Source organism: Mytilus galloprovincialis, chromosome 4, assembly GCF_965363235.1.
Source record: "Mytilus galloprovincialis chromosome 4, xbMytGall1.hap1.1, whole genome shotgun sequence".
Classification (NCBI taxonomy): Eukaryota; Metazoa; Mollusca; class Bivalvia; order Mytilida; family Mytilidae; genus Mytilus; species Mytilus galloprovincialis.
Genome location: NC_134841.1, coordinates 7,917,680 through 8,061,858, shown reverse-complemented (window position 1 = coordinate 8,061,858; position 144,179 = coordinate 7,917,680). Strand labels below are relative to the sequence as shown.

Genomic DNA, 144,179 nt, shown 5'->3' with positions numbered 1-144,179 from the left:
CTTGGTATTTACAAATGTAAAACGTTTATGGTTTTTAAACTGTTTGTCTGAACTGGGCGTAACTGAGGATGCTCATTCAACAAAGAATTTTTGGCACTAACAGTAGATGAGGATGTCAGTTCTTGATAAACACAATTTTCATACTTGTTTCCCACTTTTTCGTAAAATTCCAGAGACGGGCATTAATTTACGGAAGAAAAAACTCACATAATAGACAGCTATTGCTAGAACTCCTCCTGGCCCAAAACAAAGAAAAGGGACTTTACTGTAACAAAAAAATATTTGCTCTTATAGCATTTTAGGCAATTTGTTGTTGTTGATGGTAAATGTTTGATTGGTTCATATTTATTTAGAACCTTTGTAGAATATGGGGAGATTTAGATATATTTGTGCAGATTTCTGTCTACTGATTAATACCTGATGTTGTCCTCTAGAAGTGATTTTGAAGTGACGTCGATTGGTTGCCATTGTATACCCACATTTCTTTTATTCATACGAAAATAACGGGGTCGTATTTCAGAAAGTGCTCTAAATAACAGTTTGTAATGTCTTGTTATTTTCTTATTTTCAAGACGATGAAAAGTCCCTGAAGCTTAACTTTTATTTGTATTCTAATTTTTACGCTGTATTCTAATTTTTACGCAGTCGAGAACACCCATTTCCAATTGCACGTGCATGGATTTAATTCAAACATATATTGTCACAGGTAACATAAACAAATAAAACACACATAAAGGTAAGTTGGTATCGGCGTTTGTAAATCATGAACAAACTGAATTACAGTAAATTAATTTCCTCAGTTTTATATCGACTTTGCCAAAATATTTTTTTTGTAAATAAACATATAAAATAACTAGTATATATTTGTTTAGGGGCCAGCTGAAGGACGCCTCCGGGTGCGGGAATTTCTCGCTACATTGAAGACCTGTTGGTGACCTTCTGCTGTTGTTTTTTTTCTATGGTCGGGTTGTTGTCTCTTTGGCACATTCCCCATTTCCATTCTCAATTTTAAAATAAATCTTGAAAAAAAACTTGTTTTATTCTAGGTGGGTTAATTACTATCATTGCCATTTTGTTCTTGGGAGCACGCAAGGGAGCTGTAAGTCTAGGACTGATTATGGGATCCCTTGGAATGGGTTAAGAACGGAAGATTCAGAGAAAGACAAGAAAAAGTGGAAAATAGCAAATACATTTTTTCTTCGACATATTCAACCTCTCAAATGGGAGATAACCCCTGAATCTAGTGACTACCCCTTTTATGAGTGATAAAAAAATTTTTTTTTTAAACCACTCAGTCCTAGTACAAAATGGCACATGTTTATATTATTTGTAGAAACTTTTTCCAAAGAAAAATAATCTATCTTATATTAACAGGCAAAATTTGCTCACATGAATTTCACATGAAAAATTTCTCGTGAGATTCACCTCAATTAAGCTTATACATGAAACTCGCGTAAAAATTTCATGTGAATTTCACGTGAAATGAGATTCACATGAATCTGATGTGAAATTTTTCACATGAATTTTAACGTGAAATTTACAACAACAAAAAATAATATTTTTCATGATTTTAATTAAATTTGAAAAGGAGTAGGTTCAGTAAGACCCCTTTTTGGCCCAAAAATTTAGCAGTTTTAGGAAATTGTGAATATGTAATCGTTAAGATATTTATTGAAAAGAATAATGCTTCTGCTACATAACTATTGGCTGTTTTTGACAATATAATGCACATATATCGAGTACTAGCATCATTAAGTCATGCTAAATTACTGAAATTTTCTAAATTTTTGCATTTTAGTCGGTTTCCGTCTTAAATGAATGTGGCCGCATTCGTGTTCATCCATAATATTGAAATGTAAATTGTATTAGATGATTATACATAATATATATAAAGGTTGAGAATGAACACGGATGCGGCCACTTTCATTTTTGACAAAATCTATCTGAAAAGTGACGATTTTTGGCATATTTGATAGATTTGTCATGTTTAAGCTTGAATCGAAGCGTTTTTAATGACTTAATCATTTAAAATCTTGCACGTAAACTAATTGAATGAATTGAAATAGACACTTTAGTGTTTAAAAAATGTCTAAAATCTTTCGTTAGATTCACTTGAAAATTGAGGCCGAAATCAGCCCTTACCGGACCTACTCCTTTAGATGTTATTTGAAATGCTCTATTTTAAAAATTCATGTGAATTTCACATGAAAAGAATTAATGTGATTTTCATGTGAAATTCACATGAAACTCACAAAAACTGATTTCACGTGAGTTTCACGTATAAGCTCGTTTGAGGTGAAATTGAGGTGAATTTCACGTGAGATTCACATGAATTTAAATTCACGTGAAATTGATGTGAGTGAAATTTGCCTGTGTACATTAATTTTGAAATTTATGACATGTGCTGGTTTTGTCCTTGAGAAATGAAGATGCCAATGAGGGAAATGAAAATTCAAGGACAGATAAAAACATTCAAAAAGAAGAAAAAAAGATATAAACCAGAAATCATATAAAACATTACGATTAACACGCAAAGGGGCGGATTCAGGGTCAGAGGAAAGGAGATGTTAGTGAAAAATAGTGTAGCTTTTTTTTATAACTTTTACGATAAGAGAGTGGAGGGAGTGCACGCTCCTTAGCAACCGTACTAAAACTTAGAGCTGATAACAGCCCCGCCCCGACCAAAGACAAAATAAGCTATGCTCATGTTTAATAGATTTTTTATTCTATGTCATATCTTGTATTTTTGCACTTTTTAATTTATCTCAAATCATCTGGATGTGCGAAAAGGATATATTTGATATATTTATAAAGGAGACCATAGTAGCAATTTATGTAAATCAAATGTATAACTAAAGTGAAATGTGCATAATAATCTGTTCATCATGTTAACGGTAGACTTCATTCGAGAGGAAAAAAAACTCAATCAAAACCATTAAGACCCTACACCTACAGTAAAAACATCTCTACATAATATTTTGTAAAAACAACGCTTTTAATGTTAATGATTCAAAAATTGTTTGAAAAGGCGCATTAAATATTGTGATTGTATGGTAGGTACATGCATTCTACCAATAAAATAACCAAAATGTATATATTTGTTTTTAGTTCTAGGTATTCCTCATAGCTTCATGAACAAACTATTTTTTTTAACTTTCAGCAAAATGATCATAGCTCTAGTTTTTGGATCTCTTCTCTCGGTAAGTTTTATATTTCATATATGATAATGAGATGTGATATGACTGCCACTGATATGATAAGGAGATGTGATGTGACTGCCACTGATATGATAAGGAGATGTGATATGACTGCCACTGATATGATAAGGAGATGTGATATGACTGCCACTGATATGATAAGGAGATGTGATATGACTGCCATTGATATGATAAGGAGATGTGATATGACTGCCACTGATATGATAAGGAGATGTGATATGACTGCCACTGATATAAGGAGATGTGATATGACTGCCACTGATATGATAATGAGATGTGATATGACTGCCACTGATATGATAATGAGATGTGATATGACTGCCACTGATATGATAAGAAGATGTGATATGACTGCCACTGATATGATAAGGAGATGTGATATGACTGCCACTGAGGAGATGTGATATGACTGCCACTGATATGATAAGGAGATGTTATATGACTGCCACTGATATGATAAGGAGATGTGATATGACTACCACTGATATGATAAGGAGATGTGATATGACTGCCACTGACATGATAAGGAGATGTGATATGACTGCCACTGAGGAGATGTGATATGACTGCCACTGATATGATAAGGAGATGTGATATGACTGCCACTAATATGATAAGGAGATGTGATATGACTGCCACTGATATGATAAGGAGATGTGATATGACTGCCACTGATATGATAAGGAGATGTGATATGACTGCCACTGATATGATAAGGAGATGTGATATGACTGCCACTGATATGATATGACTGCCACTGATATGATAGGGAGATGTGATATGACTGCCACTGATATGATAAGGAGATGTGATATGACTGCCACTGATATGATAAGGAGATGTGATATGACTGCCACTGAGGAGATGTGATATGACTGCCACTGATATGATAAGGAGATGTGATATGACTGCCACTGATATGATAATGAGATGTGATATGACTGCCACTGATATGATAAGAAGATGTGATATGACTGCCACTGATATGATAAGGAGATGTGATATGACTGCCACTGATATGATAAGGAGATGTGATATGACTGCCACTGATATGATAAGGAGATGTGATATGACTGCCACTGAGAAGATGTGATATGACTGCCACTGATATGATAAGGAGATGTGATATGACTGCCACTGATATGATAAGGAGATGTGATATGACTGCCACTGAGGAGATGTGATATGACTGCCACTGATATGATAAGGAGATGTGATATGACTGCCACTGATATGATAATGAGATGTGATATGACTGCCACTGATATGATAAGAAGATGTGATATGACTGCCACTGATATGATAAGGAGATGTGATATGACTGCCACTGATATGATAAGGAGATGTGATATGACTGCCACTGATATGATAAGGAGATGTGATATGACTGCCACTGAGAAGATGTGATATGACTGCCACTGATATGATAAGGAGATGTGATATGACTGCCACTGATATGATAAGGAGATGTGATATGACTGCCACTGAGGAGATGTGATATGACTGCCACTGATATATGATAAGGAGATGTGATATGACTGCCACTGAGGAGATGTGATATGACTGCCACTGATATGATAAGGAGATGTGATATGACTGCCACTGAGGAGATGTGATATGACTGCCACTGATATGATAAGGAGATGTGATATGACTGCCACTGATATGATAATGAGATGTGATATGACTGCCACTGATATGATAAGAAGATGTGATATGACTGCCACTGATATGATAAGGAGATGTGATATGACTGCCACTGATATGATAAGGAGATGTGATATGACTGCCACTGATATGATAAGGAGATGTGATATGACTGCCACTGAGAAGATGTGATATGACTGCCACTGATATGATAAGGAGATGTGATATGACTGCCACTGATATGATAAGGAGATGTGATATGACTGCCACTGATATATGATAAGGAGATGTGATATGACTGCCACTGAGGAGATGTGATATGACTGCCACTGATATGATAAGGAGATGTGATATGACTGCCACTGATATGATAAGGAGATGTGATATGACTGCCACTGATATGATAAGGAGATGTGATATGACTACCACTGAGGAGATGTGATATGACTGCCACTGAGACAACTATTCATCTGAGATCTAAGGACAAGGATGTTATAATCAGTCACTGCAAATGAAATTATGTCCATCTCTTTAAATTTGAAATTAAATTTACAATACAGCCGGGGCATATAGTTAATCTATTCGATTCAACAGCTTAACAACATTAAAGAGGCATGTTTCCTTTTATACAATGTGATTATTTAGTTACGGAGTTTTAATTTTTGTTAAATGTCGCATAACTCTTTTGACGATAGGGAGAGCAGTTATTGAGGTATCTCCGTTTAATTTGAATGGTGTTTTATTGTCTTCATATTTTGTTCCTCTTATTCACTTTTATTCACTCACTTAAATCACTTTATTCAAATGAATGTTATTTCTGTAATAGCATTATGTCACCGAGATAAAAGATCATAAACTGTTGTCCTGCAAATTGTGAAAAAAATACTTAAAAACGATTTACGGTGATTATCTTTTTTCTTTCTTTTTTTTAAACAGCACTGAGGAAAATGTTTGGTATTTTTGTAATTCTTTTTGTCGATATGTTAAAATTCGCAATTGATTTAAGAAAAATAAATGATATAATTAAATTCTGAATGTTTATTTCATTGATACAAATTACAGCGCGATGAAATTTTGTTGTAGACGGTGTACAGTAATTCTCCACCAGCCGACTATGTCTACAATGGTATGTATAGCTTACAAAGCAGTCTTCGGTCATCAATGGTATGTATATCTTACAAAGCGACCAGTCAAGGTCGTTCAAACCTCCCATATTTATATCTTACTAAGCAGTCTTCAGAGCAGGGTGTTTAGCCTGCTGAGAACCATATAACAAAATATCTTGCCCAAGATAGGATGAAAATCAATAGTCTGCCTCTAAATATATACAGGCAATAATTGTGTCTACAATGGTACGTATATCTTACAAAGCAGAATTTCAAGGCTTCCCTGGTGAAAACCGAAAAAAATCTTGCAAAAATATATACAGGCAATAATTATGTACAAAAGTGGAAAACTATCAGAGCAATTTAAATAATCAATTGATTGTCGTCTTTTGTAAATAAACAGTGCTGTATTCTTTACGACCATTTGACACAACCATTTGTAAATAAACAGTACTGTATTCTTTATACGGCCATTTGAAACGACCATTTGTAAATAAACTGCTGTATTCTTTATACGACCATTTGACACGAACATTTGTAAATAAACAGTGCTGTATTCTTCACGACCATTTGACACGACCATTATTTTTTTGTAAATAAACAGTGCTGTATTCTTTATACGACCATTTGACACGACCATTTGTAAATAAACAGTGCTGTATTCTTTACGACCATTTGTAAATAAACACTGCTGTATTCTTTACGACCATTTGACACGACCATTTGTAAATAAACAGTGCTGTATTCTTTATACGACCATTTGTAAATAAACAGTGCTGTATTCTTTACGACCATTTGTAAACAAACAGTGCTGTATTTTTTACGACCATTTGTAAATAAACAGTGCTGTATTCTTTATACGACCATTTGACACGACCATTTGTAAATAAACAGTGCTGTATTCTTTACGACCATTTGTAAATAAACAGTGCTGTATTCTTCACGACCATTTGACACGACCATTATTTTTTTGTAAATAAACAGTGCTGTATTCTTTACGACCATTTGACACGACCATTTGTAAATAAACAGTGCTGTATTCTTTATACGACCATTTGTAAATAAACAGTGCTGTATTCTTTACGACCATTTGTAAACAAACAGTGCTGTATTCTTTACGACCATTTGACACGACCATTTGTAAATAAACAGTGCTGTATTCTTTATACGAACATTTGACACGACCATTTGTAAATAAACAGTGCTGTATTCTTTACGACCATTTGTAAATAAACAGTGCTGTATTCTTTACGACCATTTGACACGACCATTTGTAAATAAACAGTGCTGTATTCTTTACGACCATTTGAAACATTCTTTTTGCACTTCACTTTCAACACAGATCTTTGAAATGTTTGGCAAATTTTCTTGTCAACTTAACAGTCTGGTTCATTAAAAATTAAGTTTTCTACATGTTAATATTAAATAATGCTGCCCTACATACATGTATATACTAGCAACTTTTATTGGTGTTTGTCCTCCATACACGATTTGTAAAATACAATGGCAATAGTAGGCCCAGAAGTCAGCAGTAAACAAACATTAATTACCATGAGTTTTCGTATAACTTTAAACATAAATTCTGAATATAGAGGGTCGTTGTACAATCTAAAATCTAAAAACTTTTGACACCTAATGAGTTCAATACGTTTTAGGGTGAAAGCGAACACTTGCATGGAGATTGATAATTTCAATGTACTAATATCCTCCATAAATGTTGTCCATTTTAGTTTCTTATACCTGTGGAACCCTCGTTTCTGGTGCTGATTTTGATGCTAGCGGAGCAGGTGTAACCATCAAGACCGAACTTTACGTAATAGCCGAAATCAAATGTGCAAATGCAGTTACGCATCATATCCGGCTAATGGACCCAACTAACATAGACACTTTATCAGCTAATATCTATTATACAAATGACGGCAATGGTACAATAGGAACAGACTGTTTCTTCTTTGTTAGTTTTTTTTATTTTTTTCGTCTTGATTTCTCTTGAGAAGTATATTTTCATGCATAAAATATATTTAAGGATGATCGCTACATCGTTTCAAAATAACAAGCTTTTTTAAGGGCTGTTATTTATAAATAAAAATTGAAAGTATGTAAATAAAGGAAATAAAAAAGCAGAAAAATGAAGGGTCCGCCGGTGTGTTTGATTTCGCAATATAAGCCATTGAAAACTTGGCGGGAAATAATTATCTCTAGACTTTTCTTACATTTAACTTTGACACGCTTTTTCATTCATCCACTAACTATGAAAAGATAACAAGGATTTATTCAAAAAGGGCTTTAACATAAATTAGGCCGTGAGTTTTCTCGTTTAAATTGTTTTACATTGTCATTTCGGGGTCTTTTATAGCGGACTATACAGTATGGATTTTGCTCATTGTTGTAGGCCGTACGGTTTCCTATAGTTGTTAGGGAAGTTCGCTTGTCATGTTGGAATTTTTGTCAGATTTTCGAAAACCTTTGGTTTTATCCATTTGAATGCCTTAAAAAAATTGGCCCATTGACCCCCATTTTTCTTTTTATAAATCTTTTACATGTATAATTATAAGACATTTGCAAAAGTCTTATACAATCTTATTTATTCTTTATTATTTTTTAAGAATTTTAACTTGTCAATGATAAAGCTATGAAAAATCAAGAGAGAACATTTTCCTGCCAAAATTCTAATGGCTAATATCTCGAAAACAAGCACATTGACCTCTATATTTTTTTTTTGCTTTTTTGACTCCTCAATTAATCTCCTATCAATTTATACTAGTGTTATGGAAAGTTTTTTTTTATTTTGAAACTGAGGAGCGAACTTTCTTAATTTCTGTGTCATTTTGGTCACTTGCTGAGAGTTGTCCCATTGGCAATCATACCACATCTTCTTTTTTATATTTAAACTATACGTAATAAAAACGATCTATGTAATATTTTCTCTGTACATGATGGACCTGATGTAAGCAAAGAACATTTAAAATTTAATGTTTTGATTTAAGTTATTGACATATACATGTATGCCATAACACCGACTTCAACTACCTGTTACTTGTGAAACATTTTCGTCTACAACTAAACATATAATAGTCATTCACTAGTCTAACAACTTCACCTTGTGGTACAATCTATATTTCACCAATCATCTAGTAGCTAGTCATGATGGCTACATTGTACATAGACAGAGAAATTTTATTCGAAAAAGAAGAGAAAAATAAATCATGGATATGAAAAATATACAACAGAATCTGAAAATTAAAATGTAGGCCAAATAAAAATACATGTGTGACCGTGTGGTTCCAGTAACCCTACATACCCTAATTTTGAGTCTTGATAATAGCCTACCCGTAAGATTTTTTTTCTTTCATTAAGCACTGTAAATGTCAGAATGCTGCTACCATAGACTCAATGTTTATTTCATTAATTAATAACAACGAAATTATAACACTGATTTGGCATTTAACACTTTATAAAAATATTTAATATATTATTTTTGTCTAAAGCAATCCCACAACGAATCCAACATGTATGTGGTGGAAATGAATGTATACTGGGGATATTCGAATGACTCTTTAATGCATGAATATGAAGCCTATACCATTACGTGTAGTACAGAAGGACTAGCGACTAACAACACAGTGCCTGAAAGAACCATAATTGACAAGTTTGTAACCAGTATATTCATTCGTATTGCTCATATTTATATAATCGAGAAAACAGTTCATATATACACATTATTGTAATGTTAGCAGGTTATGTGCCTTTTTTCTCAGTTCAAAATAAGAAAAGTCATTTTGTACGCACAAGCATAGAATGGGTGATAAAGTAAGCTTACTCACTGTGAAACTATATAAAAAATACATTTTTTTCCTTCAAATTTTATACTGTTCGTGCTAAGCTTGATAAACCTTCATAAAAAAAACCTGCATGTGATGCAACAAAAAATCTACAAATTAAAAAAAGAAATGTCCTTTCAAGAGGGGGGGCAAGGGGGGTCCCAATAACAGCAAAACAGCAAATTGATTTGGCTTATAACAGATAACAAGGAATTGAAATGGACAAAAACAGATAACAGTAAATGAAATATTAAAATAAGTCGAGTCCTTGACAAATCCAGTATTTCTTATTACGGGTATAATCCTTTGTAATGAATTCCATTTTCTATGTACATGGTTTTTAGAATTATGTATCTAGATATGTATTTGGTATATTCTTGTCCGTCTGTCGTCAACATGTCGGACATTAACTCAAACACTCTTTAAACAATTTACATAAAACTTTGGTAAATTGTTTATATCTATTGACGTGAGCTCCCTATCGTTTTTTATAAATTTTAGATTTTAAGTTTCTGAGTAATGGGGTTTTATTCAATAAAAATGGTGGTTTTTTCAGTTTTCTGATAATATCTCAAAAATCCTTTCACAAAATTGCAAGGAATTTTGGTGAATTGTTTATATCTATTGACATGAGCTCCCTTTCAATTTTTATAAATTTTAGATTTTACGTTTCCGAGTTAAGGGGTTTTATTAATTAAAAACGGGGGATTTTCTAGTTTTCAGACATTAACACAGCAGTTCTCATGAAACTTTGCTGAATTGTTTATATCTATTGTTGTAAGCAACCTTTCATTTTTTTTTTTTTTTTTTTTTCGATTTTATGTTATTCAGTTAAGGGGTTGATTCATTAAAACAGTTGGTATTTTCCAGTTTTCGGACAATAACTCAAAAATGTTTTCAGCAGTTCTCATGAAACTTTGGTGTATTGTTTATATACATGATATATATTGACTGATTTTCATAAATATCTAATATGACATTGAGAAGTTATTGAATATTTCAAAAAGGTGACGGGCGTATCATGTGCTCATGGCGTAGCTATTTATTTGTTATAGTATACTTTTTTCAGCATTTTTTTTGTACAATTACAGAAACTCACACATGCTTGTAATTTAAATAGTGAGTAATAAAATTGAGAATGAAAATGAGGAATATGTCAAAGAGACAAAAAAGATATCTAGTAAAAATTCAAGGGCAGTTATGGTATCAAAGTAGGTCCAATTGACATAGTTCTTGTGTTTGTTGCTACTAAAAAATGACCTAAAAGAGTTTTAATATATATATTCGTATTCTGACTTTTTTAAATGCCTATTTAATGAGGTGTGTGATTTTTTCTGAATAAGACTAATAGGCAAAGTTGTATATAGGGTAGAAAAATCAAAAGCCCCAATTATAAGCATGCAATTTATCAAGTACCTCGAACCAATTTTGACACTCCAAAAGTAATTTATTCCACTATTTTCATAGGCCTTATTTGAACAATTTTTTATCAGGTTTTTGATTGTACCAAGTCTACTAATAAGTAGAATACATAGTTTAGTAGTGGAACTATGGCTTGAAGACGAAATAAATCTTTGTTTGTAATGAGTTATGTGCAACTTCGACCTTGGACCCAGTACATGGTGGGAACTTTCATTCACAGTACAATGTATTTGGTTCTGCTATGAAAAGAGTTAAGTCTATGTACCATATAATACAAAAGGTTAACTGGTTGCAAGGACCTAGTCCTTAATTGAGATCCTTGTCAGATATTCCTGGCCATATGTTTTCCTTTTTGTCATATTAAGAATTGTTCTAATTTTATATGTTCGTTCGTGGCTGTCAAAAAAATGCTAACATTCCAATTTTCGATAACAGTTAACAGCAAATACATTATCACAATAACAGATAACAAAAAAACTAAAAGCCCAATAACAGCTAACAGCAAATATATTTTCAGAATAACAGATAACAAAGAATTAAAATGCCCCATAACAGCATAACAGCTAAACCCCTTGCCCCCCCTTTCAATCTGCTTTGAATCAATGGCTCCTGAAAATTGAGAGTCAGTAGAAAGTAATTCAATTTGATTCGACCCACAAGTGCGTCAAACCAGAATTAAAACTGCTTCTCCGTCACACACGTGGCATTTCAGACTGGTAGGGAGTCTGAATGACATGTCATCCTTCGGTTTGTTACCGTGCATGTATTGTAAGCTAGCATGTACGTCAAAAATCTACTCATCTTTTATGTCGTATATTCATATATCATTGAAATGTGGGCCTACATCATTATAATTAAGCATTTATAGTATTAATCGTAAATCTATCAATACATATTATTCACTAATAAATATGAACTCTTTCTATATATAGATAAAAAAAATCCTTTTAACAAACTATTTTTAGTGGGATACGTATAACAGCTGATTTGGAAGGTCATATAGGAGATGGATATTCTGGTTTATCAAGCCTCGTTTTAGTGGATGTTCTTGGTCGTCCAATAACCGGGAACACAATAACTATGCAAAAGAAAGTAATGTTACAACTATCGATCGATGGAAGTAAGTAAAAAATGCGACTTGTACATCTTTGAATATTGTCTTTTTCGGTACAACATTGAATATGTTTTAAAAGCAGAAAAATAAATGTATTGCTAAATAGTTTTGAACATTTTTGGCCTTCATCTTGTTGATATGATATCATCTTCGCTATCCCAGGTGTACTACCCAGTTCCCTCCTGTGGATAGGAGGGGACTGGAAAGTAACCCTTTGCTAGCGAAGATGATGTTATATTTTTGTGCATTGCACAAGGTCTTGTAATGTTCAGACTGTTTATGACGTTTTACACTAAATTAGTTGGATGTGTACTGATTTATACATTGATATTGGAAAACATGGTTGAAACTGTCTTCGGATAAGCTGTCAGTAACATATATTGCTCTAAATTGGTAACTGAAGTCTTTTGTCTTTTTGTTACAAGTCTTTTTTGTTTGTTTGTTTCGTGTCGACCTTCAAGTGATTTCCTACTGACCTTACTGGTTGTTAGTATGTTGGGTTGTTACATGGATGTGCCAGATTACAGGAGATTGATCGCACAAGAACACGATTAACTCGGTCACATTTTTTTATTTTTCTGTTTCAAAGCAGGGGCCTGTAATTTAGTGGTTGTCGTTGGGTGTTTGTTATATTTGGTTCTTGTTTATTATCGAGCAGCGACGAAAGTCACGGATGCGGGACGTATCAAACCTTAATGGATTTCACGAAACATTGACTGAAGCCCTTTTATAACCAAAAACAGTATCCAGAGCAAAATTGTGGAAATATTTGTTTTCACTTTTTTTTGCGTTTTTTTTTTAATTTGTGGACTTCATGGCAAACACCTATTTAACAGTCCTTGGTGAACATTTATTTGAAAGAAATTACCTTGGCAAACTTTCTTAGATTTTTATGAAACTTCGACGAAAGATTTTTTATAATTATGAGTTAATAACATTAACGGTACCAATTTTTCTGCACCAGATGCGCATCTGTTTTACTTTCTTAATATTTTAGGGAGAAATTAAATGAGTTTTTGACAGTCATCACTGCACATTTGCACTGAGTGACAGTAGCAATTGCAGGCGAGACACATGATCAGCGGAACACTTTTTACGAATATATTTTTAATTAATATTTTTTTCACGGGGCCTTTACAGCTGTTTAGTAAAATGTATAGGACCACTTAGCATTTTAAAGTTATATGAAACCTCAAATTAAAAAAAATTGATGTTTATGTTTTTTATAATAAAATGGATAGTTTTCATTATAAAACTTATGTACATACACTTTTTTCTGAAGAAAATTCTTTAATTTGTCCGGATTTAGAAGGAGCTTACTTTTTTTGAATGCTTGCTTCCAGGAAGCAAGTCGCCGACATATTTTCCGTATGCAAAGTGACCTTAGCGTGACCTTTCTCTTAAAATGCCGGTGATCGCAATACACATGGATTTGTCACTGAAATACACTAGAATTTGATTGTACACGTTAGGGAGCTACCATTTGATTTTTATGGGGGGGCTAGGATGAAAAATGTTGTCCTGCATTTTTTTTTAGTTGTAATCTCTGTCCTGCCTTTTTATTTTTCACTCTATTCGGTCCTGCCTTTTTTTTTTTAGTTTATCCTGACTTTTTTTACCTAAATTGTCATCCTGACTTTTTTTTTTTGCAAGTGTCTCATCCTGCCTTTTTTTTTGCTCAAAATTCCTGTCCTGCCTATTTTTTTCAAATTTCATCCTAGCCCCCCCATAAAAATCAAATGGTAGCTCCCTTATACACGTGCTCAATATCCATGCTTCTTTGTTGATTGTTTACTATAAGGTGACAATCGGTAAACTACATCGATATTAAATGTTTTTTCTCATATATGAATACAATTATTATGAAACATGTACTTGTAATTTTAAACAATATTAAGCTTTTATTGCTAAAACTACAGGTGGCGGTAAGCTTGGAGTAATGCCATACTGGTGTGAAGCTTATAACAGTGATAATACACAAACGTACAGAATACTGAGTGCAGGGTAGGTTTACATTGTAATACACGGAGTGTGGAAAGGGGATTGGTGGAATTGTTTTTAAGCCTATAAACTGGCAATACGACAATACACATGCCCGATAGTTATTTTATTTTTTAAAACTTAAGCAGAAAGAAAGTTGCACGAATATATATATTGCATATATACGAGTTTAGAGTGACGTCCAATTTTACCGTACAAGTACACATTTTTGTCTAGGGGCCAGCTGAAGCCCGCCTCCGGATGAGACATTTTCTTGTTGTGTTGAAGAACTATTGTTGGTCTTGGACTGAACCGTTCTGGTCTCAGTTTGTCGGGTTGTCTTTTACACATTCCCCATTTCCATTCTCAATTTTATATTATACTTTCCGATATATAAAAAAAGACTACCCTTTAGATGGAAGTACAAATTATAGGATGCTTGTAAAGATCGCAAAAAATATTGAATGATATTTCTTTACCAACTGTTGTTAAATAAGCCTCGAGGTTTTGCTTTTCTGGTAATTAATAATGGTAATAATGGCATGTTCACGAAAACAGAATAGTATTAAATGGTAATATTTATTTTTATTTTTTTAGATGTGGAGATGGTATTATGTTTCCAACAACTGTAGGATTTACCACAAAAGGTTTGACAGCTACCAGTCCACATTTTAAAGTGTTCGGACTATTAGAAGCGTTGGGAAATACTGCTAGTGTATCTTACCAATGTGCATTTTCTACTTGTACAGTTGCTTGTGATGGGGTAAGTCTTAATACTGCTAGCGTATTTGCATTTTCTACTTGTGCAGCTGCTTGTGATGGGGTAAGTCTTAATACTGCTAGTGTATGTGCATGTTCTACTTATGCAGCTGCTTGTGATGGGGTAAGTCTTAATACTGCTAGTGTATGTGCATTTTCTACTTGTACAGCTGCTTGTGATGGGTAAGTCTTAATACTGCTAGTGTATGTGCCTTTTCTACTTGTACAGCTGCTTGTGATGGGGTAAGTCTTAATACTGCTAGTGTATGTGCATTTTCTACTTGTGCAGCTGCTTGTGATGGGGTAAGTCTTAATACTGCTAGTGTATGTGCATTTTCTACTTGTGCTGCTGCATGTGATGGGGTAAGTCTTAATACTGCTAGTGTATGTGCATTTTCTACTTGTGCAGCTGCTTGTGATGGGGTAAGTCCTAATACTGCTAGTGTATGTGCATTTTCTACCTGTGCAGCTGCTTGTGATGGGGTAAGTCTTAATACTGCTAGTGTATGTGCATTTTCTACCTGTGCTGCTGCATGTGATGGGGTAAGTCTTAATACTGCTAGTGTATGTGCATTTTCTACTTGTGCAGCTGCTTGTGATAGGGTAAGTCTTAATACTGCTAGTGTATGTGCATTTTCTACTTGTGCAGCTGCTTGTAATGGGGTAAGTCATAATACTGCTAGTGTATGTGCATTTTCTACTTGTGCAGCAACTTGTGATGGGGTAAGTCTTAATACTGCTAGTGTATGTGCATATTCTACTTATGCAGCTGCTTGTGATGGGGTAAGTCTTAATACTGCTAGTGTATGTGCATTTTCTACCTGTGCAGCTGCTTGTGATGGGGTAAGTCTTAATACTGCTTGTGTATGTGCCTTTGCTACTTGTGCAGCTGCTCGTGATGGGGTAAGTCTTAATACTGCTTGTGTATGTGCATTTTCTACTTCTGCAGCTGCTTATGATAGAGTAAGTCTTAATACTGCTAGTGTATGTGCATTTTCTACTTGTGCAGCTGCTTGTGATGGGGTAAGTCTTAATACTGCTAGTGTGTGTGCATTTTCTACTTGTGCAGCTGCTTGTGATGGGGTAAGTCTTAATACTGCTAGTGTATGTGCATTTTTGTACTTGTGCAGCTGCTTGTGATGGGGTAAGTCTTAATACTGCTAGTGTATGTGCATTTTCTACTTGTGCAGCTGCTTGTGATGGAGTAAGTCTTAATACTGCTAGTGTATGTGCATTTTTTACTTGTACAGCTGCTTGTGATGGGGTAAGTCTTAATACTGCTAGTGTATGTGCATTTTCTACATGTGCAGCTGCTTGTGATGGGGTAAGTCTTAATACTGCTAGTGTATGTGCATTGTCTACATGTGCAGCTGCTTATGATGGGGTAAGTCTTAATACTGCTAGTGTATGTGCCTTTGCTACTTGTGCAGCTGCTTGTGATGGGGTAAGTCTTAATACTGCTAGTGTATGTGCATTTTCTACTTGTGCAGCTGCTTGTGATGGGGTAAGTCTTGATACTGCTAGTGTATGTGCATTTTCTACTTGTGCAGCTGCTGGTAATGGGGTAAGTACTGCTGTTTTATAAGTGTCTTACATCAGTTGGAATATATTGAGGGCTCACAAAAAACCTTCCTAGTAACTACTGAAACACACTGATGGTTTTCATAATTTACTGGTTCTGTTACATGGATTAATTACTTTTACTCTTTCTCAAAAGCATGCGATTTTAGTAACGTAGGCAGCTAAGGTTTTTTTTCTGCAGTATCTACTGTTTTTAAAGGCAACTCACTGATGTGGTTATAACAAACTACAAAATGTTAATGCAATATCTAATACTGATTTCTGTATTATTCTGTTTGTTCAGAGACATTTTTGGGGTAAATTAAAATTATTGCTGTGATATCTTGTCAATACTTATTCTGTACTTATTTTAAATTTAAAAAAATAAGAAGATGTGGTATGGTTGGCAATAAGACAACTATGTTCAAATGACTTTTATGTATTTTGATATAAGCAACCGTACTTGATATCTCGTGAAGGTTCAGACTAAAATCACGAGCAATATCCCCCCTTAAGTGTTTTATATGATTTTTTTTAAATACTAATATATTTGAAAAACATAACAAAATCGAACCAGTCTATAAAGATCTATAAACATTCCTTACATAGTTCTATTTGTATTGCAAACGAAATGAAGATAAATATTTACTCGCTTCTATTTCAGTCTTCATGTGCTATAAGAAACAAGAGATCTATTAGTAAGTGTATGATATCATTAATGAAAATATTATTTGCTACTTGTTTGTCACATACATACTCCTATTCGAAAAGTTTTATGCAAAATTTACCAAAAATATGTTGTGTAGACCTTTATTGACATGGATGGAAGGAATGTCTTTGTTTTATTTTTAAATGTTAATCTTGAACTTTATCCATATCATTTTTGATTTTACAATTATAATTTCAATGATTTACTTGTGATAAGATGACTAGTAGACAAGAAAGCTCATAGCTGAAAGGCAAAGTATATAACATAATATTACCCATTTCTTACAGAGAACAAAAACCTGTTTTTAGTTCGCACGGTTAAATATAAGTTGGAACGCTTGAGAAATTTGTTGGACCAAACAACGGTAGATGAGTCTGCACTTGTTGGGATAGATATGGTCGTGAAGATTACGGCTACAGCTACAGGCGTCATTGGTGGAATAGCTGTAGTATTACTTATAGTAACTTTATGTAGATGTATAAAACTTAAACGCAAAGGCAATCAGCAGTTAAATCTAGAAGAGTCCAGAACAGAAAAAATGGAGCTAGAAAAAGTAAAAGCTTGAACATAAAATTGTTTATGATATGATTTTTGCTACTCTAGACAATAAAACATTTGTAACAGAATCACAATTGTTCGTATAGTTCTATTTAGTTCTTCTGACCAACGTTCATTTTAAGCCAACCGCTATGACATATTGTAAAGAAAATAATTAATGCCATGCGCGTAGCTACGTTTACGTCAAAACGCCCGGGCGTACACTTGGATTTTGAAAATAAAGCAAATAAATAATCGACATAGAATAAGAACAACTGGTCAAAAGCACATCAGCATTGTGCTTCTTTTTTCAATGGATTGTAATTTTGAATAAAAAGGGACTAAATTTATTCAAATAGATCATTTAATATATTTGTTCGAATCTTTTGTAAAAGTCTTAATCTACTATGAATTCTACGTATTTTTCTTATATTTAAAGCAATTCACTATCTGCTCAGATTCGATATGCTGTTTGTATTTTTGTCGAGCCTGTGATTTATGTCCCAAAAGCGAGACAAAGCGGCGTGTCTTTTGAATGACTCTCCGTGAAATTTTACGAAAGTTGGACAGAAACTGTTTATGATCAAAAGAGTATTCAGAGCAAAACAAATAAACCATTTAGATTAAAAAGTGTGTTGCTATCAATGATTTTTTTTACTGACAGGAATCAGTACGGTATCTCATTCTCGATGGCTTTCGGGGGCTTCGTCCCTTTCGAACCCACTACCAGCAGGGGCTTTAACATTGGGCGGTTGGCTATCCTCATATCCCTCGCCAAGGTTCGGGCGTACACGTAAAAATGATCCAGCTATGCCACTGCATGCACAATGTCTTGTAGTAATATATGAAACATAATCGTATATCTCCTCGTTAATGGCAAGAATAATCCCTCCCTTCAAATGCTGTAACTTGAAAGAAAGGAGAATATATCTGTGATTTTCCCAAAAAAGTAGATACGTTGTTCAAATAAACTCAATGCAAGGATTAACTGAGGTTTATAAATATGGGATTTTCTACATTGGCTAGAGATATAGGGGAGGGTTGAGATCTCATAAATATAATAACCCCGCCGCATTTTTTTCTGGCCTTTGTTAATCTTGTATTATTTTTAATTTGTTTCTTGTGTATAATTTGGAGTTTAGTATGACGTCCATTATCCCTGAACTAGTATATATATTTTGTTTATTATTTTACAATAATTTGTCATCTTTTAAGCACTAGATTCCTATCTGTCTACGTGTTCCTATATTCATACGAGGCGGCAGGTTTATGACCCCTACTATGACCTGTGAATTACGAAATTTTCAACCTGCAATACTAGAAGTATCAATACGATAAAGATAATGAATAAGAGAGATGGGACATTTTGTACATGTACCAAGGGGTAACTTTATGCAAAGCATTATTATTAAAGTTTAATTGCATTTAGAAGAAAAGATAATTGGTGAAAATAAAACCAAGAATTTTGTAGAAAATCCAGACTTTAACACAGATATTTTTGTAATAAGATTTGAAACATAGATTACTCACTTGTTTTTCTATGATGTGCTACCGTTTATTGTTAACAGAAAGTCATAAACAACCTTTAATTTCCAAAACACCTCGTGGTGAGTCAATGACAAACCGTGTCTACGCTGTATATATACAGTGTAGCGAAGTCGAAAGTATTTCATCCTCCATGTAAGGCTGATACATTAGTTATTTAAATTATATTTATTTGAATTTTGAAATTCATTCAAGAAGTATCAATATTTTCATTAATTGCCGTTTGTAACCATTCAAATGCCAAGCCTTCATGGTTCCCCCTTAGTCGAGAATGACGAAAAGCTGTAATGAAGGTTCCCATGTAGTTTTCTTGCTATTTTGGTAATTGTTATGGGGGTTAAAATTATGTTGAGCTTATTTTTCACGGACACTGTCAAATTCAGAAGTTATGGATCCATTACCGGTATGCTGAGTGATGAACATTTTTACCTCAAGACAGATTTGCTCTAAATGCTTTAGTTTCATAGATATAAGGCAAAAACTGCATTTTACCCCCATGTTCTAGTTTTAGCCATGGCGGCCATCTTGGTTGAAAGACAGGGTCATCGCATACATCTTTTAAACTAGATACCGTAAGGATGATTTAGGCCAAGTTTGGTTCTTTTTGGCCCAGTAGTTTCAGAGGAGAAGAATTTTGCAATAGTTAACGGATGACGACGCACGCCAAGCGATGAGAAAAGCTCACTTGGTCATATCGAGCAAGGCGAGCTAAAAATGACATTGAAGTTCTGATATAATATTCAAAATTGATTCCCCAATGACAAATAAAATGTGTTTTTTTTTGTTTTGGTATTTGAGTTTCTTAGGCAATGAACCAATTCAAAATGATTTTCCAAACGTCAGTAAATAGTTAGCTGAAGACTGAACAACAGGAGACCACCAAAAAAAGGGGCGATCTTGGGTGTCCAGGAAGGGTAAGCAGATGCTGCTCTGTATGTCGCACCCGTCGTGTTGTTCATGTAAGTACAAACCCGGTGAAATTTTTTCTTCTGTGGTTCACATTCGGGCGGAAAAGCTCGGGATTGTAGTTACAAAAAATAAAAGGTATCCGTCATCTGTTAAGGTAAACAGATACTGCATAAACAGTCAATAAACTTTTGTTACATCCCAGCTCCTTTGTTCTAACAGGGGTGATCTGAGCCGGATCATCTCTACCAGATCACTCTAGTTTGAGTTTCTTTGTTACGCATGATTTCCTTTGTTCTGTAACATTATGGCGGGAATGTCAAATCCACTATAAAACTTGTAATTAATTATACGGAAAAGACTCAAAATTCACATAGAAAAAATCCAGTGTATATGATGGGATTTGAACTCGAGACCTTTAGCATATCACTCATTCACTGGTATGGCCAACTAAAATTAATTAGTAGATTTTCATCCAAATTTTTGAAAAAAATGGGGCGGGTGGGAGGATTTTATTTTTTAAATTTTATTTCATATGAAACCCTTTTGCATGTTTTGTGACGAGTTCTTCATATATGCAAGTGAAATAATAAGCTTATATCGTGTATTGTTAAGGCCGTACAGTGACTTATAGTTGTTAATGTCTGTGTCATTTTGGTCTTTTGTGGATACATGTAGTTGTCTCATTGGCAATCATACCACATTCTTTTTTATATACACAAGTATGAGGAATCTTACATAATTTTTCCAATCCTTAAATGAATATATCTAATTGCGGCTTTAAAAACTTAAGAACAAAAACGTGTGAGAAATACTCTCTTCAGTTAGACAACCTACACCAAATGTATTTGGGTTTCTAAACAATGGTTTGTATTCCCATAAAATGAAGCATATGCATTGGTATGCAACACAATTATTATGAGTACAGAATAAAATGAAAACTCAGAGAGTGTTGAAAATAATAGGGTTGGTACTTTATATGAAAGATGAAAATATAATTATCATGTAAAACATGAACTTTATAATAAAAAAAAGTTGTTGTTTAATGACTCTTTTTGGGTGTATTGGGACATTTGCTGTTTGTCAACATAAGAAGACAGCCATGGGTGAAATCAAAGGGCTTGCATAAATAAAATGCATATGTTTGTCGACTTTTTAAATTCAATAAACGGTCATAAATCTGACAAGTTTGTACTTGTGTTTCAATATCTTTAATCCAGTCATGTTTTCTGTATCAATGGTTTCCACGAATCTTGCGCTTTGGGTATCATTTACAGTTTAAATTTCCTGAGACAAAGTCATTGCATAAATAAAAAAGTCCGCAGTTTTCCGTAATCACAGAAATTTGTGACATACCGCGATTTGCAGTCTTGGAAACAGCGTGTTTCTCGTAACACCAATATTTCACGTCATTCTCGTTATCAATCTTTACTCTCGGAAGATGATGTTGTCATCATAGAGCAGCGGAAAGGTCGACTTAATCATTTTTGTTCGATTTACTTGGGGTACAAAACCGAAATTTGAAACAGGAAGCTTTGAGGATGAAACGAAATTTTAACGGTTACCGGTAACGGGAATGAACGAAATCCGGAAATCGTAAATTTTATAAAATAAAAAAATTGGGGGCGGGACGATTTCAGAGGGGCGGGCGGGGATGAAAATCTATCAATTAATTTTAATTGGCCTATTAAAGAGATAATCGTAACTGGAATTACGACTATCCCAATATGGCGACGGCAGATATAGGTAAAATCTTTACAGATTATCTCATTAATACCAGTGCTCATTGTCATTTTTCGGAGTTTAAGCGAGACTGGCTTAACTGTATCGGGTATATCCTTTTTTTCTAAAGTTCGATGGGATATATGCGTTCAATATAGTCATCAAACTTGTTTTATGAGAGAGAAAAAAAACCCACTTCTAAACGTAACAAATATATTGTCAATGAAGAAATGAAGCATCTTGATAGTGTCGTTTTCTGATTTTATTTTGTTTGAATCCGAACGATCTTTTACCAAATCGCATTCATCCCTCCCCAAGACAAGATATTTGAATCTACATTTGCCATCCTTTTAATGAAACAATGCAGAACCCATTCAATTTGTTTTTCAGTTTTGACGAGTCACTGGCGAGTCTTTTGTAAACGAAACGCGCGTCTGACGCAAATATAAAATTTCAATCCTGCTATTCATTTGTTTATTTGTATAGTATTGAAAGGTCAAATCTGAATGTACAGATCTTTGGAAAGTTTAAATATCCACATCTGATAAACGCCACCTCTAGAATATGAAGTTTCACTTTGAAGTTCGGCTTGGAATGCTGTTAAAATTATTCTTATCAGTTAAGAAAAGTTTCGTGCAGCACTTGGAAGACTCATCAGTTGTACCATGACGTTGTTGTAAGGACACTTATGTAACTTATGTATCCAATACAGTGAAAAGTAAAATCATAAAAATATTGAACTTAGAGGAAAACCAATTCGGAAAGTCCATAATCACATGGCAAAATCAAATAACAAAACGCATCAAAAACGAATGGACAAGAACGGTCATATTCCCGACTTGGTACAGGCATTTTAAAATGTAGAAAATGGCGGATTGAACCTGGTTTTATAGCTAGATAAACCTCTCACTTGTATGACAGTCCGGCATCAAATTCCATTATATTGTCACCGATGCGTGAACAAAACAAACAGACACAATAGGTAAAAATGTAAAAAAATAGGGGTATAGCAGTCAACATTGTGTTATCATCTTAATCACTACAAGTACACACCCGTGATATCGCGGGTCCGTGACTGACTTAAAGTATATAACTATGCCTAAGCCTTATATTAGTAATTGGTATTGTCATCTGATAAAGTCATGTCGATTATAAGGTACAGTTTTTTTTTTGCTTTCAAATCTTTCTGTTTGAACCCGTCGACCTGGAACTTATCAATTATTGGTAATATTAATTATTTGGAAAACAAAAGGTCCTGGCTATCCAGGAATGGAGTATTTTTTAATCAACAGCATTGTCCTATATTAGTTATCTTAGAAAGTTGCTGGTTGCTGAATAAAACTACAATAGGGAACAATTTGACAATGATAGAACTTAGTAGTGTCATCCTTGATTATGACCCGTGTATATAGCAAAATCCTAAATACACCGCTTGGTGGTGCGCCTGTCAAATGCGGAACGTACAGATAAGGTAATAGCTAACAGGTGAACATACTATTGGTATCGGTATCGGATTCGACCCGGAACTTGTTAATTATTGGCAATATTAATCATGTGGAAAACAAAAGGGTCTGGAGTGGTGTAATTTTTAATCTACACCATTGTCCTATATTAGTTCTATATAGAGTTGAATTCTTTGATTTGTCGTTTTTACCCGATGACGGCTGACAAATTGGACCTCGTAATTTTAATATTATAGATAAAAACAACAAATGTAACAAAGAAGCACAAAAAGGCATACATCAAATTTAACATCCTCATTTTTGAAGGGATATCCAGTTCTTCATTATTGGTTGAAATAACAAAAGAACATAGCACAGACTTATGATTATCCAGGATTCCTTCCTTAGTGTAAGTAGCTAGGGCTGAATATTTAAGGTTCAAAGTGAATGTCAATTTACCTTATTCATTTATCAAGTTAGGTTCATGCAATATGATTTACGCACAAAAACGAAGTTATTTGGGGTTTTATCAGCGGGGACAAGAACATATTTATTGTGTAGGTATGATAGTGTTTGCAACATGTGGGTCTTTAAAGATTGATGTAATGTGTGTGTATTCATAGACCCATCTAGGTTGTTTTTTTTAAACCAAATTAGATATAGGAAGATGTGGTGCGAGTGGCTATGAGACAACTTTCCATCCAAATACCAATTTAAAAAAGTAAACCATTATAGGTCAATGTACGGCCTTCAACACAGAGCCTTGTCTCACACCGAACAAGCTATAAAGGGCCCAAAATTACTAGTATAAAACCATTCAAACGGGAAACCCAACAGTCTAATCTATATAAAAAACGAGAAACACGTATAAATTACATAAACAAACGACAACTACTGTACATCAGATTCCTGATTTAGGACAGGTGCAAACATTTGCAGCGGGATTAAACGTTATAATGGTACCAAACCTTCTCCCTTTTTCTGAAACAATAGCATAACATCACAACAAAGAAAAACACACGATAAAATATCAATTGGCAGGCTTAACTCAAATCAAAAAACGTAAATTAATATACTATGAACGAATAAATAAACAATAGACTAAATAAAAATGTCTACCAATTGATCTTGGAATAGTATTTCTAGTAGAAATATTATGTCCCAGATTTGATTAAACTGAAATTTAAAAAACACAATCATCCATTTGCATGATGTAGAAGTAATAAAGTGGATTCTCAAATTTAAAGAGTATGCAAATACAGTATTATCCGTTTACTTCACACTCTGCTATTTTGTGAAATAATTCATGGTTCAATAACTGACCCCATATATCTAGCTGAACTTTAAAAAAGGACACCACAGTTAAATCTTCATGCGTTGGCTTGCACATACAATAAGACAGGATCGTGCATTAATGATAGAACAGGAACGGATGCCAATTTCACAAACGGTATTTAGTGGTGTTTATGTTGCTCTTTGTTTTATGGTGCTTTGAGTACTGTAGTCCGTTCGTTGAGCCATGATACAGTAGGGTATTCAATTTTCGTTTTTGTCTCTTCAAACCTTTTTGTAATTTCTACCTTTTTTATCTGTATTTTATAATTATGATATATATTTATAGCAATCACATTTCACATGGAAGTATCACAGTAAAATATTTTTCGAAAGTCCGTTTTTCTTTGCTGTTAACTTTAATCATGATGTCATAAAATGTACAGGTGTATTTGTATTGTTTTCGATTTTTGTTGTTAAGAAGAAATATTTTACCAAAGTCAGATCTCACAGCAGCATAGGATGTTGCATTCAATTTGCAATAAAGTATACCCTAACTATCCATGATTAATATTTGTAAAGACAAAAAATAAAAACAAAACAGATTATACACAAGAACCGTTTAATTACTGATTTAACAAGGTCCTAAACCCGTCTAGGACATTCTGGAGAAGGACAAATCTCACTGTTTGGACACTTGCACCCTGGAACACATTCCCGTTGTGATCGAGATCGTTCTTGTCGTATACATGAATATAAAGAGAAAATGAGTGATAATATTGCCAATAATGCCACACAGAATAAGGCCACTGATGAGAGATCGTGCTCCTTAGTGTCAGCATCTTTTCCCTCTTTCCCTGGTTTACTCTGATCACTTTTAGTTGGTAGCTCAATGCGATATTTTTCTGAATCCGCCACCATCATGTCTTGATCTAAAATAATGACAGTATGAAGGTTATAAAAGTTATTTACTTAATATATTGATGAAGGAATTGCCAAAATCGAATTCTGCAAAACATTATAGCGGATATTTGAATTATATCATTCGAAAAACTAATTGACTTCAGCGTTTTTAATTTACAAAATAATGTAATAAATTTCTGTCCACATTTTTTTTTATATTCCTCAGATATCTCATTCTCAGTTTTAAATGGCATTCAGCATTACTTCTGTCAAAAAAAACTATCTACCCTTATTTTCTAAAGGAAGCAACACACACATTTTTCATGTTTGAACAATGAATAAACAAACCTTATTTCATCTAAAATTTACCTTGGTCTATAGATCTTTTACTTCTAAAAGTAAGACTACAGCTTGTCTGGAAAATAAATATCAACTTCTTAACCATGTATTTTAAAAATCGGTTTATATATACTAATGGTGAACTGCAAAGTTTTGATTCAAATGGAATTTAGATGAAGAATTGAAATGTAATCAGTGAAAACAAGTATACGAAGAATATCTCACAACCCTGTTGATTGGTGTATGTATCCTCTACAACTCTTTTAAAGATAAAATATAAGATTTACAGAGGAATTTAAAAAAAACACTTTTTTGTATGGATCAATCAAAAATGAAATATAATTGTGTCAGCTTTTAAATGACGTATTATTTTTATATGTATATGTTTAAAGTGACCTATAGGTCAAAAGGGCCAATCATGTCCAAAATGTACCCAGATGTCGATATTGTTGATATTGGCAATGATGACACGCTATCAAATTACTCTAAACTGATATGTTATTTGTTTTTGTTCAAAATCATAGCTTATAGATATATGAAGATGTGGTATGAGTGCCAATGAGACAACTCTCCATCCAAATAACAATTTATAAAAGTAAACATATGCTCCTTTAATTAGAAAATACGTATTTTTAGGAGATGATAAGTCTGATAAAAGTTACTCACCCAATCACAGGTATTATTACATGTGGTACTCGCCCCATCACAGGTATTATTACATGTGGTACTCACCCCATCACAGGTATTATTACATGTGGTACTCACCCCATCACAGGTATTATTACATGTGGTACTCACCCCATCACAGATATTATTACATGTGGTACTCATCCCCATCACAGGTATTATTACATGTGGTACTCAACCCCATCACAGGTATTATTACATGTGGTACTCACCCCATCACAGGTATTATTACATGTTGTAAATGAACAGCTGTACTTCACAGCAGTATCGTCGGAGTCAGTTTCAATAAGCTTGAACACTTTAAAGTATGGACTTCTAGCTGTTGTTCCAGAAACTGTAAAACCTGCCGATTTCTTAAATACAATGCCATCCCCACACCTATAGAAACAAATATTTCATGCATTTCTTATCAATATATAATAGTTTTCAGTCAATACCGCCCCTTCCCCCACCTGATTTCAATACTATTGTTTCGTAAAGTTTTGAAAATAATAAACAAAGGCAAATGAAATTAGAGGCTGTTTCAAGAGACAAAATTATCGTAAATTTAGACGAAAATTAAAAAAAACGAACTACAGTCAATAGATCCAATTTGGCTGGATCGGAAATTTGTTTACAAACAAAAAACTGTAAGGGCCTTTACAGTTACAGAAGAATTAGAACATGAACTTGATGTATTTCTCAATATCCTTTTATTATTATATGCAGATGATACCGTTTTGATGTCTGAAACACCACAAGATCTTCAAATACAGTTAGATTTTTTTAATAAATACTGTAACTACTGGAAATTAAAAGTAAATGTATCCAAAACCAAAATATTATGTTTTTCATATGGAAGATTACCGGACAATTTACACTTTGTTTTAGATGAACAAGAAATAGAAATCGTTCAAGAGTTTAGTTATTTGGGTATCTTATTGACAAAAACGGGAAATTATAAAAAGGCGATTAAATCACAAGTTGAAAAAGGGACAAAAGCGATGCATGAGATACTAATAAGGGGGAAATTTCATAGCCTATCAGTTTCTTGTCAGTTAGATCTTTTTGATAGAGTAGTAAAACCTGTTCTTTTATATGGATCAGAAATATGGGGATTCAGCAACTGTGATATTATCGAAAAGGTTCATCTAAAATTTTGTAAGTTGCTCCTAAATCTGAAATCTTCCACTCCCAACTGTATGATATATAGGGTGAGCTAGGACGTTTTCCACTTGCTATTGATGTCAAATTAAGGATGATATCCTACTGGTCTAAATTAATTATGGGAAAGCAGTCAAAGTATTCTTGTATTATTTATAAGCTACTGTACCACTTGTATTGTACTAAAAACATAGATTGTAAATGGTTTATACGTGTTAAAAATATTATTAGATGAATGTGGATTTTCTTATATCTGGAACACACAGCTCTTTTTAAATGATGTATGGTTGAAATATAATATCAAAGTAAGATTGTGTGATCAATTCAAACAAACATGGAACGAGACTATTCAAAACTGTTCCAAAGCCTTGAATTATCGTAATTTTAAGAATTTATTGTGTTTTGAAGAATATTTTAATATTCTAGACGAATTTTCTTTTTTTACATTATGTAAATTTAGAATATGTAACCATAAACTTCCAGTCGAACTTGAAAGATGGTACAATATAGAAAGGGAAAAAAGAAAGTGTAATTTATGTAAGCTAGATATTGGAGATGAATTTCATTACATTATTACAGTGACTTGACTGTTAGTGTTGCTATTCACCAATTGCAACTCATTCAAAATTTTGACCCAATTGCAATTTGTTTTATTAAATCAAATTGTTCAACTGGTCAAAAATTTGAACAAACTGTTCAGCCAAAATGTGAAAGTGCAAAGTGATAAAATAAATCATACTTACAATCCTATATGTCTGTCACTCCACTGTATTGATGTAATTCCTAAATCAGTCTATCAATCTGTATAGGTATATTACAGCCATTACCATACTAAAGGTGAACTGTTTTATTTTGAATTGCTATAAAAATGTCAAAACTAAGCTTTTATAGAGTTTTTCTTTCGAAAAGTATTCTATATTTAAAAGAATCACACATTGTGAATAAAAACATTTCATATTCAGTAAAATATTTGAAATTGCAATATGTTTGTAGGAAGGGGAGATAATCGCTTTTTTGGTTTTAAAAAGTCTTTATTCAAAAGAATAGTATTTTAGGTTATCTCCCCAAGGAAGCATATTGTTATTTCATACATATTTTACTGAATATGAAATGTTTTTATTCACATAATGTGTGATTCGTATAAATATAGAATACTTTTCGAAAGAAAAACTCTATAAAAGCTTAGTTTTGACATTTTTATAGCAATTCAAAATAAGACAGTTCACCTTTAGTATGGTAATGGCTGTAATATAACTATACAGATTGATAGACTGATTTAGGAATTACATCAATACAGTGGAGTTACAGACTTATAGGATTGTAAGTATGATTTATTTTATCACTTTGCACTTTCACATTTTGGCTGAACAGTTTGTTCAAAATTTTGACCAGTTGAACAATTTGATTTAATAAAACAAATTGCAATTGGGTCAAAATTTTGAATGAGTTGCAATTGGTGAATAGCAACACTAACAGACAAGTCACTGTAATTGTTCACATTTTAGAGAAGAGAGAAGTAAATTTATAAATCGAAATTTTAGTATACAAGTCCAAATATTATATTATTTACTGAAATTATGTCGTCTACAAATAGGACAGATCTCATTAATTTATGCAAGTTTATACGAATTATAAACAAGCGAGTGTGTCCTCCTGAATAAATTCTTTTTGTCTTTGTTGTTGTTGTATATATTGTATATTTATGTTTTTGTAGTTAATATATTGTATTATACATGCATGTCATCTCTGTACCTATGTATTTGGTGATGAGAATAAAGATATATATATATGAGAGATATATTTCGAATGTTCTCTAACATAAGCAGGAATAATCTTCCAATTACAAAACTGGTTCATAAAAAATCACTTACCCTGCATTTAATATCTTGTATGATTTTGAACTATCGCTGTTTTTTGCATAACAGTCGTAAGGTGTTAATCCCTGTTCACTACCTACAAGTGGATAAAAAGGGGTTTATATCCCATTGTAATTTTGCTGTTCACAACCTTGACGTAGTAGTAATTTACAAAATATATTAATAATTAGAAAATAAAGAGCATGCACTTTTAAATTAACAAGAATTAGCCCATAGTAAACAGATGCTCCACTCACAATTTCAAATTGATTGGTCAATCAATTTCATAAAAAAACACTCTTGACCAAAAATATTAACTTAAAGCCGATAGCGGACGGACGAACAGACTTAAAAAACATAACCCTGTCGCATTTTTGCGCCTGTCCCAAAACAGAAGCCTCTGGCCTTTGTTAGTCGTATGATTCTTAATTTTAGTTTCTTTTCTATATTTGGGAGTTTAGTTTGATGTCCATTTTCACTGAACCAGTATAGATTTTGTTTAGGGGTCAGCTGAAGCACGCCTCCTGATGCGAGTTTTTCTCGCTGCATTGGAGACCCATTGGTAGCCTTCGGCTGCTATTTGCTCTGTGATCGGATTGATGTCTCCGACACATTCCTCATTTCCATTCTCAATTTTTTTTAATGCACCTATAGGTGGGGCATCAAAATGGAGACAACCAAACACAGACATGACGAATCAATCAGTTTCCTTATTTGTATTACATTGCTCAACTTACCACCACTAATTGACAACTCCAAGTAAATTTTCTTTCCCATAGATACTTTAGTTGCATTTATATCTTGTCCCAAAACATTTTTTAGTTTCAAGGTTGAGCTACCAACATATTCATCACCAAGTGTATGCACTAATCCATCAGTTAACACAATTCGACTAGAAGAAAAATGAATTACATAAAAGTTTAGATGGAAGGATGCTATGTAGTCAGACATAGATATAAAACAACCGGTATACATGTTATATGCAAGTTTATTTAAAAGAAAGGACTTGTCATTATTGAAAGCGAAACAAATTTTGATTAACTGTCTGACAGATTCGATCGTAAAAATATCATTCTTATACAGTTTAAAAAGATGAACATATATTTTTAATCTAGAAATGAAATTAAATGGACCTAGAAGATTCCAATTTCTGTGTATATATGTCTCTGGTTTGGCTATCTATTGATACCAAAATTTATGTTTAAATCGCTTATCAGTATGGGCATCATTTGTTTTCGGGTGGTCAACTCGATAGTTAATTAGATGGAGTCGAACTGAACTACACACGAAACGAAGCTTCATATTATCGAGCTTATGTCCTGTTTATTTTATTTTAGACTTCTAATAATTTGGGAAAATGTTTTACATGGTTATAAAACAAATGAGAATAAGAGTCAAATCGGTGAACATGAATTTGACTAGTGCCCCTTTAAAAATATTAACATGATTAAGTCAAGCAGAAGACATCCAAAATTAAATCATAGAAATAACTGTCAAAACCTTGTATAACTCTTTACGTCAGAATTAATAAAACAGTTTTGAATATTGAAAAGGATACATCTTAAGTTTATCCATGCAGTTTTACGTATCAAAATGTATTGCAATAGGTAACAAACATTTCTCGTCTATTGCATGTTAAACCTTAATTGGACAATCATTTGATATTCTTAGGGGTTGGTAGGATTTTTATTTTTAGATTTTAAGGACAAAGTATTCCACTGATGTTAAGTACAGTTTAGCAAATCATTCATGCGAGGATTTGTTTAAAACTTCAGTTTTCCGTATTGTCCTGCATTTAGTTGTGAAGAATTTCATTTCCATCTCAAACGGTCATGGGCACTGACTGTTCATTTCCAAAATCCTTGCCCCTATAAAATCAAATGGTTAATATCTTACTTGTCATCAATCTTTTTGCTTGCTAGATCCATTGAAGCCGCTCCGTTGGTAGTACATGTTATAGTGTAGGTTTCGTAATCTTCCATCAATGTGGCGTTCCCAAATCCCCAGAATACTTCTATCTCAACCACATAAAGTTCAGAGTCAGAGGGATGCTGTTATGACAAAATTCAATTTTTTGTTATTTTTTGTGTAGATAAAATTGACTTTTGTGACACAAAATTACAAAAATGAATTTTGTGTTTATTTTGTGAAGACAAAATTGACTTTAGTGACACAAAATTGACTTCTGTCACAAAAGTCAATTTTGTGTTAAATTTTCACTGTAACTAAACAATTTTGTCTACACAAAAAATTTTAATTACAAAATCACAGGATGCTTATTTAATCAACATGTTAATTGCGTACACATTCAATTTCGTCTCACAAAATTGACTTTTGTGGTTTAATTTCCATATCAGGTAAAAAAGTCAATTTTGTATGCAAATAAGTTTATATTTACATACATGACAAAAATGAGTTTTGTCTACAAAAATATATTTGTCATTACAACATTGAAGTTCTCATAAAACAAGCCTGTATCACATATTTTTGTAAGACAAAAATGATTTTGTTACGCCCCGCACAACGGCCATAATTAGGTATGTACATGTACTGGTAAATGCCTCCGATATCCGAAGAGCTCCTCGAAAGTAGAGAGGGTACAGTGGCATCCAGGTACACTCCCTATTGGGATTAATGGGACTAACGTACATTTAAACGACAATTATTTTTACAAGGACAATAAATCCCCACCCAACACAAAGGGAGTGCTAGGCCGACATCGGGAAGTCTGTTATTATGGTGGAGGAAGCCGAAGTACTCTGAGAGAACCACCGGGCCACTCGGTGGAAACAGACAAACCAGAGAGATATTAGAAGATTGATCTCCAGGTCAAAGTAGGGGACAACTAAATTGACCAACCGAGGCCCCCAAAGTACCCATTCTAGTTTAAACTCCGGTCTGGGTACCAGAGATGTGTGTGAGAGGTTGAAAATCACCCTTTTGATGTACTGATATTTTTAGCACCCCGAGTGAGAATCGAACTCGGGACCTTCAGCACTGTAGCCATCGGTCTTAGCCACTAGACCATGAACTCGCATTCAATTAGGACAGCCAACTTTTTTACGACAATGTATTCTGAAGAGTCTCTGAAATTTATGTTTGAATAGAATGCACAGCTACATGAATAATGTCAATAAGTCGTAATTTAAACCCAAACAACAAATTGGAACAGTTGTTTGGTGTTAAACAATAATATTTAGTACCTAAATGTATGCTTTAAATTCGGGTAACACCATTGACCCGATTCTATCAAAGGATGACCTAAAATTGTTAAAATTGAAGGAACTCTTTATTTTTCCCATTCACGGCTGGTAATCTACACACGCAGAACATTTGGTTCTGCAATGAAAACCGTGAGAGGATTTTCCGGTTGTGCTTGAGTGTAGTAATTGTCACCGCTTGAAAAGGTACGTACATTTCTAAATCTCAATTTTCTTTTCAACTGATCAAAATATTGAAAATCAGAGAATGCTATGCTGTGGTGAATACTTTAACGAAGAGATACATGTATCATTTACTGTTGTACGTAGAGTTGAACTCCTACAAAATCAGTTGCCCCACGAGAAATTGCCTTAAAAAGTTACATTTCAATTTTGAAATGGTTCTAAATTGAAATGGTTCTATTTACAGACCTACAAGTTCAAATTAAGTTTTTTTTTCGGGCAATGGGTATGAATGTTGTTTTTGGCGGCGTGTACGCTGTCCGGTGTTGATAGACGTCTTAATAATTCCAAAAAATACATTTTTCATTAAGTCATGCTTGAGGGGATCGGTTCTGATTGAGGACATCGTGAATGCGTGAGGGGAAGTACAAACATTTTTTTTAATCTTTGGCTTTGTGACTTTTGTTGACTCAATAAATGCGATCAATTAAAAGCACAGATTTATCCTTATACTTTAATAGATAAAAACTGATCACTGATTCAATGAATCAAACTATTAATTGTTTGTTCAATTTCAAAAAATGCCATTGTTCAAAGGAAAAAGGAAAAGAGGACTGAAATTGAATCTCTACAAAAAGCCATGGAGATACAAGTTATCCCCGCCCTCGAAGCGAACTAAACCCTCTGGGAGTAGTCCTGTCGTCAAATATACGTCACAGAGATCACCACATATATTTAAGAAAAGTATATCGCCGATCAAAACTTCAACACCTATATATATTAGACGTAATCTGTTCACATAAAATCACGAAATTTTCGAAACAAAAATGGCAGATCAACAGAATTTATTATTCACGAACATCGATGAAAGCCAAGATAATCTCGAGGAAGACCATAAGGAAAAGCATGTATTAGACAACGAAGAAGATATAGAAGAAGACATAGAAGACGACCACGTAGTAGACCACGATAAAGACCACATGGAAGACCTTGAGGAAAAATATAAAGTTTTTCAAAGTGCTTTAGATAAACTCTCAGACGTAGGGAAAAGGGAAAGATTTTTGATTTTTTTTCATTAGTACAGAGTGGACGTTTTCCTTTTAAACATCATTGCATTCGACCTGTTTTTGGACATTGTTGAGTAGTTTGGAAAGGACGAATCCAGACGAATAAGATACTCACCAACATCTTTGCAGTATTTTTGGTTATCATTGACAACATTTTTTCTTTTTATTCTTCGTGAAACATATTATTAAACCTAGGTTCCCACAATTTATTTCATAATTCAATCTCATAATTTTTTCTAAGCACTGTTTTTTTCATGAACAATGTAGCCTTATTTAGGTAAGTTTCAACGGCTCATAACTTGAATATAAAAATATGATTTGTACTTCCACTCACGCATTCACGATGTCCTCAATCAGAACCGATCCCCTCACGCACGACTTAATGAAAAAATGTAGTTTTTAGAATTATTCAGACGTTTATCAACACCGGACAGCGTACACGCCGCCAAAAACAACATTCATCCCTTTGCCCTTAAAAAAAACTAAATTTGAACTTGTAGGTCTGTAAATAAAACCATTTCAAAATTGAAATGTAACTTTTTAAGGCAATTTCTCGTGGGGCAACTGATTTTGTAGGAGTTCAACTCTACGTACAACAGTAAATGATACATGTACCTCTTCGTTAAAGTATTCACCACAGCATAGCATTCTCTGATTTTCAATATTTTGATCAGTTGAATAAAAAAATTGAGATTTAGAAATGTACATACCTTTTGAAGCGGTGAAAATTACTCCACTCAAGCACAACCGGAAAATCCTCTCACGGTTTTCATTGCAGAACCAAATGTTCTGCGTGTGTAGATTACCAGCCGTGTCATTGCATATTTCTGAATATCATTGCTACCATACTATAGAATAGCGGACACATTTAAATGATTTAAACAATGACATCATTTTTCAAAATATTACCTTGTCGAAATTTGCACTTTTTTTTTATAATGACCCATATAAGAAAATATCGTTGATTAAACTGAATATCCGGATAGCATACCGCTTTTAGGGGCGATCTAAATCTTTTTAGCGGCAAGTCTAGCTCTAATATTTCAAGTTACGTTTAGATGATCTTAGATTAGTAGCGGCAACGATGTTGAGCACTCCCGTATGCATTCCAATGCCGATCTTGGTTAATTGATTTAAACAATCGAAAATTGTTCATGCAATTGAAATTTTTACAACTATATAATTACATTAGATGTATGTTTCATTACAACTAGAACACACCCGTGATATCACGGGTCCGTGACTGAATTAAAGTATATAACTATGCGCAAGCCTCAATTTAGTATTAGTATTGTCATCTGATAAAGTCATGCCGATTATAAGATACAGTTTTTCTCTGCTTTCAAGTCTTTCCGTTTGAACCCGTCGAACTGAAACAATAATAATTATTTGGAAAACAAAAGGTGCTGGAATGGAGTATTTTTTAATCTACAGCATTGTCCTATATAAGTTATAAATAAAGTTGAATTCTTTGCTTCGCTGTTTTACGGGGGGGGGGGGGGGGGGGGTTACGTCATGCCCACTAACAAATTGAAAACAGTACCTATACGTCTTATTTTTAGTCCAGATTTTTAGTATTCGTATTGTTATCTTAGAAAGTCAAGACTTACTGATTAAAATACTACAATAGGTAACAATTTGACAATTTAGTAGTGTCAACCCTGTGGTTATGACCCGTGTATATAGCATATTAATCCTGAATACAACGTTTGGTGGTGCGCCTGTCAGATGCCGGACGTACAGATAAGGTAATAGGTAACAGGTGAATATACTATTGGTATCGGTAGCGGATTCGACCCGGAACTTCTTAATTATTGGCAATATTAATTACGTGGAAAACAAAAGGACCTGGAGTGGTGTAATTTTTAATCTACACCTTTGTACTATATTAGTTATATATAAAGTTGAATTCTGTGATTCGTCGTTTTTACGTGATGACGGCTGACAAATTGGACCTCGTAATTTTAGTATTATAGATACGTTATTCTGATTGGCTAACTGCACATCATGTATTATTCCTTAAGCAGTTGTATCACTCAATGAAACTTCTCATTCATGATGACACGAGGTCCCACAATAAAGTGCACAGGTAAATAAAATAAAAACTTGATAAAAGGCGTGTTTTCATGATCCTATAGGTAAAAATGTAATTATAAGTATTGAATGCTTTTTTTTTGTAACTTTATAGGGTTGTAAAAGCGTTGACCGTGCGCACATTTTAAGTATGAAGCGCTTCCGCGCTTCATACAAAATGTACTTCGGTCAACGCTTTTACACCCCAATAAATTTACAAAAAAGAGCATTCAATTCTTAAAATATAATCTTATTACAAAAAGATATTGTATTAGAAATCCATCATTTTGATCGATTGGCATGCAGAAAACAAACCATCCAAAATTGACGAAACATCAATAACTGCACGAGCTTTTCATGGCAACGTTAGAACAGTTTCAAGGATGTGTGAAATAAAAAAAGACATCTGATTATAGCCACTGTTTGTGACAGGATTTTGCGAGGGAATTTGATGTATGCTATACCGGCTTTACTTAAACCACTTTTAGACAGTGGCGGATCCAGAATTTTGCATAAGGTCATAAAGGCGGGGGGCGATTACTGACATAAGGGGGAGGCGCTCCAGTCATGCATCACTGATTCCCAATATAATCAACCAATTTTTTTTCCCACGAAAGGGGGCACGGGCCCCCAGTCGCCGCCGCTGGATCTACCCATGTTAGACAATCAGACTTTTGAAGTTTCTGTAAAAGTTCGAAGTTTTTTTTACATTTGAAGTCCGAAGTTTTTATTGCTTAAATATGCAATGAGAGATCTAAAACCCTACCGATACCGACATAAAGCTGAGATTTTTGAACTTCTAACAAAAAGTTTGGGCGAAGAGCAAGTAGTGAGATAAAATTGTAGTTTAGAAAGTCTACCATGTTTTCCTTCCCAATTTCCTCTTACACTTATTTTGATATGGACTGATAATTGTTATTGAATCTTATACAATATTTAATATTTCTGAAAACAAGCATGGCCACTCAAAATCTGAAGTTGGAAATTATTCAACGGAGAGTATAAATCAATTAACATTTGTTGGTATGATTTGTCTCCAATTTGCTATACTTCAAACCATTCATCATTTTTTGTTTTTACATAAACGTGGTAAAAACAATGTTGTTAAACTCGAGGATTACAGATTAGAGAAAATGGGCAATTTAAATGAAGAATAAAAGAAACTGGCATAAAAACGACCGTTAAATGAATGGAGAATAAGCCTATGGACTACTGATGGACTGCAGATACCCTACGGACGGATGGTCATGGGTAACACCAATGCCCCTCCACTCAAATTACAAAAATGAAGAAACTGCACCCATATCTTGTATTTGTCATATTTTATCTGCTATTAAGTTCTGAATCAGAATGCCTGTAGAGTATAATATTTTGTGTATCTGAAAAACATGTTAAATTGCATTTCTGTACAGTAATTTAATTGACCATCAATTGGACACTGGAAGAGTTCATGTATATATATTTTATCAAACATGCGAGTATATGCGTATGGTCTAAATACTCATAAGGTCTGGGACATTGATTTTCTAGTTTCTCATTTCACTTATAATGTCAACAATGAGAATTGATATATATCACAATCTTCACAAGAAATCTCATTAAACCAAAAAAGTCTTTAAGGGACACTATCTAAAATTCTATTGAATAAACTCATCATAGATACCAACATGTTGATTCTAGGTACAAGAGAGAAACTCACTTTAGAAAGTAGCATTTCAATGATTGATGCTAAACCATTAAAAGCATTATAAACATTAACATTATTGCATTGAGTCTCGAAACTAATATCTATACAGCACACTTATGAAACTATCGCGGATGTTGTAACATAATATTTCAATCAACTTACGAAAAAGAAGCAATCTGTACCAAGGGTTGCAGAGGAATCATCGTCATAGTACAGGTTTGTCGTTACTGCAGTATTAGAGTCATTTATCTCCGCCATCTTTACTGTGAGTGGACTGCCGTTATTACTGCATGTCAGTTTTGCAAATGCATGCAAATCAGTCTTAACAGTGACGTTAGCCCCTGCTCCGTCTGATGAACCGTCTGCTTTAAGCTTTCCACAGCTGTGTGTTACTAAAACAGTAAAACTCCATCAATTATCGTTTGGATCATCAACCTGATCAAAGCGGCTATTAGAATATTCCTACAACTACTTAAGTTACAGATGGTCACGTTTTGTATTTGATTATAAAGATTAATTGTTGTTAAAATAATGATAAGTGTCCATCTACAAACAATTGCAGTGTGTAGTCAAAGAGTAAACAGAGAGAAAATATGAGTGGCAAATAAAGATAACAAGAAGAAAATATACAATACCATGTAAAAAAAAACAACCGACGAAAAGACCTAAAAGTCCATGAATCACATAAAACTAAAGATTGAGCATCACGAATACCACAAACAATCGTGGGAGGGGTGGGCAATTAATTCCTGCTCCGCACGTTTAACCAAATCTTGTGTCCGTTAATTTTTCGAAGGGAAGACTTAATTAACTGATCATTTGGACCCTTGGTCCAATAGCTTCTTTGTAAACAGCAACCATCTATGAAAGGAATCGAGATCGGAAACGCAATACATGGAGTATCGTCAAACTGGGAGACATGACCAAAACTCTATATATATATGCTAAACGTTGTTACGATATACCAGTTCCATTGCTACTAACCTTCGAACAAGTATTCGGGTAAACGTTGTCACGATAAACCAGTCTTACTGAAACTTACCTTCTAACAAGTATCCGGGTGGAATAGCATGGCAGTACACCTTAAATATAGAACATATATATATAAACTATAAATTTATTTGTTTGCTCTTCACTCATGTATATGAAATGGGAGCATTTATAAATGATCATAAATTTTGCAATTGGAACCCCGAATCTATGCATTTAAATGAATACATTAGTATTATTTTGAAACGTACATGTACATATTGTTAAAACCAATTACTCCCCCCTCCATTTTCCTGTCGTATGTATCTACATCAGAAGACCGTTGGTGTCGTATGTACAACCGGAGGAGTAGCCTCTTTGACTAGTAATAGCTTGCAAAAATCATTATGTACTTGACCACTAGGTGTTAACATGATATTTGGATCATTCAAGCACCTCATGTTCATTTATTGCTGGCTGTTCACTTAATATTCGTTGGAAAATATTTCAAGCAAATTCAGAATGGGAGCAAATTGAATTATAATAATTTCTCCAAAGTAGTCTACCAGTAAATGATAACTAGGAACATACACTTTGTTTTGCTGTACTCTCTAAACAAACATTCGAAAAAAGACAATATGACGGACATCAACAGTGCTCATTGCGATTCATCTATATATATAATCGTAAGTTTACGTTACGTTTACGTTACGTAAAGCGATCACCTTTGTGAAAATTATGGCCGTGTTTACACCAGACAAACCGATGCATCTAGAAAAATTTTAAGGTCTGGCTAGACCTAGATATATTATGAAAGTTATATGTAGTAGATATTTTAGAAAAGTCAACAATTGTTGACGCTGCTTATAAACATTGCCGCCACCTTAAAAGCAACACCTATGTCTCGCCTTCCGCTACTTTCGTCGTATGGGCCGAGATAGATATCGATATGGTATTCATCGTGTATTTATAGATTATCGTTGATCATCTCAACGAGATTGATTTTCTCGCTTGAGCCGGGACGGCGAAAACGAGAAAGGCAATCGAGTTGAGATGATCAATGATAATCTGTTTATCGCTATTTTACCTTTGACGACGTTGTCAATTTCATGATCAATTTCGTTAGCAACGCCACGTGCCTGCTTAGTTTCTAGCGACAATTTTCCATCTCAAGCAAGTAGCATGATATGATAATTATCACAAAAAAGATCAACCGGGAAAAATGCACGAAATAGCGATAAAAACACTTACCACAAACAGGCAGAAGATTACTACAGCAAAAGAATTCATAACGTTCTGGAAAAAAAAGAAATAAAAAAAAACAGTGATAGATTCAAGTTTGTATAAACTTGCATAATATTTGTCAACTGAATTGAAGTATGTTTATTTTTAAAAACGGCATAGTTAAACAGATTTAGTCTACAACATATTCTGGAGGGGTATTTGTGATAAGAATACGTCGAGACAAATTCAGAATTTCCTGTGTCGCTAAGTGAGGCATTTTCGCCTCGAGATTTGTTATTTTTTTTGCAAATAGCAGGCACTGTTTTATAATTGAACAAATTGATAGAAATGGTACTAGAAATGAAATGTTGACGTGTACTGAATTTTTGTAGAAACGGCTATTTTGTTGCACCGGCAATATAGTGAAATTGTTTTTTTTTTTTGCCGGTTCTTTGTATAGAGAGAAATTTAATAATTGGCAGTGGCTATTTTGCAGGCTCTGATTGAATTATCTTACTTCAAGCCGGCAAGATAGCCTATTTCTATAGAATATATTGGTGGCTACTTTATCAGTACTAGCAATATACTAGTGAAATTTTGATTTTGAAGCTACATGTATGCGATTGACTATAGGTTATAATTACTTGTGAAAAGTACTACTAAAATGTACACGGTCAACTGAAAGAATCAAATAACTTAAGCCACTGCCAAAAAAATACCCACATAATGAAATAGTACGGCGGCTTCCTTGAATTAGCCATTTTGCCAATTGTGCCATTTCAACTTCTACCTGCATGATAAAGCATGTGATAATGAATCTTTGTTTCGTTAACATAAAAACAGTAAAACTAAAGCCGTTTTGTCATGCAAATACCACAGGCGGGTGTCTTCCTCCTATTCCCACTTTTTAAAAATCACTATTCATTCTATTCCCACATGCAAAGTACAATAGATGTTTTGATAATTAATTTGTTTTTATAACAATCAAGGTTAATTAAAAATTCACACAAGATTTACCTGTATTTTTGAAAGAAAACATATTTCTTTAAGTATATTATTAAATTTTTTTTTTTTAAATCGCTTCATGTGTAAGATGCGTTTTCTTCATCAAAGGATTACCTTAGAATAAAGAATTAGTCTGATAAACAGAAGTAATGTAAGCTTGAATTTGTAAACCTAAAAAATTGTCCATCTGAACTCATAAATTGATGATAGATGATAAAAAAAACTTCCCATCTTGCAAGATTTCCATGTACAACAAATGCAAAACGAACCTAGTACCAGTTTTATAAACAAAATCGTTGATGAAATCAACATAGAGGGCATTTGGGAACTTAAAACTAAAGCAGGTGGTACATTCTTGCTAATAGTGACAACACAATTTGGTGTGTGATAATCTTCAGTACTCAAAATAATCTAATACATTAGATCATTATATTTTATAACGATAATTGGAAAGCTCAAAAAGATGAACCATAAGGGGAAAAACAATTAAATAATTTTTTCAAATGATACAATATAAAAAAGAAGATGTGGTATGATTGCCAATGAGACAACTATCCACAAAAGACCAAAATGACACAGACATTAACAACTATAGGTCACCGTACGGCCTTCAACAACGAACAAAGCCCATACCGCATAGTCAGCTATAAAAGGCCCCGACAAGACAATGTAAAACAATTCAAACGAGAAAACTAACGGCCTTATTTATGTAAAAAAATGAACGAAAAACAAATATGTAACACATATAAACAAACGACAACCACTGAATTACAGGCTCCTGACTTGGGACATGCACATACATAAATAATGTGGCGGGGTTAAACATGTAGCAAGACTGTTCTGTAGAAAAACCCTTTTGTTAATAGCATATAGTGTGCGAATCTTTTTCATATATATGAATTTATTTTATACCTTTAGGTCCTACCTGTGACTTGTCCTGTGTCCGAAATCCGTTTGGCTGTAATTGTCAACAACTTAAATACCCTGTTTTTACTGCACGTGTTTATTTGGCGGGAACGGATTTTTTTTCATTGCCCGAAATCATGGAAATTATTCACAATCGAGACCACCTGAAGTGTAGTTTGAACGGATCAGATCTGGCAAAAATACATTTTGGAATAACATAAACAATTAACCTGATCTTTAAACTTTTGAACATAGTCTAGACTTTGATTTGAAAATTTATTTTTCATTTTTTGATCTTTTTTGAATAAAACTCAGGTAGCCTAGTCAATTTTTTTTTAATACTTGCCAACAGAGAAGAACCATGAGTCCCATAAAATTGTCCTGATTTAAAAAAAAATTTAAATACGACTTGCACCAGACACTTGCTATCTTTCTGGTTTTCTTATACAATACGAAACATGTTCAACACGGTTACACGCCATTAATCCTACAGCCCATTAGTCCGACAGCCCATTTGTCCGACAACCCAATAGTCCGACAACCCATTGATCCGACAACCCATATTATTAAGTCAGACACTTATTTAGTCAGGTATCAGGGTAAAATGAAATTTGTCTGTCTGAATCATTATGTTTATGTAATAACCTTTTTAAGAAATAACTCCGTATATATTACATACGGCTAAAGTAGTTCGAATACTTTCTATAATATACTCAATTCGAAATCTGTATATAGACGGAATAGAAAAGAATATTTCATTTTCCAAATTACAGGGTCTATAAAGAGCAATAACAACCAGTGATGGTGCGAGCTACTGATGATATTACCCTCGCCCAAATATTTCGGTAAACAGGAAGTCGTTGAGTACTGAATCCGAAAACGTATCACACGATTTACTATAGCCGACTTCAATAAACCCTGAAACCAAATTCAGTCAGAAATCCTTGTAATGTAGTTCATGAAAAATATGCAACGAAAATACTTATGGGATGGACGGACGAACTGACGGACCGACTGACGGATGTACGGACGTACAGACAGAGGTAAAACAGTATCCCCCCTTTTTCGAAGCGATGGTATAATGATTGGGTCAACATTAAGACATTACAATACTAATATGATATAATTATCTTTATTTCACCATGAGCCTCAGTTACAAATGGAGCCAAAACAAAATAGAAAATAAAACTAACTCGTTGATTGATATCAAAAGCACAGTCAGTATCAAGACGTGTATTATACACAATTGAAAAGAACTAACAATAAAATCATCAGTTTTCCCATAATAGTAAAGTTTTCTTCTGTTGACATCGAAGATTTGTCATGTTTATCTAACTTTTTAAAGTTCTGCCAAATGCTAGAAATATGCTGAAAGAGTTCATCCCTCAAATTATTATGTAGTAAGCATTCGATTGAAAAATGACCTCTTCCTCAACTTTATGAGCTGTACAATACGATTTTTTGGAGTATCTGGCATTTTCAATTCCTAATGTAAAGGGTGAGCACCGATTCTTTATTAACATATGAACTACTTTTCTTAAAATCAATATGATATCTAAATATTTTTCTTCTTTAAAACAATCTTTAAATTAAAAGTGAGTGTCAAGTTTGCCTCAAAACACAAGATCCTAAGTTTTTACAATAAGATAATTTAACAAAGACACAAGCGGGACAAGAATGTCAAACATTGTCTTAGATTTTTGACTATAGTTGTTATTGGCTTTTATACTGCACTCGTTCTATTTGAGTAGTTAAGTGCGTTGACTGTATATTTCTATGACATATACAGTCACTGGCCCGATATCACTTTTCCTCATGAATATTTAAATAGAAGTTGCCGAAATGTTCATGTCCGTCATATTATTTTCGTAAGAGCACATATTTCGTCCTATTTGTCCTCCTATTTTGTAGGAAACCAAAAAATCAAAGTGAAAGAAGGTAGATCAAGACACCAACAAACAACGAACTAGAACAGCACAGACTGACAGGGGACACACAAACGATGAAATATAAAGACAAATAAAATACCCAGACACGTAAAACGATAGAGGGACGAGGGAAAGGACTGAGCAGTTGCAATAAGCGTGTGTATCAACTCTAATATACTAAGACAAATATTCCCCATGGAAAGAATAATTGGAATCAAAACGGACAACCACAAATATTAAAGAGAACGGAGTTGGTCTTTTTAGAGAAAATTAACCCATAAACACAAGACAGATGCTTTGCCGGATTAATGGGCTGTCGGAATAGTGGGCTGTCGGAATAATGGTTGTCGGACTAATGGGATGTCACCTTCAACACAACCGTGCTTATGTTTCCAGAAGTCACTTGTACAATGCTATGAATGCACGTGCGTGTCCAAAGTCAGGAGCCTATTATTCAGTGGTTGTTGATGTGTTACATATTTGTTTTTAGTTCATTTTTTGTACATATTAATATTAGGCCGTTATTTTTCTCGTTTGAATTGTTTTACATTTGTCATTTCGGTGCCTTTCTTGCTGACTATTCGGTATGGACTTTGCTCATTGTTGACGGTGACCTATAGTTGATAATTTTCTGTGTCATATGGTCTCTTGTGGAGAGTTGTCTCATTGGCAATCATACAACATCTTCTTTTTTATATTATACGAACACTATTTGTGGAAACATCTTTTGCAAACTATATGGTATGGTAACTCAAAACTGGAATACGACATCAGTTAACCACAATATTAATTGTCTGCTGTCATGAACAAGAAGCACCACTATAACAAATACAAGAATGAAAAAAAAGAAGAAAAAAAGTTTTGGCAAGATTGCGCAAAGAAAAGAAACTTATAAGTATTACAATATACGATTATGCGAGTTTTAGATTGGACTATCTTTACATGTTGAGGTATTTTCATTTGAATTTTGACATTTGCATAATACAATCAAAATTACATAAAGGCGAGATATATATCTCATTGACGATTTTTTTCCTTCATTTTTTTACCAAATAATTTTAAAGTGATTTGCAATGTTATCTTTCTAATATGTAGTATTTTGGGGACTTGTTCGTTTTTTGGGCCAAGTTTTCGACTTATAAGATTTGAATCTCATCTTTAGGGACGCAATCATGATTTGGTTAACCGTTACGGAATAGTCTGTGTCACTGATTGCCAAGGATTTGTTCCACTAGGAGACATCATCTCGTTTCTCGTTCCCTTTTCTTCCTCTGCAATAACCACAAATTTGACTTGTCATCGATAAACTCGCTAGAATTTACGGATATGCTAATCCTTCCGGATCACCTTGAATCAATTGACCAATTATGTATTTAATAAATGCATGAAAAAATTATAAACAATTTTACAGCCACTTAATCAGGTTTGTATGAGTGTTCTTGTGTTATTGCACCACTGTCCCAGGTTATAGGGGTGGTTTAGCGCCTCTTGTGTTATTGCACCACTGTCCCAGGTTAAAGGGGTGGTTTAGCGCCTCTTGTGTTATTGCACCGCTGTCCCAGGTTGTAGGGGTGGTTTAGCGCCTCTTGTGTTATTGCACCACTGTCCCAAGTTATAGGGTGGTTTAGCGCCATATAACCAATTCAACCCCGTCGCATTTTGTATGGGCATATCTCATCCAATTCACAAGCCTGCAGAAAGTAAAATACAAAAAAAAACGAAATACGAGGAAAATTGAAAACTGAATTCCCTAATCAAATGTCAAAATCAAACACATCAAACAACTCATATTTCTGACCGCTCATTGACACTCATATCATATTTTCTTATATCTATTGGTACAGACATTTTGAATTTCTGAAAAAATGGTGGCTTCTATCCGGTTTTATAGCTTCCCAAACCTCTCACTTGTATGGCAGTCGCATAAAATCACATTATATTGACAACAATAATATACAGACATAAAAGGTAAAAGTGTCTTCAAATAAATCACCATAAAAACAAATAATAATAATTATTTAGTTGTTGTCGTTTGTTGCTATATATAACTGACTCAGACGTACTTATTTATATTTATATATATATATATATATATTATTTGTTTTTCGTTCATTAGTTTGCATAAATTAAGCCGTTAGTTTTCTCGTTTGCGTTGGTTTTCTCTTTTAGTTGATGTGCTTACCTCGGTTTTAGTTAAAAATGTTACCGGATTTGTTTTCACTTAATCGATGTATGACTATTGAACAGCGGTATACTACTGTTGCCTTTATTTACCTTTGTCATTTCGGGGTCTTTTATATCTGACTATGCGGTAGAGCGCATTACGTTTGCGCTTTTGAGATTATTTTTTTTATGTTTGGGAGCAGCTTTTAATATCATTTGCGCGTATTTATTTTGCAAGTAAATTTTCAGTTGGGTTACATGAAATATTACAAACATAAGATATATAGAGCTTTTTGTCGACATACAGTCTGATTAAAATCAAACCTCTCACCTCTCACCTCTCCATAGGCGGATCCAGGGGGGCCTGCCCCCCCCCTTTCGTGGGAAAAATTTGGTTGATTATATAGGGAATCACTGAAGCATGACCAGAGCGGGCCCCCTCTTAGGTCAGTCAGTGGGCCCCCCCTTATGAAAAGTTCTGGATCCGCCATTGCTCTCCTGTTGAAATATATGATAAAGCGTATAAAACATGGCAAAATCCGTATCACATGCCGTATCACCATCGATCAATATCATCCCTTGGGCCTAAAAGCCCTCTGGCTGATATTGGTATCTCGGTAGATACGGCATATGATACGGATTTTGCCATGTATCATTCTCTATATATTGCATAAGCAAAAAAGCTCATATATACATAAAAGCAAACACAAACCAGTAAAGCACTAAACTACTAGTAGATTATAAGCACATGCACTAGTTCTAAAAGTTGTATGAAAAACATAAAAAATCAAAAGCTTTAAGATCTGCAGAAGCCACATCTGCATGAGTTGCCATTTCAGATCATACTTTTTAAACTGGCTCAGGTTCGACTGCGCACGTATCGCGTCAGGCAGCTCATTGGAGAGTGTAGGTACGTTCACCGTCTGCTGCTTTCTAAAAATGTAATGTACATTTTAAAAATTAATAATATCATAGAGATAAACTGGTTACTCTTTCGAGTACTATTCTAAAAGCTTCTATTGCCATCATACAAAGACGTCTTATTCTTAAAGAAGGAAAACCAGATTTAAAAAAAAGAGTTTCATAGATCACTACAAACATCTTCAAAGATGAACCTCAAGGCAAGTTCTTGTATTTTTCATTTTTTTAGTGTTACCCTCCCCACAAAAAGTCAAACCACCGGACAATAGTTGAAATTAGACATAATATATGAATGATAAATAGTTAACCTTCCCAATTTAGATAGATGTTTCCCAATTCTTTTTAGTACATTTAACTGCCTTGATGCTTTCTCTTCTTTTTTTTACAAATTTCAGAAATATGTATTTTAAACTTGAGTTGATAATCTATTGTCCTCAGTGTGACATGAAATTTCTTTCTCATCCAAATTGAAATAGATATCCCCTTTTTTTTAAAAGATTTATTGCCAATGGCAATAGCCTGAAATTATCCGGATTAGCTTTCATTTTGTTATTAGCAAACCAATCTATTAGAACAGTTACTGTACTTTCCTTTTCCAAAGATTCAACTAAACCGTTTAGATCTGGTCCTGAGTGTGACGGTTTTTGAAATGTCCATAAAACAGCTGCAACATAATTTTTTTTGTCGACTTAGACTAACGGAGAGTGTACTTTTAATTGAATAAATTTATAAATTATTTAAAAGTATATTATTACTCCAGAGTTTATCCGAGTTTACCTGTCAAATAAATACGCGCAAATGTAAGAAAAAGCTGCGTGGAAACGTTATAATTTTTGCGAGCAAATGTAATGGTAATGTGCCAAAACGTAATGCACCGGTGCGGTATGTGGTTTGCTCATTGTTGATAGCATACGGTGACCAATAGTTACTGACCATGTCATTTGGTCTCTTGTAGAGAACTGTCTCATTGGATACTACATCTCAGTCTTAACTGTATATTATATATCCAGAAAAAAGATGAGTGAGGTGACAAAATCCCGCTTTAAACCTTGGTATGCTACTCATACCGTGAGTACAGTACTTTATTAAATAATTACTAGAACACACCCGCGAAATCGCGGGCATTCAGAGCGTAGTTTAAAGTATGTAAAGTGTTGTTCAGTGGCGGATCCAGAGGGGGGGTTCCGGGGGTACGCACCCCCCTTTATTTTGGCCGATCAATGCATTTGAATTGGGACAATCGGGACATATGTTTTGCACCCCCCCCCCTTTGCCCTGGGCTAGCACCCCCCCTTTCGAAAATTCCTGCATCCGCCACTGTTGTTGGAAGAATTTAGTAAAATATTGAATGACTGGAGAATTTCAGCAAAAGTATCATAAGTCATATATAGGTTATTTGGGACAGGAAAATGCTTTTTTGGTTTTTTTATCCCTCCTCCTTTATTTCCAAAATTCCCAATTTTTGGTTTTCTATCAATTTCAATATGAACATAGTTTTCATTTAGTATGTTATGAACATTTAAGTAAGGAGCCTGTAATTCAGTGGTTGTCGTTTGTTTATGTGTTACATATTTGTTTTTCGTTCACTTTTTGTACATAAATAAGGCCGCTAGTTTTCTGGTTTGAATTGTTTACATTGTCAGTTCGGGGCCTTTTGAAGCTGAGTATGCGGTATGGGCTTTGCTCGTTGTTGAAGGTCGTACGGTGACCTGTAGTTGTTAATTTCTGTGTCATATTGGTCTCTTGTGGAGAGTTGTCTCAACATGGCAATCATACCACATCTTCTTTTTTTTGTAATCAATGAATTTTGTAAAAGATTTAATGACTGGAGAATTTCAAAAAAGGTATCAAAAGTTCACATGAATATTTTTAGCGCTTATCTGTATATTATGAACATTCATTACTATATAAATATAGTGTATTTACTTTCAATTCTAAGTTTACTAATCGATCCCTGGTGGTCATTGATATAGTATATACAGACCCTCTCTATTTAATAAACTCTGTGACCGCCGTGGATAGTAAACTTGAAAATGATAGCAGATAGAATTCTGAAAATACACTTTATTTTTTGTATATGTATGTTCAAAGTATACAGAAAAACGCAAACCGGAAGTCTAATCTGACTTAAAATTTTGTCCAATGACGGGACAATATCCGGATGCCTTTTTTCTCGTTTTTCTCCCAAAATAACTCAATCTGAATAATCATATGAATGGATGACAAATGCGACTATGCACTGTACCTATAGGATACAGAGGCGTGTTGATTAATTTATTGTGGAAAGGAGAGAAGCGACACCAAAAATGAGGTCTTCTCGTTTAGGCAGCAACCATTTGATTTTCTGGGGGGGGCTATGGTTTTTTTTTCTGGACAAATTTTTTTTTTCGCCTGCGGCGAAAAACAATCTATTTTTTTCGCGACAAGTCGAAAACAATTTTTTTCTTTCAATTTTAGCATTACATATAGTGGCAGCTGAGGGTGAAACAAACAATTTTTTTTTCTCAGAATCAAAAACAAATTATTTTTTTTCTCCAAAATCTGGAAACAAACTTTTTTTTCCAAAAAAAACCATAGCCCCCCCCAGAAAATCAAATGGTTGCTGCCTTAATAGTATAGATAATAATTTGTATCTGATACTACTATAACATACTATGTGTTATAGTATTCTCAGTTTGTATGCACGTAAAACAGTTTATTGTCAAGGGAAGTAATATTATACGATTACTGTCTCAAGTTTGGTGAGGTAAATATGTGATTTTATTGATTTTTCCCATTCTTAACAAAATAAATTCAAGACCCCATCCAAACATATAAAAATTTCAAACCTTCCCCTTCATCATTTCTAAAAACCTTTATTTATGACCCAAAACAATACTTGGTATCACTTTTTATCAAAAGTATTTATACAAATGATGTTTTACATGTCAAAATGTGTTGTTATTTTTTTGATATGCTAAACAAGTTCCTGTGAAAAAAAATCCCCCTGTTACAAAATTAATGTTCTTTACGAACATTTTGGTGCGTTGTTATATTCAAAATTTAAATTGGGATTCATCTATATTTTAGTTGATTTTGTGTGAGAATTTTCTTATTAGTGATAACTTTTGTAATTTTCGGGCCTTTACACAGGGTTGAAAGAAAAGTCCAAAGAGGTCCATAGAAAAAAATATGGCAACGAACGAACGGTGCCACCAGGAAGATCTTTCACCAACTCTTGAAAGTTAGCATTAGAAATGCGAGAATGTAATGACATGCTGATTTGGTGGACAATTTTGCCAAAAAGATGAAGAAAGGAAGCGAAAAATCGGGGGAAACAAAACCAGATGTTGATAAAGCGAAACGTGTTTACAGGTGCACCTCAAATAAAAAATGAAAAAATTACGTTGAAAATAAAACATAGTTTCAAGTACATATACCTATAATTAACTGGGTTTTCATTAAATTTCAGAATCCGCCATCTAAAGGCTAAGTGGTAATAAGTAGATTTATCAATTATAGTTTCATATTATTATCCTTACATCGTATATTTTATGATTTGGATTATATTTTTTTGTTGAGGAAGGTTTCTGCAGATATTTTCAGGTTTGTTCGAGACATCTGAGATTGGTGCTCCGGCTAGTGTAACTTTTGTAAGCAAAACAATCTGAGTAATTATAAGATTTTGCTTATTTCACCAAGAACAATATTAATGTCGGAGGACGAAACATGTTTACTGTTCACAAATGATGACCTTTATTTCCCCTATAACATTTTTTAGTTGGGTTACTTCTGACAATTTATCATGTGAGAAATCAGAAAAGCAAAAGAACCCTGCCTCAACGAGGCTTTGATTTGGCCATGTATAATGTATAAATACGTAGCAGTGTCCTGTTCAAAATAAGAACATTCAATTTGATAGGATATGACAATATCATCAATACTGCAAAATTAATTCCTTGTCTGACAGCTGGAATGCTTTCGTCCCACACAAGATTTTTTTTCGGGGAAGCATTCCTACAATCAAGAGTAACATGGAAAACTTATTAATTTATGCTTCTAGACTTTAAATGAAAAGGGTCTTCAACTCTTATTTTAAAGTTGTTTTATGGCTTCTTTACTTTAACAAACCAATAGCCATGTTAAGGTGGTACCCAACACTTTCACTAAAATTAATTTGGCTTGTTTAATTTTCATAAAATTTTGTCAAAGTATTTACTAGCTTTGACCCTTTAACAAAAACATAAAAATTTCAAAAAATTTTGAACCAACCGTTTTGTCAGAAAAAATACACTGGTTATACAGCAGTTTGACATGCATCAATTTTGATTATTCAGAAGCTTAATATTCCCTTTACAACACAACGTAATTAAAACGTTAAGCTGACTTTACAGAGTTATCTCCCTGTAGTGTTAGGTACCACCTTAAATTGATTGTTTTGTTTTAAATTGTGGACAAACTTGCCTTTTTCAAAATTTTCATTTGGGAGCCTTCATGAGGTAAATCCACCACAAATGGGGACAGTTGGCAGTATGCTTGTATATCAAATTATGACAAAGTATACATTAGTAAAAAGAAAAAATACAAAAGAAAGTTTTAATTCCATCTGGAAAACCAACTGGTCATATGAATTTAACCGAATGCGCAAAATAAATTGAGTCAGTCCAACAGACTTTTAACTCAATCGCTGTAAATTTCAGGTTTCATTTGTAAATTTATGCTTATAGATTCACTAAACAAAGCTATTGTGTACTTAAAAAAGCAATGATTAACATTTTAAATCTTATTATATTATACTTATCGAATCGATGGGGTAATTGAAAATGTAATGGTAATTAAGTGTAATGCATTACAATTTTCCATGTAATTGAATGTAATGTGTAATTGAGCATTTTTTTAATTACATGTAATGGTAATTTAATTAATTACATTGAAAAAAGCATGTAATGCTCAATTACTTTTGAATTACATTTCAATTACATGTACTTTTATTGTGTTAAAGATGAGGATTTGTGTTTAATAATATAAATTGTTAAATTATATTTATTTTTAAAATATTGATATCACATACTTCTTTAATATATGAAGTCTGTAATTTATTCTGAAGGTTTTATATTATTTATTTGACCTACAGAATTTTTTTTCTGAATAGTCTTATGATTAAAAAAAAATGTGAGAATATTTATATATGTGTTGTTCAGTTTTTTAGAAAGATCTTTGTTAACTAAATAGATTGACAAGTTATTAACCACCTTGTTAAACAAAACCCCAAAAAATGTGTCATAGTGAATTTTTTTTCTTATGCAGGTATTTAGAATTTAAAATCACTGCACACAATCATTTTGTCAAATTATTATACACAAAAGGATTATAGAAATAAAAATTAATAGCCGTAAAAACAAACAGCAATTAATCAGATTAAAATGTCAAGGGACAATGCCACTTTTACATGTATTTTTATCTAATTAGTGAAATACATGTATTGCTAATATTTAGACATTATGTACATTGTTTGTACCAAACATTATTTTCAATATTGTAACAAGCACACTATTTAATATTTTTAAAGTAAAAAAAAACAAACTTTTAATTTATTTATAATTTCTTTATTTATATTATGCTTTATTTAAATGATTTCATTTCTGAGTTGTCAAAATACCCCTTAATGTATTGGCAAGTAATTATGAACAAATTCCCTCTCCTATAAACACATCTTCTTATTATGGAACTTCCTTGTTCTGATCAAGCAATATCTGCCACATAAGCTCCTGTCGAAAAACTTTCGAATTTGCTGTCAAAGTGTTCAGACCAGAGATATGCAGACTAAATGACAAAACATTAAAATTACTAATGATTATCAAATGCAACGCTTAAACTATGCTTATCGGTACGTCATGCATATTTTACACATGGATTTTATATACATGTATAATATTGTTAAAAAAATATTATGATAAAATGTAATGTGTAATTTAATTAATTACTTTAGTAAAGTAATTGTAATTTAATTAATTACATTTCAAAAACTATGTAATGTGTAATTAGTGTAATTGATCATTTTTGCAATGTAATGTGTAATTTAATTAATTACATTCCAATGTAATTGACCCCAAGTCTGTTATCGATATATAAAACTCCTTAATAAGCCACATAGGTTAAAAAATTGTTATCATTTTGCACCTCATTTGTAACAATGGCGGATTGTCCTTCTTGTCTATTTAGTCCGTGTGCGCGTGAATCTCCGTGGACAAAGTTTTAATACAATTTCACTGGCCAGTACGGAGAGTGACCAATCTCTGTGTTATAGCAATCTTAGGAGACATGTACATTTGTAGTCAGATGGGATTCATTAGTAGTTTCCATGTGGGAAACTATCAGACCAATTTTTTGAGGTCTGAGGGTTTTAGCTGTTCCCCTAATGGATTGGTACAAAATGTACATGTAGTTTCTTTCCGAGATCCTTTATCGTAGGATTTTCGGCTTTCCTCTACCAGGAATACAGCTGGGCATTTAGCAGTATCATTTTGGATTCCAAGTATGTCCTCTCAGGTTTTGCTTTCGTTGTCTATGCATTTGTCCGGCATACAGGGTGACCTTATCCTTTATTTTGTATATAATGTTTTTTTTATATTATGCATTTTTTTATATTTTTGAGGATGAGCGAGCAGGTGAGTGGGTGTTTTTTCATGCTTTATTACATTGTACTTAACAGGCTGTTATTTGAACTTGGAATTATTTTTAATTATGGAATTTGCTTAAATTCTTGTATTGAAATTCTTAATGAATTCCATGTTTATTTTGTACTATAATGTTCTGTGCTGCGCACAACACTTTCTATTACAAAGAAAATAGTATATTTTCACTAGAATGTACTGTGCCGCACACAACACTATCTAACCAAAATACATTGTATGGAAAGTGTTATGAACCACTCAAAACATCATAACACCAAATAAACATGGAATTTATTAAAAAATTTAAACACAAGAAATTATGCAAATTCTATAATTAAAAATAATTCCAAGTTCAAATAATAGCCTGTTACTTGTTGTTTTGAATAAGGTTAACTTTCTGGTAGTAAGACCTGTCACGGCCAGGCTGGGAAACTGGATAGGCAAATGCTCACATTAAATCTGTACCGATACAATGTGTTAAATGTCTTCCTTTTTACACCGGTACCATAACCCATGGTGGTGCTCCTACTAAAGGAGGAAGATACAGAACATACATACCTAATAAACCCACAGAAAGCCCACTTTTCATTGTTAAGTTGTTTTAATTTGAGGATCAGTTGATTGTTTAGGTTCTTTTTCATTCAAATATTTCAATTTTGATAGGATGGAGCCTTCATTCGAATACATTGTGCAATATTTATGAAATAAGTACATAGATCCTCTCTCTACTGTTGTATAAATTGGTATTATTTTGTCTGTAAATGGAATTTTCCGAAAAGATATATGTGGCGTAATATGCTAAACACCCACGTAATTTGATATATGACGTTGTGACATAATGACCATTACATTTGGGACCCATAGGAGAAAAACTTTTAACACTGTTTAATCTTCGGTCTTTTACTGTAGAGAGAAACAGTATTGAGAAGAAGTTTTCATAAATTTAACCATGGACATATGTGTCCCTCCAGCACTGCCTGTGTGGACATATGCATCCCTCTAGCAGCAAGAGGGTTAAGACTAAAAAAAGCATAATCTGGGACAGGACCCCCCATTTCATGAGACCTTTAAAGATGGTAGGCCAGTCAGAATATTATTTTGGGATGACTTTGCATTGTAAATTATAATTGTATATATAAATCGTAATTATGCTTTATAAATTAGCATCTTGTAATGTATGCATGTAAAAGGATGCAAGAACAAATCAATAATTTCTTATTCTATATTTTGATAGAGCAGCACTTGAGGCCATCAGAAGATTAGATGAAATTTCTAAACAAAAGAAAGCATACAGAGAAGTGTTCCACCAAGATGCTGTAGGACTTCGCAATAAGTATGAAAAATGATACACTTGATGCTGTTATACTTTGTAATAAAGCTACAAAAAAATAAAGTGTCTTGCCTCCCGACTGTCCCAATCTCATACCCTTATTTTTTTACATGTATTTACAGGAAAGTTGTTTGAATAGGTTTTCTATTCCTATTCATGTTGCATACCTGTCAATTGACCCGTATTCTGCGGGTGTGACCCGAGATTTTCACAATTCTGAGGGATCACCCGGAACACCCGCCGGGTCATTGAAATAACCCGGGAATTCCGAAAATGACCCGATTTCACCCGTATTTCTTAGCCTTGAGATTGATTTCATAAGTAATATTCCTTTGAAATACTGGCAAATTCGTAATTCTTCCATGAACAGGAAGTTCATCTAGCTATGTAAAAGAGGGACGAAAGACACCAAAGGGAAGTCAAACTCATAAATCTAAAACAAACTGACAACGCCATGGCTAAAAATGAAAAAGACAAACAGAAAAACAATAGTACACATGACACAACATAGAAAACTAAAGAATAAACAACACGAACTATGTAAACTGTCAAATTAAGTGACCCATTAAGTGCATGGCTTCACTTGACAGCTTTGGTGTCAAACACACTGTTAATTAACACCAATTACCTTGCATTTTCATCGTCACAGGTTGACAGGTATGATGTTGTCACCTGCAAATATAAACAAATGTCAATCAGACTATTACCAAATAAGAATAATGAATCTAACTTTCTTCTCTTATAAAATGTTCAGTAATGCTCATTTGGTATTGGTTATGAGTATATCCTGGTTCTGCAATTTACCTGTATCTCTTTTAAGGGAGTTGAATTCGCTTCTCAGTTTCAATATAATTGGCTTTTCAAAACATTAGTTTATATTGGTTGGGGATTAATCAAGGAATCAAAAGAGCAAAAAAAATATATAGGTCAATGTGCTTGTTTTCGAAATATTAGCCATTGGAATTTTGGCCGGAAAATATTCTCTCTTGACTTTTCATAGCTTTATCATTGACAAGTTTAACATCTCAAAAACTATTAAAAAATAATTAAAATTTTATAAGACTTTTACAGATGGCTTACAATTATACATGTAAAAGATTTATAAAAAGAAAAAATGGGGGTCAATGGGCAATTTTTTTAAAGGATTTCAAATGGATAAAACCAGAGGATTTTGAAATTTTGAAAAAAATCCCATAAAATGACAAGCAAACTTCCTTAAATAAATGAAAAAATAAATAAAGAAATATCTACCTACCCAATACCCTAATACTTTTCAGTTTAGAGGAGGGAAACAAATATTTTTATATGTATTATTCATTTCAAAGTTGTACTTCAAGGCAAATAAGACTTGAGTCAGTTTTGAGAAATGTTAAGCTACTTTTTTTTGAAAATTATAATACCACATCCAAAACAATTTTTTTAAGATAGCACAACATACAAGCAATATAGCTTCACATAACCATGGTGCTTGAATTAAAGAACTCTGTGTTAAATTGATCATTGTTCCTTTGTATACTGAAATGCATTTCTTTGTAGACTTAAAGAATATTGTGAAAGACTTATGTTTTATAACCCATCTGATTATGGGAGAAAGGCAGAGGAAGTTTTATGGAGGAAGGTCTTCTATGAAATAATACAACTGATGAAACATAACAGAAAAGTATGTATACAAAATGTTAAATTTTACTCTGATAATTTACCTGTTTGGCATATAATACTGTCCATTTTCAGCATCAATTCTGTACAAATGACATTCTTTGCCAAATAAAGAAAAGTACATCATGTGTTTTGTTAATTTTATAAAATTAATTTAATTAAGCTTTATATATAAGTTTTACACCTCAAAAAAAATCTAGAGAAACTATGTCTTCTTTTAATATTTATGATTTGAGAAGTACATGTACAGTGATGCAGCTAATCTTTGGTTGCATGAGACCAAGGGGGCAGACTTTTAGAGGGTCTTCATTTGACTTCTTTGTGTCAACCCATTGACCTGGAAACATTTTACTGTTTGGGGCTGTCAAAATTGAAAATCTTTTGGTCCTGGTTACCTGGTCTTCAAAATCAATTATGTAGTTAAAGGCATTGAAAACAAAATGTTTGAATGACCCTTTTATTGCTGGTAAAAGGTAAAGATGCTGGTGTAAACAGATTTCAATTATCTCTGTGTTAATCCAATAATCATAAGTCATGTGATCATAATTATTTTGTACTTCTCAGGATTTATAATTAAACATAGCTATGAAAGTAAACAAAAGTAAATTTCCAGTAACTATTGCAAGTCTTCAGTAACTTTCTATATCTAGTAGATAACTCTGATAATGACATGACTCAGTAAGTGTTATCGGGATCCATCTATTGGACGCATGGTTCATGCAATAGCATGTCCAGGACGTGAAAAAAACCTTTCAGACAAGAAAACCATAATCCAACCCCCCCTTGATATTAAATGGTTGCTCCCTTATAACATATGTTTGTCCTATATACATTTCAGCACATCAGAATGGGTAGTTCATTAGAAGCAGCATTCCGCACACATCTGTCATCAGCAACAGGGTACTACTACCATCTGTTGTTTAGATTGCAACAAGAATTTGGTCTCAAATTTAATGGTATATTAGATTTTAATCTTGTACCAGAACAGAAAACAGGTTTGTCAACTTAGAATAATGTTGAAGAAATGATTTTTGTGATATACTGAATTTTCACCATTTGTTTTATTCAAAATAACTATAAATTCAAGTAAACAAACTACCTTTAAAAGAAATGCATTATGATAACAGATTTTTAAAAATAAATTTTAAACTGTGAACCAACATGAAAACAATTCTTAAATTTTGTTTGTTTCAGTAATGAGAAAAATGGGACTTTCTAACAGTGTAAAAAAGCGTGACTTTGGTCCAGCAGTTCAAGCTTGGGCCATAATGGCTTGCCATAGGTGTTTGGTCTGTCTTGGTGATATTGGTAAGTTTTTAGGTAAAAATTGCAATCAAAACCTTATGGGATTGACTTGATAACTAAATCTTCCAAGGCTTATCACTTTTTTTTTTAACTCAAAATAGAGTGCATTGATCATAACATTCTGTACGTCCTATCCATGAACATTTCCAGAAATTTATAAATGTAAAATATGCTCAGATATTCAAGGCGCATTATGATGTTACACTTGTCAAGAAAATAACATAACTTTTGCAAGGTCCAGGAGTCTAATATCTGTTCTAAAAATAGAATCATGTCATTGTTAAAATCATCTTTGAAAAATTTGGAGTTATCTTCCTTTGTCTAGAATGTCTGTTCAATCAACTACAACCAATGCAACAATTAATTTTTCTTCCCACTGATAAATTGAAGCAATCTTTACCGTTCAGTGCTTACCAACACTTTAATTACTGTAATATGACAGGGGATGATTAAGCATGTTTTTATAGAATTTGATGTCAGTGAATGCAGACAAATTATTTTGAACTTTACTATATAGGATTGATTAGACTTGCACTGTTATTAGGTCCTTAACAATGATGTGTCTGATAGGTGTTATTAGTGATCAGGTCAGACTAACTCAAACTTGATCTGAATTTCAACTTAATAATCTTTAATCATGTTAATAGTATTTCCAGTTTTGATAATTCCTTCTTCTCCTTTTGTCCCCTGCACAGAGGACATAAAAATACCAAACAACTTTCCATCTGTCCTGTCTTGTTAGGGCTCTGACATGAACAATTCTTGCCAGATTTATATCATATCAGCAAAATCTTGCAAGAGTGTGATAATCGGTGCTGATCAATTATATCGAAGGGGACTTTAGGTTTGCACTCTTACTATTAATCTGGTCTGTCTGTCCATCTGTTAGTCCGGCAAATCAGTTTTCCAGACTTTTTTTCTTTGTGCTTGAAGATATTGATTTGATATTTGGTTTATTGTTTTATCATGACAAGTTACAGGTCAAGTTCAATTTTCACGATTTTAAGCTTTTCTCTTTGTTCAATTAGAGCCCTTTCCCTAGAATTAAATTTTGGATGAAATACTTTATTTCTGTTCAAAGGGAAGTAACTCATTTTAAAACAAAATTAAAAGTCCAAATGACATTTTTTATTTTTTTCCTTTTCTTTGGTAAATTGTTGGAAGAATTAAGTGGTAGTTTTGTTTGTCATTCTTGAAGATGTTGATTTGATAATAAGTATACAGTTTTATCATGACAAGTTACAGATCAAGTTGGAATTTTGTTCTGTTCTGATGCTTATGTGGAGAGTTATGGTCTTTGGACATAGAAAATTCACTTAAAAAATCAAATTTCAAGTTTTTTTCGTCATGCTTAAAGATTTTAACTTGATATTTTATGTAGTTTAAACCATGACTAGTTAAAAATCAAGTTATCACAATGAATTTTTAACCGGTAGGGGACTATGTATATGCCATGCAATACTCACAGAATATATAATGTATAATTTTTACCAGAATTTTTATGAAACATACATCATATAGTTTATATTACGCTGTAGTAATAACTTTTAAGAATAAAACTAGTTTGATAATGATCTACCTATTTTATTTTGACAGCGCGATATCAACAGGATTTTGACAAAGGATTTAGTAAGTCGTCAGCGGAAAGATTTTACTACCAGGCTATAGCCCTTTGTCCAGAAAATGGTATGTCATAAAGATATTTTTTTGTTTCACATTTTTAAAATATGCAAACTTTTAAAATGAGTACATTGAAATTGTAAATAAATTATTATTTTTTTTCATATATTTATTTAGCGATTTTAATATATTTTTATGTCACTTGTGATCTTTTGTAAACTGATTTTACATTTACTTTTAAAAAAGTCTGAAAATGTTACTTTGCAGTATGCTATATGAAAAATGTACTAGTTCAATACTTTTTATTGAATTTTGGAGATGTCACTCTTATTCTTTTAGAGTTATGCCCATTACAAATGTAAAACTTCTAAATTTATTCATTTCCATTTCTTTTTCTTAAGTTTGCCTCAACAAAATGTTATGAAACTTATACACAATGCTTATTACCACAAAACACAGATCAATTTGAATTTTGGTTGCGTCAATTTTAACTTTCTTGAGTTATGTCCCTTGATAACTCTATATACAATCCCCATTTATTTTATTTTTTGATTTATTTATTAATGTAATTGATGACATTTAGTAACAGTTTTACAGGCATTTTTATATGGAAAATAGTGATTTGAAAAATATATTTTTGGATTTCTAAATTTGAAAAAATACAATAATCAAAGAATTTTTATATCAACTAAAAGTCTGATGATTTGGATTGATACAGAAATGATGCTTTATTTCAGAATGAGTATTATTATTTGAATAGATATAAGAAGATGTAGTATGAGTGCCAATGAGACAACTCTCTGTCAAAGTGAAAATTGTAAAAAGAATGTTCACATTTATTAAATCACCCAAAAGGATGGGTCCCATCCATTAAGTTAAGTTCACATTTATTAAATCACATAAAAGGATGGGTCCCATCCATTAAGTTAAGTTCACATTTATTAAATCACCCAAAAGGATGGGTCCCATCCATTAAGTTAAGTTCACATTTATTAAATCACCTAAAAGGATGGGTCCCATCCATGAAATTAAGTTGCTTATTGAAGTACCTGTAATCATACTTTAAAAGATAGTATATAATTATGTTGTCCAGTTGAAATTAAAAAAACGATTAGAATCATAAGATGCGTTTTTGATGTGATCCATATTTAACCTTGTTTTATAATAAGTCACATAACTAGTTTGTGTTTATGATGCAATACATTGTGATCACTTTTGTTTTATAGGAACACCTCATAACCAGTTAGGAACACTTAGTGGATCGAGATATTACAATGTGGAAGCATCTTATTACTATATACGATGGTAATTATTACTATGGGAAGTGGTAAATTTATGTTCGGCTTATGACAACTACATATAAGTTGATATTTGAATTTGAAGTCAATTTGAATTATTAAAAATTGTTTGAATGTTTAAAAGAACTTCAGTCTCTGGATACAATACTCAATTCTTTAAATTTGCTTGATTTATTAAAAGAATATCAGATGAATTTATAGTAAATTGTGAATGGAAATGTGGAATGTGTCATAGAGACAGCACCCCAACTAAAAAGCAAAAAAACTACTCTACTAAAGGCCACCAATGGGTCTTCAAAACAGCGTGAAAATCCTGCATCCACAGACAGGCTTCAGCTGACCACTAAACAAAATTGTGTACTATGTTTAGTGCAAATACAGTAGTATTCTCTTGAATTGTTTCACTTTTTTTTCCCCCTTTTTTTTGGATTGTTTTTAGCTTGCTATACAGTATGGGCTTTTTCATATGTATTGCTCTTCAGCTTCCTGTTTCCCAAAAAACTTAAAGCGAGCCACAATGTGACCCTTTTTGGCAAGTGAGGGCAGTGAATGAGCAAAAAACTTTACATTGTGTGGAGTGACTGATATTTTATGATATATGCAAAAAATGCAAAAATCTGGTTATCATGCAATTTTCTGTCTTTTCTCCTCCCATAGACCATGTAGACTATGTTTTACTTGACAAAAGTAAGCTTGATAATGTCTCCTCACTTGTTATGATTTTGTTGAAAAATTTCACTCAGACATTGTGACAGCGCTGATAAGGTTGCCTCACGTCTCATAGGTGTGATACAAGAATAAAATGGCAACAGAGTTGTGATATAAACTAAAGAGAGGACTATAAATAGAAATATCCCACATTTCTACAAACTAAAGAGAGGACTATAAATAGAAATATCCCACATTTCTACAAACTAAAGAGAGGACTATAAATAGAAATATCCCACATTTCTACAAACTAAAGAGAGAACTATAAATAGAAATATCCCACATTTCTACTTGTTATTTTTATATAAAAGACTTTATTGTATATTTCAAAAAGTTCATATTACATTCTGAGTTTAGCAGTTTGAAATGTGATTTAGTTGAGATGATGAGATGTTTATAAATGTATGTTTTACTTTTCTACCCTTTGCTTTAGTTTGGTGTGTGAAAAACCATTTGAGGGAGCCGATGGAAACTTACAGAGACTATTTGAGAAAAACAATAAACGATTAGTAGAATTACAACCTAATTTATCACTTCCACCTGAAGTTCAAAGGTAGCTTTAAGTCTTTGTTTTTCTAATTTCTGACATTATTATAACAATCTGCAGTCATATTCCGAAACTTCCACTGTATTTTCTTGTGTAAACGAAATCAACATCAATATTTTTAAGGGTACACTGCATTCCTCTATCTGTTATAGCATATTAACATGGTGGGGGCTATATATAGTTCTAATTATGTATGAGTAGCTGTCATAATATTAGATAAAAAAGAATCCATTCTTCTACAAATTGTTGTTTTTATTTGGAAATGACTTTCACTTATTCCATTAATTGTCTTATCAAATGAGTTTAACAAACTGTAGCTGGAGTCCCATCAAACATTAATTGTAATCGATGACTTATTGTAAATTTGCTATACCAGCAGTCCTACTTGTAGAAAACTGGATTATCAGGAAAGACGTATGTGCTTCTATGTTTAAAATTTGGGGATTAAATTAATGAATATATAGGACTCTAAAGTGTGATGGGGACGCTAAAGTACGATGGTCATGCTAAAGTGGGATGGTCTACGCTAAAGTGCAATGCTTCCATACGCTAAAGTCTGATGGTCCGCGAAAATATCGACGTTAAAAATCAGTTGGATCATGACGTTTCAAACCAAAAATGTACATGCCGCTACAGATAGATTAAGAATATTTGATCAACATCTTTTTTAAACCATGTGTGTAGAATATTGATGAACTGTGTGAACGGCAAGCTACGCCAATTATCGAAATATTTCTAAATACGAACAAAATTGTTAAAATATGATTTAACAGGAAATACAGTATTTTGTCACACCTTAATTATCTTTTTAGCAATTATTACGTGGTTGGTATTCTATTAACAATCAGTCCAGTATATCATTAAGCCTACATGTATCACATATGTTATACCCTAGCATACTAACTTTGCAAAAAGACTATTTTTTAAAAATCCATGTACTTTAAGGTTTAAATCCCTCGAACCTTACCCTATTGGTGCATTGCACTTTAGTGTGATATATCATAGTACTTTAGCAAACAAACAACCATGGCACTTTAGCAAGAGACACCTTCGTACTTAAGCGTAGACCATCACACTTTAGCGTAACCATCGCACTTTACAGTCCTACAAATATATTCCACAAAAAAAAATACTTCTTTTGTCCTTGTTCTGCTGTAAAAGAAACATAATTTACTATGTTTTTATGCCTAACCTACGCCTACGATAGTAGAGGGGCATTATGTTTTCTGGTCTTTGCCTCCGTTCGTCCGTCTGTTTGTTCGTTCGTCCGTTCGTTCGTCCCGCTTCAGGTTAAAGTGTTTGGTTGAGGTAGTTTTTGATGAAGTTGAAGTACAATCAATTTGAAACTTAGTACACATGTTCCCTATGATATGATCTTTCTAATTTTAATGCCAAATTAAAGTATTGACCCTTATTTCACGGTCCAGTGAACATGTAAAATGATAGTGTGAGTGGGGCATTCATGTACTATGGACACATTCTTGTTTTTTTTAAATCTCTGATTATGTCTTTCTGTCCATTCATTTTTTCATGTCCACACTATAGTTTGTCTCATGCAAATTTTATGAAACTCGTAAACAACTTGAGTGCCAATGACATATATAAGAACATATTAATCTTCTTGATTTATATCTTTAATAGTTCATGCCTTTTAATTTAAAACTTCTATAATTTTCTTCATTACAGAGTACATGACACTAAGATGTTTCTAATCCAGTTTCTACAGCTGATTGGTGCATTTCATGCCACTGGCAAAGAGTAAGTTTATTTACTTTGAAATAGTGTCAGTGTGTATTTTCTTGTATTTTATCTATAAATAGCTAGATGCTAAACACAAAAGAATGGTCAAATTTACTCTAAGAAAAGTGACAAAACCACAAAATTAATCCAACGAAAATTAATGTTTCTTAAGTATATTTCGAAAAAAAAAGAAATAAACCCCTGACTTAGTACTATTTACTCTCTTTTATATTTAACAATTTAACCAGTATACGTACATGAATAGTGGAATTATTTTTATATTGAAATTTATGCATGTTTTATACTTTAAAATGAAACCAGCTGATTTACAAGAACAGTGCCAATCTACTTTACAGAAATTTAGTCTATGCATGTTTTATATTTTAGAATGAAACCAGTTGATTCACAAGAAAAATGCCAATCTACTCTACAGAAATTTAATATATGCATGTTTTATATTTTAGAATAAAACCAGCTGATTTACAAGAAAAATGCCAATCTACTCTACAGAAATTTAATATATGCATGTTTTATATTTTAGAATAAAACCAGCTGATTAAGACGAAAAGTGCAAGTCTACTCTACAGAAGTTTAATTTATGTATGTTTTATATTTTAGAATGAAACCAGCTGATTTACAAGAAAAGTGCCAGTCTACTCTACAGAAATTTAATCTATGTATGTTTTATGAGGTGAATACAGAAGATGACAAGCGAGAGGAGAATACATATTTCCTGGATGATGACATTGTATTTAAAATAGTTATTATTTGTATGTCTACCGTATATCTTCTTCAGCTAAAAGGTTTGTTACTGAGATCTACTTTAGAACTGTAGAAATTAACTTGAATAAGAGTAGTTGCTCATTAAAGGAAATTGCTTTGACTGTAACCTTTTGATTGGATAAAACTTTTATATTCAATAAAACATCTTTTAGACTAATTTAGATGGTCCTTTGATATTTTAGTCTTCAACATAAACTTAGATTTAGAATATTTTAACTATATATGTTTTTAAACTGAACATCAAAGTAGTGTTTGAAATATTGAAGAAAAAATAAATTGTTCAAGATAAGTTTTTTATGCCCCACCTATGATAGTAGAGGGGCATTATGTTTTCTGGTCTGTGCATCCTTCTGTTCGTCCATAGGTAGTTTTTGATGAAGTTGAAGTCCAATCAACTTGAAACTTAGTACACATTTTCCCTATGGTATGACCTTTATAATTTTAATGCAAAATTAGATTTTTACCCAATTTCACAGTCCATTGAACATGGAAAATGATAGTGCTAGTGGGGCATCCGTGTACTTTGGACACATTCTTGTTTCTTGTTTTCTTTTAATTTCATTTAGATAATAACTGATTTAATTTTTCTTTCCATTGTAGGATCAGGACAGACGACTGCAGCCACAGCTTTTCTATTAGCCTTATTTTCACACATCCTTAACCATGTGGTGATCAGACTTCAGGCATCATTATATGACAAGGAAAACCCAAATAAAATACTCGGTCACATAGTAGAGCAGGAAGGTACTCAATTTTTTGTTAAATCAATTCCTTATAATAAATATAAAAAGATGTGGTATGAGTGCCAAGAGACAACTCTCCATCCAAGTCACAATTGTAAAAGTAAACCATTATAGGTCAAAGTACTGTTTTAGTTTATAAACTGGAGGACGATGTTTTATGCTACGATGTTTTATGCTACGATGTTTTATGCTACAATGTTTTATGCTGCACCAATATTTGATGAAGTTTCATTAGGATGGTACTAGTTAAAATAAAAAAATGTGTCAAAAATGTTTACCCATTCAAGGTCATGTGTGTATGATAGATATCCTCTTAAAATAATTGATTGAAATGTAAACAAAATTATGGATGAAAAAATAATGTATTGATTCATGGGATTATGTCAATGCATATAGTTGTCAAATACCATATTCCTTATTTCAAAACCATAATGAGGCTTTTAACATTGTGCAAGAATAAGAGTACATAAAAGGTATCATGTCAAGGATAAAATGCTTTAAATGTATAATTGTAAGATCATACACTTTAGGATGAAGTATTCTCTCTATAGCCTTCAAAAGAAACAAACAGGCAATGTTACACAAAAGAAGGCTATCATAGATAAAGGTGCATCAAAATAATCAAATACAAATAATAACCCTGGCAGTATTGTAACCTTTTCCCCAAAGCACATGGAGACCAACATCTGTTAGTGAAAAAAGCATTTGTATATTAGAAATGATTAGCAATTATTCTGGAATACTGTGAAACTACTTTATTTCGTGGGTATCAATTTTCGTGGTTTGAGCAAAATTTACATGTTGTGGGTTTTTAAATTCGTGGATTTTAGTTTTCCACCAAAAAAATGAAATGAAAAATTAAAGCCTTTAGAAACGAAGGTTACAAATAGTCTGGATTGAGCAAATTGCAAAGTAAACATTGACCTGTGTAAATCATAGTTAACATTAACCCATGATAAAGTGATCAGCAGATTAAAGACCATCAAAGGTGCTAAGTAGGCCATAAACATGTCACCTAAAGAAAACAGTAACATAAACAAATGCAATAAACGTATCTTGAATTGTCAAATAGTTCTTATCAAAATCAAGCCTAGCATGAAATTATAATTTCCCATATGTACAAGAACTATGAGGATATAAAATGAACACTTTATCATACTAGCATATCAATACCAGAAATCTGACTTTCATCGATCAAAAGTTTTTTTTAAGAGAATTAAAAGATCAAAAGTTGCACAGTTTAGGTTATTAAGGATTAAATCCTGCATTTGGTTGTAGTTCAGTGACTGCTTTTAAAGTATTCTCAGATTTGGTATTCAATATATTCTCTAGATCATGCCAATAGTCAAACCTACCGATGGGATCTTTCCATGTCATGATGTCTTGATTTGGACAATGGTTGTTTTAATTCGTTGGACATTTAAATTCGTGGATAAATCCAGGAAAACCACGAAAATTGGTACCCCACGAATAAAAGTACTTTCACAGTATAAGAGATGATTATAATAACTGTGAAAGTTTCCTATTTAGTTTTAGAGGAGAAAGTTCAATCTAATACTTGATCCTTTTTGATCCTTTTATTTAATGCTTGATCCTTTTATTTAAAACTTGATCCTTTTATTAAATACTTGATCTTTTTATTTAATACTTGATCCTTTTATTTAATACTTGATCCTTTTCTTTAAGATGATGATGTGTCTGACGATAACCTTTGTAATGGTTTGACCTCTGACCCGGAACCAGATCAACACATTAACAAAAATGGAGAAAACAAAGTAGAATTGAGTCAACAAGATACAGAGGACAATAAAGATCTCTCAGAAAAGGTTTGTTTATGATTTATAAACCCAACATGTGTTGTATTTGGATTGATTGATATCTAACCTTCAATGACCTCTATGTTTGGGTTTTTCTAGCTGTGTTGAAATCACACTTGTGGCACTTTTGGTCGTTTGTTGACTCTTTGACACATTCCCCATTTACATTCTCAATTTTATACATGAAAATTGAAAACCTTTACATGATTATATGATATGAATATACCCTGCTGCTTAAGATTAGACGGACATGTTGAACCAGACTTTAAGTGTGCCTTTTCTCACTAAAAAGTTCCATTAAAGACATGTCACCCCAGTACATGCACACATTTTTCTGGCTCCAAGCCAACTTTTGTCTCTGCTTTTAATCCTAAATGCCACATGCTAGGCAGAGAATACCCCCCCCCCCCCCCTCCAAAAAAAGGTCCTCCTTCCCATAATACAAGGCTGTTACCATTTTGGATTTGGATAAACAAATATTACTTTCAATGAACTGATCAGAAAAAAAATATACTGTGGATTCATTATTATTCGTTGGATACCAATTTTTTCATGAATTTCAAGGGAACAGGTGAACCACAAAATTAAATGTTCAATGAAAACCAATTTTTCCATAGGCTTGTATCCATAACCACGAAATTAAATATCTATGAACATGTAAGTTTTCCTCTATCCTGAAAATTAGGACCCTAGAAAATAAAGGAATCTACAGTATAGTTATATTATATAAAATGCAAAAATAAGTCTGAAATTAACATATTTTGCGCAATATTTTATTTGTTTAACCTATATGTTAACTTTGCATAACAATCAGTTTAGATCGACACAAATATATCAATTTTATTTTATGACTGCTACTTAACAGCATTTTAACAAAGCAAATTGTTGATTTATACATTCTTTTAAATATATTTTCAGAAATCTCGACAGTCAAGACCAAAAAGTTATAAAAGAAGACGTAGACGTGCTAGAAATGATAGTAGTGATAGCTCTGATCTTTCTGATATGTCTGATCTCAGTGAAGGTACAGTGAAGTTCCCGGTGTCTGCGCGGCCGGTGATACTGCGCATTAGCTGATTTCGTCATACCAATACCGTAACACAAATAAATTTGTTCTTGTTATTGTTTTAGCATTTGGAAGGAATAAAAAAGAATAACATTGATAAGGTCAAAAGTTAAGTAATAATTGCAATCCTGAGATTTACAATATTTGGCCAATGTCCATTAAAAAAATACATCATCAGATAAAATTTGTTTAATTTAAGTCAAATTTATATCAGATTGAAATATTTTTTGCTCTGCATCCTTAGCAGTGTGCTTGGTTCAAATTTAGCTTAAAATCTACCCTTTATTCAAAATAAGCTATTTTTGGAAGGCATGAGCAAATCACCAGACATTGGAGGAACTCTCAGAACAAGGGTTTCCCTAATTTTGGACACAAATTACACAAAATCTTGAGGGTGAAAACCATACAAACAGATAATTTTATGAAATAAAAGTATGTTATGAATGTGTTCATACAATATTATCGAGTTATTGGTTTTATCTGTTGCGCGGATACACCGGACTGCACCATACATGATAGTAGTCATAGTTTTGATCTTTCTGATATGTCTGATCTCAGTGAAGGTATATGATAGTAGTGATATCTATGATCTTTCTGATATGTCTAATCTCGGGTATAGGATAAACAGTGTACAAACAGACATGTCATATATCTTTCGATGACAATTTTGAATAGATTTTACTATTGATTGATTGTTGGTTTTTTTTACACCACTTTCAGCACAATTACCTATATTGTGGCAGTAAGTTTTTGTTGATGGAGTGCCTGGAGAGAATCACAAACCTTTGTCAGGAAAACAGATGTTTTGTCAACTAAGATTGAAGTCCAAAACATCGGGTTTAAACTCGCAACCTCAGTGCCGATACGAAAAGATAAATGTACAACTTCATTATTATTCTATGGATACCAACTTTCATGAGTTTCGTGGATACAGGTGAACCTCAATATCAAATGTTCCAACAATAACAAATTCCCAATAGGCTTGTATGCAGATTTCGGCAAAACCAAAGAATATCTGCTACTGTTTAAGTTTTCCTTAATCCACAAAAATTGGTACCCACAAATACAATTGTCTTCACACAGAACTTACAATTGAAGTAATTTAAAAAAAAATATTTTCACCTAATTACTGTATTTTCTGTATTTTCTTATAATAATTGAATATGGACAAATCATTGTTTGCTCAAATGATTGATCAGGGTTTTTATTGTTACTATTTCAGGTGGTGATGACTTACCTGAAGATTTCATGTCAGAAGAATCAGAAGAGGAAGAAGAATTTGTGGGATTTTTTACCAACGATTCAGACTCTGACATGTCTGATCACCTCATGGACAGTCAAGAACTAGAACCTGGCATTTCAAATGAAGGGAAAATCTTGGTTAAAAATAAACTCCAGACAATTGAGGAGAGAAGTAATGCCAGTGATAGCTCACAGAATACTGACAGCAAATCTCCTCGTCCTTCATCTAAAACTGATGCTAGCTCCAAGGTTAACCCATGGCTAAAATCAGTAGACCGTGATAACCTGGCTCATTTTTCTTCAGAATTGTTTTCATCTTCAATGAGTTTTCTTGGACAGAATTTTAAATTTTCTTCGCTAGCTGATTCGTCATTTGAGAAAGACATAGAGGAATACGAAACATGCAAAGATGTGATACAAGGCAGAAAACAAGTATCTGTACCTCCAGGTTTGTATAGACATAATTACATGAAGTATTAGTAGTGAGTTGATGGATCTGAATACCACCATTTCTGTAAATCCCCACTTTCTGTCGTGACAAAGTTAAAGTTAAGTAACAATGATATACATATAACCAAGACCCTGCAGATGAACAAATTGATCCTCTGAATGTTACTTCGGCTTCAACCATTAGTAAATATCATTTATAGTTATATAAAAAAATGATTGATTGTAAATGGTTAATTAGTTATCAAAGGTATCAGGCTTGTAATTAATATGATATGAATTTAAGACATATAAACAAATACAGAGTTATCTCCCCAAGGATTAGAAACAATTACAGAGTTATTTCCCATTTATTTACAGAAGTAATAGTTTCAGTTGCATAGGGTCAATAATTGTTCATGTTCACGATTTAAACTCAAGATTTTATCCTTTACATAGGTTTACTTAAAAGTTCGATACAGTTATCGAGACAGCAGTGTTCTCCCAAGACATTTTATTTAGCATCCTGATAAACAGGGAAATTTGAAAAACTATCTTGTTTCTAAAAATCGTAGCTTCAAATCCATTACATAATGTGTAAGAAAATCAATTTAGATAGCATCACATTTAAGAAATAATGCATCACATTAAAAAAAATAATGCATCACATTTAAGAAATAATGCATCACATTCAAGAAATAATGCACCATGATGCTAAAATGCCCTGAGAAGAGCACTTGACAGTCCTAGTAGAGATGCACTATATTCTTTGAATAACATGTCGAGATATATTATTTTAGGATTTGCCTCTACATCTGAAGCCCACCATGTAGCAGAGATAACCAGTAAGATGGCTAACTTTGTGATAGAAACAGACACTGAAGCTAGTATTATGCCTACAGATGCAGGTTTGTGTTGTAGTATTAGCTCAACTTGTTGTACTCATGCTATGTTGTCCTTCCACTGTCTGCATTTCAATTGGCCAATGTGTTTTTGTTGCCATCTGTCCCTTCGTACCATCCCATAAAATATTTGTTACATTTCACATTTTTCTCAATGATTAGGAATCAAGGCTTTCTGATATGTGGAAACAAGCTTTATGTTCTAAAGGTTAATTAGAACTTGCTATTTAGTGAATACATCTTATAGCTACATGTAGTAGAAAAAAATAGAAATCCAAAAGTCTAAGCGTACTGCAGAAATATGTGTGCATATTGCTATGAAGTAAACACTGCTTTTCACAGTACTGTGACTTCAAAATTAATTGCCATGTTTTTATTCATACAAAAAAAAGCAACAGTATCAGAGTCCTAATAATATGAACTCACATTCATAATTTCAGTAGTGATTTTCCTTGACAAATTTTTGCAATTTGATCTCTTATTTTTTACCAATAATTAATGATTTGTGATAATAAATGCATGTTTAAGTTCTGACTTTACAGTATTGAACAATGTTGATAAGACTATAATTATGTAAATATGGTAGAGATTGGTCTGTTTTACATGTCCAAAGTTTACTTTACAGAACAGTCTGCTACAGAGACAGAGGAACAAAGCAGTGAAACAGAGTCAGTAGAAAGGTTAGTTTCTAACAATGTCTCAGTAAAATATATGGAACAGGATTAGTGGAAATAATTGAGAATAATGTATACTTTGCACATTCAAACTGATATGCTGGTTGCTTATATATGTACATCATGGATGTGCAGCCCATAGCCAGGGATTTTCAAGGAGGGGTTATTTGGACTCACGAACTCGACTTTAACAATCACTATTCGAACAGAACATTGACTTTAACAGTGCTTATTTGTTTTCAAGGGGGGGAACCCCCCTGGCTACGGGTATGGATGTGAGTGCCTAATGTATGCTTATATATCAAGGCCTTTAAGTCTTTATTATTCCTACTCAACCCCAGCAAACATTTGTTTTTAGGTCAAATACAAATCACTTGAGGTCATATCTTAAAGGTCAGGTCAAAAGATAAATTCTATAGTATAATATGACAATTTAATTCCTACTTTTGTTGTAAGAGATATTTTACTTTTTATTTGTTGTTCAGATACTAAAGGTTTAACAAGATGTTATTCTATAAAAAAAAAATATTAACAGGTCTGAGGATGAACACCGTCAGTTACAGTATACTCTAGATATCATACAACAGGAAGGACTGTTGCCTGTTGTCAAGGTGATGAGTGATTGGATGAGATGTAATACTGGTGTCATCTCTACTTGTGCTCAGGTAAGCTACTAGATACAGTCCCCTTTGAATTTTTATAACCTCATGTAGGAAGTAGAATAGTATACTGCTTTGACTTGTCAACCTGCAAGTCCCTTCTTTTGTCTGTCTATCCACTTGTTTGTTCATCGATGACTTTCATAGCATATTTTATATAAAGAACTATTGTTATTTGGTCTAGACTCTTTATTATGTCGAGTTGTATCATGTAAGCAAGTATTATAACTGCTAGACAGTCCCACCTTGCTTGACAATACTGATGAATAATTTTTTTACCCAATTATTTATTCAACACATATTTATCATCTGTTTAATATAAAGAGTGCCATAGATATTGCATGACATTATATGTATACCATGTATTACATGTAGTATTGTTAGGCATCAGAAGAAAAGATTTCAAATTTTTCCAAACCCTTGATGACTAAAAAAATATAGATGTATTTTTTAGAAAGACACAAAGTTCTTGTAAAAGAAGAAGATTGTGTGTGAAATCCATACTTAATTTTATACACACTATTCCTGACTATTATATATGTTAAAAAGAAACATATTAACATAAATGTATTGATGTTGTATGATTCACAGTTTTTAAATGACCGCAAATTTTTTTTTGGGAATGTATAATGGTGTGATATTGTCGTCCGAAGACACATTAGTTTCCAGACAATAACTTTAGTTTAAGTGAATAGATTTCTATGAAATTTTTTGAGAAGGTACACTACCACAAAAAGAAGGTTGGAATAGATTTAAGGGATGATGGTGCAAATTGTTTAGGAATAAGGTACCCAAAGGAAGCATTTTTTCTAGTTTCAGGATAATAACTTGTGTATAAGTATTTCGATTGCTCTGAAATTGTACCACAATGTTTAATACCACAAGTAAAAGATTGTGATTAATTTTAGGGGTTATGGGCCCAACAGGTTAGGAATTAACCCTTTCGCCGATGAGTCCCGGTTTACCGGGATTCACGCTTCAGACAGCTGACGATGAGTCCCGTTTTACCGGGATCAGAATACCTCTTTTATATTTCCAGCTCAAAACAGTGCAAACATGAGTAATCTTTCTTTGATGAATACCCGGATGAAAGTGTAAACATGGCGCTTCCGTTTGATGAAAACCGTGTCAAAATCAGACGAAATTTACAGAATTAACGAGAATTTGAAATGAGGGAACATTTTTTTTGAAAGAATATGGAAGAATTGAAGCCAAACTAGTATACTTTTTTGACATAAAATGTCGTTTTATGTACAAAACACTTGGAATGGACATCGTTCAGTGCGAGGAATTTGTACAGCCTCATAAAATTTTCAAAATTATGCCGTTTTGGGTTAAAAAATTACGATTTGGGGTCTTAGAGCAGAATTTTGAGAATTTCACCTAGATAATGCCGAAAATTTGAAAATTTGAATATTTCATGAAGAATAAATTATCAAAACATGAACAAAACTGTGAACATGATGTTAGTGAATGAAATAAATACACAAATAACTACAAACAAGTTTTTATTGACATTTATTATGAAGATCTCCCACTTGAGTAATAGTAGCCAGGGAAGCCATCGTCTCAGAGTAGCTTCTGTCTGGGCAGCAATCGGTGAAAGGGTTAAGGGCCAAAAAGGGTTTAAAAACAAGCATTTTTCTAGTTTCCAGACAATAACTTGTGTGTTAGTGTATGAATCTTTCTGACATTATACTTAAGGTTCCATTTCACAAAAGGAAGGCTGGGATAGAGTTTGGGGTTTATTTCCGAAAACATGTAGGAATTAGGGGCCAAAAACTAGCTTTTATCTAGTTTCCAGACAATAACTTGTGTTTCAGTAATGGATCACTCTGAAATTGTACTTCACGGTTCCATACTTCAAAGGAAAGGCTGGGAATGAGTTTTGGGGTTATTGCTTCAAGGGGATTTTCCAAAAATTGGGCAGGGAGGTGTCAAATTTTTAAGGGGAATTTTTTTTTCTCCAAAATTTGAAATTTTGAAAAGTTTCAAGAAGAAATCTTCAATTGCACAGTATTGTACAATAGATTTGTAAGATCTTTGACCACATTTATTATGTGTCAGAAACCTATATTATGTCAAAAAATTTATCATAATCCAACTTTAGACAGTATCAAACTTGAATTTTGTGTCCAAATTTGCCCCAATTCTTAGGGTTCAACCGATGCTGTCGTATTAGGCTGCGCTCATCAAAGCGTTTTATTTATTATAAGGTGATAAGCCTTTTAATGTTGTACAATAAATCCACATCTTGAAATATACAATTGATTGCAATGAAGTTGGAGTTAAACAACTTATGTTAAATATGATACAAGTTTGTTTTTTTATTGAAGGTTGATTACATTCATAGTCATGCATTTTAAAGTTTCTTGAAAAAGTTGGGCCATCTATATTTACATTTTACATCATGCTGGTGCTATATACTAAGAAATTGCTTCTTCATATATGACATTTGAAAGTTTTAGTCTCTGGTTTGAAATATGAAGAAAAATCTTTAAACTGGCTACTGAAAAAAATACACTGCAATCATTAAAGTACAATGCTAACCCAATATATAAGGAGTTACTTCTCTTTAGCTACTAGAAACATTGATTTACTAACATTGACTTCTAGAGATATGATAGCCTGAGGAACTAACTGTCAGAACTGCAGCAGTATTTACCCCAGTGATATTCAAATAAAATATCAGATTTATTTCTGAATTGTTAATTTTCATGAGAAACAGGGCACTTTATACTCTTAGGAGTGAAACATCATCAGTGGTGGTATCCATCAGGTGAATGGAATTTTAAGTAATACTTAGTATCAAAAGTTTACCTTTTTATGCTCTATCTGGGGGCATTATGTTTTTCAATCTGTGTGTCTGTTCTTTTTTCAGTTTGTTTGTCCATCAGTCCAACTGTCCCTCTTCAGGATAAAGTTTTTGGTTTAAGTTTTTGGTCAAGGTAGTTTTTGATGAAGTTGAAGTCCAATCAACTTGAAACTTAGTAGACATATTTCCTATGATATGACCAAAATATCATTATTGATGAGAACAACATATATACTTAAAAAGAACAATTAAGTTCCTAACTTTAGAATTCAAATACTGGGGAAAATGGATATTGTTGATAATCCAATATCTTAGGTTGTTGGCATTTACTGTGGACTGCAGACAATTAGTGTAGACTGTTGTCTTCTTGTATTCATATTGAATATAAATATTGCTTTATAATAAATTTACTAATCATTTAAACAATGTATGGATATCAAAATGTAAAATAGTACAAAATTAGTACAATTCTCAGAAGTTAGTTATACATGAATTTAAGGCAAACATTACATTTGCCTATAAAATCATCTGATTTGGGCAGGTATAACCACAGGTAAACACAGGTAGTAAGGATAAAATACATTTGAAATTAAAAAGTGATATTATTTAGTTTTGTGTTTATTCAATATTGATCCATCTTTGAAATATCATCAATTTTTGAGCATTTTGAAACAAGATTAGAATTGAATGAATGAAGATCCTATGTTAATTCTTAATTGTCAATAAAAAAACAAACAGATTTTTATAGTTTGTTCTTATGTTGTACTGTTACACCATTGTCAAGGGTTAAGGGGAGGCTTGGGGTGCCTTCAATCTAGTTTAACCCCACCACATTCTGTATATGGCTGTCCCAAGTCAGGAGCCTTTAATTCTGTGGTTCCTTTGTTAAATTTAATCATTATTTTGTATTTAAATCATGTCATTAGTTTTCTTGTTAGAATTGTTTTACATTTGTCATTTTGGTGCTTTGTATAGCTGACTATAAAGCTATTGGTTTTACTCATTGTTGAAGGCTGTACAGTGACCTTTAGTTGTTAATTTCTGTGTCATTTGGTCACTTGTGGAGAGTTGTTTCATTGGCAATCATACCACATCTTCTAATTTTTATAACGTCTTGTTAGATTCCAAATTCAATACTTTTATTATATCTTCTAAAACTTAGTGACAGGCTTAAAGTATATTAGCTATTCTTCCCGTCTTCCTGTATAAATTTTCATAACTAAACTTTTCAAACTGTTACTCAGGAAGTTTTATTTCTTGGAAGATCATTGATAATTTTTTTTAAAGGAAATGAGGATGGCTTTTTTTAACATTAAAATATATGTATTCAAATTTCGACGTTCATAGATATTTTTCTTGCATTTATATACCCTTGGATGAAGGTTGCATGGCATAATGTAGCGTAAAAACATCAATGTGATCAAACGCTATTTGAAATAAGAAGCAGTTATTATTTCATAATTATCATCTTCTGAGTGCTGCGATCGGTGTGACAAAAAGGTAGAGAGAGACAAATCATCCAGAAGCTTAATTTCTTTATTGATAAAAAAAACAGGTTAAAATTTTCAGGTGACCTATGCAGGAAAGGAATTGATGTCTTTTATGGATAAAAACTTCAAATAAATAATCTATATGAACAATAGTTATCTAGTCATGCTGAGGCAAAAGTTGTTATTTCTTTGTACAAATGTATTTGTATATTTACGACAGCTGTTCTAGTAGAAAAGACAAGGAAGTCCACATATTCATTGGTTTTTTTTTCTGTGTTATTTTAGAGCTTGAAAGAAGATTGTTGAAAAATGTTATTTTTTTCTTTGACAATCGATTTCATGATCACATAAACCAATAAGTTTATTTTCCCAAAAGAGATAAATATTCCATAGATTTGATTTGTTTAATCTTAAAGAAAGAATATAAACTTTCTCAAATCTACATAAAACCAAAATAAAAATGTCTTAATGCTTTAACAGTGATCCTCTGACTGATGTAATCATAATCCTTCAATTTATTTTCTTACGATATCATCCATATTTATAATTAATATCCTGACCCCATTTGATTTATTGAGTATTCAGAAAGAATTATTGTAATGTTGGGTATTCTCAAAGAATTATTGTTATATTTTGTGTTTTTTATGCAAAAAAGCTGTATATGGGGAAAGCTGCAGTAAGCAATACTTGCAAATTAATTTTTGTTCATGATATTTTACTACAAAATCTGCAAATGCATTAATTAATGTTGCATGCTTGTCTGTTATTGAAGATTCATGATGACAAATTCACATATTAATTAAGAATTTACAGTTATTTAATTGTTATAACACCTTCATCAGCAGTATTTGTAAGGTACAATTTTTCCCGTAAAGCTTTAAAACATGGTCACTGGCTTACGATCAAATTTTCTAATGTAGCATCCAACAACAAACTAGGATAGCGTAACTTAATATCAAACTGTCAAAATTAATTAGTAAGAGCTAGACTCGTTACATCAGTTCTAAGCAAAAGAACAACTAACAGAAAGACAATATACACAAAGTACTCTAAGATTAATCACAGTTTAATGGGAAAGCTATCTCAAAGCTCAATTTCAGATTAAAGATAAACACTAAAATAGCAATCAGTACACCTCCAATAAATTTAGTGTAACAATGTAATAGGTAGTCTGAGAAATACATGGCTTGTGCAATCCAAAATACAAGTAACAACTTTCTGTAAGACCATAACTGTTCAAAATCGGAAAGAGATACGACATTTATGTATCAAACTACAAAAATGTACTAAAAATTCTTAGTAATGTAAGTTCTGATGAAGACATTGTTCAAAGCTCACACTACATTATTAGATTGATAACATTTAATTTAAATCAGTAAAAAATATTGATTGGTATACCTAGGTATGTTACTTTCATTTTACTTAAATATTGTATCTGCTTCAGCTATTTTTTCCCTATTCTCATGATCCATGTCTCATCCTATAGCTATTCTGTCCCCATTCTCGTGGTCCGTATGTCTAGATTCCTAGATGTCAGTACGTATTGATCTGACAAACAATGCACACCACTCTCTCAGTATAATGATGTTTAACAATTCTTATCATTCATTGATAGCTGTGTTATATAATGTTAATATTTGAAATATTTGTATTTCAATCATGTACAGCTATTGTTTTGTAATTTACATATTGATTTAATCTGTCAGCATAGTGTTATCTAGTCTATTATGTGTCATGTTGCAGATAGTTTCTAATAGATAATCTTTATTGGCAAAATAATATAAAGAAAAAGAAAGACAGATAGTTTCTTACAGATAATCTTTATTGGGAAAATGATATAAAGAATAATAAAAACATAATATAAAAAACATCGATGTCTTACTAGAGATTTGTCAGTCATATTTAGTAGGTTAATTTTAGTTTAAGAATAACACATGTTTGAAATTCAATTGGAACCTGATATTGATCTCAAGATCAAGAAATATTGGAAATGTTATTTGGATTTTAAATCTGTTCAAACTTTAAACATGTCCTAAATTGTCTGTATTAGATGCAGTCCTGAAAAATGCATGTGTCCACAGTTTTTATATGTAAACATTTAAAAATATTCTGTTACAGTTTATTTTAAATCTTTCTTTTGTAGAGTTCCCAATCACTGTGGCACAGATTGTCAATTTTACTGAATATTTTACCAAAGGAAAACCTCTTGGTGGATAATGGTAAGTGTTAGTGTAGAATGATCCTATTGCAGGGCAGAATGAGCATTTTCATTTACGAGGGGATAATAAACTTTTTCCTGTTGACAGTTGCATATTAAGAATAAATTTTAAAAACTATATATATGGTAAAAATGACCTGCAGCAGCATATTTGGAGTTTTCTACATTATTACTTCAATATCCTTCATAAAAAATGCTCATTTTGTTTTGATTTGGTGAAAAAACCTGACTGCCAGAGGTAACCTTTGATTCACCATTGTAATAATCTTCTCTGATGAAACCACAAATTTGACTGTTTTAAAACATTGTGATATGGATGATCAAATAACTGTCTATAGAAAAATGTACATTTAATGATGGTAATGGTGGCACATAATTCTTTGAAACCCTTTGGAAAATCACTTTTCCATCTTTTTCTCTAAAACTACATAGCAAAAATTTCAACAAAACTTTACAGACAGTTTTAATACAAAGTCTTCTTTCTTATGCAATTGGATAAATAATGATTCTAATTGTCCTGATTATACTGAAAGTCTGTGTCCATGTGTATTTATAAGAGTAACATTCTCCAGATGTGTCTCTACAAGATGAAGCATAGAGATGATTTCTGGGAACCAGTAGTTAAACAAATCAAAACATCTATGAATATTTAATTTCTCCAAAAAAGAGGAGTGGTTTGTAAAACATCTGTATTAACAAAGTGCAACCTTCAGTGGATTGGTGATTTATGATTTGTAGACCCTCTACAAAGGATTCTTACTTAATGTTAATTCTAATCCATGTATGATTTGTAGACCCTCTACAAAGTAATCTTACTTAATGTTGATTCTAATCCATGTAGGATTTGTAGACCCTCTACAAAGGAATCTTACTTAATGTTAATTCTAATCCATGTAGGATTTGTAGACCCTCTACAAAGGATTCTTACTTAATGTTGATTCTAATTCATGTATGATTTTCTTGAATCTTACCAAGTTCACATTCAATTTTATAATTCATATTAAAATAATTTGAGTAAATGATCAAACATATATTATTTGTTTAATGTGTAATTTTAGATAATTGTTGGATTGATGACTTAAAAGAAGTTCTCAAAGTGGTACAAGATTGTGACTGGAAACAGGTGATACCTCTAATGGAGGATGTTAGTCTGTGTCAGTTTTCTCCCTTGGCAGAGGTTCATAACAACATCGAATTCTCTGTGAAAAGGAGAGGACAGCTGAATGAAGTTCAGGAGGTATGCTAACCAGTCAGATTTCTGTAATTCAAGTTCATCAATGGCTAACACTGCTTTTAGTATGATGTTTGTTGTTAAGTCACGAGTTGAATATTTTTCAATATTTGAATTCTTAAATTAGTTATTCTTTTTATTACATTGGCAAATGGCTTTTTTTTTAAAGAAATTAATGTATAACATGTAAGGAACTATCTTTTTTCTATGCATTCACAGTTTGTTTTTATCTGCTGTTATCGACCTCTTGTCAATGCCTATTGTTGTATGACGTCAGAGAGTGAAATAACCACGTTTATTTCACATGTGAAATTATCTGTTTTTATTTAACTGGGAAATCAATGTAATTCATTTCAACCAATGTAATAATTAGTGACATTGATATGCCGAGAACCTGATAATTATTACTTATCTAGGAGTAGTCATATACTGTGAGATTATTACATGTTATAATACCCAGTTATCTAGGAGTAGTCATATACTGTGAGATTATTACATGTTATAATACCCAGTTTTTGTAATCTTAGAGAAAGTGTATAAATCAATGTAAAGGTAATGATAATTTTTATTTAATTAGTATCTGATAAATTTAGGACATTAGGACATTAGGACATTAGGACATTTGGAAATATTTGTTAGAGTGACTTCTCTTTGTCCAATAGCTGTGAAAAGACAAATAACCTAACTGAATTTCTTTTAAAGAAAATCTATGTCATTTTTATACGACCGCAAAATTTGAAAAATTTTTCGTCGTATATTGCTATAACGTTGGCGTCGTCGTCGTCGTTGTCGTCGTCAGAATACTTTTAGTTTTCGCACTCTAACTTTAGTAAAAGTGAATGGAAATCTATGAAATTTTAACACAAGGTTTATGACCACAAAAGGAAGGTTGGTATTGATTTTGGGAGTTTTGGTCCCAACATTTTAGGAATTAGGGGCCAAAAAGGGCCCAAATAAGCATTTTCTTGGTTTTCGCACTATAACTTTAGTTTAAGTTAATAGAAATCTATGAAATTTTGACACAAGGTTTATGACCACAAAAGAACGGTTGGGAATAATTTTGGGAGTTTTGGTTTCAACAGTTTAGGAATTAGGGGCCAAAAAAGGGCCCAAATAAGCATTATTCTTGGTTTTCACACAATAACTTTAGTTTAAGTAAATAGAAATCAATGAAATTTAAACACAATGTTAATAACTACAAAAGGAAGGTTGGTATTGATTTTGGGAGTTTAGGTCCCAACAGTTTAGGAATTAGGGGCCAAAAAGGGACCCAAATAAGCATTTTTCTTGGTTTTCGCACCATAACGTTAGTATAAGTAAATAGAAATCTATGAAATTTAAACACAAGGTTTATGACCATAAAAGGAAGGTTGATATTGATTTTGGGAGTTTTGGTCCCAACAGAATAAGGGGCCCAAAGGGTCCAAAATTAAACTTTGTTTGATTTCATCAAAATTGAATAATTGGGGTTCTTTGATATGCCGAATCTAACTGTCATGACTGTGTATGTAGATTCTTAACTTTTGGTCCCGTTTTCAAATTGGTCTACATTAAGGTCCAAAGGGTCTAAAATTAAACTTAGTTTGATTTTGACAAAAAATGAATCAGTTAGGTTCTTTGATATGCTGAATCTAAAAATGTACTTAGATTCTTGATTATTGGCCCAGTTTTCAAGTTGGTCCAAATCGGGGTCCAAAATTAAACTTTGTTTGATTTCATCAAAAATTGAATAAATGGGGTTCTTTGATATACCAAATCTAACTGTGTATGTAGATTCTTCATTTTTGGTCCTGTTTTCAAATTGGTCTACACTAAAGTCCAAAGGGTCCAAAATTAAACTTAGTCTGATTTTAACAAAAATTGAAATCTTGGGGTTCTTTGATATGCTGAATCTAAAAATGTACTTAGATTTTTTATTATGGGCCCAGTTTTCAAGTTGGTCCAAATCAGGATCTAAAATTATTATATTAAGTATTGTGCAATAGCAAGTCTTTTCAATTGCACAGTATTGCGCAATGGCAAGAAATATCTAATTGCACAATATTGTGAAATAGCAAATTTTTTTTTTAATTAGAGTTATCTTTCTTTGTCCAGAATAGTAAGCAAGAAATATCTAATTGCAAAATATTGTGCAATAGCAAGATTTTTTTTTAATTGGAGTTATCTTTCTTTGTCCAGAATCAACTTAAATCTTTGTTATATACAATATACAATGTATATTCACTTTTTACTACCAACTGATAAATTAAAATAATCTTTACCATTCAGTGAAAACAAGCAGTTTTTTTACATCTTAATATTTTATGATGTATTTAAATGAGTAGTTATTGTTGCCAACTCCATTAGAAATTTTAATTGAGATTAGTTTTGGAATAAGGGAAAGGGGGATGTGATTAAAAAAATTGGGTTCAATTTTTCTCATTTGAAATTTCATAAATAAAAAAGAAAATTTCTTCAAACATTTTTTTGAGAGGATTAATATTCAACAGCATAGTGAATTGCTCTAAGAGAAAACAAAAATTTTAAGTTCATTAGAACACATTCATTCTGTGTCAGAAACCTATGCTGTGTCAACTATTTAATTGTATTTTGATAATATACAAAATCACTTTTATCTTTCTTGACCAGGAATTTCAGGTTTTAAGCTAGAAGAAAAGGTTTTAACTATAAAAAGGAAATACATCGGAAATATATTTTTTTTGACTGACAAATACAAATTTTTTCTGTTGTACCATGCATGCTTTATGTCAAATTCTCTTTTTTTTTGTTTTGAAGAAGTAATAAAGTGAGTTTGACTAACATGTTTGATTATTTTACTTTAACATTTTAGACTTTTCTGAGGATTGGTTGTATCAGACAATTTGGTTATTTTCTGTCTGAGTTGGACACAATACAGTTTACTTATGAAGAAGCTCAAGGTGTATTTGTGGGACCATCACAAACCAATCATAGCTCAGGAAATGAAAAAGTTGTCATGCAGAGAGTGGTAAGAATAGAAAAATCTCACTTGTAATGTGCAAAATGATGATTGTAAATGTCCGTACTGCCTTCTGAAAGATTTACTGTTCTGAAGGTTTTCAGATATATCTTGTGTGTATGTTATAGTAAGGAGGGCTTATAACTTTTGCTTTTTTTCTGCTCAGTGCTGGATAATACAATAGATGAAATAGTAGACTGGTTGCCTACCGGGTAATACAACAGATGAAATAGTAGACTGGTTGCCTGCTGGGTTATATTGAAGATGAGCTAAAGACTGGTGTGCTGGACTTAAAAATCCATCTACTTTTTACATCATAGTACAAGTACAAGTGAACCTTGTTCTAAAAGTATTTTGAAAATAAAGTGTGACATTTTCACTAACAATAACATGTAAACTGTGGAAGTTGCAGTTGTTTTTTAAAATTTAAATGTTAACTATGAGATACTAAGTAACACCTTTTTATATGGACGTGTTATTAACATTTGAACCTTTTTAATAATTACACAAATGTCAAGATCAACTCACAGTTGTTGTTTAAAGTGGAAAAACTCATTCTCACTTCTATTTTAATTAGTCGGATTAAAGTACAGTTTATTGTTGAAAAACATTAAATGACCTTTTTATACTGATCCCAAGAATTTTATAGTTTAACTGTTATTATTGATTGATTGATTACTTGACGTTGATCAGATTCCTTATGACATAGTAAAAGTGGTGAAGACATTTCTTCCATAGTATGATCTCTTTGTGCATCTTATGAATTGATGCAAACAATTTAAAATTTGATATGTTACAGAGCAGATGTTTGATTTTTACAATAAACCTTCAGTTAAGCACTCTTATTGCTAGTTCTGAAAAAAAATTTGTTTAGATGGTTTTCAGAATGACTAAAGCATTATGTGTACAGTTAGTATAGCTATGAAGTGCTTGGATGATCATGGCTATTAAATGCTTACAGGATAAAGGTAGAGGTCACAGCCGAAACCTGTAGACGAAAATTGTGAATTCAAGATGATCTTTTGCTTAGCCAAATATCCAACCTACATCAAATTTAGCTCAAAAATGTCACTCATAAAGGACCAAATGCCTATTAACACAGTGCCTGTATATTGACTGAAATTTTTGAAAAAATAAGTTTCCATCCATTATCATATTACAATCTGCTGGATGGCGGCTTTTGATGAAACATATGTCATAGACAGTCAGCTTTTTGAAAAGCTACACCAATCATATATTTGAAGATCATTCCTAAATTCAGTGTTGTTTCTTTGACTTAAATGGTAATAATTAGATACTGACTAAGTTTAATCTTTGTTCTGGCATGCGATTGTAACTTTAAATACTGATATGGTAACCAAGATGACAGCTAGTTGGGGACTTAGTTTTATATTTCAAACTTTTGACATTTTACAAAAAGATCTTATTTTGAGAACTACTTTAGCATTTTAAACTGCATACAGCAATACTGTTCTTCTTGAGGTACTTACACAGAATAATGATTTGAATGCTGATTGTCCAACCAGTTTGACTGTAAGGAGGGGATTTGATATAACATAAATATACGGTATGCTTCTTATTAAGCATCTGTAAACTGGTTCATACAAAAAGTATGTTAGTTTTTTTGTGCGATTTATTTTTCAATTATAGATTCATTGATTATTATGGGCCTATAATAATGCCTATGAGAGTAAATATTTAACTACAGGATATTTTTTGAAAATGAAAAGACCTCAAGAGATGAATATAAGACTCATTTAAAAAGATAATTAGAATTTTCATTTCTACATGTACATGTATAAACATTTTCAAGTGTTTTGTATGATTGATATACATTTTTAAACATTAAATGAGAAGATTGTTTTAAACAAACTTTTAAAAGTCTGTGCAACTATCAATAAATATGGCATACAAATTTCAAAAAAATTGAGTAGCATTAAGTTTATTTTCCAACTCTCTAGATAAGAAGAAAACAAGGGTTGGTTGTTAATGTTGAATCTGTTTACATTGTCAAACTGTATGCAAAAACTGTGAACTACCAAGAAACCAAACAATCAAACATAATGAGTTGTTTGACCTTGAACTTCTAAAAGAAGGAAGTTTTTGCTGTAACACAATGATAAAAAAAAATAATGAATGCCTTTTTAAAGAGACATATAGTGTCCCAGCTTTTTCAAACAATGATAACAAACTATAAGTTTATATGTCAAGAGACATATACATGAAAGAATTAGATTAAAACACTTTTTGTGCCTAAAATTAAGCATAGAGATTTTTTTATTTTGCTGATGTGCAAAATATTAAAGTTGTGATATGTTTTCTGCAAAAGTTCCAATGTATTTGGTAAGATTTGGAACTCTACAGTTTTAGATAGAGGTCTGTTTGTCAGGTTGGTAGAAGTTGTTATTTATCATTGGATCTTTCATAGGATTGGTAGAAGTTATTATTTATCATTGGATCGTTCGTAGGATTGGTAGAAGTTATTATTTATCATTGGATCGTTCGTAGGATTAGTAGAAGATATTATTTATCATAGGATCTTTCGTAGGATTGGTAGAAGGTATTATTTATCATTGGATCTTTCGTACAATTGGTAGAAGATATTATTTATCATAGGATCGTTCGTAGGGTTGGTAGAAGATATTATTTATCATTGGATCGTTAGTAGAATTGGTAGAAGTTATTATTTTTCATAGGATCTTTCGTAGGATATGAAGAAGGTATTATTTATCATTGGATCTTTCGTAGGATAGGAAGAAGGTATTATTTATCATTGGATCATTTCGTAGGATTGGTAGAAGTTATTATTTATCATTGGATCGTTCGTAGGATTGGTAGAAGGTATTATTTATCATTGGATCTTTCGTACAATTGGTAGAAGATATTATTTATCATAGGATCGTTTGTAGGATTGGAAGAAGGTATTATTTATCATTGGATCGTTTGTAGGATTGGTAGAAGGTATTATTAAGTCTCCCAAACAAAGTTTGGAGACTTATTGTTTTTGCTCAGTTCTTATTATTTTTATTATTCTTCTTCTTTTTCTTCTTTTTCTTCCGCCGCTTTAAAAAATGAACTTGTCCGCAGCGTTTCTCCAAAACTGCTTGTCAGATTGACTTAGGATTTCATAAAATGGTAGACTAATATGTCTAGGTGAGCCATCAATCTTTCGTTTGTGCATTGGGGTCTATTAAGGGGTGTTTTGGGGGGTAGAAAGCAGGGAGGGTTTTACTATAGAACCCTTTGGGATTTTATTTTAAAATTTTTTAAAATGAATATAACTTGAAAACTATAAGTGATAGATACATGCAGTCTTCAGAAATGATTATAGGACAATAAAATAAATCACATGAAATATAGGGGGATGCCCTCATCCCCACCCCCTTCAATTTGAGAATGTGCTATTATCTTGTAAACGGTCCAGATCCCCACCCCTAAACCATATATATTCTTGTAGGGGACAATAAAACAAATCAAATGAAATAAAAGGGAAGTCCCTAGGGGGTCACCCCACCCCCTCTTGTTGGAAAACTTGTAAACGGTCCAGATCCCCACCCCTAAACCATATATATTCTTGTAGGGGACAATAAAACAAATCAAATGAAATAAAAGGGAAGTCCCTAGGGGGTCACCCCACCCCCTCTTGTTGGAAAACTTGTAAACGGTCCAGATCCCCACCCCTAAACCATATATATTCTTGTAGGGGACAATAAAACAAATCAAATGAAATAAAAGGGAAGTCCCTAGGGGGTCACCCTAACCCCTCTTGTTTGAAAACGGTCCAGATCCCCACCCCTAAACCATATATATTCTTGTATGGGACAATAAAACGAATCACATCAAATTAGATGGAAGTTCCTGGGGGTCACCCCCACCCCGTTCAATTTGATTATGTACTATTATCTTGTAAACGGTCCAGATCCCCACCCCTAAACCATATATTTTCTTGTAGGGGACAAAAAAACAAATCAAATGAAATGTAGGTAAAGTCCCTGGGGGTCACCACCACCCCCTCCTGTTTGAAAACTTGTAAATGGTGGAGATCCCTACTCGTAAGCCATATATATTCTTGTATGGGACAAAAAATCAAATCAAATGAACATGGGACCATATGAATGGGGAGTTATCGGAGCTTTGTTTGGGAGACTTCGTAACAGCATCCTGTTACAATTATTTCTTGTTTATCATTGGATCGTTCGTAGGATTGGTAGAAGGTATTATTTATCATAGGATCGTTCGTAGGGTTGGTAGAAGATATTATTTATCATAGGATCGCTCGTAGGGTTGGTAGAAGATATTATTTATCATAGGATCGTTCGAAGGGTTGGTAGAAGGTATTTTTTATCATTGGATCGTTAGTAGAATTGGTAGAAGTTATTATTTTTCATAGGATCTTTCGTAGGATTGGTAGAAGATATTATTTATCATAGGATTGTTCATAGGATTGGTAGAAGATATTATTTATCATTGGATCGTTCGTAGGATTGGTAGAAGATATGATTTATCATAGGATCGTTCGTAGAATTGGTAGAAGTTATTATTTTTCATAGGATCTTTCGTAGGATAGGAAGAAGGTATTATTTATCATTGGATCATTTCGTAGGATTGGTAGAAGTTATTATTTATCATTGGATCGTTAGTAGGATTGGTAGAAGGTATTATTTATCATTGGATCTTTCGTACAATTGGTAGAAGATATTATTTATCATAGGATCGTTCGTAGGGTTGGTAGAAGATATTATTTATCATTGGATCGTTAGTAGAATTGGTAGAAGTTATTATTTTTCATAGGATCTTTCGTAGGATAGGAAGAAGGTATTATTTATCATTGGATCATTTCGTAGGATTGGTAGAAGTTATTATTTGTCATTGGATCGTTCGTAGGATTGGTAGAAGGTATTATTTATCATTGGATCTTTCGTACAATTGGTAGAAGATATTATTTATCATAGGATCATTCGTAGGATTGGTAGAAGATATTATTTATCATAGGATCGTTTATAGGATTGGAAGAAGGTATTATTTATCATTGGATCGTTCGTAGGATTGGTAGAAGGTATTATTTATCATTGGATCGTTCGTAGGATTAGTAGAAGGTATTATTTATCATAGGATCGTTCGTAGGGTTGGTAGAAGATATCATTTATCATAGGATCGTTCGTAGGGTTGGTAGAAGATATTTTTTATCATTGGATCATTCGTGGGGTTGGTAGAAGATATTATTTATCATAGGATCGTTCGTAGGATTGGTAGAAGATATTATTTATCATAGGATTGTTCGTAGGATTGGTAGAAGATATTATTTATCATAGGATCGTTCGTAGGATTGATAGAAGATATTATTTATCATAGGATCATTTGTAGGGTTGGTAGAAGATATTATTTATCATAGGATCGTTCGTAGGGTTGGTAGAAAATATTATTTATCATTGGATAGTTAGTAGGATTGGTAGAGAATATTATTTATCATAGGATCGTTCGTACGGTTGGTAGAAGATATTATTTATCATTGGATCGTTCGTAGGATTGGTAGAAGATATTATTTATCATAGGATCGTTCGTAGAATTGGTAGAAGTTATTATTTTTCATAGGATCTTTCGTAGGATAGGAAGAAGGTATTATTTATCATTGGATCATTTCGTAGGATTGGTAGAAGTTATTATTTATCATTGGATCGTTCGTAGGATTGGTAGAAGGTATTATTTATCATTGGATCTTTCGTACAATTGGTAGAAGATATTATTTATCATAGGATCGTTCGTAGGATTGGTAGAAGATATTATTTATCATAGGATCGTTCATAGGATTTGAAGAAGGTATTATTTATCATTGGATCGTTTGTAGGATTGGTAGAAGGTATTATTTATCATTGGATCGTTCGTAGGATTGGTAGAAGGTATTATTTATCATAGGATCGTTTGAGGGTTTGTAGAAGATATTATTTATCATAGGATCGTTCGTAGGGTTGGTAGAAAATATTTTTTATCATTGGATTGTTCGTAGGGTTGGTAGAAGATATTATTTATCATAGGATCGTTCGTAGGATTGGTAGAAGATATTATTTATCATAGGATCGTTCTTAGGGTTGGTAGAAGATATTTTTTATCATAGGATCGTTCGTGCGGTTGGTAGAAGATATTATTTATCATAGGATCGTTTGTACGGTTGGTAGAAGATATTATTTATCATTGGATCGTTCGTAGGATTGGTAGAAGATATTATTTATCATAGGATCGTTTGTAGAATTGGTAGAAGTTATTATTTTTCATAGGATTTTTCGTAGGATAGGAAGAAGGTATTATTTATCATTGGATCATTTAGTAGGAGTGGTAGAAGTTATTATTTATCATTGGATCGTTCGTAGGATTGGTAGAAGATATTATTTATCATAGGATCGTTCGTAGGATTGGTAGAAGATATTATTTATCATAGGATCGTTCATAGGATTGGAAGAAGGTATTATTTATCATTGGATCGTTCGTAGAATTGGTAGAAGTTATTATTTTTCATAGGATCTTTCGTAGGATAGGAAGAAGGTATTATTTATCATTGGATCGTTCGTAGGATTGGTAGAAGGTATTATTTATCATAGGATCGTTCGTAGGGTTGGTAGAAGATATTATTTATCATAGGATCGTTCGTAGGGTTGGTAGAAAATATTTTTTATCATTGGATCGTTCGTAGGGTTGGTAGAAGATATTATTTATCATAGGATCGTTCGTAGGATTGGTAGAAGATATTATTTATCATAGGATCGTTCGTAGGATTGGTAGAAGATATTATTTATCATAGGATTGTTCGTAGGATTGATAGAAGATATTATTTATCATAGGATCGTTCGTAGGGTTGGTAGAAGATATTATTTATCATAGGATCGTTCGTAGGGTTGGTAGAAGATATTATTTATCATTGGATCGTTAGTAGGATTGGTAGAGAATATTATTGATCATAGGATCGTTCGTACAGTTGGTAGAAGATATTATTTATCATTGGATCGTTCATAGGATTGGTAGAAGATATTATTTATCATAGGATCGTTCGTAGAGTTGGAAGAAGATATTGTTTATCTTTGGATTGTTTGTAGGATTGGTAGAAGGTATTATTTATCATAGGATCGTTCGTAGGGTTGGTAGAAGATATTATTTATCATAGGATCGTTCGTAGGGTTGGTAGAAGGTATTTTTTATCATTGGATCGTTAGTAGAATTGGTAGAAGTGATTATTTTTCATAGGATCTTTCGTAGGATTGGTAGAAGATATTATTTATCATAGGATTGTTCATAGGATTGGTAGAAGATATTATTTATCATAGGATTGTTCATAGGATTGGTAGAAGATATTATTTATCATTGGATCGTTCGTAGGATTGGTAGAAGATATGATTTATCATAGGATCGTTTGTAGAATTGGTAGAAGTTATTATTTTTCATAGGATCTTTCGTAGGATAGGAAGAAGGTATTATTTATCATTGGATCATTTCGTAGGATTGGTAGAAGTTAATATTTATCATTGGATCGTTCGTAGGATTGGTAGAAGGTATTATTTATCATTGGATCTTTCGTACAATTGGTAGAAGATATCATTTATCATAGGATCGTTCATAGGGTTGGTAGAAGATATTATTTATCATTTGATCGTTAGTAGAATTGGTAGAAGTTATTATTTTTCATAGGATCTTTCGTAGGATAGGAAGAAGGTATTATTTATCATTGGATCATTTCGTAGGATTGGTAGAAGTTATTATTTGTCATTGGATCATTCGTAGGATTGGTAGAAGGTATTATTTATCATTGGATCTTTCGTACAATTGGTAGAAGATATTATTTATCATAGGATCATTCGTAGGATTGGTAGAAGATATTATTTATCATAGGATCGTTTATAGGATTGGAAGAAGGTATTATTTATCATTGGATCGTTTGTAGGATTGGTAGAAGGTATTATTTATCATTGGATCGTTCGTAGGATTGGTAGAAGGTATTATTTATCAAAGGATCTTTCGTAGGGTTGGTAGAAGATATTATTTATCATAGGATCGTTCGTAGGGTTGGTAGAAGATATTTTTTATCATAGGATCGTTCGTAGGGTTGGTAGAAGATATTATTTATCATAGGATCGTTCGTAGGATTGGTAGAAGATGTTATTTATCATAGGATCGTTTGTAGGATTGGTAGAAGATATTATTTATCATAGGATCGTTCGTAGGATTGATAGAAGATATTATTAATCATAGGATAGTTCGTAGGGTTGGTAGAAGATATTATTTATCATATGATCGTTCGTAGGGTTGGTAGAAGATATTATTTATCATTGGATAGTTAGTAGGATTGGTAGAGAATATTATTTATCATAGGATCGTTCGTACGGTTGGTAGAAGATATTATTTATCATTGGATCGTTCGTAGGATTGGTTGAAGATATTATTTATCATAGGATCGTTCGTAGAATTGGTAGAAGTTATTATTTTTCATAGGATCTTTCGTAGGATAGGAAGAAGGTATTATTTATCATTGGATCATTTCGTAGGATTGGTAGAAGTTATTATTTATCATTGGATCGTTCGTAGGATTGGTAGAAGGTATTATTTATCATTGGATCTTTCGTACAATTGGTAGAAGATATTATTTATCATAGGATCGTTCGTAGGATTGGTAGAAGATATTATTTATCATGGGATCGTTCATAGGATTGGAAGAAGGTATTATTTATCATTGGATCGTTTGTAGGATTGATAGAAGGTATTATTTATCATTGGATCGTTCGTAGGATTGGTAGAAGGTATTATTTATCATAGGATCGTTCGTAGGGTTCGTAGAAGATATTTTTTATCATAGGATCATTCGTAGGGTTGGTAGAAAATATTTTTTATCATTGGATTGTTCGTAGGGTTGGTAGAAGATATTATTTATCATAGGATCGTTCGTAGGATTGGTAGAAGATATTATTTATCATAGGATCGTTCGTAGGATTGGTAGAAGATATTATTTATCATAGGATTGTTCGTAGGATTGATTGAAGATATTATTTATCATAGGATCGTTCGTAGGGTTGGTAGAAGATATTATTTATCATAGGATCGTTCGTAGGGTTGGTAGAAGATCTTATTTATCATTGGATCGTTAGTAGGATTGGTAGAGAATATTATTTATCATAGGATCGTTCGTACAGTTGGTAGAAGATATTATTTATCATTGGATCGTTCGTAGGATTGGTAGAAGATATTATTTATCATAGGATCGTTCGTAGAGTTGGTAGAAGACATTGTTTATCTTTGGATTGTTTCATAGGGTTGGTAGCAGATATTATTTATAATTGGATCACCTAGATCTATATTCTAATTTCAACTGCATTTATCCAAATATTTTAAAGAGAGACCAGTAATCAATTAATTGGTATCAATAAACCAGTCTGTCTGTCTGCTTTTAAAAATATCTGATCCACAACGAAAAACAAATTATCATTAAATATAATATTGTTAATCAAATATTATTAAATGAAGACAGCTAGTTAAATATCAAACAGCATTGTTAAAAATCCCTATAATATAAATCCATGGATGATAAAGCTCTATTGTACATATTGATTAGTTACAGGTTTTAATTTATTGGTTGTTCACACAAATTATTAAAAACTAACATATGCAATCTAAAACAAATTGGTTTTTGTTGTTTAAATATATCCACTTTACTTTGATGATCAGATAATTGGAAAACTATGTAAATGAGGTTTGCCATTTTATGAAACCACCATCAGTATCAGATACTGCAACTCTGGTCTTTATCTTTTTCTATTGCCCCCCTCCCCCTCCCCAAACCCTTTCTGCCTATTGGGTTAAACATCATGGAATATAGATGTCACCATTTTCTATCTTTGCATATTAAGTCAATTTATCATAAGTCATTATAATATATTTTTGTACTCGTATTTGATATTTGCTTTTGAATAGTGCAATGCTGCTTAGTGACTATGACCTACATTTCAAGGTTCAGTGACTTTGCTTAAGAATCATGGTTAGATTTGTTGCTGTCAGATGATTACATTGTCATATTATCCAATATTGTCATACTATATAGTACACCAGGCTAACTATGAAGATCAAATGTAAGAAAGCCATATAAGTCTTCACAATACGTCTCATGATAATTGATAGTTTCCTTGTAAAAGTAGTGTTACCTGATTTGTATTGGGTATATCTTGTTATAACATGTTTTGATTAATATTTGATTTAATTGATTAATATGACAAACAATGAAATATTAAACCAATGAAGACCTTGTCAGACAGATGCCATTTATTTATTTGTCCATTTGTAGTTAGGACATTAGGCTATAGGAACCAACAAAAAGCACTTTAAAAACGCATTATTTAAATTTTGGTAAATATGTGTTATTTTCTTCACTTCCTGAACATTCAAGCATCAAAATATCCAATCAATAAACAAGATATTTGTCTTGTTTAGAGATTATCTACAATTAAGCAAACTAATGAGGACTTTACACAGTGATGCAGATCTTATTTACATTTAGCTTGCATGTGACTACTTTACTTTGTCCTGTACTCTGAAGTCCGAGGCCGGAGAAATCGTGACAAACACTTGGATTTGATGTATACCTTACAGTCATACCCTGTTATTGACACAACGATAGTCTCAAGTAATTTATCAATAGATAATATTGACTGAAGATATCTTTATAACACATTTCTGGTCAAGTAGTTATTGATAATCGGCAAATCTATTTTTGTGCTCGAGTGTCACATGAGTATCGTAATATAAATATTGAAACAAGTCGTACTCATTAAACACTTCATGTCAGGTGCCTTTAAAACTAGTTTTTTACGATGACAATAAGATTTGTTGGAAATTACATATATTTTAGTTTCCATATCCGTATGCTATTTTTTGCAGGGTAAAACCTGTACAATTTGAAGTGTATTTGTTTCTGTATGATAACGAACACTTGATTAGCTGGAAATGAGATACTTGAAAAATTCAAATGGATTTAATGATGTGAAATATTCTTTTTCATATATTCTAAGCATTTCTTAGTAATTATAAATCTTTAAAAACTGTCAATTCATTAGTATAATTGGGAAAAAATTATATTTTGTAAATTGTGCATTCATATCAAATTCGATATATAAACTTTTATGCATGTATATTTAAGTTTTTAATTGTTATTATTGATTTTGATATATATACCACTGTAACAAGGAATTGCATTCACGATCAAGGCAGAAATCATGTTTCCATATTTACTGGCGAGGACCAAGGAATTAATATGGGGGAGGGAGATTGGATTGGGAGTTTGAGGACCATATTTTGACATTGTAATTGACCTATTAGTTACAATATTTCTCTTTTCTTTTTATTTTGGAGTGGAGGAGGCTTCCCTGTATAAATCAGCACATATTCTCTGTTAAAACTCAAACCATGAAATTTTTTTTTTGATGGAGGGAATCATATTTACTTTAAATGGAGCCAGAGACTGGCAGAGAGCCATATTGACTGTGTTCACAGGGTATATAGTCTGTATGAACAATATTCTTAGGCTCTATTTCACCTTCATCAGTTCAATTCTTCAATACTGAATCATAATGATAATGTGGTAGATCATTTTAAAAATGTTGGCCTATGTTCTTCATTAAAAATATTGAGCAATAGAGTGACCCCCTTTAGCCAGTTACTCCTTTTATTGAGATATTTCACACAACCAAATATAGTGTGTTGTAACTTGTATTTGCATGTTTGGACAGAAATTGTTTGATTCTAAGAACACTTTATATAAACAGTACATTTAAATGCGGATTAAAATGAGAGCGAATTGACAGCGGAACTTTACATACTTAATAATCAATACATGTGTTTAAGATAGATAAAAAAGATCTCTCATCTTCCTTCCTTTTTACAGGAAATAATAAAAGTGTTTGTCACTGTATGACGTTGTGAAAATAGTTATCTTTAGATGAAAATTATGTGAACGGGATTAAGGTTGAGTGGGATCAGAAATACCATTTGTTTTTAAGGAGTTTAAGTGAACAGCATCCCTAAATGTTCTTCCTGTATCGATGTTATCTATAGACCAACTTACATACTTTTCGGTCTTAGATGACATGAGCTAACTTTCTGGTAAAGGTCTCTATGACATAAAGCATACTGTTTAGTTTTATTTTAAATGGTCCGAGTACACAGTTATTTCGTAGTGCATTTCTTTTAGACAATAAATGAAAATAAAAAAATCCCACCTGCACTTTCTCAATAATATTTTTACAGTGTGTTGTACCACTTTTGGGACAATTTATACCAAAATCATAGAAAACTTCATCAGCTCTAACTTAAATATGGACAATTTTATGTAATGGGGGTCTTGAAATCTTTTGACAGCTTCTGAAATGCTAATTTTTGACCTTTTTCAACTGGACCAAATCACTACTTTACATTATAATTCATGAATCAAATTTTTTTTACAGTGTAATTTTATCTCCCTTCTTGCTACTTGAGGCATAAAACATAAAGAAATAAATTTGGAAGGGGTATACAAAAAATTGACAAGTAACACTGTCCACACTAGGGACTATATTTGTTGACAACGAAAATCAAGGGACAATAACTGTGTACTCGGACCAAATGCTTGCTTGGTGTTTGCAGTCAGAATATTTGGATAAGATATAATTGAAAGCACTCCAAGGCTTTATCAGAGTTTAAAACTTTGTTTTTCAAATGATGAAGATTGTTCATTTCAAGGTCAAAGGTCAATGTCATTTAAAGAAGAATAAAAGGAAATGATTGCACATAGAGCTTGAGATGACAATCAAGTTTATCAAACTCGGTAAAATGTTTGATTGTTGAATGACGAAAGACTTCAATTTCAAGTATGTTATCTATTTTATAACATAATAATTGGTAAGTGGTCATTGTATTCAAATTAACATTCAAAACATTTGCAGTATCATTTCCCATGATAGTGACTTGTCCTTTCATTTTTGAAATGCTTTTATGTCTTGCCCTGACCAAGCTGAAAGAGAGACATAGGTATGCTGATTTCTGCATCTGCAGAAGTGGTGTCAACAATGTATTAGTTTGTGATTAGGTCAGTTTATGAGGAACCACTAGTGATAGGTTTATGATATTTGGTATGCAGTTGTGTTAGCATTGGCACATCTCAATTCCATAGAGATTGTTTGACCCTGTGCCTTCAGTTCCATAGAGATTGTTTGGCCCTGTACCTTCAGTTCCATAGAGATTGTTTGGCCCTGTACCTTCAGTTCCATAGAGATTGTTTGACCCTAAACCTTCAGTTCCATAGAGATTGTTTGACCCTGTACCTTCAGTTCTATAGAGATTGTTTGGCCCTGTACCTTCAGTTCCATAGAGATTGTTTGACCCTGTACCTTCAGTTCTATAGAGATTGTTTGGCCCTGTACCTTCAGTTCTATACCCTGTACCTTCAGTTCTATACACTGTACCTTCAGTTCCATAGAGATTGTTTGGCCCTGTACCTTCAGTTCTATAGAGATTGTTTGGGCCTGTACCTTCAGTTCTATAGAGATTGTTTGGCCTTGTACCTTCAGTTCCATAGAGATTGTTTGGCCCTGTACCTTCAGTTCTATAGAGATTGTTTGGCCCTGTACCTTCAGTTCCATAGAGATTGTTTGGCCCTGTACCTTCAGTTATGGTTAACTGACTTTGAATATTTTGCATAGTTTAATTACAAAGTATTGCAATGTTAATGTCATCATTTGCATTTTACTTTTAGAATAACAAAAAAGTGAGACATATCTCTGTATCCACAGTTGATTATGTGTATCAGTTTATCAAACTTTTTCCTGATTTTTTGTTACTTTTTGATCAGCAGTAAATGCAATTCTTATGGTTTATTAGAATGTCAGGTTAGAACAACTGGTTTGTGTTAGGCATAGTATTTCCAATATTTTCTTTGTTCTGAACTGAAGGCTGTATTTTTTGTTTTATTTGTTCTTAGCTCCCACTATTCCTTTTTTTTATTCAAAACACATTTTTGTTTTATCAGTTTTGAACTTAAACTTTACTCACATAAAAGTAAGGTTTCTTGTTTCTCGTTTTCATATAGATTAGACTGTTGGTTTTCCTGTTTGAATGGTTTTACGCTAGTATTTTTTGGGGGCCCTTTATAGTTTGCTGTTCGGTGTGAGCCAAGGTGAAGGCCGTACCTTGACCTATAATGGTGTTCTTATAAAACTTGTTACTTGAAGGGAAAGTTGTCACATTGGCCCTCATACCGCATCTTCCTATATCTATGCAATACAGATTTAATGGCTGTTGTTTGGATTCCTCCAAAGACATAACTACTACTATGCTGTGTGGATTCTTCTGAAGTACACAAGTACTGCTATGTTGTGTGGATTCCTCCAAAGTACACAAATACTGCTATGTTGTGTGGATTCCTCCGAAGTACACAAATATTGCTATGTAATCATGTTGAGTGGATTCCTCCGAAGTACACAAATACTGCTATGTAATCATGTTGAGTAGATTCCTCCGAAGTACACAAATACTGCTATGTAATCATGTTGAGTGGATTCCTCCGAAGTACACAAATACTGCTATGCTGTGTGGATTCTTCTGAAGTACGCAAGTACAGCTATGTTGTGTGGATTTTTCTAAAGTATGCAAGTACGGCTATATTGTGTGGATTCCTGTAGAACTTCTTTAATTTGTTAATATGCAATACGGCTATGTCATGTGGATTCCTCTAAAGTATGCAGGTATGGCTAGTATGTTGTGTGGATTCTTCTTAAGTACGCAAGTATGTCTATGTTGCGTGGATTCCTGTGAAACTCCTTTAATTTGATTGTTACATGAAATTTTCAGAATCCACACAAGTTCTACTGTAGCCTAATTGTCAAGTGGATTCCTCACTAGCTCTTTTATAATTTGGTTATCTTTAACAATTTTTGATGATATTGAAGAAATACAAATTTCATTTGGAAACAAAGAGGATAAATTATTATCAAGTCTCTTGGTATTTGGTCATATTCCCTGATAAAGGAAATAATTTATAATAGCATATTTCAAGAGAATTGTTAAATGCAATTTGTTTTTAACAATGTTTCCTCAAATAGACAGAACTTTAAATTTCCTGAAAATTAGACTGTGCAAGGAAACAAAAAAACTTTGAAGATAATTGAGTTCTTGTAGCAGTAGACATAATTATAGACTAAAGTTTCCATTAACGTGAACGACTCGCACTGTTAATTTGGTTTCCTATTTAATTGCAATTGAATATTACCGAAGACAATGAATGGTTACGAAACCCACTTGTATAATCTTCTAAATGTTAAATTCTTGTCAAAATATTGGATTGTTCCTAAATCTGTTTGCATATTGATAACTAAAGAATTTCAAGATCTTATCGATTTAGGTCTTAATAAAAATCTTCCTGCAAATATTTACTTAAGAGACAAACATATCACACAATATTCCTATACTGTTGGAGTGTTTAAATTATCAAGTGGTATTACTGAAGCTTCAAGAGCACTAGCCTTAGTTTCAACGTAATCTTTTATATTCAATTCATAATTTATATTTGTACGAAGGGAATTCGTCAATATTTTGATCGATATCTCAACTCTTCAGGGAGATATTTTGGTTCTCAAGATGACATCTTTTAGTTCAAACAACTGTACTAATATTGATATACAGTATAGCTATGGAGGTTGTAGAGATAAAGCACAGATAGTCGGATTTTCTCTCAATACGCCATCGTCAATTTGTAAGCTATTTTCTTTTCTCTAGTAAACACTCATCAGCAGTGCTAAGCAGATTTACTATGTACTGGAATGTAACGGAACCTAGGCTATTTACACAAGACATAAGAGTCTTAACCATTAAATCATGGCAGGCTTTTACACTGAGTAAATCATTTTTGTCATGCTAGCAGCCAAGTTATTTTCAATTGTACCATACAAACACAAATGAAAAATGAATCAAAGCAGGGGACCAAACTCTTGAGACCTTCGTAGCAATATGATCTGTATGCTAATCTCTCAAGTTTTACGTTATTCAAGGCTATTTACTCAACAAATTTTATCTATTTATGTTATGGTTAACTATGTTGACTGAGACATTAAGTCAACATTTGGTCTTTTGTTCACTTAAGTACTCCATATATGGAACACTTTGTCTGAAGAATGTGTGGGTCAACACTAGTGCCCAATGTAGACCATAAATTACTGCAATTTGATAAACCCCCGCTAGATTGAAGATTGACGGGAAAAGAGTGAAGAGATCGCTTGTCAATAGATTTAATCAAAGTGGCTCCTGTTTTGAAGTGTACAGATTCAGAAAATGAAACTTGAATCTCCAAGGATTTACAACAATAACAGTAATATTAGGAAATTGTCGTGGGGGATCATGATACCATTTTTATCAGAATACAACTAATAGTATTGGCAACATGCCTTGGGGGAAATTTCTCATATAATATAGTTGATAATATTGGCCAAATGTCTTGGGAAATTTTATTCCAATTTTTTTGCAGGATGATGTTTAGTGAGATATCAGTTGTGGTTTATTGTTTCCCTATTTGGTGTCTTGTTTCGTTCACTTGTATAACTGCTGGATAATTAGCTGTAGTTTTGCATGTCTGAACTAATTTAACTTTTGTTTCCATATAAGTTTTCATCTGCTTGAAGAATATTTTATTTATAATCTAGTTTTAATTTGCAATTCACATCAGAGGATTTTTGAGGAATTGCATACTGTAATACAATGACATCAGATGAAAAGAGAGAATGTTATCAAATTTTTAAGAGTCAATTTTTTTTTACTTCGTAAAACATTGTTTGAACATGTGACATATATAATATAGTCTTATATAAGAGGTTTTGACTTACTCAACAAAAACAATATGATCTTTAAGTAGCTTACACGACATAGCAATCAAGTTTCATGATTAAAAAAGTTCAGACTTTAGATTAGCATGTTGCCTTCTCTATTCATTTTAAGCTGCTTATATTTATCAAATTTTTTTCTAACACAAAAAACCATAGAATAGAGATGTATCGAAAAAAGATACATTTGAATTGAACTTTGCCTATCTAATCCTCTTACTTGTACATAATTATCTAACGAGACAAGAGTGATATACAGTGGGGACCAGCTGGCAAATCATTGATTAGTATTGGAAAGGAAGTAGAATCATACAAAGTGTTGTCCAACGGTCGATGCTCAAACATCAGACTAGATTAAAAAATGTTGATTTGACAACGATGACAATTTAAGTATTGATTTTTGGTCTTTATTTGTCAAATGTGTAATGTGGTATGCATTAATCATTAACTGATTTGTTGAAGCCGTTGATGGCGTGAGGTATCACAATCTAACAAAGGAAGCCGTCCACAGCATGCAACATCACACACTTGCATAAAAAACTGTCTATTATAAGTTTTAAGTAAGGCTGCAGATAACTTTGGATTCTCTGTCTAAGGATTAAAATATCTAGAGCTGTTCTTTTTGAACTTGGTGTCAATTTGACTTCTACAAGATTGACACAATTCCCTATATTTTACAATATTGTAGACCAAGATTTATGGAGATGTTATTAATATCAAAGTTTTGTCTATTATAAAATTGTACCTATACAATTCTGTGGTTCGTCTATATTTATAATCCTAAGTACTATATTTGAATAAGTCATCAAACAGATTATGAACCATTTTGTCTTTTTAATCCAATAGATGTGGTTCAAAAAAGGTGGCTGTAAAAGGTTATATGTTTTTAAAAAAACATGATCATGAAATGATAAAACATTGCAAAGATGAGAATGAAGCAATGAAAAAGAAGCTCAAGCATACTGAAAAACATTTATCTCAATCAGTCTCCTGGTTGAGGAAAAGCACATACCTCTTTTTCTCACAGATTTCGGACATTTTATAAGTTAGATTGACATTACATTAAAAATCTAGCTCAAATACGGGGTAGTAGCAGTACTGAGTGTTAACCTATTAATATTGAAAGTTCACCTTGTTTCTGGTTCTATTGGATTGTCCTTGAGGTTTATTTCAGATTCCCAAAAGAATAATCTACCCTGTCAGAAAGTATTTAGAAGTAGGAGTTGTCATGACATTATTAGTGATGTGTTGTATAGACTTTGATACCTTGGGTTATATGAGAATATCACCATGTGGTTATAGTCTCATGTGTAAACCTAGCTCTATTAGTCCTTGTAGAACTGCTAATTTCTCTTTATTGTCTGTCATGACATATAGAGAAATACCTACTTATGTAGGTGGGTAGAAAAAACGTCTGGGGAATAGTTTTGTTACTAGATATGGTTTATGACACAACTGTGATTTGTGTGTGTCTTTTTGTCATAGGTTATAACATTAGGTTCTACTTAATAATGCAAGGATGGATATTTTCAGAAAATTGATTTGAAATAATTCTTATTTATTGAACATATAGGACTTTTATGTAGAATATGAATTAAATGGGATATTTAAGTCTGTATAATTTGTGTGCTATGGATTTCTCATACTTTATCAGTCCTTTGTGCTATGAAGAGTAATAAATTACAAGTGACATTTTTAAAATTCTCAAGAGAACTTCCCTGTGTTCCGATATGGCACCTCAGATTTTCATGTTATTTTGTGAAATTCTGCATTTTAATCAATGTTTGCTTTGCAAGTCATTCTTGTCTTTAATAAGGTTATTTTACCATAAATCTATATTTTCTCAAAGCCAATATAATGCAGAACCAATATTTATTTTTAATATGACAACCTTTAAATTTAGATCAATAAAAACTGAAGTGATACAATAGACACATTGTAATTTAAATGATTTGAGTCATTTTCCTTCCTTGGAGGTTTGTTTTGTTTAATAATGGCTTGTTTTGTTTAATAATGGCTGTCCTTGTATACACAGAACAGTTATCAACACAAAATACAGACTAAACCTCCAATATTTACTTGGTCAATATTTATTCTAGGTTGAAGTTGACACAACATATTCAATATTCTCCAGTTTATACTTATCTCTTCAAAATTGAACTTTGATAAGAGTTGAATTATCAAGGTATGTTTGCTTAAACTTCATTGGTTACATGTGAATGTAAGCCAAGCCCACTAAAAGGTGGAGCTTAATAATTAGTTAATGAAGTTATTTGTCCTAATTAAATTACCTGTAATTAGATGTCAGATGATAATACAATTTACAGAGGGCGTTATATTTATGAACTTACTACTGATTAGTGTCTTGTAATCAGCCATATGTTTATATTTGATTGATAATTTCAGAAGATATAATATTTGCCAACAGATCAGTACCTACAAGTTTTTGTTTACTTTTGATGATATTTTTTTATTCTATGCAGAGTTATTTCTCAAAATAAATGCCAAGAGGTTGATTTTCTCTTTATGAAATTCCTAACATACCCAGCAAATAAAGAATTGTACAAAAAAAAATATTGCTTTTCCAAGACTAAGATAGGTACATATTTTAACTGTTTTCTGATTTTGCTTTATTTACTTTTCTAAGATCATCCATGTCTAAAAGCAATTACTCTTTTAACTTAGGACCCCAATGGTGTTACAATATTCTTATAAAAGATCATCTTAAGCATCAGAGAAAACAGAGTACATTATTTTATCAGTTGAGAAGATTTATCCCTTCACATTTCTGAGATTCAGTGGTATTCCTATTTTATTTTTGTTATTTTGGTCAGATAATACAGGGGAAGATCAAAAGCTGATTATAAACAACTGACTTAAAGGCATTTTTCTTTAGAAACACTCAGGTAGTGTGTTTATGTATACTGGACATCAAATACAAAGCATTAATTTCACACATTCAAACCAAATTTTTATTTGAGGAGATCGTTATGTAGCTAACTTAAAGTATAAAGGTTAGTATTATTTTCTGTAAAAGATGTGTTAAAACATGCCTTTTTATGGTTATTACTTTTTCGTATCTAGGGTATTTTTTCATACCGTGTTGTGTAATTCTGAAGGAGCACTTAAGGTAGATAGGGTGTCTTCCTCCATTTTGGATTTGGAAATACCAGAAAACAAGGTCTAGATCTTTAATAGAATGTGCAAAGTTTTAGAGTAATAGGTAATTCATGTGTAAGAACTTCCACTTCGATATAGAAGATGACATGTTTTATCATATTTATGGTTGTATTTTACAAAAAACAGAAAACTTTTGTTTGATCAATTTTTTTCCAACTTTGCCACATAAGGGGAGACAACTCAAATACAAGGGCAGATAATTCAGATTAAGGTAATTTTACAATAGAATGTGCTAGGAATTTACCTATTTTATAATGTAGCAAGAAAACGGGTCCGGTGACCCCATTGTTTCTTTTTCTGAAATGAATGCATACTATTAAAGCCATCTTCTCATATGTTACCTCAAAATTCTATAGTGTAGATTATGCTTTTTTTGCAGAAAATTGGGTTTTCCATGCATAATCTATACAAAATTTGTCAATTTTGAACACCGTGTAGCGTGAAAATAAGCCCAGTGACCCATTCTTTTTATTACTTTTTTTTTAAAAAGCATGATATAAACTACATTTTGGCAAATTATTAAAAAAATTCTATGGATTTTAATTTAGACACCCCATCTACCTTAACCAAATAAACCTGACAACTGAAATACACTTGTTTAATCATCAGAAATTACAAGGTTGACGGTTGTTAGGGAAAATCCATGCAAGGTCTTACCAAGATCAATCTTTTATGCAGAGCAAATGCTTTAGATCAGTCTTCAGATTTAAAAAATATGTTAAAAAGTTCACCTGCAGGGTAGTTATTTAATAAGATTTGAACAATTCTTCCTATTGGCATCAATATTATTTATCATAGTGCTCTAACTTCCTGATAATTTATTTATAAAAAACCTTTAAAAGTATTTAATCAAACAATTATTGGAAATAATAACAGCTTGCAAGATTAATGGAAAAAATGCATTCCAAGGTGTCAAAAGATCATTTAAATTTATCTGTATCTGACATTTTGAAAATACAACCAAGGTCTGATCTTTTTTCATTTCATCTACTATCCCAAATAATTCAGTCCCTCCCATTTTCTATCTCTCCTACTACTAATCCCTGTTTTCTATCTCCTACTACTAATGCAGCAATCGTAGATCAAAGAAATATCAACCGAATTATTCGGGTTATGCATCTACAGGTATTGTCCAGAGTTTTGGTATTAAAAAAGATGTCCATCATTGGTTATACATGAGTTTTACAGCAAGTTTGTTTACCATCTAATGGAGTTTTCCACTCTCTCTTTTTATCTCCCACCTCCGATATTAGAGGGGCATTATGTTTTCTGGTCTGTGCTTCTGTTGGTTCTTTCATCTGTCCATTTGTCCAGCGGTTCTGTATCAGGTCTGGGATTAGTTCTTTCATCTGTCCATTTGTCCAGCGGTTCTGTATCAGGTCTGGGATTAGTTCTTTCATCTATCCATTTGTCCAGCGGTTCTGTATCAGGTCTGGGATTAGTTCTTTCATCTGTCCATTTGTCCAGCGGTTCTGTATCAGGTCTGGGATTAGTTCTTTCATCTGTCCATTTGTCCAGCTGTTCTGTATCAGGTCTGGGATTAGTTCTTTCATCTGTCCATTTGTCCAGCGGTTCTGTATCAGGTCTGGGATTGGTTCTTTCATCTGTCCATTTGTCCAGCGGTTCTGTATCAGGTCTGGGATTAGTTCTTTCATCTGTCCATTTGTCCAGCGGTTCTGTATCAGGTCTGGGATTAGTTCTTTCATCTGTCCATTTGTCCAGCGGTTCTGTATCAGGTCTGGGATTAGTTCTTTCATCTGTCCATTTGTCCAGCGGTTCTGTATCAGGTCTGGGATTAGTTCTTTCATCTGTCCATTTGTCCAGCGGTTCTGTATCAGGTCTGGGATTAGTTCTTTCATCTGTCCATTTGTCCAGCGGTTCTGTATCAGGTCTGGGATTAGTTCTTTCATCTGTCCATTTGTCCAGCGGTTCTGTATCAGGTCTGGGATTAGTTCTATTCACTGTGAAGTTGTGGTCACATCAACTTTAAATGTAGATCAAATGTGCATTATGATGTGAACTTTTGAAAAAAATATGTTTTAATTTAGGGTTGCAGTTCACCAAATCATGTTTGGTGTTATGTACATGGTTAAAGTATTGGTTTAAGGAAGTTTACCCTGAAATTTTTGGTCACATCTACATGAAACTTGGTATGCATGTTCATTATAGTGTTAACGTTTAAAAATATATGCCAAAGTTTGGTTTTGGCCTAGATTTTGCAGTTCATTGACATATCAAATCAATTTTGTCATGTTTCAGCTGACATAATTGATTGAGTTAGAGCACCTTTAATTGAATCATTTTATGCAAATCAGACCTGTCTTCAACTTATATTCTTCAGGAGGGTGCATTCATGTCATACTGACACATGTCTTGTCATGTAATTTTGAAGTAAAGAATGCTTTTCAAACACTCAAATTTTCTCAACTTTTTATAAATGCATGATATCTTAGTTACTTAAGCATTTTGTATGGTGTCGATTGTGATTCAGATTTCCTCAAATGTAACAAATAATCAGTTTTGATCCAGATGGAATATGTTAAGACTGTTCAGGTAAAAAAACTTGAAAGACAAGCATAATAGCACATAGAATTCTAGAGGACCAAGAATTAACTTTCTATAACTTCTAAAATGCTGTCCAAAAAAACCTTAGCAATGTTGAGTTAAGACTTTCAATTCATGAACTGAACCTATTTTCCATCAGAGGGGTGGGGTTTGAAAGTCTTTTTAGACTTTAAGCTAGTACTACTTTTAGATTTGTATATTTGATGATCAACATTTAGAAGGAGTTTGGTTCCCCTCCCCCCCCTCATTTTCTGTGATTTACAAAAAAGAAAAAGAAGGGGAGACTCCAGAACCCTTTCCTGGATATGCCAATGAAAAGTACCCTGTTTTTAATACATAAGGAATGCCATTGGGTAGCATACATCAGGACTTAATAAAAAAAAAAAGTAATAATGGCCAGTCCTGCAGACATTTTGACCTGAGTTTTAATCCCTGCTTTGTGACTTTTATTGTACAGTATAGTGTTAAGTATTAGACTGAAATGACCTTATCAATTTACCTGATGATATGTTGACACAGGTGATTGTGTGAAGGTAAGTAAATATAGCACAGGTAAACAATATTCACTTACTTATCTCCCTTTAAACCACTGTATTGATCTGAACAAATCTATTGTGTCAATATTTTAAAGTTTTGTTGTTTTATGGTCTTTGGTATGATATTTTATTGGCAGATAAACTTATGTGTATGAATTTGTCAATTTGTATGTGTAGATTATAGATATAAAGTCAACAGATCGTTTGAACATATTTTATTTTTTTATATTGAACATATTTATTTGTAAACCACTATGCAATGGGTTTAAGAAATCAAACCTAGTTATAACCTGCCACCAAATGTAATGGGTTTCTGACTTTTTGTTAATGTCATCGCTAATACAAGCCCCATTAATATTATCTTCTCCGATTTCTTTGTTAATATGGTCATCATGATATAGCCATGTGTGCTCATGTAGCATAAAGAACTCCGATCCATCAATCAATATCCATTACAATAGATTTAATTTGATGGTCTGGCTAGTTGGTAAAAAACTAAATGCTGCTAAAGAAATCTGTCTAACTCTTATGATTTATATTGTATGTATGTAAAAATCTTTTCCTTTCTACAACATTAATTTTAGCAAGGGTAGGTGATAATATTTGGAATGCTTTCAAACTTATACAAAGTGTTTGATAATTAATTACTTTGATGAAATAAATTACCCAGTAATTACTTTGTAATTTCTGATGCATTTAACATGAAAAGTACACAGTCTAATTATATGCATTTAATATCAGTCTGTCACAATCTATTAGATCAAATTACCTTGATAAGAATGCAATTTTACATCAAATAGTTACGTTAGAGATAAAATCATTCTTATTATAGTAATTAGCTCCCTTTAGTTTACCTACTGCCTAACTGGTACTATGGAAATCGGAAACATTCCCATTTACAGCAGTTATGTCCCCTGGTAGGACTTTTGTTACATGTTATACCATGTGACAGGTCATTTGTGAAGTTTTGTCTCTAACATTTGGTTCCACCCATTGAACCTCATTCTGATGTCGAACCTGATAATTATAAATGTTATGAAATAAATATTGAGTATGGGAAATGAAGGAATTCCTCCACATGATTGATGATAAGGTTAATAATCATTTCTACAGATTGAGAACCATCTTGTTTATCATGTTGATGTCTTTATTATCTCAATTCTCCAGGTTTTTTTTCTGGTATCTGGTGGCTATTAATGTAACCAGTATATTTGCCAACAAATCATAAAGACAAGTAAACAGAATATAATGATCCTAAAACCAGGAAACTTGGAGAACAATTTTTTTTGAAATAATAAGTTATTAATAATTGTAATATGATCGGGTTGGTGACTCAATCAGTATGTTGAGAGAATACTTGGTGAAATGTCTGTAGTTGCACCCTTTAAGAAAGAGGATAGAATAAGCTCCGCCTACACAACTCCTCCTTTAAAATAAAAAGTTTATTCTTGATGTAGATAATCATATTCTTATCATGACAGTTAATGAAATAGTATATAATCAGTTGTGAAATTGAGGGTGCTCTTTATAAATTTTAATGTCCATAGCAATCTGTGGAAACAGGTTATCAGGTTTATTTAGCAATAGATTAAATTAAAATTTCTGACATATTTGTGGTATTACTCGAGGGTCATATTTACATAAGGGTATAGAAATGTAATATTTTACTGCCAAAATCTAATGAAATTACCACTGACTGCTGTTGTCCCATTAGTTGAGTGTTGAGGAAAACAATCCACACAGATCACATGATTTGTTCATCTTAATTATTACATATGAAGGACAAAGCACCAAGGGAGTCAAATATTTATTAAAATAGCCCTATATGGTAAATGGGGTTAAGGGCTTTCAACCGTCCGGTTCTTTCTTTGTTTAATTTCCATGATGAACATGGAGGAATTCTTGTGTTTTGTATTCCTGAAATATGGGTTTTCTCTCTTAATGCCTCCTACCCAGAGAATTTAGGTATGAGTATGAACAAGTTGGCTTTGCCTGTTGTCTGATTAAGGCCACAACACCTTTTACAAGAGATATGAGGTTGTCTTGACTGATGATAACAATACATTTTGATTCAAATACGGATATTATATTCCACTTACACTGTACTTTTAGTATAGAGTTTCTTGTAGATTGATAAAGTGTTGAATACCTGTATAAGAATGTGGTCTCCTGCTGAATCAGTGCTGAATTTGTCTTAATAGCATTTGTGACAATTAATTAAAAGGAAAATCCATGATGTGATTTTATGTACAATGAAACAGGCTAATAGTTTGAACCTGTTCTTTTTCCAGGTGACAACCCTTATAATTGTAAACATAAATGGGAAGTATACCTCTTTACGGACACTTCTTCACAATGGTGTAGAGTGTTTAAATAGTACCTTTAGCCCAATCAAGAGGGGGAATTTTTTTTCTGTGAATATTGTTTAATCAGTATTAACATAGAAGAAAACATGCATCCATATCTTGAATTAGTTGGTTCATCTTTGTATGTAATTCTGATGTAATATAGCACAGTATCTTGACTGCATTATACAGCTTTGCATATAAATCTTTGCAAGATTTAAATATAAAACATTTTACTTTTTATCATATAATCAAATTGATTAAAAGCATATTTGGAGAATTTGTGATTTGTGAATATGATACTTGAGAATTGTTGGCATAGTTTATTTGTTCCTGGTGGTCTACATGTAGTAATGCAAAGGATATAAACACTCAGCAGCTGGTAAAATTGTGTAGAATTATTTTCTATCTTTGTTCAGATTAGAACTGAAACTAATATCCATGAAGTGTATGTAGACATTTATCATTTTTCAATAAAGCCAGAATTTGATAAGAAACAGACACTGCTAATATACTCATTTGAACTTTTATACTGTACACAGCTTTTCTCATTGTAGCCTTAACTTGTGTTATTGGCTGAAAGGTATAGGCAAATCACAGCTAACTACTGGGTTCTTCGTTTTCATTGGTTAATAGTAAAGTTCTAGTCTCCTCCTTCAAAGTTTTAAAGGTAACACCCATTTCCCACCTTAGTTGACCAATGAAATGTTAGAAGATACTATCTGATTAAAGATTTTTCTAACAGTGTTTGTATTACAAGATGTATCTGCCAGATGATATGAAATATCAGACAGCCATCCATGCGTGACCTGTGGCCTTTTATTTAGGCAGTAGAATTACTTGAGGTTTTTTGTTTGTTTGTTGTATAGGGATTTTAACACCCCAAGGCAACCCAACCATCTTATCTGTTATCCAGGTCGCTGCATTCTTTATCTATTGAAAAATGTTTTTAAGATTTTCATTGCTGTTTTAAAGCTATTACCAAGGATATTTAAGTTAATTGGTTTGTGTACTGACTGCATTTGATGTTTAGTTTTGGGGCATTAGCATAAATTATGTACAGGCATACAACAAATAAAAACACACAATAGCAGTATATTAAAGCCTGCCATGGTAATGGTTTATATATTGTTTAAGGGCTAAAAAGGTCAGATCATTGGTGAGAAAAGTACATTTTAATGTGTTTGTAGAATACAGTGTTGAATGAGCAATCAAGGCAAACTAAATTAAAATTGGCCAAAATGGTATGTTTTGTCCAAGTAACAGTAATGTGTCTGTATGTCATGTTTATATATTTTAACGGCCACTACATTTTTATTGTTTTTTTTATAGTGATGGAAGAACAGGGGTTGTTTTAGCTCACTGTCTAAAGAATCACTTTATAATATTGATCAGGATCAATAAAGTTTTCTCTGTAGTATTGTCTCATCTAGCCTGTCACTCTTGTCTATAGGCTCCACCCACTCAGAGTTTCTGATTAGGACACAGTGTCAATTGAACCTCCCCAAGGAGTGATACTATATTCTTATGTAATCAAAATCCCAACTGAGCCCCCAGGGAGCCACATCTGTTATATTATCAGTTAAGGGAGAAGTAATTAGTTTCCCTTGACTGAGGCCCCTATTGGGGCAGTATTTTTCCAAGATAATTTATTGAGATAATCACTTGATTGCTTTCTGTAAATAATTGTTTGCCTTCCATTTATTTTTCTGACAGGAATAGTTATTTGTTTATCCTATGGGAATTGACACTGTAGGAACTAGCATCATTTGACTCCCCAGAGAGAGACCTCATGCTGATTGAAATATAAAACCTCTGTAATAAGAAATATTGAGATTTTGTTTTATCGTAGATTTCAGTGTACTTATCACACAAAATTTCAATCTGTTTTATTATCCTGCAATATTCTGCTTTAATGTGCCCCGTGTTACTGCAGTCCATTCAGATCATTTACTAATGCCTTTAATGTTTCTGGCCAAGTTATCTAACCAGTATCCTGATTTGTCCTGTGGATGTATATATTTTCTATATTTACTTTCCCTAACTGGTTGATTATTTTGTTGTAATCATTATGTGATTTGTTTGACGTCAGTTCTTTATAGGTCAAAATTTCGATCATGAGGTCAAATTGTCTTGCTTTCCTCTGAATTGGTACTGTGATATTATGAAAAAAAGGAAACTATGCAGCAGTATGTGCAATGACCTAAAGCAAACTCATTTTTTGCAGACTATTATGAAAAAGAAATATGGGATATTCTAAGCAAGCATATCATTGCGGTAACAGTCAGATATGTTCTCTGACAATGGCAGGACAGAAGTGATTGTTTTTGGAGATACAATTTAAATTGTTAAATCATAGAATATGCAATGTGACACCTTTGCCTAAATATACCCAATATTGTGCACTAGAGGGATATATGATGACAGTTGCGCTAGTCATAGTTTCATTGTTTTTCCCCGCCAAAATATCTAATCTCTCTCTCATCAGGGAGAATCTCTCTTCAGTTACTAATCACTGAAGGTTATTGGTCAGATAATTAATAAATCATTTGTCATCATTCATCCAGGGTCAGTAATTAGACGTCTGTCAGCGCCCTGTGGGTGCCCCTGGAGGTCATTAAGAGAATTTTGGCAGGTTGTTTGGTAATTAGATGGGTGTTTAATGAGTGATGATAGAGATAAGCAATGTATCTGAACCAGTCAGGGAATAATGAAGATAAGTACCATCTTAAAACTGACCCACCATTATTTATTTGTAGTTGTCATCTTGTGATAGATAAATATTTGTCATGTGATAATAAATACAAGTAAAAATATAATCAGACTATGAAGTCACCACATTATATCCCTGCAGGACTGATATCTGTTGAAATATTCATAGCTGACCTCATAGGGACAGACATGTGCTATATAATCCTGTCTGGCTAAGTGTCATCTACAATGAGTTAAAAATAAACTTATAATTTGACATAATTATATAAGTCAATACTCTTTTCCCCCATTACAATGTAAAGCTAATTCTGAACACAATTTGGTGAAGTTAATTTCTAATGCCAGGTATTTCTGTTCAATAAAGGTCAGTAGTTAGTTTGTTTATTCGACATTGGTGGGTTTTTTTTTCATAAAAAGCTCAGAACACAATTTTATCCTCGGCAGAGACTGTTGTACAAAGGATGTATAGTAATTTGCGTCTGCTATCTGTTATGACTGAGCATATTTAATGATTTGGTTGTTCTACCACAGACCTTTGGTGATTAAACCCATTACCCTTTATTTTCCATGTGTTACTTGTAGTAGTCATTGCAGTCACTTAGCTAGCTTCCACTTTCTTATTTTAGGGGCTTGGAACTAGATAATAGGACCAAACCCCTGAACACATCTATGGACCAAAACTGCATTTTCGTCAAAATTCATTCTGTAATGCCACCAAGCTTACTTATTATTCCCAGAGAGCTCATATAGTATACAAATAGAGTTAAACTTTTTGCACCACATGACATTACTAGATATATTTATACTGTGGATAGTGAGAGAGATTGACAAGCATACCATGGATTGTGAGATATATATTTATATGATATAGTGAGGACATTGATGACTCAGCTGTTTACAGGAAAGTACACTTATAACAGAAGTACCTATCACTCTGCTTGGCAGTCACTCATATCAGCTACTGATATACAATAGTACTTTCTTTTAATTAATGTACTGGGAATGATAAATAAAAAATGTCTCCTTACATTGTACAGACAAGGTATAGTTATAAAGTTAACCATGTGGAATTCGTATACATTGCCTCAGCCAACAGAGAAGTATCAAGGTGTCAAAAACATTAGCAAGAACTATCTGATCCAAAATGGAATGTTATTAACAGATCAGACTATATCAGTTTAATAGGCTTAGAATGTAATCAGTAGTGAGGTAGATTTTTACAATTAGCTTTTGTTTGCTGGTATTTTGTGATTATTGGAATAGCAAACTGTAACAAGCCTGTTCTGTTTACCATTTGCACATAAGTGAGGAGTTGTAAGGGGTAGTGTTTCATTACCATTTTTTTCAGGCCAAGTACATCCAATATATTCTCTGTTTTTCTGATTTATTCTGTCTTTGATACTCCGTATTTTCTCTTCTCTTTCTCTTCTACCAAATAGGATGCCAGTTCAGTGGTAGATCCAGTGGGAGGGGTTCCATAGGTTACCCCCCTTATTTTTTAAGGATAAATGCATTTGAATGGGGACATGGTTGAAATGACTGGATGTGCCCCTGAAGTTTTCATAGATAATGCTTTGATTTTGAAATGAGAGGACTTAAAAATTATCAAAAGCTGGAAAGGGACATATTTGTAGTTGTTCGATATTTCTATTGAGGTCAGATGCAGTCATATAAGGAAAACAATATGTATTGGCTCTATTTACTTTAGTATATAAAATACCCAACAAAAGTACTTGTAGAGCACACAAGAGTTGTTTTACCTGACTTGTTTTGTTTGAACCCCAGGCGGTAATTAATTAGAATGATATGGTTTGTTACACAGTTCTGGCAAGATCTCCACAAATCTGTATTATCTGATTGTGTATCAGGAGTGATTATAATACCAAACAGCTGATTGGAAGATTGATAAAACATTATAACAGACCTGATGATTGGTCAGATAATAATTGATGGGAGATAAATTAATGAGCTATGAATGTACCACAAGGGATTTTAAACTCTACTGGGAGAAGTTATGAATATGAAATTAATATTAGATATTTTCATATTAACTTTTGATGTTCAAAGTTGATTTATTTGAATATAAAAATTCCAGAGTTGTAAAGAATTAATTTGGATCTACACTGATGTCTGATAATAAAGTTTATGATGCCACTATGTAGTTATCTCAATAATTCAGCACCCTCTATCTACTATTGTTTGTCTTTCATTAATGAAGTGAACTATTGAGTGGAGTATAGCAATTGAATTATTCAGGTTACTATGTATCAGTCAAGGGCTGCAATTTAATGATCTCAGTGCAAATGAGTCATGTCCAATATCTTGTTGGTTTGCTGTCTCATTGACATATATCCACATCTCCTTTTATCTAGGTTAACTCCTGACCCTTTATTTATAGTACTACCAGGGAAGCACTCAACATTAGACTTTTTTTAGCTCAAAATTAAGAAGTATTATACAGTCTGTCACTTATCATGGCAGTTTCATGTGTTTGTTAAACATGTAAATGTTGAGATTTTGGTATATGATGAAAAACTAATCCGTGTAATATTTAGAGATCTGACTTTTTGATTTTTCCTGACCACCAAGAAGTTTAAAAGGATCTTGATGATGTACTACATACAAATATTTTATTACTGAGTGATGTTCAACATATACATTATTTGCTATATGACAAAAATCAAACCACACAATTCTCAAGTAAACAATTAGTAAACATGAAAATTAAATCAGAAAAAACACAGCTTTACATGTGAAGTACAAAAGTTAGTACAAAGTGTCCAGGTGAAGGACATGTACGACAATTTATTCAGAGTTAACAGACATGAAAAAAGAATATGTCCAACAATCTTTACACAGTTTGACCTGGGTGTCACCATGTCCTCTGCATGTTTAAGACCAGACATGGATCTGAATGAGTACAAGTAAGATGAACTATTGTGAAGAAGAAACACATTTTTTTTAATATAGTCAAGACTATAAAGACATTTTCATGTGAATTTTAACCAACATTCGTCTTTAAACCAAAAAACAACAAACAAACACAGACAAACAACAATGAACAACACATGAATTCCATAGCCTAACTTGGCATTGCATGGGACAAGATGTGGTCAAAGAAATGTTTAACATTATTATCCCCCCTCCGCCCCCCATTTGAAGGAAAAATTTGATTGATTATGGAGGAATTCACTCTTAGGCAGTCAGTGGCCCCCCTTATTACAATTTCTAGATCCACCACTGTTCACTTGTGTATAAAGATTACTAAACATGTAAAGTATTTGATTCATCTTTGAGTATTTCATGTATGCCCACTGCAGGAGTCAGAATTTTTATGCAGTACATGTTTGAGTTATTTTTAAATGTAAATTGAAAATTAAACAGATACCATCCATTTTTCTGACAGTTTGGATCATGACTTTTAATATTACACCAAACAGATATATTTTGCAGATGGCCTGCTTATCAAATTGTGTGTACTGTGTTGTCTCCCCTTATCTTTGTCTGATTAAAGGGGAGATAACTATTAAAATTGAAACATAAACTGTCAGTAATGAAATTTTTTGATAATTTTTATGAACTCATCATAGAAGTGGTTTTTGTAATAATTGCTTATAAAAAGGCAGCTGGGTTTTGTGGTAAAATGATGGGTTGTTTATAGGTTTGTGAGCTGTATGCCATGTGTGATTCACATCAAAATATTTTAAACTTTATGATATGAAGTTAAATTGATTTCTAAACTGCTTTGGGTTTACAGATCCTCAGATAAAGGGAATAGAAGATCCTACATGATAAATTCCACATAGAAATGGAATTAAATAGATATCAAGGGTGTTGCCATAATCATAAATCAGAGAATGCATAGCATTGCTGGGTAAAAAAACAACAAGTATTGCAGTAAATGCTGTAGTCATTTAACAAATAGAAGAAGCCATGGGGCAGAACTTTCAAATATCATTAACTTCACCATACTGTAGATAGAGGGGTAGGGGGTGTCAGAAAACGCAATAGATATAAATTGGTGTGAACGTCTATTTACTTTATTCAAAAATAAAACAAAGTGCTTGAATTATTTGGTATGCATATCTGTTATTTAGTTAATTAGCCAAGGTAAAGTCTTAACTCTAACTGCTATATACTCTCAGGGTATAATTTTCATGCTGAAAAAAAAGAAAGGCTATAAAGATTTTTTCCAGAGGGAATGTTCCACTAATTGTATATAAACAGTTCAAACAGATCAATAACAAAAAAATGGTATTTACTTTTATTTAATGATAGAACATTGTGGTAAATGTGTGAGTTATTAGTGTAAACATCATAGCTCTGTATGACTGGAGGGCACCATAACAACTCAAGTGGAAAATAAGTAAATCTTTGTTGTATTATTACAGTCTAATAGGTGTAGAGACCTTGATAGGTCTGACTGGTAATATAATGTAAGGACATGTAAAAGTACAAAGAACTTCACCAGGAGACATGTGTAATTATTCATAATTAAGGAGGTATATTGTGTCAAGTTAATCAGTGTATTCATCAAGATTGTAACCTTAAAATAACTTTATATTGCTTTGTTGATAGGTAAATGGTATATAGTGTCCAGATTTGTAATAAAAAGAAATCAGTGTATGGTCAGAAATAGAATAAGTACATATATACTATAGATATGCCTTTGTTTAGCTAATATTATAGTGGTGTCACTTTTCTGTTGATTTTACAAAAGAGGGGCGAAAGATACCAGAGGAACAGTCAAACTAATTAATTGAAAAATAAACTGACAACGCCATGCCACAAATTATACAATATTTTAAAAAGCATACAAAGTCCTCAAGTAAAAAAAATTAAGTGATATGAAGTAATGAAGGGAATTTTTCATAACAAAAATAAAAACTATCATAACAAAAACATTACTCAAACATAGGACATTGTATTTCCTCAATTCATTATTAAGAAGGAAACAACATGTGAAAATAGTTGTAGCAATTGTGATACATTGTAATCATTAGTTCCTGTAGAAATGACTTTTACACCTTTAATGCAGGTTCAGCTGTTAGATACCACTTTTGTTTCATTAATTCACAAACTCTGTCCTTGTTATTTTGGTTTTCCACTAATTATTTTCCCTGCTCACACTTTTATGTAAATAAATATTAGTTAACTTTGCACATGTGGAGCACTTTAAAATGGTTTAATTAAATCAGGGAAACTCATGTTCCAGAATTACAGGATGTTAAATGCTTCATAGGTGATTGTTAAATCGTCAATTTTCGCCAAATGTTTTCACTTAATTATTATAAGTAAATTTCTTTGATAATTCAATGGTTGAATCCATTATCTTAATTGACTAATATATACTCCATCTTCTTAGATCAAAGACAGCCATACATAAATATTATATGCATCATTTAAAACAACTGTTTAGTTTGATGGTAGTCCAAGTACCCTGTCTCAATTTACACAAACTTTTCTTAGTCAGATTGTGCAATAATTGAATAAATTTTTGGATAATTTAATGATTTACATATAGATAAATTAAGTTACTACTAATTATAATATATGTATCATGAAAGTATAGATAAATAAAGAATTTACATTAACAAAGATTTAGAGCTGTTAGTTTTTATTCCCAAACCACACTTAAATTAGATTTTCGTTGTTCTTTGTTAGTACGTTTTTGTATGCTACTAAAACTGTTGAAAATGTTTAAAAGGTCATGCTATTACACAATAAAGCCTTTGATATTATTGATTGATTGAATGTTGATGTTTAACACCACCTTCATGTAACATAAAACACATCTCAAATATAAATCTCATTACAATGAGAATACCAGGTTTTTCCTAATATGAACTTTATGTTCTAAATCAATAAATTTTATGGTCGATTTTCTGAAATAAAGAGCGAAGGTAATATTGTTCCATAAATGTAATACCAATTAAGTACATCTATGGTTGTTAAAAAAATTGGAGCAAAACAAATCTTTGTTTATACAGTTCTCATATGGTGTGAGGAGACATTGAACGTCTTGTAAGTACTTGAGAGTTGAGATCAGTGCTATAAGTAGAGTATTTATGACTGAGAATTAGTACCATCTATATATACTGTATTTAAAGTATGTAAGCACGTGTTATATATGACTGCCATTAAGAATACTTCTAAATTGAAGGCTGTTTGAATGTTGAACAAACATTGTGATCATTCACAGATGCAAATTCCAACAATTATACTTGGCAAAATGCTGTGCAATTAGGTACTCAATTGTTTCAGCATGCATTAACTTTCATAATCATCTTGAAACCAGAATGTAAGGAAGTAACAAATGGTTGTACTTTGTTTATGTTAGAAACACATTTAATTTCGACATTGAGAATGATGCACCACAGACAAATGATACTCTTCTGAGTTATAATAGGCATTATAGAAAATAAGGGATAGATATTTAAACTGGAACCAAGTCTTGCAATCTCTATTATAGCATATTCTTTACAGTATTAAATCTGATTTTGATTAAGTTTTAACAATACATAGGACCCAAGAGATTGTGGACTTTTCCATGCTATCCTTATGTTTTATTTTTATTGCTGTATTATCTCCCTTGTCTGATGTGAAAAGGTTCTGTTATTATAAGCCATGTTGGTGGCAAGTATTGCAAATAGATTTTAGAATCCCCAGAATATTGTTTCTTATTGTTATTTAAGTAACAGATATGATGACAACACATTATTATGAATTTTTCATCACACCATCATACCTTTAATTTTTATTGGATTAAAATTTCTGCTCCTTTGATGCATTTTAAGCATCTAAATAAAGGTGTTTTTTTTCAAAATTGGTTTAGAACAACTTCCCATTGCAAGTAATTTGCGTCAGTTTTATCAATATCACATTTTGATCTAAAAATAAAATATAGAGATATATAGTTATCAAAGGTACCAGGATTATAATTTAGTACGCCAGATGCGCGTTTCGTCTACATAAGACTCATCAGTGACGCTCATATCAAAATATTTATAAAGCCAAACAAGTACAAAGTTGAAGAGCATAGAGGATCCAAAATTCTAAAAAGTTGTGCCAAATACGGCTAAGGTAATCTATGCCTGGGATAAGAAAATCCTTAGTTTTTCGAAAAATTCAAAGTTTTGTAAACAGAAAATTTATAAAAATGACCACATTATTGATATTCATGTTGACTACTGGGCTGGTGATACCCTCGGGGACGAAACGTCCACCAGCATTGGCATCAACCCAGTGGTGTAAATAGTTATCAAAGGTACCAGGATTATAATTTAGTACGCCAGACGTGTGTTTCGTCTACATAAGACTCATCAGTGATGCTCATATCAAAATATTTATAAAGCCAAACAAGTACAAAGTTGAAGAGCATAGAGGATCCAAAATTCCAAAAAGTTGTGCCAAACACGGCTAAGGTAATCTATGCCTGGGATAAGAAAATCCTTAAATTTTCGAAAAATTCAAAGTTTTGTAAACAGAAAATTTATAAAAATGACCACATTATTGATATTCATGTCAACACCGAAGTGTTGACTACTGGGCTGGTGATACCCTGGGGACGAAACGTCCACCAGCAGTGGCATCGACCCAGTGGTGTAAATAGTTATCAAAGGTACCAGGATTATAATTTAGTACGCCAGACACGCGTTTCGTCTACATAAGACTCATCAGTGACGCTCATATCAAAATATTTATGAAGCCAAACAAGTACAAAGTTGAAGATCATAGAGGATCCAAAATCCAAAAAGTTGTGCCAAATACGGCTAAGGTAATCTATGCCTGGGATAAGAAAATACTTAGTTTTTCGAAAAATTCAAAGTTTTTTAAACAGAAAATTTATAAAAATGACCACATTATTGATATTCATGTCAACACCAAAGTGTTGACTACTGGGCTGGTGATACCCTCGGGGACGAAACGTCCACTAGCAGTGGCATCAACCCAGTGGTGTAAATAGTTATTTGATATAATTATCAAAGACACAGCTATCCATCATAGACCAAAAGACAAGGTTTTCAACAACTATTGGTCACTAGTCTTCACAGTGAGCAAAACTTATATCATATACATGTAGCATGTTATATTACTCTTTTATGACAAAATATGAAATATTTCTGAAGAGAAAACCAAAGACCTGTTTTATGCCCAAAACAAATGTGACAGACAGTAACCAAAGATAACCACTGACTTAAGGTTCCTGACATGGGATAGGCCATTCCATAAACCATTCTATTATTTAAAGTATACCTTTATTGTGCCATAAAACCAATGCCTTAAGTGCAAGAGTTATCTGTATGAATGTGCTATTATTATTCTATGTTTACTATTTGATTGATTTGCTGCAATCAACAATTTGACAATTTGATTCTATGCCCTCCCAAGATGTGTGCTGAGGATTTTAGAAAGTAGAGGGAAGAATGAGCACTAAGTGTTACTTATAATGTATATTTAGTACAGAAGGTGACAGGTTTTGTTTTGTTACAAAAGTCACAAAGTTGGATTTTTTATGGGTTTTCTTTATCTACCAAGCTCATTGCTCTGTACTTGATGTAACTATTGAATAGTTTCCTTTTCTTTTGCCACTAAAAACCCAAGATCATACATACAGTGTTGCCAGTGTATCTCTCTAGTACACCTGACATCTTCCATATAAATTCCCACAAATGTATGTTTAACAATAAGACTGCAGGTTGGAGCAGCCATGTTGTTAAGACACATATTGTTTTTGTAAATTTAACCAAGAAATATCTATACTCAATTTTCACAAATGAAATATATTAATGAATGTTAAAGTAGTGGGTTTGATTCTCATTTTCCATGTCTGAAAGCTGCTTGTGATGTCCTTCAGATTTTTTATCTATTAATTGAAGATTTACTTCCACTTAATTAAAAATCTTTCCATTTAAAATAGTGTAATACCTGTCTTCGATGTAGAATTATTGCATCTAATTGATTTGCAGGGATACTTATGAAAATATAAGTTTAACATTAAGATAATGATAGTTTTGTTTGATGTCGGTCTTTAAATATTTCCTCCTAAGTGTTTTATGTACTTTAAATTTGAAGTTAATTCAGACCTCATTGAAATAATTCCTGTTGTTAAGTTATACTCAAGTGGATGAGGCGGGCACAATTTTCACATCAAGTACTTGACAATACTTGTATTTTGCACCCAAATATAGTAGGCGACTAGTTCCGCTCTGTGATTAGGATTATTTTCACAGAAATCTGAATTTATTGTATACATCTTATTCTAGATAAATTAATTGAAGTTATAAATACATTTAGATAATTTAGGAAACTGAATTATTAGATATTTAAAAAATACATAACAGGATTCTAGAAGAAATGGTTTCATGGATTGTTATCTTTCTATGTTTAATAATAAGGTTAATTTATACCATGGATTCATTTATTTTTCAAGGATACAAATTTTTGTGAATTGAAAAAAAAAACTTTTATTTTCATGGATTTGGCAGTGGTCTAAGTAGTTACTACTGCAATCACTAGCCAGTCAACACTGAGATTGTGAGTTTGGTTGCAGGTGCACTCTACTCCAATCTTAATTGACTAGGGATGTCAGTGGTTTTCTCCAAGCACTCCAGCTTCCTCCACAATAAAAACTGGCTGCCATGTAATAGCCTAAATGCAGTGCTTAAGAGTGGTGTTAAAACACCAAAAATCAAAAAATCAAATGATTAGTATCCACAGGTTCTCCAGCAGTCCTTCCACCAATAAAAACTGTTTGTCATTTGTCTGACAGTTCAGTAAAACACCCAGCAACAAACATACCTATACATTTTACGTTTCGACCCCACATCCAGCACTAACATGATCACATACTTTGGCAGTTGTTATGACTGTGACTAAGGATAAAACCAGAAAAATCATTAAAAAATAATTATAAGATAATGATGCACATAGGTCAAGTTACATAAAGATATTAATCTTGCTGACAAAACGATTAGCCTTGTGTTATTTCATTAAATTGAAAAACAGAGAAAGCGTAAGATTTTTTGGTTGGTGAAGATCTAATACAATACTAATACACTTAACAGGCATCCAGTACAATACTAATACACTTAACAGGAAACCAGAATGTATCAATATAGTATCAATGGTCGATTACCCAAGTGAAGCAGCTGATCAGATGAAAATGTCGATTTAATGTAGTAGAGCTATAAATATCCTGTGAGGATTTTTCAAAGTGTTGATCGCCAGTGTTTTTACTTGTGTCATTCTTCCTGTGACTATTAATGAGAGCATACTGATGTACTTTTACAAAACTCTTTGTACCAATTAACAATGACATCAGTGTGTTATCTAAGAAGATATTTAATTATAGTTTGTCATTAAATATAAAAAGATTTCTATAGTGTGACTTATCAAATATTGAAACACTTGGTTAATATAATTACTCTGGGAATGGGAAAAAATCCCAGAATGATATAATAATTAGAAACAAACATATTCTGCAACATCAGAAAGGTTGTTCTCCCCTTACATAAGACTAAATTGCATTTATTCAAGTAGCATAATGTTACTTAGTGTTTTACTGTGGTGTCAGCACAGAAACTTCTTTTACACTATGTGACAGAAACCTACTTAACTTATGTGCAGAGTCTTTTTATGCCCCACCTACGATAGTAGAGGGGCATTATGTTTTCTGGTCTGTGCCTCCGTTCGTCCGTCCGTCCGTCCGTCTGTGCCTCCATTTGTCCGTCCGGTTAAAGTTTTTGGTCGAGGTAGTTTTTGATGAAGCTGAAGTCCAATCAACTTGAAACTTAATGCACATGTTCCCCATGATGTGATCTTTCTAATTTTAATGCCAAATTATAGTTTTGACCCCAATTTCATGGTCCACTGAACATAGAAAATGATAGTGCAAAGTTCAGGTTAAAGTTTTTGGTCAAGGTAGTTTTTGATGAAGTTAAAGTTACATCAACTTGAAACTTAGTACACATGTTCCCTATGATATAATCTTTCGAATTTTAATTCCAAATTAAAGTTTTGACCCCAATTTCACGGTCCACTGAACATAGAAAATGATAGTGGGAGTGGGGCATCCTTGTACTATGGACACATTCTTGTTCAGCATGTAAAGTTGCACAACTTTTATATTTATATTTTATCACATTGTTACCCGTAACCCTCATTTTCCAGTGGCAGTCCAAATTTCATCAGATGGCCTCTTTGACAAAATCTACCTATTGTATTTATTGTTAACTTGTTCTCATTCTGAACATGCATGAAATATTTGCCACTGGATGTTAGGCAACCAACAATCAAATAATCACATTGATTTCTCCCCAACAGTTATACAAGACTTTTCAATATTTTGATCAGATTGTAACAAATATAAAAAAGAAGATGTGGTATGATTGCCAATGAGACAACTGTCCACAAGAGACCAAAATGACACAGAAATTAACAACTATAGGTCACCGTACAACTTTCAACAATGAGCAAATATCTGTTGTTTCTTCAAGACCACTCAACAGAAACTAATTATTCAAACAAAGGCTTTTCTAATGAAATAAATCTTTCATGCAATGCTTAATTTAACATTTTGAAATATTTCAAGTATAATGCTTACCATGTTAGAATTGTAAGCAACGAGCAAGGCATGATAGAATTATTTGGATTCTAATATCTAATAGGAAAATTAAGAAGTTTTGTGCCTGAAAGATATTATGATGCCACTATATTTTGTCATTGCAGGCTGTGGCAGAGAGTAGGAGAAACCAGCTAATGAAAGACATGGCACAGCTAAGACTACAGGTATGATATAAAACTACAGGTATGATATAAGACTACAGGTATGATATAAAACTACAGGTATGATATAAAACTAAGATGTGGTTTGATTGTCAATGAGACAACTCTCTACCAGAGACCAAAATGACATGGAAATAACTAACTATAGGTCACTGTTCAGCCTTCAACAATAAGCATAACCTGTATCATAGTCAGCTGTAAAAGGTCTCTTAATGACAAATGTAAAAAAAAATCATACCAGAAAACTGTCAGAATTGACAAAGCTCTGAATTATTTACTCTGCATATTTGAATATCTTTGTACTTTGACAATGCCAATTGCTTAAAAGTTTTATCCAATTGCTTCAAATTGATTGCAGAGTGAAGAGAATTTTTCTTACTATCCAATGCCAGTTATTCAATGTTTGTCTAAAAATTAGAAAAAAATCCACTCTACTTGTTACAGGAACACTTGTTTAGCATATTTTGACTTGTTTATAAACAGGTCTAGCATATAATATTTTATAAGTAATCGTTTTATGCATGTTGGAGACATGATAGAAGACGCAACCTCACAACAAGATCATGTAGTAAAATTTAAAATGGAAACCTCCCAAGGCCACTTATTGTTCTTCAACACAACAAAAAAATAATGTACCCAGGTGGGCTACAGCCGAACTGTTAACTAAAATGTATACTAGTTTAGTGAACTTGTTTGTTTTGTTTCAGGCTGAGGTGACACAGTTAGAGGGATCATTAGACAACAGTGACCAGGGACATTTCCCTCCCTACTTGATACCGGACACTACCTCACTGTGTGACTCTCTACAACTTGTTAAACAACTGACTCTGACTAATAAAGGAATAGTTATAATACCATTAGCAGGTGAGTTTCCCTGTAGTACCTGTAATCAGACTAATAAAGGAATAGTTATAATTCCATTAGCAGGTAAGTGTCCCTGTAGTACCTGTAATCAGTTTCAGACTATTTTTTATTCCAGTTTATACTATATTTTGGGGAAATGATATGATGAATTGATATGCTCTCAAAGGTAGCATTAATGGTTAAAGAACACTTTTGTCATTTCACAAATGCTGTAAGACCTTCAGCAGCATGACAGATGATCAAACCATTTCTATATAATCTTTAATCTTTTCAGGATTTTGTTTTATAAATTATCATAAAGAAGCATCTGATTTCCTGTCAAATTTGAATTAATATATCTGGTTAACAAAAAAAGTACAGTTTTGAATAAAACCAGCATGCACCTATAATAACAATGGAAGCGCACCAGGTAGAAAGCACCTGCTTCATACTGTTTAAGTTTCCTACCATTAAGCATTTGAAAATTTTCAGATTGTTTAATCAATTGAAGCCTTTTTCACTGTTTTTGATATGCTAATTTCACTAATGTTGAGTATACATTAAACAAAAATGGTTCTTGATAAACTTATAGTATAGACAGAATCCAATTATAAATTAAAACAAAATATTGTTGTTATACATCCAAGGAGTAGTTTAAAACTACTCTCCTTAGTCAATCCATCATGTTCATAATCAGACAAAAAAAAATGTTAAAACTAAAAGAACTGATTTTCTACTTCAGTTATTGATACTTTAGATTATATGAAGAAAGAGTCTGTTAGAGCAAGAGAGGCCATTAGATGGCTGGAAACAGAATTCAGGAAGGGAAACAGGTAAGCCATAGTCATGTTCTGGTCAAATATTGGATGTGCTATATTTATAGATTATCGTTGATCATTTCAATGAGATTGATTTTCTCACTTGAGCCGGTACAGTAAGAGAAAAGCAATTGAGTTGAGATGACCAATGATAATCTGTTTATCACTATTTTACCTATGACTATGTTGTCAATTTCATGTCAATTTCATTAGCAACGGCATATGCCTCCTTAGTTTCTAGCGATAATTTTCCTTCCCAAGCGAGTAGCATGATATGAAAAATTATTACAAAAAAAGATCAAAGGAAAAATGCACAAAATAGCCATAATTGTTTTAAGGTCAAGATAAAGTAGCTGAAGGTATCCTAAATGATTTAAATTTTGTCAGATTAATACGATTTTAAAATGCAGGTTAACAAAAGTGGAAATAAAGGTTCCCTTTGCCTGATTTTTCGGAGCCGAGCAACCCAAAAAATGTTTTTACAACTGTTACATGTACTGCATAAAAAGAACATACAAGTATATAAGTACATTCGCTGCTATCAATTCTGGATTTGATGGTCATAATTAACTAGCTTCTCAAATTTTTATTTCCCATCAATTCATTTTTTTGACATTTCATGTTCTACTATTAGTAAGATAAGTTGTGTGCTATGCTATTACTTATCAAAGAAAGGTCCAGTCAGCATAATTATACATACATCCTACAAAGCCAAATATATGCCCTCTCAGCTTGGGTTTTTACTGGAGGAAAATGTCCCTGGAGATATTAAAGTGAATATTTTTCTATACCCTGTCAACCTTTAGGGTCATAATACTGTACCTCTTAACCTGAAACAAATTAAAAGTATGAAAATATTTAGTTTTCATACATATGTTATTAAAATAACATCTTGTAAAGAATATTTAATATTAATGTTAAATATTGTTTTATTTGATTAAGATTTATTGATTAAAGAATTTAAAATTTAAAAAGGTTTAAGACTAACAGATCAAAAAGGGTTGTTCATAATCCTGACTATATACATAATTTTATGCAGATTTTAGTGACAGAAATAAAAAAAATATACCACTAGAAAAATAATTTTTAAACCAAAGTTTAGTCAAAAGAACAGAATGACATGAAGTATTTGAGTGAATATTTTTAAACTGGTGATCAATAGTCTAGTTGTTTCTTTTTTTCCCCCACACTTCTAAAGAAATTGTTCTTAAAATAATATGAAGTGAATTTATTATCTTCCACAGATACATTAGAGCACAGAAAAGTAACGAGAAACTTCAGGAAAACACACCTAAAAATCTGAAGAAGAAAAACCAGGAAATGTGGTAAGGATAAGAAAGCATTAAATAGAATTTTTTTTTACAAAATATAAAAAAATCATGGTAGACAAAATATGTGGATCAGCTCTTTAATAAGAAATAGCAATCTCATATGGTATTGTCGTCATATTGGTACTTTATAAAAATGTTCATTCCACAATTTAGTTTTAGTTATTTTAGCATGAACTTTATAATGTGATAAGTTTCATGCAGATGTTTAAATATATTTACCGTCTTTAATTGAAAAATGAAAATGCAGAAGGGCAAGAAATGTGTGAAAAATTAATTATCATATATCTGTAACAAAAAAATTGGTCAAAATATGCAATAACAGCCTATATTGCCCTACTCATTCCTCAGCCCACAGCAAAAATCGATTATTTCTTCACAGGGCAAAAAAAAAAAGTTATTTTACTCAGTTCTCAATGACATCAGAAGTTTTTCTAACAACAATGGTTGACGAAGAAAATGTTTGTTTTGTCCAAGTCGAGCAAAATGACACAGCGGTATTTGTTAAACAAACAATGATCACTACATTGTAATAGTAAAGTGAAAACTTACAATGGCATTAGCATAATTTGTCACTTCAAAATAAAGGTAATTCATATAAACATGTGAGTATCTTACCAAAGACTCATTTAAATGTTTCAACTCTTTAAATCATGGGCTTGGTATGGTTCCTCAATTTAAATGACCCTATAACTTTTGACTTAGGCTAGTAGAGGGGTTTTAGGATGAAATCTAGGCCTATATTGAAAAGAACATGGTACTATCTATAATGTTACTGAAAACACCATCTTATAAATAGATCAAAATAATAATAAATGTTACTGAAAACACCTTCCTATAAATAGATCAAAATAATAAATGTTACTGAAAACACCATGTTATAAATAGATCAAATAATAAATGTTACTGAAAACACCATCTTATAAGTAGATCAAAATAATAAATGTTACTGAAAACACCATCTTATAAATAGATCAAAATAATAAATGTTACTGAAAACACCATCTTATAAATAGATCAAAATAATAAATGTTACTGAAAACACCATCTTATAAGTAGATCAAAATAATAAATGTTACTGAAAACACCATCTTATAAGTAGATCAAATAATTTCAATGCTAAAAATATCACCAGTTACAGCTGTTAATTGACATTTTTACTTTGTCAAAATGCCAATTTATGGCTGCCAATCTGTACATCCATGTATGTATATAATATTTGTTCATAGTCTGTGTTTGTGTAGCAATATTTATTTAACATTTGTAACATATTTTACAAACAAACAATAAAGATTGATAACAATTAAACAGCTTTTTCATGTGTTAACCTTAAAAAAAAGTTTTAATTCTTTTTTATTAGCTCACCTGGCCCGAAGGGCCAAGTGAGCTTTTCTCATCACTTGGCGTCCGGCGTCCATCGTCCTGCGTCCGTCGTCGTCCTGCGTCGTTAACTTTTACAAAAATCTTCTCCTCTGAAACTACTGGGCAAAATCTAACCAAACTTGACCACAATCATCATTGGGGTATCTAGTTAAAAAAAGTGTTCGGTGACCCATCAAACCAACCAAGATGGCCACCATGGCTAAAAATAGAACATAGGGGTAAAATGTAGATTTTGGCTTATATCTCTGAAACCAAAGTTTTTAGAGCAAATCTGACAGGGATAAATTGTTTATCAGGTCAAGATCTATCTGCCCTGAAATTTTCAGACAAAACAGACACCCTGTTGTTGGGTTGCTGCCCCAGAATTAGTAATTTTAAGGAAATTTTGCAGTTTTTGGTTATTATCTTGAATATATAATAATAGAGATAAACTGTAAACAGCAATAATGTTCAGCAAAGTAAGATCTACAAATAAGTCAACATGACCAAAATTGTCAAGTTACCCCTTAAGGAGTTATTGCCCTTTATTGTCATTTTTTAACAATTTTCATAATTTTTTGTAAATTTTTGTCAATTTGTAGAATATATTTTCCACTGTAATTACTGGGCCAAGTTCATTATAGATAGAGATAACTGTAGCAAGAAGAATGTCTAGTAAAGTAAGATCTGCAAACACATCATGATCACCAAAACACAGTTTTGTCATGAATTTATCTGTGTCCATTGTTTAATTTGCACATAGACCAAGGTGAGCAACACAGGCTCTTGAGAGCCTCTAGTTTTTTTACAACAGAGTTGAGGGATATTGTCGTACCTTAAGTGTCTAAAAGGCTTGTTATCAGAAACTCATAAAAATATAGCCATATGAATTAATTTGCAGATGCTTCTCTGAGATATAATTTGAAGGTCACATGACCTATATTTTATGGTTCATTGTCTTTCAAGTTCTGAGCATCATTACTTGTACTTACATTAAATATTTAAAATGGAGATTAGCAGCCTTACACATATATAAAGTAGGCCACTTGACCTTTCTTTTACACTACAATAAATTTGATAAGTTATAATTTGGTATTTGAATGCGCCAATGAGAGTGGAGCAGAGTCTGCTAAACATAACTTCACTTTAATTCTTTTTCTAAATTTTAATTGAAATAGCCTTAAAGTATGTATGTATGAATTCTTAGCTTAGACACCAAGTGACTTACAGTCATAATAATTGGTAGAATGGTTCAACATGGGTAGTATAGCTGCTTCCCAGAAATAAATCGGTCGCTTTGACCTATAAATTACACTTGATTGACTAAAATGAAGTTTTACTTCTGAGTTCAGGCTTCTAGGAGCCTCCAGTTAGATATAAATTAATGTTCTCTAAATAGTTTATCAGTTATAAAATGTGTTGAAACAATTTAGCTATTTTAGATATAATTATTTTCCTGACACACAACGACTGTGCTGTTATAATAAGTCAGATCCTGCTTTTATCATAAATCTATTCAACTTGAAATATGCTGCATTTACCATCTGAATAAGAATTTAGATTAGAAATCAGGTTGAGGACTTTAAATATTGTGCAACATAAAGATAATGTGCAATATATTTATTTTTTTATTCCCTTCAGTATATTATACTTCATATAGGAGGATTGCTATTGCTGGTTGCTGATTCTAAAATATTTTTGTGGTTATAGATATGCTAATTCAATTTATTAAATGATTTTTTTTATATTTTATGCAGAGCCCTGTAGGAATATTTAGAATTTGGACAAACCTCAGAAACAATTTAGATTTTGGCAAACACACATTATAAACCTTGGAAACAATTTAGATTCAGTTTTACTGATTTAAATTTCTCTTTGGTGTATGATAATAAAAATTGATATTCAACGGTTGACATTTTAGTATTTATCCCAAGCCCAGACTTCAGGCTGTTTGATAAAATATTTGACCTTTTGGAATTATTATAGTTTTATAAAGCAAAATAATATGAACAATATTAACAAATAGACTATTTTGATATTTAACTTTCATGGTATTTAAAATGTTGTCATAATAAAGTAAACAATCAAGAATGGATGTTTCTTTTTTTATATGATTAAAGATTCTGTTTATTAATTATCTGAAAAAAAATGAATAGAGATGTGCTTAAGGTCCTATATATATCTGGGCTAGAAATACAATTATTACAAAATAATATAATTTTTGTGAAAAATAATTGTTAGGTGTGTGCAATGTTTAGACTGCAATGTCAAATTTATAAATATTTAATGTGATTTTATGGTCGAAAAATTGCAAATATATGAAAAATTGCATATTTAAACATCTATTTGTTGAAAGTTTAGAGCACTTAAAAGTATGATATAAATATTTATATTTAAGATTTTTTCATTAAATCAGACATATGGTAAAAACAGAAGTTGGTACTTACAAGCCCTCGATATTAGCAGGTCAAAGAACTATTTGAAAATTGACCAAAATCTGTTTATTTCCACAAAAACACATAGAAGTGGTTTTCTACGATATTACAACTAATTTAGATTTTTAGCTTTGTATTTCCTGAAATTTAATTAGACATAAATGGAAAGATCAAAATAGTTTAAATTTTTAATTAATAATAGAAAATAATGTGGTGCTGTAATAAAAAGAATCAATGATAGTGGGGTGCTAGAATATAATGAATAGAAAAAAATGAGGTGACTAAAAATAAACTAAGAAATCAACGATACCCATCCTGACCCTTGGGTATTTCATACCTTTGTTTATTTTTAGTTCATCTAAAAAAGTTCAAAGGAGATTTTTTTTGTTTTAAAGCATTTTAACTGGCTTAGAAGCATGCTCTTTTAAAAATCTTGCTGGAAGAAATGTCAATTATATGCATATAATTATGTACCAGGTGACTTTCCCTAACTTCTATGAGCCTTTATTTTTTTTTAAAGTTAGGTATAATGGTTCAGGGATATTATTATTTTTGTTTTACAGGTGTTTATATGAGATATTTAGTTGTGCAAGATATTTAGCTGGACAAGGTGACATAGCTAGTGGCAACATGGTGGCTGTGATGACTAAACAAGATTTGAAGGCCACTTCTTTGCCCGATATTGTCAAACAGCTGATCAATAAGTGTACCAAGGAAGGTAAAAATGTCTGATTTGCTTGAACACTAGTATTAAATCAAGTGTTGAAAATATGTCATTACAGCATTTGATCAGGTTGTTTGCTTGAACACTGGTATTAAATCAAGTGTTGAAAATATGTCATTACAGCATTTGATCAGGTTGTTTGCTTGAACACTAGTATTAAATCAAGTGTTGAAAATATGTCATTACAGCATTTGATCAGGTTGGCATATGTTTCACTATTGCCTGTAAACAAAGGAAGCAATTTGAGTAGCTATAGAATAAGTTTGGTTTGAACAGTAGCTTAAATTTCCTTTGTCCAGTCCTAACAAAGGTTTGTGTTATTCTGTGGGCACTATAGCTTGCTCTGTCAATAAAATCTGACTGCCACACACTGTTAGCATTAGTGTTGAAAGTGGCATTAAACACCTATTAATCGATTAATCAATCATTTATCTAGTATTCAACTTTTAAAAATTAAAGATATTTTTTTTTAACACAATGTTTGACATAATGTATGACAGTTCCTGAAATGATAAGTCTTTTGATCATTAAAAACTGTAATTATTTGCTGATGAACAAATAAATCTGTTAGATGAGAACTATAAGTCATTAGATACCAGACTGTTTGTTATCATTATAATGTAACTTGCCATCCTTATATCAAAAGTGATAATTAAACAGGTAAAACTTGTCAATAGATTTACACTAGAAATATTGATTTACTTATTATGATATTCTAATGCCCAATTTATGATATAGATATGTCATTACTCAGATAGTTAGTCTAGCAAATGTGTTGTCCCTTTTAGGTTTTGTACTATTTGAATAAAAAGGAAATAATTGGAATGCAATGACACACCCATGTTTTTTATATATTGAGGCCAAATGAACTTGGATAAATTCATTTAGGCATAAAAATGGCCTAGCTTTCTTCTGGAGTAATAATAACATCAACTATTAAAATTTCTGCAGACATTTCCTTTTCTGTTCTTTATCATAGTTCTTTGTTATGAATTAGGCACCAACATAGATTACATACCACAATACCCCATTGACTATGATGTTTATTCCCTGGAGATGAATGCCAGGGTTACTGAGTATTATATAAAACGAAAGTGGACAAATATCATCGTTAATCATTTGATTTTGATTTTTTGTATTTTAAAGCCCCTTTAAAGCACTGTGTTATGGGCTATTTTACTCCTACCATAGATGTAATACATCTATGCCCTCACCATCAAGACTTTGCCCTTGGCCCTTAGTGACCTAAATTGATCCATGAATCCTTTCCCCTTAATAATTGCCCTTCAATATTTTGACAAATATGTATGAGTGAAAAATATTAAAATGAAAAATCTTAAGTCTTTCACTTGCCCAAATCATTTTCAAATTATAAAGCATATTTGATATTTTCAGGTATTGGAATTGAAAACATTTCTAACTTTGCCAACAAATGGAAAGAAGTCTTAAAGAACAAAGGCTGAATATAGATAAAAGCCAAATGACAAGAATCATAGCAGTACAGCTAAACACCAACAAACCAACTGTAGACCAATACCAACCACAAGAAAGTATAAACAACAACTAGAAAAATACAGCAAATTTGCAAATCAGTAGAAATGTAAAATAAGATCAAATCAAAATTATAAGAAAAAAGATGGTCAGAAAGGAGTTACTGATGGTACATGAAACTTCTATGTTTGACAAAAGATGGAACATCTGTCATTTTATTGTGTGCCTTGCTTTTATTTACTCACACAAACATTAATGATAAAATCATCCTTTTCAATCTTTGCTTGTTAAAAGATAGCTAATTAACAGGCTACAATCTCATTCTAGAGAGAAGTTGTGGAGTTTTTACTACCAAATGAAGCTGTTAATAGCCTTAGCAACAATTCTCAGTTATCTTAAAGTAATAAATGTCATTTTGAATCATAATCAGAAAGGTGAATTCAAATACCAATGATTCCTCCTTCCTTGTAGAGATCTGTCTCCTGGGTGCATACTCTTTGGTGTATTGAAAATTGATTTTGTGAAAAACAAATAGGACCCAAAATTTGGTAATGAAAATATGAAGCAAGTAAGAAGTATAGTAATTATATTTTTCATTTTGTTAAAAAAACATTTTGATGTTCATGTATATTTTAAAAAAAGAAGAAAAATAGTAAACATTGAACCTATCACAATATGTAATGTATTTAATCTATCCTGCTTTTCACTCTCATGCTATATATGGATTGCAATGACACTTATGGATAGATTTTATCCAAAAAAAATTTATTGGTGTTAAAAATAAGGGGTGGAGGTGGGTGAGAAAAGGGGGGGGGGCTGGAAAATATTCGAAGAAGAAAAAAAAAAGGTCTGATAAAAAAGTCTTGATGATTTTTTGTTGTTCATTTTATTTTGGTAAACGCATAAGGAAAAGTACATAATATGTACTTGTGTTCCCTTAAAGTGAAGCTGTAATGACCATGTCATGTTACTCTGGAACTCCTTGAACTGGTTTGACCATATTCAACAAAACTTCTTAATATTGTTCTATCGAACATAATTCATCTGCTGTTTTAATTATGATGGTGGCATCAATGTGTTTTTAATCTGAAAGAAAACTAAACAAATATTTTAATGTTGAAATAAATTTCTGTTTTTTTTGTTTTTTGTTTTAAAGAATATTTTGTATTTTTATTTTAATATATTTAAAATAAGGACAAATATTAAACAAGGATTTTCTCTTATGAAATTAAAAATCAGGTATTTGGATGCAAATTTTGTAACAAACAAGTGTTATTATACATAATTATATGAATTTATAGCCAATAAAGTATATATACAACAGAGTTTATTAATTTTTGAATTGTATCTGTTTTCAATAAATAAAAAAACATATTAACTAGCATTTTCACATTTATCTATACATATCTCAGCTAAACGTCAACATTAACAGCAAAATATACTATACATTCAGGATATTTGTGTTCATTTATTATTACAATTATTGACAAAATGTGTATTCATTTATGTGTTATAAAAAAAGACAAATATTAAAAGGTTTCCCATATGAAATTAAAAATCAGGTATTTGGATGCAAGTTTTGTAACAAAAAAGTGTTATTATACATAATTATATCCACATTTAGGACCAATAAAATACATATTAAACTAACTATTTATTTTCAAGTCATTTTTGTTTTTATTAGAAATTTCATTAACAACTAGCTTTAGCACATTTTTCTATACAGATCAATGCTAAATATCAAAAGGAAAAGCAAAAATATGGAATAGTTAGGGTTGTTTGTGTGCATTCGTTACTGTTGTTGTTGAACAATTGAAAAAAAAGGAGGAGGAAAAATTGCAATTTCAAGGAATTGAAGATACTATAAAAATCTTAAATGCAAGTTTGTTTTATGAAACCTATGATCTTGTGACAATTATCCCAAAATTTGTTAATTTACATTTATTATATTTAAGATTGAGTTGTTAAACACTATTATTGAACTTAATTTTGGTAAGAGAATCAGTATACATATCCATGTTGTGGTGACGCTCAGCATAAATAAACTCATCATGGATACCAGGATTAAAAATTTGTATTTGTGCCATAAGCCAGTTTCATTTTCAAAAGACTCATCGGTGACACTCGAATAAAAAAAAATGTTATAAAAAATCCAAATATTCCCGAGGTAAAAAAGCCTAAAGTATTTCAAAAATTTATAAGTTTTGTAAACAGTAAATTTATAATTATGACCATATCAATGATCATGCATGTGAAGACAGAACTATCAGGTAATTACTGGAGCAAGTAACTGCTTGTCTATACCTGGAATCATTTATTTACAGTCAGTGAGAAAAGCAAAAAAAAAAACCCTTGTAAGTAAAAGAAGGAATGCCCTGTTTCCTTGCCTGGAAAAATCTCTATGAATTGTGTAAATAAACTCATCATAGATACCAGGACTAAATTTAGTATATACGCCAGAGTGAGACGCGCGTTTCGTCTACAAAAGACTCATCAGTGACTTTCGAATCCAAAAAAGTTAAAAAGGCCAAATAAAGTACGAAGTAGAAGAGCATTGAAAATCAAAATTCCTAAAAGTTTTGCCAAATACAGCTAAGGTGATCTATGCCTGAGGTAGAAAAGCCTTAGTATTTCAAAAAAGTCAAAAATTTGTAAACAGTAAATTTATAAATATAACCATATCAATGACAATTTATGTCAGCACAAAACGTGCTGACTACTGGGCTTGTGATATCCTCACGTAAATAAATCTCCACCAGCAGTGGCATCCATCCAGTGGTTGTAAATAAACTCATCATAGATACCAGGACTAAATTTAGTATATATGCCAGACGCGTTTTTTGTCTACAAAAGACTCATCAGTGACGCTCCAATATCCAAAAAAGTTAAAAAGGCCAATTAAAGTACTAAGTTGAGGAGCATTGAGAACCAAAATTCCTAAAAGTTTTGCCAAATACAGCTAAAGTGATCTATGCCTGAGGTAGAAAAGCCTTAGTATTTCAAAAAATTAAAAAAAAACAGTAAATTTATCAATATAACCATATCAATGACAATTCATATCAGCACAAAAAGTGCTGACAACTGGGCTTGTGATACCCTCCGGGAAATAAATCTCCACCAGCAGTGGCATCGACCCAGTGGTTGTAAATAAACACATAATAGATACCAGGACTAAATTTAGTATATATGCCATACGGGTGTTTCGTCTACAAAAGACTCATCAGTGACGCCTGAATCCAAAAAAGTTTAAAAGGTCAAATAAAGTATGAAGTTGAGGAGCATTAAGAACCAACATTCCTAAAAGTTTTGCCAAATACAGCTAAGGTGATCTATGCCTGAGGTAGAAAAGCCTTAGTATTTCAAAAAAGTCAAAAATTTGTAAACAATAAATTTATAATATAACCATATCAATGACAATTTATGTCAGCACAAAAAGTGCTGACTACATGGCTTGTGATACCCTCGGGGAAATAAATCTCCACCAGCAGTGGCATCCATCCAGTGGTTGTAAATAAACTCATCATAGATACCAGGACTAAATTTAGTATATACGCCAGACGCGTGTTTTGTCTACAAAAAACTCATCAGTGACGCTCCAATATCCAAAAAAGTTAAAAAGGCCAATTAAAGTACTAAGTTGAGGAGCATTGAGAGGCAAAAATTCCTAAAAGTTTGCCAAATACAGCTAAAATGATCTATGCCTGAGGTAGAAAAGCCTTAGTATTTCAAAAAATTCAAAAATTTGTAAACAGTAAATTTATAAATATAACCATATCAATGACAATTCATGTCAGCACAAAAAGCGCTGACTACTGGGCTTGTGATACCCTCGGGGAAATAAATCTCCACCAGCAGTGGCATCGACCCAGTGGTTGTAAATAAACTCATCATAGATATCAGGACTAAATTTAGTATATACGCCAGACGCGCGTTTCATCTACAAAAGACTCATCAGTGACGCTCGAATACAAAAAAGTTAAAAAGGCCAAAGTAAGTACGATGTAGAAAGTGGTTTGCCCATATACAACTTTAGGAACACACTTTTGATGACCCAGTCTTTTTGTGTCAATGAGATACAAGTAAACAGTTATCGATTTGATGTAAGCAGAGACACATATAATACGTCTCTGATGTAAGTGAACCAGATTATTAAGATAAAGACATTTTGATATTGAAAGGAATATTAGGTTATTATTGTAAGAAAAATAATATTCTTACAATAATACTGGGCTTGTGATACCCTCGGGGAAATAAATCTCCACCAGCAGTGGCATCCATCCAGTGGTTGTAAATAAACTCATCATAGATACCAGGACTAAATTTAGTATATACGTCAGACGCGCGTTTCGTTTACAAAAGACTCATCAGAGACTCGAATCCAAAAAAGTTAAAAAGGCCAAAGAAAGTACTATGTAGAAAGTGGTTTGCCCATATACAACTTTAGGAACACACTTTTGATGACCCAGTCTTTTTGTGTCAATGAGATACAAGTAAACAGTTATCGGTCTGATGTAAGCAGAGACATATAATACATATGTATTATATGTCTCTGATGTAAGTGAACCAGACTATTAAGATAAAGACATTTTGATATTGAAAGGAATATTAGATTATTATTGTGAGAAAAATAATATTTTTGTTTCCTTTGTCATGATGACATCGATTTTAAACAATGTCTTATTGACCTACTATGGCAAGTAGTTCCTGTGTTCAATTCTTAATCAAGTATCATATGATTATAAACAGTTCAGAAAACTGCATTAGTATATTTTTGTACTTAAGAGTATATTAACAGAATTGTTAAAAATGATGGTTGAACCAATTCATAGAAAGTTCAGGGATATGTAGGTAAAGTTCTGTTTTATTTAGGCTTTGAAAGGTCAAGTGGCATTAAAAGCATATATCGTTATCATTGTCGGGCATAACATATGTTCTATCGCTCTGATCATGAAAATTTCTGGATAATTATTACTTAGCACAAGTCAGGAATATGACAGTTGTTATCCATTTATTTGATGTTTTTGAGCTTTTGATTTTGCCATTTGATTAGGCCCTTTCCGTTTTGAATTTTCCTCGGAGTTCAGTATTTTTGTGATTTTATTTTTTTCCATATACTCTGATAAAAGAAGACAATTAAAAGATTTAACCAAAACCAACCCCTCTGCAGAGCAGTGATGACTTGAGGTCCTTCTGAAAGCTAATCAGCTTCTGCTCCTCCACCACTGTAAACATTGTATACCCAATTATTCAGCAGTAACATCATAACCTAACATACTGTAATAAAATGTTTTGATGTACAAACTTTTTTTTGCAAATCACATAATCTTATTGCTAACCAGAACATGCAAGAAATACCACAATTATTACCAAATATTTCCTTGCAACTTTTAATGTTATTATACCCCCGCTTTGAAAAGGGGGGGTATACAGTTTTACCTCTGTCTGTCTGTCCATCCATCTATCCGTCAGTTCTTCCATCAGTCCGTCCATCCCATGAATATTTTTCGTCACATTTTTCTCAGGAACTACAATTCAAGGATTTCTGAAATTTGGTTTCAAGGTTTATATAAGTCTGATATATCGTGTGATGCGTTTTTCGATACTTTACTCGACAACTTTCTGTCTACCGAACACTTGTATGATTAAACACATGATAGCCAAGTTGAAAATTTTCGTCACAATTTTCTCAGGAACTACAATACAAGGATTTCTGAAATTTGGTTTCAAGGTTTATATAAGTCTGATATACTGTTTGATGCGTTTTCAGATTCAACACTCGACAACTTCCTGTTTACCGAACACTTGTACGATTTAACAAATGATAGCCAAGTTTAAAATTTTGGTCACATTTTGCTCAGGAACTACAATACAAGGATTTCTGAAATTTGGTTTCAGGATTTATACAAGTCTGCTATACCGTATGATGCGTTTTCAGATTCATCACTCGACAACTTCCCGTTTACCGAACACTTGCATACTTTTAAAACACTATTAAAATTGTCCACTTGAGGCGGGGGTATCATCAGTGAGCAGTAGCTCGCAGTTTCACTTCTATTTTACTTGCAAAGAGCTAGTGTTTGATGATTTAATCTATTGTGTATGAAAGATATATCTTCATCGCTTTTAAACAAATATTTTCATATTATCTAAAGTGGTTTACTGGCATGCGTATTATTACTCGTGAAGTCCACAAGAACTTACCCTTTCGTTTTTAATGCCCTACTTGTCCTCAACAATTTGTATTGCAAATATATGTAGTCTTGTGAGTAGAATTAAGACACATGGGTTAACAATGAACAACACCCCAAAACAAGAGCTAGACATTTTCTGTCTAAAAAAAGAGAAACACCTTCTAAATACCGAACACGTTGTGAATGACAAACAACTTTGACTTAATACAATACTAGTATATCAAAATGAAATCTTAAAGACAGAGGCAACTATTAACAGTAAACAAACATCTTTGACTGTTCCTTTCTATATGGTCATGGTGTTGTCAATCATTCTTGAAATCATGGTTATCTAGTGTACCATAAGTATCTTCTTCCTTTTTTGTCAAACAATAGACGAGCTTAAACATAATATAAAATAAACACCGTTCATAAAGCAAATCTAGAAAAGCTCTAAATTCTGTAATATGCATTGGCATAACAGAACACAAAATGTCAGCTGTAAAAGAATATTACCAGATGAATCTTATGTAGACGAAACGCGCGTCTGGTGTTCTAAATTATAATCCTGATAACTATTTACAATCTCAAATTGCTGTACAATGAAAACGTACAGTTACTGAAAGCAAACTCAACGTGAAATGACTTCTTATTTGAATTTTAAGTTGGTTTAAATATATTCAGTAACTCAGAAGTCTTGTGTGTTTTGATTTGCATTTGAAAACCAACTGTACTGCTGTCTATAATAGTTACCAAAGGTACCAGGCTTACGATTTAATACCCAAGACGCGCGTTTCGTCTACCTATAAGACTCTATAACTGATGCACAGTTTTCTGCATGATCTTGATGATTTAAATGAAAATATACAATACTGCACTAAGTCTTAGTACATTGTACAACTATACTTATATATATATTTACCCAGTCAAGTAACGATTAGTATCATTAAATGTAAAATTGACAAAAGGGGGAATGGCAGTACAAATAAAAACCATATTAATGAAAGGGCGTTAAAATGATCCCTAAATAACACTTTGGTGAAAATTATAATTATATTGACATATCAAAAAGTGTTAGATTTATTGTGGGTTTGTTTTGGCTGCATTGATCAAATCTTACAAATAAAGATCGTATTGCAGGTAAATAAATTATTTGCTTGATTACACTCTGAAAACTTAGCAATCAAATACAATTCCAATATCACATTTACATCTCATGTTCTTCATCCAAATTATATACAAATACAAATTACGCATTGTAATTGCTTTTTTTTTCTATTTCTAGTTTAAAACATATTTATATTTGAAACTTTTAAGGGATCTTTTGTAATATGTTTATATATTTGTAAATAGTAATATGTTGTCATCATTGTGATTGATATAAATCTGGTATCGATAATTTCCAGGAACGTAGTAAGCTATTTCTGTCAGATTTCTTGAGACTATTAATGGATTTATTACATGTCTTTGTTATTTAGTTTGTTTTACGATGTAAACATTTGATATGATGTCAAATAAAGGCAACAGTAGTATACCGCTGTTCAAAACTCATAAATCTATGAACAAAAAACAAAATCGGGATAACAAACTAAAATTGAGGGAAACGCATTAAATATTAGAGGAGAACAATGACACAACATTAAAATGTAACACACACAGCAACGGACTAAGCATTAAACAAAATCCGATGAGAATAACCAATATAACATCAAAACCAAATACATGAATTTGGGATAGAAAAGTACCGTGACACGTCTTATAGTAATGTGAATTCACACTCACATATAGGAGAAAACAACACACACAGAAACGAACTATGATATAACAATTGGGGTTGGAGCAGTGTCAATCTTAATGCAGACTATTCGCTCACTTCCGTCCTGTATAGTATCATCCACTATGTGATCGATTTTATTAGACCAGAAAATAAACAACAGTCTATCCCCTCAAAAACATGAAGATAGAGATGAGGAAGAGGGACAACAAAAAGAGAGGGACCATTTTTTAGATTACAACCAAATTTTAAAGGAAAGAGGATAGAGGATGTTGAATCAAACAAAGATGTAAATATGTGTATAAACATTGCCTCATATAACTGTAAAAATGTATTAAATAGTGCAGGCTGTATAGATACCCTGAATACTATGGCTCATGTTATTTGCTTACAGGAGCACTGGCTTTTCAACTTTGAACAGAACCTGTTGGGGAAATCAATACAGGGAATAAACTACAAAATCAGATCTGTTGATGATAATAACCCAATATCACCTATACAGAAACCGAGAGGGTATGGTGGAACTGCTGTTGTCTGGTCTAATAAAATCGATCACATAGTGGATGATACTATACAGGACGGAAGTGAGCGAATAGTCTGCATTAAGATTGACACTGCTCCAACCCCAATAATAGTAGTTTCAACTTATATGCCATGTAGAGGAAATAGAAAGACAGATGATGAATTCAGTGAGTGTCTAGATATGTTATACGAAATAACCAGGAAATACCACTCCGACCATAGAATTATACTTTGTGGAGACTGGAACTGTGATTTAACTGGAAAAAGGACTATGCGACAATGTAAACTACTTCAGTTCCTCTCAGAATGTGGATACCTGAAGCATCCTACTAGCCACACATTTACAAACTCCAATGGTCAGGAATGCTCAACCATAGATTACATATTCCTACTGGATCCAGCCAAAAACACCTCTTTAAAGATAATCAAATTAGACTTTATTGTTAGTAACACATCTGATCATTACCCAATAATAGGACAATTTAGAGCAAACATCAGACCTAAAGAAATAAAAGTAACAACATAGTACAGAAATAAAATCAACTGGGACAAGGTTGACATAGAAGAATACCAGCAAAGTCCAAACAAAAGACTGCAAACACTAAAACTAGAAGAGAACCCTAACTTCATAAACACAGAAAAACTCATCAGCATACTTATTGAAACAGGACAAGAAATGGCTCCACCAAAGTCGAGACGAAAACCAGCACACTGTCACATTTGGAGTGACGAAATAGGAATAGCACTAAGAAATAACAAAAAAGCTCTATTTGCGTGGAAAGAGAACGGAAGACCACAAGAAGGTCCATTAAAAGATGATAAAAAGAAAACAACAAAGAAACTCAGAAGTACCAGGAGGCAAGAGATCGCTAGACAAAGAAATGAGAACCTGGATAAGATCATGAAAGCAAAATCTCAAGACAGTAAAATCTTTTACAAGCTAATCAATGCTCACAGAGTAAAACCGCAGGTACAACTAGAAGAGTTAATAGTTGGCGATAATACATATTCCACGCCAGAGAATATCATCAAAGGGTGGAAAGAACATTTTGAAAGCCTGGCAACTCCTGCAGATAGAGAAACCGCTAGTTATACAGATACAGACTTTGACATGGATGTAATTTTTGATCTATGCAAAAATGACGACCAAGAACTAGTCTTTAGTACAGAAGAAGTCAAAGAAGCCATTGAATCGCTAAACGGAAACAAATCACCTGATGTATTTGGACTCATAGCAGAACACCTTAAATTCGGTGGAGCAGAACTACTGAACTGTATGACGGAAATCATCAACAGCTTTTGTGAGGTAGAAAACATTCCAGACCTCATAAAATTAGGCATACTATCACCAGTCTTCAAAAAGAAAGGTACAAAACTCGAGGCAAAGAACTATAGAGGTATCACTGTCATACCAGTAATAGGTAAATGTCTAGAATTCCTACTTCGAAAAAGGCTGAGAGTACTGATTGATACCCTCCAAGATAGGCTACAGAGAGGATTTACACTTAAAGTCTCACCCCTCTTCTGCGCTCTGATCCTGTATGAATCAATTCTGGAAGCAGTGGATAAAAAAAGTGCCATTGCATGTCTCCTTTCTGGATGCAAAAGCCGCCTTTGATGTTGTGGGCCATTCAAGCCTATACAGAAAGCTATTTCTGGCAGGAGTTACTGGAAAGTTGTGGATATTAACATACTTACTGAGCCAGGGAGCAATGACTTCAGTCAAATGGGATAGTGAACTGAGAGACCCTTTCTCAATCTTACAAGGCGTAAGACAAGGTGGTATTCTTAGTACAGACTTATATAAGGTATATGTCAACTCTCTGCTAAATCAAATAGAAGAATCAGGTATTGGTGCACACAAAGGAACCATCCCTTGCGCCGCTCCAACCTGTGCAGATGATGTGTCACTTCTAGCTAATACTCCAGAAGAACTCCAAATCCTTCTAGATACCACAGAAAGTTACAGTAAGCAAGAAAATTATAAGCTTCAGCCGACGAAATGTGCTGTCATCTAAATGAACATCAAAGGCAAAGATTGCCAACAATTTCGTTTGGGAAATAACATTTTGCCGCAACCAGAAACCTGTGTACATCTTGGTATAACACATAACAGGAATAAAAATAAAACATTGTCCACTCACATGCAGGGCAACATAGAAAAAGCTAGACGAACACTATATAGCCTGATGGGGCAGGTCTCCATGGAAAAAATGGATTAAACCCTATTTCCTGCCTACATCTACTACAAATATACGTGCTTCCTATCCTGTTATATGGATTAGAAATTCTTCTTCCATCCAGAAACGAGCTGCAGGCATTAGAAACATTCTACAGAAAAACCCTTAAACAAATCCTATCAATTCCAAGTACAACACCAGATCCAGCAACTTACATCTTGGCAGGAACAAGTCCTCTAGAAAGTAACATCCACAAGAGAGCCTTGGGAATGTACGCCTCCATATGCAGGTCAGAGAATTCAATTGAAAAAGAAATAGCTGACAGACAATTATGTCTAAAGGGTATTAACGACCGCAGCTGGTTCTCCAAAATAAGACAGCTTTTAGCTATATACGAATTACCATCTGGCATTGAGATATTTGACAATCCTCCAACAAAAAATGCATGGAAAAATAAGGTGTCTAAATCCATAGACTCTTACTGGAAAAGATATACTGCAGACCTTGCAAAACTATACAACAGGATACATTATATTGGGGTTAACCAATACTCTATTGGTGCTCCCCATCCAGCATTATCAAGTGTTACAACATCAACTAGAGATGTCGCAAGATTGCCAGTGAAGCTAAAATTATTGACTGGAACATACCACCTACAGAGTACAAGAGCAGCCTTTAACCAGAATCAAGTAGACCCTACATGCCAGCTCTGCAACTTAGAGTCAGAAACACTAGAGCACTTTATCTCTAAATGTAGTGCTTTATCATCTATACGCATGTCTTTCCTGCTTGAATATGATAATCTGCTTAAAATGTCTGTGTGTACTAAGTGTTCCACCAACAATAAAACAGTATATACACTATGTATTCTGAACCCGAGTGCTGTATTTTGTGGTTGTGATTGTAAATGTAACTGTAGGCAAAAACTAAACCTGCTAGAACACCTTAGCCGTAGACTATGCTTTTCTTTGCACGTAGCCAGAAATAACATTCTGAACGCTTTGCCTAGTAGCAATAGAAAGGATTTAAGGGCAGCCACCCCTCCGTAAATTACTGTTCCTAAAATAAAAACATTTTAAATAGAACAATTTGTGAACCCATAATCTACTCCGGTTTCTGGAGGTGGTCCTATATAGGACGGAATTACTACAAGACAAGACAAGACAATGGCCATTTTCCTGACTTGGTACAGGACATTTTTAAAGAAAAAAATGGTGGGTTGAACCTGGTTTTGTGGCATGCCAAACCTCGCACTTTGATGGAATTGTTAAATATAACCATGCGCGTAGCTACGTTTACGTCAAAACGCCCGGGCGTACACTTGAATTTGGCAAAAAAAAATACATCTCAATAAAATTAAAAGAATTAAATAACAGTACATCAACCTTCTATGTCTTTCTTCAATGGCTTGTAATTGCGAATAAAAGAGACGAAAAATTTTATCATATGATATATTTGTTCATTTTCTGTCAAAGTCTTTATACCATGAATCCTATACTCACTTTCCTTTTATTTTTTTTAAAGCAATTCATTATATATGTGCTAAGATTCGATAGTGTGGTTTTCATTTTTGTCGAGCCATTGCCATTTATGTCGCAAAAGCGAGACATTTCGATCTTAAA

The 144,179-nt window shown here is 32.5% G+C and overlaps 3 protein-coding genes across 9 annotated transcripts; 2 read left to right on the top strand and 1 right to left on the bottom strand.

Annotated features, from left to right (window-relative positions):
• Positions 1-70: 70 nt before the first annotated feature.
• On the top strand, positions 71-17,962 carry LOC143071276 (vitelline envelope sperm lysin receptor-like). Of its 5 annotated transcripts, none has more exons than XM_076245483.1 (10): positions 71-114; positions 3,161-3,200; positions 5,949-5,991; positions 7,702-7,925; positions 9,460-9,620; positions 12,180-12,334; positions 14,248-14,332; positions 14,906-15,071; positions 17,292-17,325; positions 17,624-17,962. In XM_076245483.1, exons 1-10 carry the CDS (start codon positions 107-109, stop codon positions 17,899-17,901), a joined length of 1,194 nt encoding a protein of 397 aa, XP_076101598.1. In that variant the 5' UTR covers positions 71-106; the 3' UTR covers positions 17,902-17,962. The 5 variants fall into 5 exon arrangements, with proteins under 5 accessions (XP_076101598.1, XP_076101601.1, XP_076101602.1 ...); XM_076245486.1 differs by lacking the exon at positions 71-114 and adding an exon at positions 520-538; XM_076245485.1 differs by lacking the exon at positions 71-114 and adding an exon at positions 577-706.
• A 7,403-nt stretch (positions 17,963-25,365) lies between these two features.
• LOC143071275 (uncharacterized) lies at positions 25,366-42,105 on the bottom strand. Of its 2 annotated transcripts, none has more exons than XM_076245481.1 (10): positions 42,009-42,105; positions 40,119-40,163; positions 38,941-38,980; positions 38,061-38,290; positions 31,585-31,739; positions 30,426-30,580; positions 29,704-29,785; positions 26,902-27,067; positions 26,033-26,078; positions 25,366-25,692 (listed from the first exon to the last, which is right to left on the bottom strand). In XM_076245481.1, exons 2-10 carry the CDS (start codon positions 40,155-40,157, stop codon positions 25,406-25,408), a joined length of 1,200 nt encoding a protein of 399 aa, XP_076101596.1. In that variant the 5' UTR covers positions 40,158-40,163; positions 42,009-42,105; the 3' UTR covers positions 25,366-25,405. The 2 variants fall into 2 exon arrangements, with proteins under 2 accessions (XP_076101596.1, XP_076101597.1); XM_076245482.1 differs by having other exon boundaries at positions 42,022-42,094.
• Positions 42,106-50,156: 8,051 nt separating this feature from the next.
• On the top strand, positions 50,157-133,237 carry LOC143071285 (nonsense-mediated mRNA decay factor SMG5-like). Of its 2 annotated transcripts, XM_076245505.1 has the most exons (27): positions 50,157-50,368; positions 54,902-55,000; positions 56,534-56,657; positions 57,492-57,648; positions 57,848-57,961; positions 59,555-59,644; positions 60,805-60,883; positions 62,018-62,137; positions 63,818-63,889; positions 64,490-64,674; positions 65,255-65,398; positions 67,084-67,223; positions 68,133-68,238; positions 69,503-69,970; positions 70,749-70,856; positions 71,476-71,530; positions 72,060-72,189; positions 78,632-78,707; positions 79,765-79,943; positions 82,768-82,923; positions 122,854-122,913; positions 123,618-123,738; positions 123,802-123,837; positions 124,496-124,586; positions 125,816-125,896; positions 130,260-130,414; positions 131,816-133,237. In XM_076245505.1, exons 1-27 carry the CDS (start codon positions 50,301-50,303, stop codon positions 131,881-131,883), a joined length of 3,282 nt encoding a protein of 1,093 aa, XP_076101620.1. In that variant the 5' UTR covers positions 50,157-50,300; the 3' UTR covers positions 131,884-133,237. The 2 variants fall into 2 exon arrangements, with proteins under 2 accessions (XP_076101620.1, XP_076101619.1); XM_076245504.1 differs by lacking the exon at positions 123,802-123,837 and having other exon boundaries at positions 50,158-50,368; positions 123,618-123,774.
• The last annotated feature ends 10,942 nt before the right edge of the window (positions 133,238-144,179 follow it).

Excerpts from the sequence above, each read along its gene's own strand:
- LOC143071276 (XM_076245483.1), top strand. Across the intron at positions 5,992-7,701 it reads AGCCGACTATGTCTACAATG|TTTCTTATACCTGTGGAACC; the intron begins GTATGTATAGCT and ends TGTCCATTTTAG. Across the intron at positions 17,326-17,623 it reads AAGAAACAAGAGATCTATTA|AGAACAAAAACCTGTTTTTA; the intron begins GTAAGTGTATGA and ends CATTTCTTACAG.
- LOC143071275 (XM_076245481.1), bottom strand. The coding sequence starts at position 40,157 with ATGAATTCTTTTGCTGTAGTAATCTTCTGCCTGTTTGTG. Across the intron at positions 38,981-40,118 it reads TAATCTTCTGCCTGTTTGTG|GTGTACTGCCATGCTATTCC; the intron begins GTAAGTGTTTTT and ends TCTATATTTAAG. Across the intron at positions 30,581-31,584 it reads AGCAAAAAGATTGATGACAA|TCGAATTGTGTTAACTGATG; the intron begins GTAAGATATTAA and ends TTTTTCTTCTAG.
- LOC143071285 (XM_076245505.1), top strand. The coding sequence starts at position 50,301 with ATGAAGAAAGGAAGCGAAAAATCGGGGGAAACAAAACCAGATGTTGAT. Across the intron at positions 79,944-82,767 it reads AGCTGAATGAAGTTCAGGAG|ACTTTTCTGAGGATTGGTTG; the intron begins GTATGCTAACCA and ends TTAACATTTTAG. Across the intron at positions 123,838-124,495 it reads AGTTATAATTCCATTAGCAG|TTATTGATACTTTAGATTAT; the intron begins GTAAGTGTCCCT and ends TTTCTACTTCAG.